Raw genomic sequence first — 144,179 nt, 5'->3', positions numbered from 1 at the left:
TTTACAGGAGTTGGAGGGCTTGCATCCTTGATCTGTTCCCGGCAAAGGTATCACACAGACGGACAAAAGCCTTTTACCCCCCTCCAGATTTGAAAGTATCTTGTCCCCTCATTGGTCATTTTGAGCTCAGGTTACCTGAGCCAGGTAACCTGAGCTTCTTAACCTTTTACAGGTAAAAGCACTTTGCCTCTGGCCAGGAAGGATTTTATAGCACTAAATACAGAAAGGTGGTTACCCTTCCCTTTATATTTATGACAGTGACTATGGCTAAAATTTTATTTACTCTTAGGTATTTGATTTCAGTGGAAGTTAGGTGCCTAAATACCATTGAAGATGAAAGCCTATGACTCTGGGATTGGTGGACATATGTGAGTAGTCCTTCTGAAGTCTTATGAACACACAATCACAAGACATTCAGTGTCAGTTTGAAATCAGTTGTTCACATAAGTAAGGATCATTACTTGTGGAAGTAATGGCTGTGGGATTACGCCCCAAATTGGTGACACATGCTACAGCTTCAGCCTGATCTTGTAATATATATCTGGGGAATAGGGGAGGTTCCACATAGAGACAGTTATGTTCTTAAAGCAGTCCAGCATTTCCTCTTCAGAGCCAGTACATTTGTTCTGACCGCACTGAGTGAAGTTGGAAGTTTTCTGTTGATGGCCCAAATGTTGTAAACATTTGCAATGTGCTTAGAGTTCAGATAACGGAAACATGTACATGAATCAGTCAGTTCAGTGAAAGGCTGATAACAGCCCTAGCAGCTGTATCAAGGTGTAGGTGGCTGTTTATTGTCTGCATTTCTCTGACTAAGCTGAAAATTTCATTGCCAGTGCTGAACAGATTTATTTATCTTTTCCAGTGTGGCTTTCTGTGCTCCCTGGACCCAGGACTAACATCCATTTGTTAGAGGGATTTTAGATTAGCTCTCCAGTACAGTCCTGTTGACCAGCCATAAACTTCTCTATTCAAGCGGATAGTGAAGTGTGAGACTACAAATGATACAATAGTTTTGTATTGGATTGTAACCAAGAGCCGGACCCCGGACTTAGATTGTGCTTGGTGATGTATGCATACACACGTATAATGAGACAGTCTCTACAATCTAAATAGACAAGAAGGATCTAGGATAGGAGAAAGCAAGTATTATTATCCCCACAGATGGGGCACGGAGACACAGAGAGATTCAATGCCTTGCCCATGACCAAACAGCAAGTCTGTAGCAGAACTGAGAATTAAACCCAGGTCTCCCAAAATCCAGTCCAGTGCCTTAACCACAACACTCCCATTGCTCTATTATACAGTAATACAGTATGGGCATATTGCGCTATTTAAAAAATTATTATTCTGTATGTCTGTGCATACGACACTATTTAATTAAAATAACCCTGTACTGTTAGTCATCAGAATTTTTAGCTAATGTTGGTAGTTTGCTACAGACTTTTCTCCAGGAAAAGCCAGCATGAGTTATTGCTAGATATGCTAAACATAATCATTTCTATTGCTTGAAATGCTAGTGATGTTTGTGAACTTATCTATTAATCTATATTGTGTATTTTTTGTTTTGTTTCTTGCAAAACTAATGGTGATTGCAATTAATCTTCAACACTTCTGAATATGGATTAAGGTAAATCACATTGCTTTGGAAAACCAGAAACAGCTGTTGAGATGTATTACACTCTGAATCTTAGCTCAGGCATTAATTAGTCTCAAAAGCTTGTTAATTACAGGGCTAACATTTGTGGTGCAGAAGTATAAAAAGCAGTAAATGGCTTTTGTGTGAGATAAAGTGCTGCAGCAAAATGGAGGGATTTGTCAGCCACAAACGCTGCTGAGAACATAATTCCTATTGCTGAATTAGACAAAGGAGGATTCAACAAACCCAATTATTAAAATAATGTTTGTCTCATCTAATGAGGCCCTAAAAGTCAGTGAGGCTGCCCGTCCAGAATTTCCATTTGGGTGTCAAGCAGAGATCCCTAATTTAACATGGTACTTACGCACTTGCTTAATTTTAAGCATGTGGGTAGTCCCACAGAATACTCTATGAAGTCATGTGACGATTCTGGTGTAAAATTAAAGCATGAGTTTAAGTGCTTCGCTGGACTAAGGCCCAGGTGATGATTAAAAAGGGAATATGGCCCATGAACAAGCACTTTACTGATCCAGGTAAAAAGAACAAAATAAAAATAAAAAAGCTCACGAAAGCTTATGCCCAAATAAATTCGTTAGTCTCTAAGGTGCCACAAGTACTCCTTTTCTTTTTGTGGATACAGACTAATACGGCTGCTACTCTGAAACCTATGAAATTAAAGTTATTGATTTCAGCAGTTCCATGGTAGCTACTAAGGACTTGTCTCTATTAACACATAATTCACGGCAAGCTGGGGTGTACATCTACTGTAAAAAGTTCTGTAGTGTGCACTGAGCTACCCTGCTTTGAAACAGAAGTAGATTAAAGTGAACTAGGAAACTTCTAATGTGCAGCAGCAGGTTCCATACGGACACTTAGTGCAGAATAGAGTTATATCCCAGCTTGTCACAAACTAAGCATTTGTATAGACAAATCCTGAGTAATAGCTGGATAAAAATATCTAACACCAAAGGAAGCAAAAATTCCTGAGGATGGCTGCACCATGCAAATTTGGAAGATTAATGGCTAAACATTTCAAAATTAGAAATGTTTCAGAATTGTATTCAACTGATCTCAAGCCAGCATTAGTACCTTGATTCAGCAAAGCTCTCACGCACAGGCTTCAGAGCCTAGAAGAGCAAGAGCAAAAAAACCTCCCAAACTTCCACAGTGTTTCTCCAATCCAAGCAAAGCTTTGACATGCAACTAATTTCAGTAACTCCCATGGGTAAGTTTATGGGAGGATGTCAAAAGAGGATGGGCTGGTGAAAGTTTTATGTCATACAATGCTACAGCTCAGAAACCATTACTCATCAGTCTCGTTGTTACATGAATTTTAGCTTCTCCAACTACCCTGTCCTTGATCATTTGGCAGAAATGAAATCCATCTGTCAAGGTTCCTCCCCCACTCTGAACTCTAGGGTACAGATGTGGGGACCTGCATGAAAAACCTCCTAAGCTTATCTTTACCAGCTTAGGTCAAAACTTCCCCAAGGTACAAAATATTCCACCTGTTGTCCTTGGACTGGCCGCTACCACCACCAAACTAATACTGGTTACTGGGGAAGAGCTGTTTGGACACGTCTTTCCCCCCTAAATACTTCCCAAAACCTTGCACCCCACTTCCTGGGCAAGGTTTGGTAAAAAGCCTCACCAATTTGCCTAGGTGACTACAGACCCAGACCCTTGGATCTTAAGAACAATGAACAATCCTCCCAACACTTGCACCCCCCCTTTCCTGGGAAATGTTGGATAAAAAGCCTCACCAATTTGCATAGGTGACCACAGACCCAAACCCTTGGATCTGAGAACAATGAAAAAGCATTCAGTTTTCTTACAAGAAGACTTTTAATAAAAATAGAAGTAAATAGAAATAAAGAAATCCCCCCTGTAAAATCAGGATGGTAGATATCTTACAGGGTAATTAGATTCAAAAACATAGAGAACCCCTCTAGGCAAAACCTTAAGTTACAAAAAAGATACACAGACAGAAATAGTTATTCTATTCAGCACAATTCTTTTCTCAGCCATTTAAAGAAATCATAATCTAACACATACCTAGCTAGATTACTTACTAAAAGTTCTAAGACTCCATTCCTGGTCTATCCCTGACAAAGACCAGCATATAGACAGACACACAGACCCTTTGTTTCTCTCCCTCCTTCCAGCTTTTGAAAGTATCTTGTCTCCTCATTGGTCATTTTGGTCAGGTGCCAGCGACGTTACCTTTAGCTTCTTAACCCTTTACAGGTGAGAGGAGCTTTCCCCTGGCCAGGAAGGATTTCAAAGGTGTTTACCCTTCCCTTTATATTTATGACACCATCCTAACATTTTTTACTCATTCCAATACTCAATACAATGTTTAACTCATTTACGATAGATTTAGAGCAGCCTGCTGGACAGGAGATGCTTTAGATTGGGTCACCCCTGTTAGAGGGCTTTTTCCTTCACCCTCCCACTTCCCTGGTCCTTCTTGCATGAACAGTGAGCAGCAATACCCGAAGTCCAAAGGTGCAAACAATTTGATGTTTATTGGGGTGAACTTCCAGCAAGCTTAAATCCAAGTTCCTTTTTCCTTATTTTTGAATCCCAACATACTTCCTGTTTGCCCCTAATTTATATAGTAATATTCTCAGCTATACCTTAACCAATCATTTTACTGAAATTTACCTAAACAATCCTAACATATTGTAACATGATTAGCTAACCAATCATATCCCATCACATTAATTAGTTTACACCCAACAAAATTAATTATGCAGCAGACAGGAACAATCACAGAACCAGACAGAGATTATACAGACAAACAGTAGGGAAGTGGGGACTACAGTGTTAGAACAACAAAGAAATGAGGATTTCACACCCCAGCTACTGATAAGTGAGTTCTTGCCAGACAGGATGCTGTCAAACTAAGTTTTCTTTTACATCTTCTAGGCGCTTCCCTTTATCTGGCGATGATAGATTGGATCACCTTTCTAACAGCCCCAGATTGCCTTATTTCAGTATGACTGGTTTGAAATGTGTGAGGGCATGACCCTATGCTTTTCAGCTTATGGCTGCTCCCACTGCTTAGCCAAAGGCCTTAGTTTAAGAACCAGGCCTCAGACTGTCACAGTGAGAGAAGGCCCTTTCACAGGAAAACAGTGATTTTGATTCTTTCTTTCTTTCTTTTTTTCTTCTATACCTCTATAACTAACTAAGTGATAAATATACACCTAAGTTCTTAAAGCATAGGCCTTTACAGGCAGGCCTGCATATCTATATCCTAACATCCCCCTTGCTGGAAGGCAATAGGCCAGTTCCATCGGACTGGGATGCTTTTCTCCAACTGATGTCCACCATCTTCAATGATCCACGCTGATGGGACTCCAGCAGGGGCAACACACAGTGGCCCCTTATGCAGCGCATTTCTGCTACCTCAGAGCAGATACAAAGTGGAACGAAGGCACACAGCGATACCAGTTCCAATGGGGCTTGCGGGAAGAAATCAAAGATGAACTGGCCCATATAGAGATGCCAACAGGCCTAGATGCCTTTGTGCACCTCACCATCCACACAGATAATCATGTGTGGGAACAAAGGGAGGAGGAAGGGATTGTCTGTAGCCTCCCTTATCATGTACCAGGACCCCAATTTTTGTATCACCCACTGAACTCATACAAGCCAATCTAGCTTGCCACGTGAAAAAACCAACAGTACCACCAGCACCACCTGTGCTTCTACTGTGGTGAAACTGCCCCTGGTATCTCGGCCTGCCCAGTACAAACGCCAAAGAGCATGGGGAAACAAGCCAACCCAGGCCTCGTGCGGGGAACCAGACTGGACCTTGAAAGAAGGTCCCTAGTTCTCACTGAGACACACCCTAAGCCCCATCCACAGGCTTCCCATTTGTAGGTGACTATCCAGCTGCACATCCTGGGGGACCCCCTGACAGATTCCCTCCCAACAGGCCCTCATCAATTTAGGAGCAGCAAACAATTTCATGGATGCAGCTACAGCTCAGGCCCTACAGTTCCCCTTGCTACACAAGACCATGCCTGACACAACCAAAACTATTGACAGCTCCCTGCTCTCCAGTTGTAGAGGAGAATGTCCCCCTGGAGGCCATTATTCAGGGACACAGAAAAATGATACAATTTGCATGACCCATTCCCCACATTTCCCCCCAATCTTAGGCATATCCTAATGGACCCTTCATGACCTCGTTCACTGGCGAGAACAGAAAGTTACCTTCCCATCAGAACTCTGCTGACAGCATGGCCAGGGACCCCCTACAGCCACTTCAAATATTTAGTTATGTCATTTGGACTGACTAATACTCCAGAACATTCCAGCTTTTCATTAACAATGTTCTCCGAGACCTACTGGACCAGTTTGTGGTAGTGTCCTTAGATGATATATTGATATTCTCAGATGATCTGGACCAACACACCACTCATGTCTGCACAGACCCGGAGAGACTATGACAACATGGTCTCTATGGGTAAACTAGTGATATGCGAATTTGATCAGACCCCAACAGAGCTCCTGGGTTTCATCCTATCCCCAGAAGGCATCAAGATGGAAGGTCCATGCAAGGTCTAGTCTGTCTGCAACTCGGCAGCCCCCCATAACATTTTTTAGGCTTCACAAACTTCAAAACAAGCAAGCCCCTTACTGCCTTACTCCAAAAAAACCCACCAAGTTCCATTGGTCACCTGGCCCAGCATACATTTGAGCAACTGAAGCTTGCCTTCATCACCACTCCAGTATTGGCCCATCCTGACATGGTTCAAGCTTTTGCTGTGGAAGCAGACACCTCTACTACTGTGATTAGGGTAGTCGCGTCCCAAAGCCAGAGACCCAAGGAAATACTGCATCCCTTTGCCTACAACTCAGGGAAGTTCACACTTGCTGAGTGAAACTATAAGATCCAGGACAAGGAACTCCTGGCAATTAAGACTGCCTTTGAAGAGTGGTGACACCACTTGGAAAGGGCCCATCATCCAATCCAAGTGTTTACAAACCACATGAACCTGGAATACCTTTGCAGGGCTAAGGCCTTGAACCAATGACAAGTCCAATGGGCCCTATTTTTCTCCCAGTTCAACTTACCCTGACCTATCACCCTGGAATCAGGAATGGCAAGGCCAATGTCTTGTCCTAAAGATATGACCCTGACCCAGAAGGCTCCAGTCTGGAACCAGACCACAATCTCAAATCCCATAACTTTCTTAATGCAAATTACTTCCAGGACCTACTCACACTCATCTCCATCTCTGGAATTCCATCTGAGAAGCTGGCCATTGTCAATCAAGAGCTGCACTACACACAGGAGAAGATCACATTTGTGAAGGACCACATCCGTGTTCCCCTGGACCTAAAGGGTGGCAGTTCCCCAACTGTGCCTTGGCAGGACACTTAGGGTGATATAAAACCCAACAATTAACATCCAGTGTCTTCTGGTGGCCCTGAATGTGCTCCACAATAAAGATCTTTGTAGCTTCCTGCCAGATGTGTGCCTGCACCAAGATCCCTTGCCAGAAACCCTGTAGTCTCCTCAATCCTCTGGACACCCCATCTCAGCCCTGGGAAACCATTTCCCTGGGAATTTGTGATGGAACTACCAGAATCCAGTGGTTTCACCACCATTCCGACAGTGGTATTTCAATTTTCTAAAATTGCTCACTTTAGTTCCTGCACAGGTTTACCCTCTGCAGAGGAAACTGGATAAACAATGTAATCTGTCTTCATGGCCTTCAGATCATATCACCTCTGACTATGGACCACAGTTTACTGCCTGCTCCTGACATGAGGCCCTACGTTTATGAGGAGTCTACATGCACCTGTCCTATGCCTAACATTCACAGTCAAACAGAAAGAATCAACCCAGATCCTTCTATCCTGTTATGATAACATCAACCAGGATGACTGGTCTTCACTGTTAGCACATGCAGAGTACTCATACAATAATGCGGATCATGCATCTACAGGCCACAGCCTCTTCTTTATCAACTATGGGTACCATCCCCGATTTCACCCACAACTGCCTCGGTCCTGGTAGAACACATCCAAGAGGAGGTGAAGGAACATCTTGACTATAAAAGGCATGCAGACAAACACAGACAACAGGGACCGACCTACTTTGTAGGACAAAATGTATAGCTTTCAACAGAACACCTTTGCACAGACAGACCCACCCAGAAACTAGACTATCAGTCCCTTGGCCCATACTGCATTTGGCAACAAATCAGCCATGTTGCCTTCAAGCTTCAGCTCTCTTGATCCTTTAGAATCTACCCTGTATTCCACATCTCACTTCCAAAACCATACACCAAGAACACATTTCCCCATAGCAGGGCTTGCTCCAGCTTTTTTGCCTCCCCAAGTGGCGAAGGAAAAAAACCCCAAAAACCAAGCCTTGTTGAGCTGCCGCCGAAGTGCCGCCAAAGAGAAAGAGAGGGACCGCAGGGCCCGCCGCCGAATTGCCGCCGAAGACCTGGATGTCCCGCCCCGATGACGAACGGAGTGCCACCCCTTTCTGTTGGCTTCCCCAGGCACCTGCTTCTTTTGCTGGTGCCTGGAGCTGGCCCTGCCCCATAGAGCCCAATCACCACCACAACCACCAGTACAGGTACAGAGTCAAGAGGAATACACTGTACATAAGTCCTCAGTTCTAAGATCAAATGGGGCTGTCACGCTGTCTGAAGTGGCTCATGACCATGAGTGCCTACCTCAGGGCAGACTGTCAAAAGCAGGACGGACAGACACCCTATAATTAGATTTCACCAAGCCAATACCAAATGTGAACTACTGGATCACTATAACCATAGGCACTGACTCCGTGGGTGCTCCAAGGCTGGAGAAAAATTTGCGGCTGCTTAGCATTCACTGGCAGCCAGCTCCCCTCCTGCCCCCGCCCACTCCTGCCTGCTGCCAGCCCTCACTGATCAACTCCTCCCCCTGCCTCCCAGCTCCTCCTGCACACCACAGATCAGCTGTTTTGTGGCATGCAGGAGGCGCTGGGGGAAAGGGGAAGGAGCGGGAATGGGAAGAGGTGGGGCAGGGGTGGGGGCCTTGGGTGAATGGGTGGAGTGGGGGTGGGAAGAAGCGGGGTGGAGGGTTGAGGGAAAGGGTGGAGTGGGGACAGGCCCTGGATCTGAGTGGGGGGTTGAACACCCCCGTGGAAAATTAGAAGCTGGAACATGTGACTATAACAGTGTTACCATGGAGTCACAGACAGCGCCTCCCCCCGCCCATCTATCTTGTCACGCAGACAAACTGGACTTAGTGATAAATGGTCATTTATACCAAAATTCACAAATATTCCAGATTACTCCCAGTCCACAGAGACCAATCACTCACCCAGATTGAGTTGCTTTCTGGATATCACACCAAAGACAACACTGGTAGCCAATTCTATAGTATACCAACTATAGGTTTATTAACTAAGAAAAGAAAATGAGACGTTAAAGCTGGTGAAATATATTTACAGGTGAGTCACAGGCCATAATTCCAAATGGTGGCAGAGATGTAATAAATTGCCAGTTTCCCAAAAGTCTTTTCAGGATACCCAGATTGTCTCCAGGGATCTCTAATTTGCATCCACTACCCTTTCCTGTAAGAGTCCAAACTGTCTAGAGCTGCAGGATCTTTCCCTGAATCTATACTTATAACTTCTTCTCACAGAAAACAAGTCAACAGGGTCACCCATGTAGGCTCTTTCTTTGATTGGTGGAGAGGAGTGCATTTAGAGTCTTGGTTCTCTGATCATCACACACAGTGACCACTTGCCTTCAAATACACACGAATTAGCACTTTCCTGCTAAAGTTCTTCATTTGCATTACACAAGGCTTCTCTCTCATTTGATGGGTTATTTATTTACAGGTGTATATACAATGTAAATGTTTGCTATTACATTATAATAGGATGAGATACATGCCCCGTTTTCACTTAACATCCCATTAGTTTTCATGAAGTTTAAACACCAAATCCATTCTTATACGAGTAACAATCACTTTGAGCTATACTAATAAACAAGTGAATTGGCCTGGGGCTTTGGCAGGAGCTGACACCTGGCCTGCCAGTGTCACTGGGCAAATTATGGTACCTGATTAATTGGGAAGATTATAGGCTAGGCCCTAGAGGAATACACTTGTTCATACTCCTGCCCTGGTTCAGGCCTTCAATAGGAGCCACCCTGAGAAACCTGGACCCATGTCACCCAGCGGGGAGAGGGTGATGCCATGACCCATGGTCTCAAACTGGGGTCTGTAGGAGCAACCATGCGCCAACCCTCTATCTGGCAGCCTACTGATGCTTGCTTACCTGGCACCCATGAAACCTAACCCCAGTTTGAGGCACCACCCCCCGCAGTCCTATTGGCAGAGTCCTGGAGCAGCTGATTGGCTGGCTGAAGCCAGCAGCAGGAACAGGAAGCTGTCTGAATAACTGGGCTCCACCCTGTTCTGGTCTCCTGCTCCCCTGGCATCCTGACCTAGTGTGACCCCTGGCATTTGATTTGTGGTTCTGATCTCCCTTTTGTCTCTTGCTTCTAACCCCCTGGTATCCTGACCCAGCTCACTCCTGTCTTATGACTCTTAACTCTGACTCGACTACGGGTTTGGCCACCCAGGACCTGGCTATGACATTAAATACTAAGGTGACTGTGGGTGAAATCCTGACACTCTACAAATATCTTAGATACCAAGATTAGATAACATGGTTACAACACTGCTTCTGAGGTACCTCAGTAGGGCAATCAGATTCAGATTGAGTAGGGGGACTGCTTTGTTGTAGGATCAGAGCTGAATAGTTGTTACTTTCTGGTGGCTGTGCATTTTATTTTTAATTGCATTTCTGGTGCTCATTCTTCCTCTGAGCTCCACCCAAAATCTGAAACAGAACAAGAACCCTACAACTTTCAAAACAAAACTTTAGTTCATGGGGCAGGTACTGTCATTTAGTACATATTTGTACAGCACATAGCATAATGGAGCCTTTAGGTGCTACCACAAATTAAATGTTAAAATTAAATAATAACAAAATTCCCAAGAGATTTCACATAGACCACTCATCCATAAAGTAAGAGCCTTATCCTGCAATGTTGTTCACATTAACTTCAGACATGGGAGTAGCATTACTGACTTTAGTGAGGATACTCATCAGCTTAAATTAAGCATGTGCATGAATTTTTATTGGAGTGGGGCCTGTGCCTGTTGAAGTCAATGGAGAAGTTCCCGTTAAATTCAGTGATTCAGGATCAAGCCCTGAAATAGTGATCTCGCTCCAGTTCCCAGCAGATATGTGATCTCATTTTAAAACAACAACAACAACCACCACCACACAACAGTTCATGTTATATTTATTCTGCAAACCGTGGGTACAGTTAATGCTCTACGTGCACCACCGAGTGGCAGCGTAGGCATCTCTGCTGGACTCAGTGCAGCTGCTTGTTTGTGGAAGGAAGCAAATCTGTCTTGGCATGTGAATCCTGATGCTATTGGCAAGTTGGTCGTTACTGGCTAATCAAGGAGATTGATTTGCTGTACTTTCACTAAAGTTATCAGTTTTATAAATGTGAAGATGATAGCATTGCATTGGAGTGATTTACTAACTGCATTTTGGTGTAACACCAAAATTAAATGTAGTGAACTGAATCCCTCTAGTGGATAAAGAATGCTGAGGATTAAACTTCAGTGAAATGACTTTAGATACCCAAGGCAGTTTCTCATTTCATGTTCTATGCCTCGTTCAAAACTGCGAGAAAAATACACATGTAAAGTAGCAATAAACCACAAAATCATTCACAGTATTTGCAAGCTGACATTCAGAACCTTTTCAGATCGGCTACACAATCTTCAATATCATCAGCATAAAAAGGGTGCAAATTGATAAATTACTTTAATTATTTCCTGTCTGGAATGTATTCAGTACCCGTTCCCAAGCCTACAAGTGGACAACACTAGAAAACTGTGCGGAACAGTTCTGCATTGGCAAGGGAATAATGACTACATAGGTCTTTTCCATCTCTAATTTCTAGGATGTGCACCCTATTTCCTTACAACCACTGACTAATGCCAAATGGATTGAAATGAATAATATTCCAGTCAGAGCCTCAGCTGGTGGAAACTGGCACATCTCCATTGATGTTAATGGAGCTATGTTGGTTTAATAGAGTTATATTCCTAGTCCGCAAGAAATTCTGAAATACAATGTGTTCTGTTTCAGAACAAAAAGTGGCCATTGTAAATTTCCCAGGGAAGGGAAGTTGAAAGAAAAATGTTTCCAAAAAAATCAAAACATTTTCAAAATGTTTCCCAAATTTGGGAACCCAAACTCAGCTGGGTCCCCCAGGGTTTCCTAGCTCTTAGCTTCACAGAAGGGAGCCTGGACATCTTGGGAGTCATGGCTGAACTGCAGGCCTGGGATCTGGGATGCCCAAGCTCACAGTTCTTCAACAGGGAGCCTATAAGCTATGAGAGCCCACAGGGCCACAGTAGGGAGCCCTGTAAGCTCTAGGGTCCCCAACCCCAGAGCAATTTGCATGACAGGCTGCCACAGAGCTGTAGACCCCAGAGTCCCTGGCCCTGGGACAGTCCTTCGGGTGGGTTGCTGAGGAGCCTGACGGGAAAGCTGGCAGAAAACCAGGCAGGCAAGTTTCAAACCCTGTCTGTGATCTGTCAGAAGACTCATCGAAATCGGCACATTTCTGTGAAAGGTTTTGCTTTTGACAAATCAGCATTTGCAGATGGAAAACCATCTGACTGTAGAATTTCCTACCAGTTCCACTGGCAATGCCATCTGCTGAACAAGGAAGGGCAGGGTTCAGGTTAGAACTAGGCTGCAGTTTCTGGAGGTGCCGAATGGCACTTCACACACTGGGGCACAGAAAGAAATAACACCCTCGTCGTTATAGACTCCACTACTTACTCATTTTCCACGGTGTTTAGCTACTGTGATGAAAGGCACAGCTGGGGGTGTGGGCTGCTGGGCAGAGTAGGGGACTAGGGCCTGGCAGAGGGTGGCTGGTCATAGTGGGGGCAGAGGGCCCAGTTGACTAGATAGACAAAAATGCTAGAGAGTGGAAATTTTACTTTCTTTTGTAACTGATATTTATTAGACCAAATCCCAAAGTTTTTTCAGTTTCAAACAGCTAAATGGCTTTTGATGGGCAACATTACATTAGTGTTTGTTCTGTCGCCAACAAAAAGACATATTAAGAGCTAAGTATCTACAGAATGAGGGCTTTTAACCTCTCTCTCTGCTATAGTAGTTTGTGATTAACAATCACATTTATACATGTTTAGCCAACTGAGGCGTATGAGTAAAGGGCAGTACAATTTGGCCCCTCTGTGCTAATATATTACTAATGGCCTTAGAGTAAATATTGAAACAGGAACCTCTAACACTCTTAGGAAAACACATTTAGAAGATAGCAGTTCTTATGTGAGAGATCAGAATGCTGGTTGTAATTACATGTACAATGAAGCAGATGTAAAGGGAACTTTTATTACTTTCACCTTTCGATACTGGGGCAAACCCAACAAATATTTCTTTGTCCTTTGCCCACAGAGGCTAGTGCAAAACCCTAGTAATCAGGGTCTGTTACACATTTATAACAGAGTCCCAAGACTGGTAAAGCCTTCTTGATTTATTCACCGTTATAAACTTTCTTTTTGGTTTTGTTACATTGAGGCTTGTTTACTTTCTACCTATGATGCAGCCCTGGTAAACTCTGAGCTTGAACTACACCTCTGTGATCTCTCCTTATCTACTCAATGATAATTTAATAGGTTGAGATTTGAGAAGGGATGGGGGGGACTATTAAGGCTAGATGGTCACATGCTTCTCTGCTTATGTAGGTTGAGCCATACACCCAGCTGGTCCCCTTGCACCCAATAGGGCCACCAGCCAGGCCCTTGCCCACTCCTCTGTCTAGGTCCCCATCCTCACATTGCTCCCATAAAGCTGGGACCCTCACTGCCATTCCAGTCAGTCTCCTACTCCCAACTTCACCCTTGCCTCCCCACACCCGCTCCCAGCTCCATCCTGCCCCCTCCAGCCAGGCCTCCATTTGCACTTAAAAAGTTGGATAACACACAGAGCTTGGCCTACATGAACAATGAAAAGTGCAGCCCTCTAGGGATCTGCTGTCTGTGATATGTATAGGCAGCAGCAGACGGCACCAAGTGGTCACTCAGTGGGCCTGAAATTAGCAGAACTCAGGCTTTTTTGGCTTTCACCAAAATCAGTGGGGTTCTGCCCATTGATACCTAGAACATTGCCTGAAATTTTGGAATTGAACAAATGATGTTTTCATAGATCCATTCATAAATTATAAGGACAGAATGGACCACTATGATCATCTAATATGATCTCCTGTATAACCTTGAATTAATTCCTATTGGAACTACAGCACATCTTTTAGAAAAAAAATCCACTCTTGATTTTAAAATTGCCACGGATGGTATATTGTTCAATGATTAATTACCCTTCTTTGTAAACTTTGTACCTTATTTCCAGTCGCAATTTGTCTAGCTGCAACTTCTAGCCATTGGATCATCCTTTCTCTGCTAGATTGAAGAGCCCATTATCAAAATTTTGTTCTTCGTGTAGGTACTTATCGACTGTGATCAAGTCACCCCCTACTCTTCTTTTTGTTCAGCTAAATAAATTGAGCTCCTGGAGCCTATCACTGTAAGGCAGATTTTCCAAACCTTAAAAATTGTTTTTGTGGCTCTTCTTGGAATTCTGTCCAAATTATCAACATCCTTCTTGTATTGTGGACACCAGACTGAACTCAGTTGTGCAGTAGCAGTCACACCTACACCAAATACAGAAGAAATATGACCTCCCTACTCTTACGTGATATTCCCCTGTTTTTATATCCAAGGATCACATTAGCCCTTTTGGTCACAGAATCACACTAAGAGCTCATGTTTGGCTAATCATCCATCATGACCCCAAGTCATTTTCAAAATCACTGTGTCCCAGGATACAATTGCCCGTCCTGTCAGTATGGCCTCCATTCTTTGATCCTAGGTGTATAACTTTACATTGAGCCATATTAACACAAAGGTCCAGTTCCACAAAGGGACTTAGGCAATGGAACATTGAGCATTGCAGTGCCTAAGTTTTAGGCTCACAGAGAATCACAGGAACACCACTGTGATCCACAAAACCTGAGGTGCACACATAAGCTTCCTATATAATGAATGAGGAGAGATAGGTGCTTTAGAATGGGATCCACAAAATTCGGCATGCTAGTCAGTGGGCACCGAAGCTAGCCAATGGGAGAGGCTGATGACAGGGGAGTGTCCTAAAGCCCACCCCTCTCATGGAGATAGGCACCTAAGTCTGAGCTGCAGAAGGACGTGTGAATCTATGCTAGTGAGCCACAAATGGTAACCCCTCACCTGAAATCAGGTAGTCTAGCCACTTAAGGTATTTCTTGTGGGAATGAGTTAGGTCAGAGGTGGGCAAACTATGGCCCGTGGGCCACGTCAGGCCTGCGGGACCCTCCTGCCTGGCCCATGAGCTCCTGGCCCGGGAGGCTCGTCCCTGGCCCCTCCCCCACTGTTCCCCCCTCTCCCGTAGCCTCAGCTTGCTGCGCTGCCAGCGCAATGCTCTAGGCAGCGGGGCTGCGAGCTCCTGGGGCAGCACAGAGCCCAGCCTGACCCAGTGCTCTGTGCTGCACGGTGACGTGGCTGGCTCCAGCCGGGTGGCACGGCTGTAGCACTGCCAGCCACCAGTGCTCCAGGCAGCACGGTAAGGGGGCAGGGAACAGCAGGGGTTGAATAGAGGGCAGGGGAGTTCAACCGGGTGGTGGTTGGGGGGTGGGTAGGAGTCAGGATGGTCAGAGGACAGGGAACAGGGGGGTTGAATGGGGGCAGGGGTCCTGGGTGGGACAGTCAGGAAGGAGAGGGGGGGGTTGGATGGGGTGGCAGGGGGCAGTCAGGGGACAGGGTTCTAGGGGTGGTCAGGGGACAGTGAGTGAGGGGGTGGATGGGGCAGGGGTCCTCGGGGGGCCAACAGGGAACAGGGGGGAGTTGGATGGGGCAGGAGTCCCGGGGGGGGGGATCAGGGGGGAGAAGCAGGGGGAGGGATGGGGGGAGGTGGGCCATGCCTGGCTGTTTGGGGAGGCACAGCTTTCCCTAACCGGCCCTCCATACAATTGTCAAAACCCTATGCGGCCTGAGTTAGGTGGCTCCCTGGCTCCACACAAAGAGGCTAGAGAAGGATATGTTGGTCCCCACCTTATTACTCAATATTCCAGAAGAACCAGTGATAGACAATGGACCACAATTCACTGCAGCAGAATTTAAGTCATTCTGAACAAAATGTGATTTTGATCATATTACTAGTGTAACCCTTCTACCAGGCGGAGTCAACAGCAACAGAGCCGGGTTCAATGAGTAGGGGATCCTTTCCACTGATACAGCACAGATCCTTTCCATTGATACAGTCCCCACCCAGTAACCTGGGAAAATTAAACACCACCCCCTGGGTGCCTCTGAAAGGCAATACTTCCCCACTCGCAAACACAGTCTCTGAGTGTAGAAAAGAAACTTTTAATGAAAGGAGGGCAGTAACTTGGCATTAACTTGGGAAAACACTGCAAACAGGGTTCATAAACCATGAGCAAAAGACCCACCCCCAAGTAAGTTGGGCAGTGTCCTTTCTCCCTCAGGTTCTTAAGTCCAGCAACCCAAACATCCCCTTAACATGCCCGTCCCTTCTCTGCACCCAACTCACAGTCACTATCCTTGGTCAGTACAGACCCAGAGTTCAAAGGTGCAGCTGCAGAGTTCACCTCAGACCCTGGGAGGAGGTAAGGAGGCACTTACTCACTGCAGCTCTCTGCTAGCCAGCCACCGCACTGCTCCAGCCACTCATTTGCCAGCCAGCTGTCAGTCACCATCTGCTGCCACCTACCTGTCTACTGTGATCTCTGCACACCAGTCTCTCAGTGCTTTTCAGCTCTTTGCATACTAGGCAGAGATATTGCCCCATCTCAAGTGATTTCAGCTCTGATTAAGCATTTAAAATAACAAAAGAGGCTCCCAATAAAGCCTATTTAGCTCTTTCTGTGAACAGGGGGGAGAAAGAGGTTAAACCAGACCCAGGGAATCCCTGGAGAGGCTTTGCACTCCTCCTAGCTAGGATACATGTACCCACCCCTCTTACTTTCAGATAGCTCTGGCATTTGAGCCCCTGGCTTAACGAGGTTCTTTCAACTGAGGGTGACCCCTGCATTTGGGACAGGTTAAGCACAGTCCTGCTTCCTTGTATTCCTACAATAATTACAACATTGGTAACCATACCCCTGCATTCAGAACTAAAGTGATTTGTAACCCAACACCAGCCAAAACTGATTACTTTGACACCGCTGTATCTGCTGAATATCTAAGCAGAGCAGGAGCAAACTGTATTTACATAAACACACCCAAAGTCTCTCCCACTCCCAACTGGCTGTCAGGGAAGCATCATTCAGACCCTGCTTACACTAGCAGCCCACACTACCCACAAGTGAAATGAGAGGCTGAGAGAGTTGTACAGACAGTCAAGAAAATCCTGTGGCAGGAAAATCCATTCCTTGTTCTTCTGAGTTACAGATCAACACCAATAACAGCCACTGGCTATAGTCCTGCGCCACTCCTGATGGGAAGACAAGTCAGCACTAGTGTTCCAACTTTGGAAAAGATGCTATCTACAAAGTGGCCAGACATGAAGACAGTAGTCAAATCAGATAAAAAGGCAAAAAGAGCTTATCATCACTTTTACAACAGATGACAATCAGAGAACTGTTGAGTCTAGAACCTGGTGATTGTGTTTGAACCAAATTGGATGGAGATAAAGGACAACTCCAGCTGTTGAAAAGAAAATGAATTCAGCACCCAGATCATATGTAATCATGTGGAGAGTTCAAAAGAAATGATCAACATCTACAGTTTGTTCCTCAGAAAGAACAATCAACAGAACAAATGCTACAGATGGCAGATGCCTAACAAGAAGACTCAAGCATACCAGACCAACCACAGCTAGTCATTGCAACTAATGGACAGCCAGATGACCAAGTTGTTATGGGTTTGGTTCATGTAATTAGAAAGCCAGTACAATTCAGAGACACTTAACAAACTGATACATACTGAACTTCAAAGACAATGTGATAGTGTAAATTTTGTAAATGGTTAGAATGTGCAGCTTAAAGGGTGTGACTACACTGCAGGATTCTTTCAGCAGTGTGTGGCGTACATATATGTATACCTGTGTTCCCCCGTCCCCACAGCATGGGTATAAATAGCAGTGTAGATGGTGAGTCATGGATTAAGCCAGTATAGCACAAACACACCTGAAAGGTGCAGAGTATATAGCCTACATGTTCTCTACTGACCCTTGTTGTTCCTCCCATCTACAATGCTATTTTTAGCAGTGTAGTGTCATGTCACCTCACCACTGCTGGAAAGACTCTCAGAAAGACTCCAGCAGTTGGGAAAGGCTCTGATGGGGGAAGGCATGCTCTCTTTCTCTCTCTCTCTAATGACTATTTCAGTATTTATCCATAGTGGCACAGTCATTGGGTTATACAGAAAAAGCAAGAATATGCCAGAGGTCAGTGTACTCTCCTGAGTGAAGTGTGACCCCTGTTCAAATCCTTTCTCTCCTTCAGGCAGAGAGGGGGGAAATGAACCTGGATCTCTGACATTCCAGGTGAGTGCTCTAACCACTGGGCTAAAAGTTACAAGGGTAGCAGTTGCTCCTCATCTGCAGGCCAGACTTTGAATGGGACCTGATCTTGTGGGTGACCTCTAAGCATGCCTACCAGATTGGGCCTCGCCTTGTGAATTAGGTGACTGAATACCTATCTTTGCTGGTATGTGAATTGCTCTGGGCCTTAGGTATCTAGAAGGAGGCAGCAGTGAACATAGCCAGAGGCAGAAATCCTCTGAAAACTTAGGTGCCAGATGAGTTTAGACATTTATAGGGTGCAGCTGGAGCTTCGTAAATCACAATGGAGCCAAAACTGGGACTTTGGAACCAAAACCTGAAACTTAGTCACCTAAGTCTGGGCTTTAGCCTCTAAGCACCTTTGTGGATCTGGGCCATGTTTGCTTGCGATCACTTTACCAAGTGATCCAGATCATTCTGTCAGTGACCTGTTCTTTTCATTCTTTATCATTTTGTGTCATCTGCAAACTTTATCAGTGATGTTTTCTTCCAGGTCACTGATAAAACATTAAATGGCGTAGGGCCAAAAACAAAACCTTGCAGGACCCCATTAAAAACACACCTGCTTGATGATTTTCCCATTTGTAGTTACATTTCAAGACTTATGAGTTAGCCAGCTTTTAATCCATTTAACACGTACCATGTTAATTTTATGTCTTTCTAGTTTCTTAATCAAAATGTCATGTGATACCAAGCCAAATGCCGTAATCGCATCACAAAAACACTTTGTTAGTTTGACAGGCTCTACTTTCCATAAACCCATGTTAACTGGCATTGATTTATATTACCCTAATTTAATTCTTTTTAATGAAGTCCTGTATCAGCATTATTTTGTCCAGAATTGGTGTGACTGACAGGCCTGTAATTATCCTCATCATTCCATTGACTGTTTTTTAAATATTGGCACATCATCAGCTTTCTTCCTGTCATCTAGGACTTCCCCAGTGTTCCAAGACTTAATGAAAGTCAACATTAAGAGTCCAGTGAGTTCCTTGGCAAGCACTTGTAAAACTCTTGGACATAAGTTATCCAGATATGCTGATTTAAAAAGTCTACCTTTAGTACCTGCTGTGTAAGTACCTAGCTTTTGTACCTAGCTTCTGATTTATATTCATTACCATTAACTTTCCATTTCTTTTATTTGTTATATATTGGTGGGTTTTTGTTTTTTAATAACTGTCTTTTAAGCCAGCTTGGGTTTTTTTAACCAGTGAGGTTTTCCTTCTTGATTCTAGCTTTTGGGGCACTTAGTAAAATGTTCTTAAACAATTCCCAATTATCTTTCACATTTTTCTGTTTAAATTCTCTCTCTCAATGATTTGGCTCATAGTTGTTTTCACCTTTATGAAACTGACATTTTCAAAGCACCAAGTATCTCTCTATCTATATATTTCTGGTTTGGGACTTTATTCTGTTCACATGTCCTGATCACTTGTACACAAGCTACTACTAATTTACCACTATGATCAGTTCTTTATTTGTCAATATGAGGTCTAATATCAAATTCCCTGATGTTGGATGCAACACTTTTTGAGTTAGGACACTGTCATCTATAATATTTACAATTTCCAAGGATGTTTTAGTACTGGCAGCGTGAGACCTCCAACATATATCACTCAGCTTAAAGTCCCCAATGGTCACTCAGTATTTTTTCCCCTGTGGAATCGGTCATCATATTTCTTAGTGTGATTTGGTGGTCTGTTGCAAGATACAAAACAGGTCCCCTTCTTACACATTATCTTGTGTTAGGACATTGACCCATAAGCATTTCTTCTGAGTTGTCAGTGACTCAGAAACAGGTAATTTTAAAAGGTCTTTTGTTAAATACATACTGACAAACAGAAATGCCACCAAGTTGAGTCTAGGGCCTTGCTTTGCTCAGCCAAAAACACTCCATTGCTGAGTCCAGGGGCCAGATCCTCTGATTCACTAACTACACTTTGCGCAGCTGAGAGCTAAGAGGACAGAAATAGCGACTAATTTCCCAGTTTTAGGAGCACTCATTGCTGAGTAAAGCTGATGGGAGCACTTTAGCTGCCTTCTGTGCCAGCTCCTCACTCCCACCTCCTCCCCCCAAGTATAGGGGTCTTGTTGGAAGAGAGTTAGGGGCAGAGGGAGGCTGTGGTGGAACAGAGCTCCACTATGCTGATACTCACTGGGTTGAAATCATGTAGGTAGCTCTTGAGCAGCTCTAACTCAAGCAAGGCTGGGCAGTGCAGGATCAGGGAGCCACAACTAGCACCCCGTGCCCCTTTCTTCACTCAGACACAGACACCATGGCAAATTGAGCCCAAGGGGTCTTAAGCCCACAATCCCCAGCCCACCTCTTCTCCCTCATAGCTCTCAAATAGCCACAGAGAAATTTTTACAAGTTGCAGAGGCTTGAACTTCAGAGTGAACTACGGGGGGGAGGGGGAAGAGTAAAATTGCTCAGTTGCTACTTAGTAAGAGAACTAACCCTGAAGACATAGTCCTGGGACAGCCCAGTGAGAAACAGGGTACATGAAAGGGCACAGACAAGGATAGTAGGAACTAGTGTTAACTCATTACAGCATATTTTTGGCTAAATATTTCTCATTGAGTTTGATGCTCTCTATTGATCTTTGGGCAACTTAACAGGTACATCTCTACCTGGGACATAATGAATTGAGTTCTGATCATTTATATCTGCATTGTGTTACTAGATTTATGTCCTGAGATTATGTACATACAGTGTAGATCAAAGGTGTTTCTTATTTTAAGACTGAGTTGATTAATTGCAAAAAAGTCACTATCTTTCAATATATCAATACATGTACTTTTTAAAACAGGCAGGGGGATGTGTGTGTTATGCTAGTATTGCAAAAGAATTGTTTTTGCATATTCCTCAGCAACACACATGGTCCAAATCCTCACTTATTGACTTCCAGGTATTTTGAGTAACTATCATGAGAAAGATAAGGTGGGTGAGGTAATATTTTTTATTGCACTGTCTGTTAGCAAAAGGGACAAGCTTTTGAGCTCCACAAAGCTCTTCAGGTCCAGATTCAGAAGTGCTCTTATTTCTATCCACCACCACTTTAAGGACAGCAGAAATAGGAAAAACTGGTCTTTTAAAAGGTACCCTGCACTACAGTGTATTTTCTAGGTTCAGCTGCCCTCTAGTGTTCAGACAGGCATATTGAAACACACAGTATTTGTCTATATATTACTCAAATACTGTATACAAAGAGCATGAGCTAAAGTAATATTTTAAAGATTTTCCTTTTTTCTTCTTCAGGTGCAAGTCATTTTATGACCCAATCCAGAAAAAATGTTCATCACCTCTGAGGTCACAAAACAAACACAGGCTGGCTGAATAGCACCAGTCTACCATCCAAGGGAAAATAGGGAAGTGGGCTATTTAACACAAGGAATTTGTAAATAGCTCTATGCTCTCCACCTCCAGCAGGCAGCACTTCATCTTCTGAAGTAACTTCCCCTGCATAGTCACATTAGAGAAGAATGGCTCTCATTAAGCCACACAACCAGGAATATTCAAATAAAAACTACCTCATCCCTTCTCATAAGAAACGATTTGCTCTTACACCTCAGTATTGCTGTTGTATTTTGGTTTTCCCTTCCTCCTGCCCAGCTGTGAGAGAGGAAGACTTGTTCCCCACCCAGGAACACATTTGGCATGGGAAACTCTAGTGTAAGGGATGCTTCACTTGCCTCTTTTCCACAGTGAAATTGTTACCCAATAAAAAAGCATGGGCTGTACATCTTTAAGCTTATTTCAGCCAAAATGATTTTGACAGGTACTATGCTTAACTGATCAACTGTGTTGAACCCACCCATGGTAAGATGTTAATATTTGCATGAAGGGGTAGTCATGCAGTCCTAATTGAAAGTCTTTGGCTGCAACTGGGACATTTGGACAGGGAGTGAGGGAACAGAAGGGTATTCCTTCTAACTAAGAGTGAGGAAATGGAGTCACAAATCTGGTAGCTGCAAGGAGGCAGTTGCTATCTCTTGTAAATATGCAATAGATTATTCAATAGGCAGACCTCTCTCATTCACTCACAGACAAACTAGGCCATTTAAGTTTTAAAGGTATAATTAGAATACAAATTTCAAAGGGGTAGCAGTGTTAGTCTGTATCAGCAAAAACAACGAGGAGTCCTTGTGGCACCTTAGAGACTAACAAATGTATTTGGGCATTAGCTTTCATGGGCTAAAACCCACTTCATCTGATGAACTGGGTTATAACCCATGAAAGCTTATGCCCAACTTATGCCTAAATACATTTGTTAGTCTCTAAGATGCCACAAGGACTCCTCTTTTTTTTCAGAATACAAAGTTTTCTAGTTTGACTCTTTTTTATTTTTTATTAAAAACAGTTTTAATATTAATCAAAATTGGCCAGCAACTATTTTATCTGTAATATGGTCTAAACACCTTTGACATTTTGAAACACAGAATGAAAATATCTAAACTTTTCAGACCATCCACTAATAAAGCAATCTTTTTTCTTTTATTATTGCAAACATCTCTCACATCCAGTACTATTTTATACATTTCCATTTTACAAAACAAATCAGTTTAACATCAGAACTTCTGCACAGTTCATATTTCACACTGAAACCCAAATTTCTCACAAAAAGCCATAGACATAATATATTGGCCAGACCTGCTAAGACACCACATTCATATCTTAGATTTAAAAACAATTAAGCTGTGGTGAAGTTCAAAAGATTTTGATTATTTTTTTCCTACAGGGCCCCCAAGAAATGAAATTCTAATGAGTTCCTTCTCCTTGTCATTAGCCCCTGAATTATCATACAATTCTTTATCTCACTAGGGCTAATTGTTTAAAGTGGCATGGAACTGGAGTTTCTAATTAAACATTTCTGTAAAACCAGCAAAACATAACTGATAAAATTCCTTGGAAATTGTATCAAGAGACCTGCAGGTGCTTGTATTTTAAGATACAAAACACCTTTTTCCACAATAAAAAATGAATAAGAACCACAAATTTTCAAAAGTGATCATAACTTGGGGTATCTTAATTAGACATTCAAAATCAGTGGACACTTCTGAAATTTTTGGCCCTAGTTATTAATCAGTCCCCAAATTGACTAAATTTTACTCTAAAATGTACAGTAACTGTTCAATGTACCCAATGATATCAACATAATTCTAAAAATAACTCAGACTGCAAAGGACAACTAACCCTAAGGCTTTGAAATTGGAAAAATTACCATTAAGATTTAAAATACTGTAATTTTGGGGGGGTGGAGGTAGGGATTGCTTTCCAAGTTAATGAGAATTTTTTGAATTTCAAATAGTCTTTAGACTTTGAGGTAGATTCTCCCCTGGAAATGTATGAGTAAGTCCCCTAAACAGTTAATGGGAGCTATGCACACACATCAAGTAGAGAATATGCAAGAGGCAGCATCAACTGAAACCAATGGACCCATTCATCTTACGGTCTTACTTTTAATTATTAGAATAAAGCCCATTTCACTTCTCAGACTTTTGCCTGAAGGCATGACGGGAGGTGTGTACAGAGCTTTCTTCTTCCACATTACATCCTATTTTTTAGGAACAGTGGTCAGTTTTTCTATAGAAGTAATGGACACACAAGTCTAAAAAATAAATGTGTCTACTTTTCTCCAGGTATTTCTCTAAACATTCCCTGCAATAGCAACTGAAATCATTGTTGAATCACCTCTTCCACAGTGATAACATACAAGTGCCCTGAAGTGTGCCAAAAACTAAATGTGACTGCCTCGAAAGTGAGGTCTGGGATCATGTGATCTACTTCTACATTTCCTTCTCCGGTGAGAAATTCTGGACAGACTCATGGCACTGTAAGAATTTAGAGGCTTCATATGGAAATCTCATAAGCAACAATCAACCTAGATTACATTGGGGGAAAACCATGAGAAAACTGGAACCAGGAGCATTAAAATTTCTCTTTTTAACATGATTTAGAGCATTAATTGCTCTCCTGTCTTCCAGTGTGTTATATAAATTGTAAAAATTCCTTTTATGGGATTTGGTCCTTTTTATCGTGAACTCCTTTAAGCAGCTATAAAACTATACAGGAAATAAAATTTACAGCAAAACTGATGTTTTATTTACACAAACTGCAAACTTTGTTAGAATCAGTTCAATAACAGTTTCAAATGGGTCTGGTTTCAAAACCCTATTTAGAAATTAATTTGTAATAAGATACATTCTGTAGAGGTATATTACTACCCATTTAAGTTCAACATGTGACCTTACGTGGGAAGTTATTTTCTAAATTCACAGAGTATGTAACAACTCTTGACAAACTTAGTATTACCACACTTAAGTGCAGTTGTGGTATTCAATTTGTTGCATCGTCCCTTTGTAGGGGGATTATCTGAAGCGCTTTGGCTATTCTCTCTCCTATGGCTCGACTACTTGCAGCAATTATTCTTCGTGACATCAAATCAAATGGTCCTCCTAAAAACAAAGTCAACAACGTAACTGGCTTGTAATCTTAGAAGAATTTTAATCTTGACAAGAATAAGCATTAAGATCAACTGTCAAAATGCAAAACTTAGTCTAGCAGAAAGTGTATTTAACAAAACCAAATCTAAAAAAATTAACAATATATTACAGTGTGTAAAATCAAATTCTCAACACTAACAATGTAAAACACAATCCAGTGGCTCATTCATGTATACAGCAACCAAATTCTTCATGCTACCTAACCTTGGGAAATGCTGCTAAAGGGGATGGGGCCCTAACTCTACTTGGTATATACCGAGCACCCCCTAACAATACAATAACCAAAAAAATGTGTGGTTGCATAAGGGAAGCAGCAGACATTTAACATGTTTCACTTAGAAACTACCTATATTTGATTTTTAGTTTGGAGGAACAGTAAAGGATTTGGCGAGAAATGAATTCGGGAAAAGAGCTAAAAAGAGACACAGCATGACCTCCTCCCCATCTTCTTCAGGGCAAATCTTCAGCCCAGCATAAATACAGAATAGCAGAGCTGTGTGCTGAAGGAGGTTAGGAAGACATCCTCCATGCAACCCACAGAGTGGCTGAAGAGATGTTTTCTTGGGGCTATTTCAGCCCTATGGCTGATGTAAATCCTACAGGCCCCTAATTTGACTCTACCATTGAAGCAAAACTAGAACTTGACCCTTGCTCTGCACAGGGAATGGCCATCAGAAATGGGGACCACCATTACCATGGAGGTGTGTGGGAGCTCTACTTGTATCCCTTTGTATGGGTCTAGATGTTCTCCACTTTCTTTGTAGCCTCTTATTGCCATTGCTTACACAAACATGGAAGAATTTTACTGTCTCTGTGGTTGAATGTATAGCAACATTTCACTTTGGCAGAATTAAAAAGTTACAATTTTTCTGTGCCAGTATAGGTATTTAGCCAATGTAATTAGTTCAGATCAAATTTTGCCCCTGGATAAGCATGCACAAACCTCACTGAATTCAGCTGGTACATAACATTCATACCTGGGAGTACAATTCAGACTGATCATTTACTTTTATATCTTTTTATGCTTTCAAGGCCCGGCTTGACAAGCCCTGGCTGGGATGATTTAGTTGGTGTTGGTCCTGCTTTGAGCAGGCGATCGGACTAGATGACCTCCTGAAGTCTCTTCCAATCTTAATATTCTATGATATCCTAACAGGGAACTATACTACTGCAAGAGACTCAATGCTAGTGAGCAAGAACTTCTGCTAAGTGAACTAAAGGATAAAACAAGGGACAACTATTCTTCTGCGTTAATTTGATGGAAACACTGTTTAATAGAGTAAGAACCACCCAGATGACAGGATGACTGAAAATCTTATTGATATGGGTCCTCATTTTGGTTTACCAGGTGGTTGACAAAAAAGAACAAGAGAACACCCATATACTCCAATGTTCTCCATAGCTCAGTTTTGAATGTATCTACATTAAAAAAAAAAAAAAAAAAATCCTGAAGGTTTCCTTCATTTACCTGATACATCCAGCAGCACTCCACCAGCTTCAGTAATGATAATTCCAGCTCCTGCCATATCCCAGCAATGAATGCCCATCTCATAATATGCATCGGCTCCACCAGTTGCCACAAGGCACATGTTTACAGCTGCTGTACCAACAGCTCTAATCCTAAAACAGATACAGAGATTAGTTAATTGAGAGTAGTTTACAGGAACATAAAAATATTAAAACTAACCAGACAGTGTATATTGGATAGCGTGAATGAAGCAAAGAAGGAAACTAAGGCTAATGTGAAAGCATATTACTGTGAGAAATAAACCAGTATATATTCATTCCTCTGTCTTCTGCTTACTTTCTATCCTAATTGCAAACAAGTGTGCATACATTCATTCCCAGATTTCAGTTGACTAGTGTTAAAAAGAAAGAGTAATTAATATAGTGAATTTAAAGGAAAAGGAGTACTTGTGGCACCTTAGAGACTAACCAATTTATTTGAGCATGAGCTTTCGTGAGCTACAGCTCACTTCATCAGATGCATACTGTGGAAACTGCAGAAGACATTATATACACAGAGACCATGAAACAATACCTCCTCCCACCCCACTCTCCTGCTGGTAATAGCTTATCTAAAGTGATCATCAAGTTGGGCCATTTCCAGCACAAATCCAGGTTCCCTCACCCTCCGCCCCCCCCCCCCCCCACACACACACACAAACTCACTCTCCTGCTGGTAATAGCCCATCCAAAGTGACCACTCTCTTTAAAATGTGTATGATAATCAAGGTGGGCCATTTCCAGCACAAATCCAGGTTTTCTCACCCCCCACCACCCCCCTCCAAAACCACACACACAAACTCACTCTCCTGCTGGTGCTGTTGTCATCATGAATAGGTCGGAATATGAACAAGACGCTGCTCGGCAGCTCTCCAACACCACTTTCTACAAGCCATTACCCTATGATCCCACTGAGAGTTACCAAAAGCAACTACAGCATTTGCTCAAGAAACTTCCTGAAAAAGCACAAGATCAAATCCGCACAGACACACCCCTGGAACCCCAACCTGGGATATTCTATCTACTACCCAAGATCCATAAACCTGGAAATCCTGGGTGCCCCATCATCTCAGGCATTGGCACCCTGACAGCAGGATTGTCTGGCTATGTAGACTCCCTCCTCAGGCCCTACGCTACCAGCACTCCCAGCTACCTTCGAGACACCACTGACTTCCTGAGGAAACTACAATCCATCGGTGATCTTCCTGATAACACCATCTTGGCCACTATGGATGTAGAAGCCCTCTACACCAACATTTCACACAAAGATGGACTACAAGCCATCAGGAACACTATCCCCGATAATGTCACGGCTAACCTGGTGGCTGAACTTTGTGACTTTGTCCTTACCCATAACTATTTTACATTTGGGGACAATGTATACCTTCAGATCAGCGGCACTGCTATGGGTACCCGCATGGTCCCACAGTATGCCAACATTTTTATGGCTGACTTAGAACAACGCTTCCTCAGCTCTCGTCCCCTAACGCCCCTACTCTACGTGCGCTATATTGATGACATCATCATCTGGACCCATCGAAAAGAAGCCTTGAGGAATTCCACCATGATTTCAACAATTTCCATCCCACCATCAACCTCAGCCTGGTCCAGTCCACACAAGAGATCCACTTCCTGGACACTACAGTGCTAATAAACAATGGTCACATAAACACCACCCTATACCGGAAATCTACTGACTGCTATTCCTACCTACATGCCTCCAGCTTTCACCCTGACCACACCACACGATTCATTGTCTACAGCCAAGCTCTGCGATACAACCGCATTTGCTCCAACCCCTCAGACAGAGGCAAACACCTACAAGATCTCTATCAAGCATTCTTACAACTACAATACCCACCTGCGGAAGTGAAGAAACAGATTGATAGAGCCAGAAGAGTTCCCAGAAGTCACCTACTACAGGACAGGCCTAACAAAGAAAATAACAGAACGCCACTAGCTGTCACCTTCAGCCCCCAACTAAAACCCCTCCAACGCATTGTTAAGGATCTACAACCTATCCTGAAGGATGACCCAACACTCTCACAAATCTTGGGAGACAGGCCAGTCCTTGCCTACAGACAGCCCCCCAACCTGAAGCAAATACTCACCAACAACCACATACCACACAACAGAACCACTAACCCAGGAAACTATCCTTGCAACAAAGCCCGTTGCCAACTGTGCCCACATATCTATTCAGGGGACACCATCAAAGGGCCTAATAACATCAGCCAAACTATCAGAGGCTCGTTCACCTGCACATCCACCAATGTGATATATGCCATCATGTGCCAGCAATGCCCCTCTGCCATGTACATTGGTCAAACTGGACAATCTCTACGTAAAAGAATAAATGGACACAAATCAGATGTCAAGAATTATAACATTCATAAACCAGTCGGAGAACACTTCAATCTCTCTGGTCACGCAATCACAGACATGAAGGTCGCTATCTTACAACAAAAAAAACTTCAAATCCAGACTCCAGCGAGAAACTGCTGAATTGGAATTCATTTGCAAATTGGATACTATTAATTTAGGCTTAAATAGAGACTGGAAGTGGCTAAGTCATTATGCAAGGTAGCCTAACCCCCCCCCCCCCCCCGACGTTCTGGTTAAACTTGGATTCATGCTGGAAATGGCCCACCTTGATTATCATGCACATTGTAGGGAGAGTGGTCACTTTGGATGAGCTATTACCAGCAGGAGAGTCAGTTTGTGTGTGGGGTTTTTGGAGGGGGGTGGGAGGGTGAGAAAACCTGGATTTGTGCTGGAAATGGCCCACCTTGATTATCATATACATTGTAAAGAGAGTGGTCACTTTGGATGGGCTATTACCAGCAGGAGAGTGAGTTTGTGTGGGGGGGGCGGAGGGTGAGAAAACCTGGATTTGTGCTGGAAATGGCCCAACTTGATGATCACTTTAGATAAGCTATTACCAGCAGGAGAGTGGGGTGGAAGGAGGTATTGTTTCATGGTCTCTGTGTATATAATGTCTTCTGCAGTTTCCACAGTATGCATCCGATGAAGTGAGCTGTAGCTCACGAAAGCTCATGCTCAAACAAATTGGTTAGTCTCTAAGGTGCCACAAGTACTCCTTTTCTTTTTGTGAATACAGACTAACACGGCTGTTACTCTGAAACCTGAATTTAAAGGATATCACTTTCAAAATTGCTTTCAAGGTGAAAGCATGAGGCGTGTTTAAATAACCCAAGATAAACATTATTAAAAATATCCACCTTTGAAATAATGGATAGTCCACTTTGCTTTGTGAGTGGTAATTAGTATGCAATTTAAATTGTTGTCTGATTGGAAAAGTTACTTAGCATTTCATTTCACAACTGAGTAAACAAGCAGCTTTCTTGACTTTTGCAAAAATGTAAATGCAATTCTCACATAAAACAAATAACTATGCAGTGTAAATCAGCTATAAATAGGACATTTTCAATATTCTTTTCTCTTTCATATTCACAGTACTCATCAGCATTGTTGTCCTGAACAAGTTGTACAATTACCTTTTAGTGAACTTGTCAGATATCACATATTTTCATATATCAGACATATAACAATTCAATCTAGATTTTATTGGTAATTAAAGCAGGGTGGCGCTCAAGCCAAGGGAAGAGCCAGTTTAATCATCTGTGACCCTTGATTTACAAACAGCATATAGCTGGCAGCTTAGAACTTCAAAGTGAAGATTCAGAATTGAACAGACAATACTACTGTGCTCTGAGCAAAGGTAGTTTAACTCTTCATTTCACAGAAAACTTTAAATCTGTATTCAAGTGTAGACAGGTGATACCTTGTTTCATGATATCAAAAATCTTTGTGGAAGTATGAATGGCATATGTGGTCAAGGAATCAGAAAGGAGCCTAAGAATCCTGGAAGAAAGGATATTTCCAGGCTGGTACTCTGGGCCCAATCTTGCAATCCTTATTCATGTAAGTATTCCCACTAAACTCAGTGAGAATACTTGTATGAATAAAAGTTACATGACCAGGACTATAACTAGGCATTTTAGCACCCTGGGCGAGCAAGCATATTTGCGCCCCTACCGTTTTTCATCATCATTTTTCTGCCTCCACTGCTTCGTGCCCTGGGCAGTTCTCCTGCTTGCCCCACCCGGGTTTCGGCCCTATGCATGACTGGACCCTTTAAGCCAGATACATATAAGTAAGGCTGGTCAAAAAGTATCCATTGAAACTGTGTTTATGATAAAAAATTGAATTGAAAATGGAAAATTGAATTTTTGTGGAAAAATTTGTTGGCCAAAAACCAAAAACTACAGTCCGTGGCTGAAATTTTTTGTCTGCAAGAAAAAAAAAATTCTGAAAAGTTCTACATAACAGTTACAGTTTACCTCCTGATTTTTCTCCTTAGTTACATCAGAGAAGGGGAACCTAGATAACTGGATAAATCTTCTATGTATCTAGTTTCTATGATTTCACATGACTTTTTCCAAATGTCTGTGCCAGAAGGTATAAAACATGATTTCAGAAAAAAATAGAAGACTTAATTTTTTGAACCCAGTATAAAATGATACTTTTTAGACCAGAGAAACTAACATTTAGTTCAAAGTATATTCCAAAGTTTTTAAATCCACAATGCTGTTTTGATTGGCATGGACAGTACTATATATCCTACTTTCTAAACAATAATCAATTAAGCAGGTTTTCCAAGGTAAATTCATGTTTTTTTCATTCAAGGCCTTGGGTTTAAATAAAGCCATGAGGATCTGTAAGAATAGCTGAGATTACAAAGTTTAGTACCTCTCTCCATGGGCATAATTTGGGGATGGCGGGGCATTGCCCCCCAAACTGCAAGCATCAGGTAGGTGCAGAATTTGCCCCCCCTCCACACAGGGCCACCATTTAGGGGGGCAGGGGGACACCTGCTCGCTCCTGAATTTTGTACCAGAGGTCTGCTCGTGGTGCACACCCCAGCCCCAGGAACAGCTCTTCACTGCAGCACTGTGCAGTGAGGGTCCCTTCCTCCAGGAGCCGGCGATTCACCAGTCAGTTTCCTCCTCTGCTGCACTAGCTCACCCATCCCGTCCCGCTCCACCAATCAGCAGCTGAGATTATATGGAGTGACAGTCCTCCAAACAGATAGTAGTGGGGCAGTGAGCAGGCCCCTGGGGGTGGGGCAGGCAAGGATGGGGAGCACAGGATCTCGGGGGGGGGGGGGGGGGGGGAGAGGAGAGCATAGCACACCCCATGGTGGAGATGGGTCGGGGAGAGCACAGGGTCCCCAGTTGTGTTGGTGGGGGAGCACAGGGTCCCCTGTGGTGACAGTGGGGAGGAGAGGGAAAGCACAGAGCCCCCAGCGGTGGGGGTGTTGGAACCTGCGGGGTTGGAGGGGAGTTGGGAGGGCATAGGGCTGTGCCCTAATGGAGGAGGCAGCTGAGAGGGAACAGTCCCTACTGCAAAGATTCTGAGGGATGGGGAGCTGCAGAAGACTGGGGGCCTAGGAGCAGCTAAGTGGGTCTTGGGGTCAGTTTGCCCTCAGAGAAGCAGGGAGCAACCTCTCCTCCCCATGGGAAGAGGCTGGGGACAGATCCTTCTAGTCCAGAGCTGTCATGTCCACTAGTGGTTGTAGCTTCAAGGGCAGGTATGCGTCCGTGCTGTGCTGCAAATTCTGCCATTGGTGCTGAGCTCATGGGGGATGAAAGCTGTGCTTCTGGCCAACCCAGAGATCGACATGTACTCCACCGACAACCCCCCCATCACGTAAGTCCCCTTCAGCTACCACCAGTAGGCATCTCAAAAGCTGACTAATATTACAGTAGCGCCCAAAGACCTTAAATCAGTAGGAGTCCCCCATTGTGCTAGGCATTATACAAACCATTAAGAAGGCCCAGTTCCTGCTCCACAGATATCAATCTAATCCTTTTAATTCCATATGACAGGCAGACTAGTATTGTTATTCCCATTTTAGAGCAATGGGAACTGAGACACAGTGTCCAAACACAGAATGGTACTTTTTGAGAAAATTCCATATTTTAAAGCTGAGGAAAAAAAAAACAGTTTCTAAATTATAAACAAGGCTCTTGGTTTTTTTTCTCAGCTTTAAAATATGGCATTTTCTCAGTGTTTGGTTTTAAATATTCTCCTGTGAGAAATGCTACTCAATCACTGTAGTGTTGTGATTAAGAGCCTCTGGAAATTAAGTAGATATTAAACTGAAGTGAAAACTTGAAAGTGTCAGTTTCACTCCTGTTTAAAGTCAGTTTCTAGTCTATTAGTATTTGTATTAGGGTAACACATCTAGAACCCCAGCCAGATGCAGTATAAACTCACAGGGCCTTGCACTAGTAGAATGTTTCCAAAAGTTAAATTATCTAGTCCAAGCTTGGTGAACTGAAAAAAGTTAGTAGCCTAAATGATAGAAAATAATCTAGATTTTTCTACAATTGTGTCAACTGCTGTATTCAAGAGTAGTAACAAAGTAAGAATATACATTAAAATTTTAAACCTAACCAGTGTCCCTTTATTTAATTTTCTTTCTTTATATAGGAATTAGATATAGTGCTCCTGTCAGCTAATTTCTAAGTAGTTATCTGCAAAAAGCTAGAGTTTTCAGGTGCCTAAGTAGCCCCTCAAATCATGGCTAAAGTTGCCCCCCCCCCCACCTCCCAATCTGAAATGGCTCCCTGCCCACGCGTGACCCCACGGACCTGACTGGAGCTGCTTCTCTCCTCCAAATATAGAGGTCAAACTACGTCTATGCCTCTCTCTCATCATGATAAATAACAATGTTGCATAAATCTTGTCTCTTATGTACACTTCCTTGGTAAAAGCCACAAGACAAAATTTAAATCAAGATATCATCCCCCCCCCTTTTTTTTTAAATTACAGCAAAGAAAGCTGAGTTTGACTGCCATTTTCCTTTCTAAAAATCACGTTTGGTGCAAGCTTCAAGCAGAGGATGAAGAACAAATTAAAAAATACCTTACCCATGAACAGGAATACTGAGAAGCCTTTCCATGTTAGAAAGGACTACCTTTAAAGTCTCTGGTTCACGGTTAGATCCCATTTCTGTTACTAAAAGTGATTTTGTAATATCTGGAAAGGGAAAAAGTGACAATTTTTTTCCCCCAACAGCTTGACATAGATAAGGACAATATTTAAGCATTTGAGTATATCATGCACTTTCACTGATTGCTCATTGTAATAAACATTCATCTCACATGTTCACTTTATATTCAATATAACATAGAACTAACTATTTTTGGCTAGACACTAACAGGAAGAAAAACTTAGCCAAAAAAAAAAAAAAAAAGCACTGTCCAGTCTCACTTTGTGCATGTGTTCACTGGGGTTTATTTATATCGCGAATTGCGATTCTTAGTAAGAATCAGAACATTTTTCAAATCGTTAAGGTCTTGATGCAGTCAAGTATTTAAACATGGACTTAACTCATGTAAGTTGAGAAACAGGTGAACAGTGGTACAAATAAAGTTAGGCCTACACTTAAATGTTTTGCAGGTTCATGGCTGAAATAAGACTAATTTTTTGGTAGTTTTGTCACTGTTTCTAAACAAACCAGTTTAACAAATATAGGCGATAAAACTCCCAAATTTCTTAATTTTATTTTTATTTTATAACATTCACAAGCATGTTACGTGCTTCAAAGAAAACGAAATAAGAGATCTTTCTCAAAGGGCTTACACTCTATGGACAAATAAGTGTATATTTATGCAGGGATGTGAGTGAGGAATAGCTATGAGAAAAGGAGACATTATACATCACTGGTTTCTAATAATTATATTTTGGAAAAAATAAATGTAAGAATTTCCATCCTCATTCCCCTTTCCAAAATAAGCTAATCAGTACAACTCACCTTCTTGCCCTGATACTTGAAGCTTCTGACCATTGCAAAATGCACCTTTTCCTTTCCTGCCAGTGTACATTTTGTCTTCCACACAACTGTATACAACTCCAAATTCAATCTGCAAAAAATAAATGTTTCTTTTCCATTAGTGTGGAAATGCCAGTTTTACATAAAGAGAGTGGTGGTTAATAATATGTTATGAATTTGATTGTATTTCTCTGTTGGATGCTAAGTAATAAAATAAATATACCTTTTTGTTGACAACAAAGCCAATCGAAACTGCCACAAATGGAAACCTTTAACACAAAACAAAATATTTTACTAACTTATAATTGAGATATTATGTTTCTTTTGTTACTATACATTTTTAAAGTCCTAGTTGTACTCCAGCTGTGTAATAACAGAGGAAATATGGAAGGTGTAAGCTATCAAGGGTGCTCTTCTGGAACTTTTCAGCTACTATCCTTTGCCACCAAACAGGCTCAGCAATGCCAACTGTAATTATAAAGCGTTTATTTGTTAATACTGCATCTTTTGCTTTCGAACTTTCTGGTTGATATTTGCAGCAAAATGGGTGTTTTCTTCTAACTCTGTACTAATTATACTACATAACATACTCAAGGCATGCCAGCTGTTGGTTACAGCTGGAAAGCATTCTATTTGAGAGCATTATAGTACTTGCAGAAGTTCTTGTAATACTTGCCTGGCTGTTTCTAATCAAATACAAGAAACTCAAGATCTATAATGAGATGCAATGAACACAATTGCAAACACCATTAAACATGATTACTTGAATGGTTCCAGAGAAACAGCAAAAAAATTCTAGTCTAAATGTTGCCCAATTTAAGTAGTAATCAAAAATAAACAGATATACCTGTGTACAAAATTAGTAGTTCCATCAATAGGGTCAATAATCCACGTGGGATTATCTGTCAAGGTACTGCCTTCTCCAGCTGCAACAGATTCTTCTCCAATGAAACTAGGGTCGCCAAAATATATTTAAAACACGAATAGGTTAAGAGGCTAGAATTTAACTTTGCTGTGGGTGATGTTTATCAGTCTTAAAAGAAAACCAGATATAACCTGAAAATTAAACAGCAGTTAATGTGAAATTTAACTGAAAACAGCTAAATTGCAATTGGTATCTCAGCAAGCTGGAGAGCTACCTGTTGAGGAGTGATATTAGTACTAGAGGCACAATATTAGAGATAGTAAAAATGTTTCTATCCTTTAATATTAGTTTACAAAATTTAGCATTACTTTGAACATAAGATTGAAGTTTCTCTTATTAGAGCAGTCTGTTTTACCATTTTTCCATATATTCAGTGTCATGAGGTCATAGTACCATACAACGATGTAAAAAACTAGAGGACAACAGGGAATTTTGGCAAAATTGTTTTATGTAAACTGTACTAAACATAAGCAATAAGTCAATTGGGGGGCTGCCTTGGGGAGGAACGTCAATTAAGCAAAATACATGAAATTCCCATTCAAGAAACCATTTATTTCTGAAGAACTGGGAAGATTGAGGGATATAATTAAAAACTCTTTAGAGAATACGTGCAGTTCTTGGTCATGTACGACCAGAAGGCCTTTTCCTGTGCCAAAGTGTACTATGACTACACACCATCAGGTACAAGTACAAAATCAGAAATATTTAGACAGACCTCACAGTAAGTGCCACTTAAATATTTGCAAAAAGAAAAGGAGTACTTGTGGCACCTTAGAGACTAACCAATTTATTTGAGCATGAGCTTTCGTGAGCTACAGCTGAGCTGTAGCTCACGAAAGCTCATGCTCAAATAAATTGGTTAGTCTCTAAGGTGCCACAAGTACTCCTTTTCTTTTTGCAAATACAGACTAACACGGCTGTTACTCTGAAACCTGTCACTTAAATATTTAACATCTGAAGTTATGGAGTTCTTCCTTAACTTCCTGGCAATCTCATATTAAATTTCCTTGAGAAAAAAGAAAGACTCCATTCTTTATCCCTTCAGCCACCATTAGCAATTAAAATATCAACAGAAGTTGTACCTGTGAGAAGGATACTTTTCTTTTATAGAAGAAATAATCATTTTTTCCACTTTTTGATCAGTGACTGTCACTAGATCTGCTGGTGAGCTTTTAACCATAATGGATATTTCCTCTTTCAATGCTTCCCGGACTACCTGTAAAGAATATTATTTTGTTTATAAGAAACTTCAGGAAAATACTAATTATTCTGGCTTCCAGGAAAGTCCAACACATCTTTATTCTTTTCTGACTGTAATAATCTGATCCTAATTTACACATGTGCTTAATTTCATGTACTGCAAGTAATCTCATTTAAGGCTGGAACATTGGTCAGCTCCGTTTTGTTAGGAGCTGTTTTAAAATTTCTTACTCTTACAATATTTTAGCATTAACAATGCTTCAAAGCTGTAATAAAATATTGAATGCTGCACCCAGGTAAATTATTTCCAGGCCAGGCCATACACATATGACTGAATCTCTGCCTCCCAGCCAAGAAAATCCTACTGAGGACTTCTAATGAAATGAGATGAACCTTTGTTTGAGGGAATGCTTACTGAGGCAGTTGAAGGGAGTTCAATATTTACTGTGATTCTGAAAACTGTGTGGCTGGTATATGCCCTCACCTTACCTGCATGCACAATAAGAGGCTACTGTATAGAAGCAGAGGCAGGAAGTGGAGGCCTGCCCATCCACCCTACCCCATGGCTCCTCAGAGATCTGCTAGCTCTTTTTCTTGCTCTCCTGCCATGTTAGACCACAGCCAGAGGGGAAAACACCTATGGTGAGGGAGCAGGAGCTGTTGCCTGGCAAGGGAGAGAGCCTCAATGAAAGGGGGAGGTGGGAAGGAGAAGGCAAATTGTCTGCCCAAGGACTAGAGAGGCACCATAGTAGAAGCAGGTTTCCCATGAGAAGAGACATAGGACTGCGGAAAAACCACTCAGAGAAAATGCTGCCAGTAGCCATGCACACTGAAGTACAGTACAAAACTGTTCAGACAGAAAAACAGTGGTATGAGGGACAAATGAGATGCTACAGCAGCAAGGGAACTTAAAGGGAAACACTTTTAACCAAATTTAAAGTACCAAAAGTGTTCGTGCAACAAGGAGAAAGGATAAACCACAAATCATTGCTAAGTATCAACCTGAGGAGTTGCAAAGATTTTTTCCTAAATTAGCCTAGTCAAGAACAGGATAGTTTCCTATTTTGAACTTAATGCCGTTTTGCTTTTGAAAATTATGCTAATTTATGGGGTTTTTTTGACAAAATATAGAGGTGGAATATCTGAGCAAACTTAAAGTAAAATTCCCCTAAAAGACATACATGAGTTTCTCTAGACAGTAATTTATAAGTAAGTTTACATACCTCTCCAGCCTTTCTTGCTAAAGTAACTGCATAATCCATGCATTGTTGCCAAGGATCAGCCATCTTATCCTAGGTACAGTACCTATTGGGTAGATTTGTTAACATAAATTCTTAATAAAGTAAAAGCTGCGTCATCTGGCACTTTACCAACCGGAAAACTCTAGAAACCGGCATTTCTGCTATCTCCCAATACAAATCTTCAATGAGGCTGCCAGGTGTCCGGTTGTCCCTGCTGCACCTAGGCAGAGGAATGGCCAAGGGGGCTCCGTGTGCTGCCCCACCCTGCGTGCTGGCTCCGCAGCTCCCGCTGGCCGGGAACTGTAGCCAGTGGGAGCTGTGGGGGTGACGCCTGTGGGCAGAGGCAGCACACAGAGCTGCCCGGTTGCGCCTCCGCCTAGGGGCATGACGCTATTTGCAGGGAGATGCCCAAGGTGAGCACTGCCCGGATCTGGGACTCTGAACCCCTCTCCCGCACCCCAACCCCCACACCCTGAACCCTTCTCCCACACCCAAACTCCCTCCCTCCATTGGTAAGCATAACTCTTAGTTAACCAGAATTTTTAACTAACCAGCACCCCCCATTATGCTCATCCAAAGATGCTAGACAACGAAAGCTTGCCTTTTCTCCACAGTACAGGGGTTAATTCATGAAAACACTAAAGCTTTGCTTTGTTCATGCATTGCTGGATAATTTGAAGTTTAGATCATTATTATTAGTTTTCTATACTTTTAAAAACAAGCAGGCAAGATTAAACAAGACACTAATAAGCATAGACCCTGAAACTGGAAAGACATACATGTGTGCTTAACTTTACATAGGGTGGGCAGTCAGCGACTTTGATGGGAGTACTAACCATGTATAAAGTTGTTAGAATTTTCACTATAATTTGCTTTGGATGAAAAACTGGCATATTTCTAACTATTTTTAAACCAAGTTTGGGTTAAATTACTTCAGACATTTTAAAACCAGAAAGCAAAATAAGTAATTGTCCTATTTTGGAGATACATTCCACACTCAGACCCCTCAAAAATGGTTAATTCCCCATAGAAAAATTTACAGAATATCGTAATTACTTTAGTACACAGTTGCCTGTACATTCTCAAGATATTCTGAACCAGTCTGAAAACACACTATCAATATTATAATTTAGGTAAGTTTGCACAAGCAGTGTAATACACAATGTGCTACACAATATTTTTAGATAAAATTAATTTTAATGACATAAAATTAGTGTGTGACCCACTAGATTATATGAACTGTAGGAACCTCTTGCATTTCTAGGGATTATTTATTTATTTGAAACAGAAAGTAGAGTCCAAGTACTCTAAAACCTATTCTGGAGAACCTGCTTTAACCTGATGGGTCCACCACTGAACTCCATCAATACTGCTCCTGAAACTGAGAAAGGCATTGCTAAAAAGCAACACAATGCAAAGTATTCTTCCCATGGCAGAAAAGTCTGTTGAATTAAGAGCATGCTGTCAATCTAGTTAAATATCACAGCACTTATAATAAAGATTGCTGTAGAAATGTAAAAATAATCATGTTAGGCTACTGGATTTAGTAGGAACGGCATTAAGTAGAATAAAGTTATATAGCCAGTAAAGATCTATGATGATAATGCGTAAAGTTACTATATTTCAGGTTCCCAAAAAGAGGATACAGCTGGAGGTGGGCGGGGGGGGGAACAGGGTGCAGCTGGAGGGGGTATTTGGGGACACACTAGAGGGGTGTATGTGTTACTGGGAGGCAGGGTTACCACCTTTCTCATTGCTGATAACCAGACCCCTGAGGCCCTGCCTCCTGCCCCACCTCTTTCCCACAAGATCTGTCTCTGCTTCCCCTCTTCCCTCAAGGCACCACTCCCATTGCTGGTTCCTCCCCTCCACATCTCAAGGAGCCTGCCTGCAGGTAGAAGGCAGCCCCAGTTGAGCAGGGGCTTGTGCAGATTTATGATCCAGTGCCCCTCCTGCCCCATAGTAACCGTGTTTTTGATTTGGTTGCCATTTAGGGTTGCAGGTCCTCTTTTCCACTGGACTTTCAGGTAAAAAAAAATCAGGCACCTGCCAACCATAAATTGCACCCAGAAGCCAAAACCCTGACTGTCTGGGTAAAACCTGAACTGGTGATAACCCTACTGGGAGAGGGCACTGCTAGAAAGGTGTGTATACTGGGAGGGGTGCCTGAGGGATGGGGGAGGAGATACCTCCAGCCTTACCCCAGAGATGGGGGGAGGGTAGTGTTGCTCCCTACCATGCTGGCAGGATGCTGGCGCAGACCTAGGATACATTGCCAGCCCGTCAATCGGCACCTTCCTGCAGCCCTCTCCCTAGGGCTGGGACCCAGGTGGGCTGGGAGCCCACAGCCCTGGCTGCAGCGGAAGGGACCAACCAGGGCAGGGAGACAGACAGCTCTGTCTGAGCTGCAATGCTGGCTCACAAAAATCCCAGGCATCGCCTCTCATTTGGAAAAAGTCTTTCCGGGCAGAGAGAGAGGATCACAGAATATGACGTGTCCAAGGAAACCCAGAGGTAGGCTGGGAACCCCAGATAACGGGACCTTAGAACGAGCAGCAGGTAAGACAATCCACCAACTTTATCCCTGGCCACCGGAGTGAGGCCTTGCCTACCGATGGAAACTGACCCAGACAGCTGTTCTGGAGTAATGAACCCGGCACAATCCCTGCGCGCGCGCCTGGTGTGCGACGGGGGCGCCCTCTTCTGGTTCACGTCAATCCAGCCCGGATCCAGGTGCCTCACCCGCGACGGCAACGCTCACAGCGGAGAGCAGCCGCGGAGTAACGGCTAGGGCTGGCTACGGAACAACCCAGGAGCGCCCCCCCTCCCCCCGCGAGCCGACTCCCACACCCCGCCGGCCCGCGGCTGTCCCGCTCGCTCACTGGCCCCGCGAGCGTAACCCCCGAACCGGGCCGCGCCTGCGCTCGGGGCCCAGCGCCCCCAGCCGCCCCCGAGAGTCTCTGCCCGCCGGGCGCCGTCCCGGGCTCGGCGGCTACCGGGGACCCGCGGTGCTGTCTGTGCCGCTACACCGGCGCCTCCGCCGGCTGACACCGACCCGCCTGCGGCCGTCGGACGCCGGGTAGCCCCGGGCGGGGCGTCCCCCACCGCTTACCTCACGCAGCCCGTGCCCGGCTCCCTGTCAGGGCTGGGGCTGAGGCAGTGACCCTCGCAGAAGCATCCCGAGCTGGTGCGCATGCGCGAGCGCAAGCCCTTTGCCGCCCCCTTCCCTTCCTTGGGCCCGATTTCCCCCTCCTCCCCGCCCTGTCTGACCGGCCGTCCCTCTGCGCCTGCGCGAGGCTAGTCCCGCTCGGCGTCCCTCCCCGCGCCTGCGTTCTCGGGGCGGTCGCAGCACAGCGGGGGGAGGGGTGATCTCGGGGACGGAGGACGAGGGGGTTTTAGGCCAGGTCTGCCCGTGACGTCACTAGCGGGACCGTGCGGGTTTCAGGGGGCGTGACACGCGGGGACTCGGCAGATCTGGGGCCGAGGCATTTATCCAGCGCGCTCTCTCACTGTTCCCTGTGGCCCGCCGGACCCACTGCTCCCCATCTCCGCGGGCCTCCCCTCCGCCTGTATCGTTGTGCCAGCTCTCACTCCTGCCTCGGGGGTGTTGAGGTGGATTAAGCTTCTGAGGAGCCCTGGGTCAGAGCAAGTGGGGGCCCTGCCCGACTGCAGCCCCACCCCGCCCCCTGCGTGGGAAATGGGGTTGAGGCATGGGGGGTTACCCTGCTCTGCCCACCCGGCACTCCTGCCAGGGAATGGGGCCAGTCCCAGTGCCCCAATCTGGCAGGAGCAGGGCCAGCCCCCAGGTCTGCTCCCCGGCAGGAGTGCTGCGCACGTTGAGGCACGGGGGGCACCCGCATGGGCCCAGTGGCTAATCCGCCATGGCTGTGGTGCATTCCCATGGCCTACCTACCTCATTGCCATCCAAGTTCAGGGATGCTGCTGTATTCCCTATCGTCCAGTAATGGCACCCATTCTATGCTCTGCAGACAACACCTCTTTTGGGTGCAGGCCTATGTCTCTTTATCCCTCCTGCTCAGGGTATTTCCATGCTGCACAGTTCCTTGCCTACAGGGTGAATTTCCCCAGGAAATCAGACTGCCTCAGCAGGCCTGCTTTGCCTTCTCAGAGATAACAAACAATGTAATTGCCTACAGTTAATTTACCACACAGTTCTTTCTAAGCAAACACATTTATTATTAAGGTAAAAGCATTAGAGAGAAAACGCATTAAAAACAATAAAAAAACCTACATGCACGCCAATTAGCTAGATCACTCACAACTTCAACAAGGGCTCTAGCAGGTGAACAGTCCTTCAATCCCCACACTGGCGGTTTTGTTTGGTCACAGGTCCATAACAATGTTACCTCAGAACAAGCATGCCCATGAATCTGAGATTCCCTTCCTTCCTTTGGGTATCTGATCTGGCCTTACATAATAGGTGATCAGAAGACAAAAGGTCCCCTTCTCAAGAGGTAGCATCAAGAGATTGGGTTCAGAGGTGAGAAATTTACATTCCTTCCCTCCAGATATTTCCTAAGAAACTCACTCAACATTCGCAAAAAGAAAAGGAGTACTTGTGGCACCTTAGAGACTAACCAATTTATTTGAGCATGAGCTTTCGTGAGCTACAGCTCACTTCATCAGATGCATACCGTGGAAACTGCAGCAGACTTTATAGATACACAGAGAATATGAAACAATACCTCCTCCCACCCCACTGTCCTGCTGGTAATAGCTTATCTAAAGTGATCATCAGGTTGGGCCATTTCCAGCACAAATCCAGGTTTTCTCACCCTCCACCCCCCCACACACAAATTCACTCTCCTGCTGGTGATAGCCCATCCAAAGTGACAACTCTTTACACAATGTGCATGATAATCAAGTTGGGCCATTTCCTGCACAAATCCAGGTTCTCTCACCCCCTCACCCCCCTCCCAAAAACCACACACACAAACTCACTATCCTGCTGGTAATAGCTCATCCGAAGTGACCATTCTCCCTACAATGTGCATGATAATTAAGGTGGGCCATTTCCAGCACAAATCCAGGTTTTCTCACATCCCCCCCACCCCCATACACACACAAACTCACTCTCCTGCTGGTAATAGCTCATCCAAACTGACATGGCTGTTACTCTGAAATCACTCAACATTAAAAGTTCACACTGTTTCTAACAGTTGAAGCTTACAACACTTCCTAGGGTTTACATTAGTCAGGTCTCCTCCCTAGAGACATTACATACAGGTCCACAACAAACATTTGCCTTTTGAATACAATGAACTTCTAAGGGTATGTCTACCCTGGCAGAGTTACAGTGCTGCTCAGAGAGTGCTGAAAGGAAACTGCTGTTGTTTGTTCACGCTGACAGCTGCCTGCGCAATAGCATGTTCACACTTGCGGCACTTGCAGCGGTATTCAGAGCAGTGCACTCTGGGCAGCTATCTCACAGAGCATCTCTTCCTCTTCCACCACTAAGAGTTGTGGGAAGGAGGAGGGGGTCATGGGGCATCCTGGGTCTGGATGGCTTTGCATCCCATCCATGCCTGTGCTTTCATCTGCATTTGGTGCCTTCTTTCAATGGTATGTGTACTGCGCACTCTGCCTCTTTGGTCTGCAGGAATGGATCCCAAACTGTTGACCAGTATGCTGCTCGCTCTCACTAATACATGAAAAGTGATAGTGAAGTTATTCCTTAAACTACAAAGACAAGAGTAGTGTAGCTACAACATGAGATTGCTTGTGGCATTCACAGAGGTGCTGACCACAGTGGAGTGCCACTTTTGGGCTCGGGAAACAAGCACTGAGTGGTGGAATCACATCTGGGATGACAAGCAGTGGCTGCAGAACTTTCGGATGAGGAAAGCCACATTCATAGGACTGTTTGATGAGCTCACCCCACACCTGCAGTGCAAGGACATGAGAATGAGAGATGCCCTGCCGTTGGAGAAGCGCGTGGCGATTGCACTGTGGAAGCTGGCTATTCCAGACTGCTACAGATTGGTCGAGAACCAGTTTGGAGTGGGAAAGTCGACAGTTGGACTTGTGTTGACAGAAGTGTGCAGGGCCATTAATTGCATCCTGCTCCAAAAGACCGTTACTCTGGGCAACATGCGTTACATTGTGGATGGCTTTGCACAAATGGGCTTCCCTAACTGCGGAGGGGCAATAGATGGCACACATATTCCAATTCTGGCACCAAACCATCTAGCCACCAAGTACATTAATCAGAAGGAGTATTTCCCAATGGTTCTCCAGGCACTTGTGGATCACCAAAGGCATTTCACGGACATTAATGCAGGCTGGTCCAGAAAGGTGCATGATGCATGTATCTTTCGGAACACTGGCCTGTTCAGGAAGCTGTGAGCGGGGACTTTCTTCCCACATCAGATCACCATAGGGGAAGTCGAAATACCCATTATGATCCTGGGACACTGCCTACCCCTTAATGCCATGGCTTATGAAGCCATACACGGGGCACCTTGACAGCAGCCAGGAGTTCAACAACAGGCTGAGCAAGTGCTGAATGACTACTGAGTGTGCTTTTGGCCGTTTAAAGGTCCGCTGGCTCTGCCCATATGGGAGGCTGAACCTGGCCAATGACAATATTCCTATGGTTATAGCCGCATGCTGTACACTCCATAATATTTGTGAAGGGCAGGGTAAAAGATTCACTCAGGGCCGGACCGCTGAGGTGAAGCACCTGGAGGTTGAATTTGAACAGCCAGAGACCAGGGCTACTAGAAGGGCACAGCATGGGGCTATAAGGATCAGAGATGCCTTGAGGCAGCAATTTGAAGCTGAAAGCCACTAATCTTTGTTGCTATGCTCAGGAGTGCAGTGCTTGTAATGCTAGGAAGTGATTGTGATGATGGACTATGAAGGTTTAAGAAAACTGCCTGTTGCTTTGCAGGGCTCTGTTTGCTTTCAATTAATGGAATAAAGATTGCTTTCAAACCAAAACAATTTTTTTTTATTAAAAAAACAACTGGAGGAGAGAGACAAGCAAAAAAACACAACAGCACTGAGGGGTATGGGGGAAGGGAGGGTCCCAGGAGGAGGTGGGGTCCCAAGACAGTTGAAGATTTGTGTATGATCAGGTATCATATCCAACCTTCTCCTTTGGAGTACAGTGAAGCAGGTACTGTACTTCAGCAGGGCTAAACTGCAGAGGGACGGGTGTTGAGTGCAATGGGTACTGGGAGTCCGCATTGCAGGGTATTTATAGGCCAGATATGCTAAACATTCATATGCCCCTTCACACTTCAACCACTATTCCAGGGGAGATGCGTCCATGCTGATGATGGGTGCTACTCGATAACAAATCAAAAGCATTGCGGACCGACACATGTTCATTTTCATTATCTGAGTCAGATGCCACCAGGAGAAGGCTGATTTTCTTTTTTGGTAGTTCGGGTTCTGTGGTTTCCACATTGGAGTGTTGCTCTTTTATACTTCTGAAAGCATGCTCTACACCTCATCCCTCTCAGATTTTTGAAGGCAGTTCAGATTCTTAAACCTTGGGTTGAGTGCTGTAGCTATCTTTAGAAATCTCACATTGGTATCTTCTTTGCATTTTGTAAAATCTGCAGTGAAACTGTTATTAAAATGATCAAACTGGTTTGGGCCATCATCCAAGACTGCTATAACATGAAATATATGGCAGAATGTGGGTAAAACAGAGCAGGGGACATACAAATCTTCCCAAGGAGTTCAGACACAAATTTAATTTACACATTTTTTTTTTAACAAGCACCATCAGCATGGAAGCATGTCTTCTGGAATGGTGGCCAAAGCATGAAGGGGCATACGAATGTTTAACATATCGGCCACGTAAATACCTTGCAATGCTGGCTACAAAAGTGCCATGCAAATGCCTGTTCTCACTTTCTGGTGACATTGTAAATAAGAAGAGGGCAGCATTATCTCCTGTAAATGTAAACAAACTTGTTTGTGTTAGCAATTGGCTGAACAAGAAGTTGGACTGAGTGGACTTGTAGGCTCTAAAGTTTCACAGTTTTGTTTTGGAGTGCAGTTATGTAACAAAAAAATTTACATTTGTGACCTGCACTTTCACGAGAAAGATTGCACTGCAGACAGAGGTGAATTGAAAAATACTATTTCTTTTGTTTATGATTTTTACAATGCAAATATTGGTAATAAAAATATACACTTTCATTTCAATTACAACACAATACAATATGTATGAAAATGTAGAAAAACAAAAAATATTTAATAAATTTTAATTGGTATTCTATTGTTTAACAGTGCAATTAAAACTGTGATTAATAGTGACTAATTTTTTAAATCTGATTAATATATTTGAGTTACTTGCTTGAGTTAATTGCGATTAATTGACAGCCCTACTTATTAGTTGTTACATATGTTCTTCCCTAGAAAACAGAAGCACGTTCCCTTCCCTGCCATCCCTGCAGTGCATCTGGTAAATTCATTTAACAATCTGAAAATCGTAATACAACGACAGGAAATGGTCAAACAGCAGCAAATTTTCATGCATGTTATCTAATAGCAAAACAGGAATGATTAGTAATGAGCTGAATATCAAGATCTTTTGTCTCTTTCACTGAAGTCCAATCAGTACAAGATCATTATTACAGAAATTACTGGGTTGCCAAATGATCTATCCAGATCCTGTCACACCCTGTATGGAAATGGAGGCTGCACTGAGGTTAGAGCAGCTGGAGGATGGAGAGTGCAATGCCTCGTAGACACTTGAGCATGACCAGATTGCTGCTCCAACTGGTGGCAAGGGCCACATTTTGAGGGGAAAAAAAAAGGCAGAATTATGTATCCACATTTGCACATGCCATTTCTGAAACTGTGCCCAAAAATGGGTATTTAGATACTTAGCTGCCCATTTGTTTGCACAATTGCCCAAGTAAACAAGGGCCTGGCAGGGTAGTCATTGGGGGAATGGTCCCTTTTGCAGAAGCAGGCGCTGGAGAAGGAACTGTATTCAGAACTTCTAAACATTGTGACTGGTACAGATGGACCAAACCCAAATTTGGGAGGGGGGGGGGGGGGTGTACAGGTTTGGTTTTGGAGACTTAGATACAGTTTGGCCTGCCTGGTTGTGGTTTTGGAATGGTGTCTACTTCCACTTCCAGGTTTGGGCATAACAACATTATTCATGTGGTATTTCCTCCCTGCTCAGGGCCCCAGCTCTACCTTAGATCCACCTTCCATTTCTCACAACCCCAGCAACAATCCTCAGTTCCTCCTGAGCCTTCCCTCGTTAGACTCTCCCTCACCTATATACGTCTACCTCTCCTAGAGGCTTGGCATGACTCCTGCCCCTGAGAGTCCAAACCCTCTTATAAAGGTGCATAGTTCCTCAGGGACTATGGGGAAGCACAGAATAAAGAATGAAGGCTGACACTTCACCCTCAGCCATGTGGTGATAGCTTTCAAATCCTTTAATAATGCCCCATCACAAAGAGCCTTAAAGAGGGACCGAGAGGTTAAAGGTAAACAAGCAGCAGCCTTTCGGCATATCCAGATGGGGGGGTAAGAAGAGATGCTGCCAGCATACATGCTCATATTTAAAGACCTACAAGCCAAGAGGAAAAGCCAAGTCAAGATAGAAAATTAGGGGGAGATTTTTCATTGAGTTGGGCACCTTACTGCCCTTAGTGGCTTTGAACATTTCCTCACTAATGACTAGCTGCCTACCTATCACAAGACAGTTACCATGAGAGAAAAAGGGGTGAGTAGAGGGTGAACAGTGCTAATGTTCATCTGGAGATTTACCAGCTCACAAGAAAAAAAGCACAAGTCAGAGAGGCCCCCAATCTTCCCAACTCTGGGTTTCCTGACTTCTCACTCCCTTAGGTTCGGTTTGCCATTCTCAGAGGGTAAGAACTTGCTCTACCGAACTCCTTAAAAGCTGCACAGGCAAACCCCTTCACTTAGACGCCTTCCCATCCTGCCTACTCCTGTATGTCAGGCTGTCACTCCCCTTTGTGTAAACTCCCATTCTGAAAGCATCGAAAGCTTTGCACATGTAAGACAACCTGAGCTTTCTGCTGCATAAACCTGCAGGGCCTGCCTGTCACATTATTGTGTTGAATGTGCAGCATGGGACATGGGTCCCTGCCTGGGAGAAGACACCTGTTTAAACTCAAATATCTCTGATAATTAGCTAAATAACATTTTACATGTTATGAAAATGTACTTGTCTTTGGTACTTATATGGCCCCAATTACTGTAGAAAGTAAGTGCCTCAGAATCTTTAATATACACCTCTACCCCGATATAATGCGGTCTGATATAACGCAAATTCGGATATAACGCGGGAAAGCAGCGCTCCGGGGAGTGGGGCTACTTTAACTCGTTATATCAGAATTCGTGTTTCTGCAAGCGGTTCCTCTGCACCCGCCCTTTATTTGCTGCAGCCCCATCCGACCCAGCTCACCTCGGGCGGGGGAGGGGGAGGGCGCAGAGGAACCGCTCCCCGCCCCAGCTCACCTCTGCTCCGCCTCCTCCCCTGCCCCTCCCTTCGTTCCTTCCAGGCTTCCCACGCCAAACAGCTGATTGGCGCGGCAAGCCTGGAAGGAAGGAAGGAAAGGACGTAAGGAAGGGGGGAGAAGCAGAGCGGAGGTGGCATGCTCAGGGGAGGAGGCGGAGCTGAGCTGGGGTGGGCAACGGTTCCTCTCCCTACCCCGATATAATGCGGTCTCACCTATAAGACAGTAAGATTTTTTGATTCCCGAGGACCGCGTTATATCAGGGTAAAGGTGTATTTATCCTTATAACACCCCTTGGATGTAGGAAAATGTTATCATCCCCATTTTGCAGATGGGAAACTGAAGAATAGAGAGCCTAAGTCCAAGGTGTCATTGGAAGTCTGTGACCATGTAGGGACTTGAGCCCAGATCTCCCAAGTCATAGGTTAGCTTCCTAACCACTGGACAATACTTCCTCACTTGTGAGCTTGTAAAACATGGGTTTTTTTTTTCAAACTCTGTCCTGTACATTCTTAAAAGCAAGAAATAGAGAATAAAAAAATACATTACTGTCGTGCTTTAGAAAGGTACCGGACTGTTCTGTTCAATAGGGCTGTCACTCTGTTTAGCCACAAAAGAGGCAGATGTAGAATGAAGAAGGGCTCTAGGTCAAACCAGGTATCCCCTCCAATAATATAAAGAGCTTCTTATCTCTTCAGTTAACTGTTCACTCTGCTGGTTTACATTATTAATTCATTTATTGTTTTCATCAATACTTTGTAATGTACAAAAACTACTTTAAAATACAAAACCAAAGGTAAAAATTTCATTTGGTTGCATAATGGCAATAGAATAAAATAAATGGAAAGATTCATAGCATAGAGGTGATGCCCGCTTACCAATCCATTCTCTTTTTAGCAGTATCAACCACTCCCAAGTTCTGGTAGCTGGTGGATGAGTTAGTTTACTTGCCCATAGGCATCCTGTGCCAGTTGTGACTGGAACACTTTCTATCTTATAAATATTTCAAATTGACCAACATCAAATATTTATTAAATGGGTTAAACTATTGTTTCAAGTAACCACAACTGTTCTACATTAAAAATATACATTTATTTTTAGAGATAGGGCTCAATTCTACCCACAGTTATGCAGATGGAACTCCCACTAAAGTTGGTGGGAATTGTGTCTGGCTGGCTCAGGGCCGAATCTGGTCTGAACCCATTCTAAATGTAAGTTGTGCTTGGATTTAGCTCAGTGTTTTTTCTGGTGATCTTTGTTTCCATCCAGTTCACCAATTAGCTACTCTAAATATGAATTTGTATTTTCTATAAACTGATCTTCATTATCAAGGTATTCCAAAATAATGTTTCCACCATTATATAATGGACACTCTTGATTGGATAGCCAAGTAGCCAATGTGTGGTCCAATGGCAAAGCTTCTCCAGATGCAGTATGACACAGCCTTAATTTCTGCAAGAAAGGCCCCCCACAAAAAAATCTTGTTGTTAATTCATATTCATGCATGAAGGACAGAAAAAGAATTGTAACATTAAATGAAAATTGCTACCACTGATTTACCTTGGCTGTTGACTTGTTGTTGTCATTTTTAAGGTCTGCTAAGCAAGCTGCAAAATCTACTACTTTGCCAATACTCCACTTACTGCAAAAGAACATGGGTTTGCTCTTCTCCTTGCTTCCCTTAGGTAAAAACACTTGAAAGTAAATTCTTTCTGTCTACAATAAGAAACAGAGAAACATACACTCAGGAGAAACGAACAATCACAAACACACATCTGTTAATTTTGCTGGTCTAAAGAGAATTAAGATGATACGTACATTATTAATTATAATTATTAATCACTTTATACTGCAGTAATCCCCAAAGGCCTCAGTCGAGATTAGGCTCCCATTGTGCTGGATGCTGTTACAAATACCTATGAAGAGAAAGTCCCTGCCTTGGCTATTAGACAATAATGATCACTTTGAAGAGGAAGAAGGTAGTTTAAAGAGGTAATGCTGGTTGGGCTCCCATGCTGGTGTGTGTCAGGAATATGATATGTCACAATACTGTGGAAGACCCAAGCGGGAAGGCAAACAAAAGCCTGCTGGTAGTCATGTACATTGTGGAGCTGATGTGCTTGAGCTCTGATGATAAAGAGCAATCAGTGATATTAGAGGTGCCTGCCAGCACTTTTGTCTAGGCCAGCTTCTCAACCTTCATCTCATCCCTCCTCCCTGTAGGTACCAAAAGGCAGCATGTGGCCTTCCCCATGACTGAAGCATTTATAAGAGAGGGTACTATTACAATCTTTATTTCCTAAAAGATGCATATTTTAAATATGAAGTAAGGGTAACCTGTTTTTTTCTGGTTTGTTTCCCCTTCACACTTGTTTCCCTGGTTTCATCAACTTCTATTTTATGATCTATAAACACAATAGATAGGTTCGCCTTCGCCAGGTGCCAGCTGAAAGCAAGTAAGCAAGATAAAAAATATTTCTTCTTTTCATTGGTTTTACTTGGGCTTCCCCTAAAAAGAATTCATACCTCCCCACCCACACTACCCCTAAGTCTGTGGGCTTGCCTTCACTGCAGTTAACTCAAGTAATAACTTGAGCACTGACCCTAACCTGAATTCCGTCCACACACAAAAACCTTTAACTCAAGTGTGGTGCTGCTTTTAACTCAAGTTAGCTGGCCCAAGAGGGGATATAGGCTGAAACTCAAACAAGCGCAATTCATAACCCACTAACATGACCACTCTATAGTTGGATGCAGGATAGTGCCACTCCACTGCCAATAGTCCTCCAATGCTTTCCCACAATTCCTACTGTGTGCCCAGAAAGGACAGACAAGATCCCTCACAATTCACTGGGACAGAATTCAGACAGTGGCTCAGCTTACTGCAATATTAACCATGAGATGTTCCTCCAGAAGTCTCACTGCAACACCTGAGTGAGTACAGTGCCAGGGTAGACTTAGCAACTTGACTGTTATTTCACAATCTGAATACTCTCACTCAAGCCAGGCAAACTCAAGAGGAGTAACTTGAGTTTATTCTGAAGTAAAGACATACTCTGGGAAACAATCTAAAAAAAACCCTAGAAATTTAGAAAAGGCCTGACAAGAAAAACCTGAGGGCTTAACTAGACCAACTTTCCAGCTGTGAGAAGTGATGCGACAGAGAGGGATCCAAGGGACATCTGTCACCAGGCTGAAGGGAGAGTTGGGGAGAATAGCACAGAATGAGGGCTGGGAAGAGAGACTGAGAAGGGAACTGAAAAGAGAGGAGAATTGTGGGTTGGAGTTTAATTGCATCTGTGATAGATTATCACTATTCTAGATGATTAAACAATTAAACTCCAGTTAAGCAAATGAATAATGAAAGGAATTAACATAGAACCATTTGTGCTGTGGGTTACGATCTTTAGAGTTAGGGAGCAGCAATTTAATTTCCTTATAACAAAAAAGCCCAAACTCATTATGTTACCTCCTGCATCTCACGACATTAATCACTGTCTCCATTCATACATCTATTAAAATGGCATAATCTAAGGACTGTGTGGCAAGCAGGACTTCACGTTAAGATTGCTACCTAAACAGGAATTTCTAATTTGTACTCCAAGCATGTGATGATTTGTAGCAGAGAAAAAGAAGTCATAACAGGATTCAGAGAGGGAAGAGCTAAGTTTGTTTTACAATAATTAAATGTAAAACAAGACAAAGACCAATAGTAAAAATGAGGAAATGCATTGTATATGATGTGACCAATATGTAAAATTACAAACTGGTCTAGAATGAAATCTTGTAAGAGGGAAATGGAAAGACGTTTACAAACTAAAAATCCTCCTGGCTTGAAAAAAAATGGAGATGTTGCTCTGAATGATCATAGTGAGAAACAATGAAGAATCTGTGAAGTAATGGATGCTGCTGACCTTGGCTATGGTGAGATATGTAGCTCAGCTAAACTGCAGCAGAAGTGTGAACAAATCTTGCTCTCACTCAAAGCTCAGGTCAAGTATGAGCCAGGATTTCTCCTGGCTAGCACAAAGATACACAAATTGCACCCTCCATGCACCAACCAGGGTCACTGCATCCACATGAGAGGGCAGGCAGTGCTTCAGGGGTTATAGGCTTTAAGACTTGGGCCATGTCTATGCTTCAGCGGCACAACTATGGTAGTGTAGATGCTTCCTTCATTGTCGGAAGGGGTTTTCTGTCAATGTAAGTAATCCATCTCTCTGAGAGGCGGTAGCTAGGCTGATTATGTCTACAGTGGGGATTAAACTGAACTATGTCACACCAGGGCACAAACATTTTTCACAGCCCTTAGTAGTGTAGACCAGGCCTTCTTTTGGGCTGCAATTTGTTCATGGTTAGTGTCGCAGATTAATTTGCTGTTTAAGTAGCAAAATACATGTCCATTTTCTCTCTCACACACAATATAAGAGGATTTGCCTTCAGACAGGAGATTCAGGCCCTGATCCTGCATATGCTGAATTTTACACACAAGTACTCCACTGAGTTCAATGGGACTACTCTTGTGTGTGAAGTTAAGCATAAGTATAAATGACTGTGTTTTCAGGGGCTAATTCAGAAACAAAAATACGTAAACAGAATACTTCTTTTTTAATATTCTTTTTTACTCTCAACGAGAGAGTAAAATTAACAACAGAAGTCTAGAAATCTGTTTATATCCTTAAATAATAGAGTAAATCAGAATCACAGATGTGTTTGAAGGCAACTGCAAGGACTGACCTGTGGCAAGGACTTATCCCCACACGCGTGCATTTTCAGTTTTATTAGTGCCACCTTTGCCGCTGTTTCACTGTTTTTTGCTCCTTTCCGTCTTTTGCTTCTTACCGCCTCTTCCTTTTTAGAATCTGGGGAAAATATTATTTCTGAAAGTTACTGCAAGTCACATTTTCTTTCACTCTGTTACAAATGAAATTACCATTGTGTCTATTGTCACAAAATGTTTAGAGTTCAGTGCACTGGAATAATTTAGATCCGCCTCTATGGGTGTGCCTACACTGCAGCTTTCATCATAACAGAAATTGATATTTAGACTTGATTAACAATAAAATCCAGGGTCCATCAGCTTTGTCCTCATCCTGTATTTGTACGGAAAGGGCAGCCTGGGCCATATCTGGATTTCAGGGCACACTTTAGGGACATCTTACACAGTGTATCATGTACACTCCAAATATAGGAGCAGAGCTATATATAGACACTCACACGTAGGGTTCATCCACTCAAGGAACCTTCGTTCTTTTGACAAGCTTGGACCTCTAGACTAATACAAAAGCTCAAACAGTCCACTGAAGAAAATAATACAATAAATATCCTATCAGCAACTGGGCAACTTGCCTATAATATCTTTAACTAGCTTCTGGGTAGCAGCCATGCGAGGTTTAGGGGTATCCAGTTTCTCACACTCATGGTCTGACTGATGACGGTGTCTATAAACAATAGAACAGCAAACTCTCATTAGATGTTCCATATGTTAATGACAGAGCGTACGTGTTTCAACTCTTTTCTCTGCTCACCTTAAGCAAAACAGTTTCTTGCAGTAGGGGCATAAAACTGGTAAAAGCTCTTTTCCATTGCAGCCCGTATACGTGCATGGGTAAGATCTGTGTTCGTCCGATTTCATGCTCTCGCTTCTTATATTCACCTAAACATTATTAAGAAACATGCAGTGTAAATAAACATATGTAATGAAAAATAACTTGCATCCTTATCCAACTTGCTTTAGTGCTTTGATTCTGACATTACAGAAAAACAGTAAATTAACTTAGAGTGCTTTAAGGGAAACCTGCAAGCTACAAACAGACACACAAATGCACAAACACACAAAAGTTCTCCATTTGCAGCTATGTCAATTGAATGTCCCCAATAACCAGGTTTTGTGGGGTTTTGATGTCTTGCAAAGAAATCACAAATTATCAATTTACCTCAGAACAGCCATGAGAATCCCGGCTTCTATGTTGAAGGCTTAGAATTAAAAGAAAAAAGTCCCCATCACTATCCAAATTTCAAAAAGAAAAAAGAAAACATGAGCGCATACAAGTGTTTGATAAATTGTAATGTAGCAAGGCTTACATCATGATCAAATTTCAGCTAAATAACCACTATTCTCTTCCAAAACTTGTACCAGCCTGCAGATTTTTATCACCAAGGGGATTGGTTTTAAAACTAAAAGTGTCATATGAAGGTTTAGTTCTCAAAAATTAGGCCCCAATTCAGCAAAGTACTTTTAGTGAAAGGGGCTACTCACATGCTTAAAACTAAGGCCCAGATCCACAAATCAACTTAGCTGGCTAAACCCCAGATCTAATCCCAGTTTTAAGCCCCTCAGTGATCCATAAAACCTCACTCAGCTACTGCCCAACTGTAAACTCGCTCAGCACCTACATTTTTGCTGTAAAAGTTCCCTGGCCACCTCAGTTTCTGCCATCCAATCTCATGCCTAAACCCCAGCACAATCCACAAAAGGGGGCCAATGGAGGAGCACCTATCTTGCTTGCATAGTCCAATCTGGTAAGCCTGCTCTTAGCATGCCTACCAGCCTGAGATACATTCAAAATCCAGGAAGGAGGCAGGAGGTGCGTGCCTCCCTTATAACTTTCAGCCCAGTGGCTAGAGCCCTCACCCAGGATGTGGCAGACCCAGTCAATAGAGCAGAGGGTCTGGACCCTGGGTCTCTCATCTTCCAGATAGGTGCTCTAATTATCAGGCTAGAGAGACATTCTCACTCCCTCTCGCTGACCCAATGACTATTTAATTATTTCTCCAAAGCAGAACATCTTCAACAGGAGAGACTGAGGAAGACTCACATCAGAATCTTATCTAATTTGAGTGTCACATCAAATATATAGAGAGAACATTTATTTATCAAGATTCTCAGAACTGGAAGCAGAAAGGTAAACGAGTTCATTTGACCACATATTACCAGAAAGCAATAAGAAGGCTATGAGCAGTGAGCTGCTTTATCTGACAGCTTAACTGGAAAAGAAAAGAGCTAAATTTATAGTATGCGTTCCAAGAATTTTAACTCCAACATAGGGAGCTCTAAGTGAGACAACTCTGTTTTGATCTGGCTGCGTACAAAATAGTCTTCCTGTTGACTTAAATCGGAGGTACCAAAAGCACAAGCTGAAGACCAAATATGCCCTATGGAATATGGCCATCTTCTTTGTCTAAGTGCACTCATTCCCAAAAGACCCGGGGAAATAAAATAGGACATTAATAAGAATTCCAGATATTTGTTCCTGAATTTATGCAACAAAAAACTTGTTATCTCCTCTTTTATTAAATCAAAAGTGACACCCTCCTTGATTTTCCTGTTCAGTTTAAAATACTGTAACTTTTCCTTTTTGGTAGTTGGATTCAAGTTTAAGTGTGTCTATGATCTTATATTATATGATGTCTTACCAAAAAACTCCTGAACAGCCATCACATACAAAGGGCAGAAAATCTGAAACCAAAAGAGAGGGATTTTTTAGTTACATAAGGTAATTATTTAGCTAATAGTTTTTAGTCTAGATATTTATAAGGTTAACTACCAATACCCACAAGAAATAAACACAAAATGTCTTCCCTACCAAAGCATTCAAACCAATTTACATTCAGCCCCTTCATACAGTGCCTGCATTAATATTTAATAACTTGGACCAAGTCTTATTTGTCAATTCTACAGACTCAAAAAGACTAAAAAAGTTCAATCTACTTAACAATGTTGTTGTTTTTTTGGTAGCACATCTTAAAACGTGCACAGTATACTCTAGTTTGCTACTGCTACTAACAAAATAAGAGGTAAAATGAAGTGCATGCATGTATATTCTAGGAGTAGGAATTTGAAGTGCATGTCTGTAAGCAGTGCTAACAGGTTTTTTTTATATAAAATCTATTTAAACAAAAACATAAAGAAAAGCAAGCTGTATTTTATCAGTGTCAGCCAATTTATTATTTATGGCAAGATCACCCTGATCAGTAGCCCAGTTACAGTTTTATGGAGTACAAGGGAGAATCTTTGCTTTTGTACAACTATTATAACATGAGGCACAAACCAATCTTATCTTTTGATATATATTCATCCCTTAATTCTGTGGCAAATCTAGATATTTAAGCTATTATGTAGAATGACTGGTGCAATCAGTCATATATGAATGCTTTATTTTTTACAGGGGTGAAACCATGTCTAGTACTTAGACCATGATACTGGGCATCAGTCCAGTTTACTGGGCTCTATTCCTGGTTCTACTGCTAACTTCCTGTATAAACTCAGGCAAGTCACTTAGTCCAGTGTGTGACCTTTACTCATAATGATGAGCACTTACTCATGAAAGTAGTCTCACTGACTTCAACAAGACTGTTCCTATTAATAAATGATTACCAACATGAATAAAGGTTGCACAACTGCACCCCATATCTTTCTATGTGTCAGTTTCCCCATCCGCAAATGGGATTTCAGAATGCAGAAGTGTGATGTTTCCCTAATTAATGTTTGTAAAGCATTACGACAACTTTTAATGAAAGGTGCTATAGGAGTGCAAGGTCTTATAATATACATTTCCCATCAAATCTGGTATTTGCAAAGTGACCTTTTGCCAACCTTTAACAAGACTGAACCTCTCTTCACAGCTTCTGCTGTCTTTATGGCTGTTCCTGAACAAGCATTTTTCAGAAAATCTCCCAGTTTTGCACTACCACTGCACCACATCAGCTCCAATGGTGCTAGCACTAGAGCAGACAGGGATAGATTTTTTTTTTACAAATGTGTTACCTAAAACTGCTCAGAGCAAAGCTCAACAGTGAGACAGAAAAACATTTGAACCCCATCTACACTAACGCAGCAATGGTGAGAGTTCTCCCAAAAATTGCTGGTGTAAACAAAACACGGGTAAGTAGTACCACAGTTCTAAAAGAAACGGCAGAAAGTGTGGCCACAACGCTCCCTATGGCTCTCCTAGCTTGTGTGGTACTATTACACATCTCATTAGGCACTGGAATGGCACTGATTTCAAAGATTCTCCCTTGTCCGCCATAAAACTGTAATGCCAGACCAGGAGGAACGAGGCTGTTAGCCCCATTAACAGCGGCTCTGCAAAGCTGAACTGTTTTTTTTTTCCTTGTTCACTAAACTACACACTTCAGTCCACCTGCTCTAATCCCCATCAAATAGGGCTGGAAATTCTGTCAGCTGTTGAAAACATTATGGTAAACGAAACAAAAACTATGTCCGGCGAAGGCACCCTTTCCTTAATGACGCTTCAGATGCCGCCCTGTAATCGAAACATGCTTTTAACATGTTCCTCCAAAAACGGATTCCTCCGCATGCTGACGCTGACAACCTAACTGCCAGGGGCCTCAACCTCTTGTGGAAACAGGTTGTGTGCAGTAACACACACACACACACACGACACCTGCCCTCTGATGACGGGGAGAGAGGACCTCTCGGACTCAGACCGAGCAGCCTCACTGCACCGTCCTGGGTTCGGGGGCGATGGGCGCACAGGCAGCAGCGGCCGCGAGGCTGAGCCCAGCCAGCAGGGGTCAGCGGCGCGCACAGGGGCACCGCCCCCTCGCCCCCGCCACGCCCCCTGCCCATCTGGCCACGCCCCCTCTCGCCAGTCCCTGCCTCTCGCAACGGGTGCCACGCCCCTTGCTAGCTGCCACGTCCCTTTTTACAGCACCAGACTCGCAAGCCCCCTCCCCCTCCCCGGCGTGTCCCGCCCCAGGCAGCTCGCGCTCGCGGCCCCGCGTGCCCCCCTCACCGACCCAGCTGGCCGCAGTGCTCCACCCCGCAGTGCTGCCCGACCGCCAGCTCCGCCATGGCAGCCCCCTGCGCCTGCGCCACGGCGTTGCTCAGCCGGCGCGATTGCGCGGGGATTGCTGGGATATTGGAGGTCTCCTTTCCGCGACTGTCGGAGAGGGGCGGAGTTACCGTCCTTGCGTATACGTCACAGCCCCCACCGCGGGGATTGGCCGGAGGCGCCTTGTGACGGGGCGGGGCGGGGCGGGGCGAGCCGGTGGCGCGTGCGAGGGCGCGGTGGGTGCTGGGAGAGGGGCGGGGCGGCGGGGAGCGGGCTGTAGGGTGGCTGTGGGGTGGGACTGAGCGGCGGGGCGGGAGCGAGGCATGGGGTGTGGAGCTGGGGGGGGGGTGCACGGGCTGGAGGAGTCAGGGTGGCCGTGTCTTGGGGAAGGGGGTTCAGTGCTGAGGGGTTCCTGGCAGGGGCCCCACAGTCTTCTCCCCTCCCCTCGGTCCATCCCACGTTACCTAGGGGGGAGGCTCTGTTCTCCTCCCCGTGCACCGGGGACTTCTGAACCGCAGGGCTCTCCCAGGAACCGCAGCAGCGGAAGGAGCAGAACCTGGAGCCACCGCGCAGCCGCCTGCCAGCAGCTCCTCTGGCGCTGCTGTACCGGTACCGCCCCCAGCCCTGTCTTTCCGCGGGCTGCCTGCAGACCCCGACAGAGGATGCTAGGCGCAGCTGCGTGGAAGGGCTGGGGGAGGTACAGCCGCGCCAGAGGAGCTGCTGGTGTGGGGCTGCCAGGCGGCCCCACGTTCTGCTTCTGCTGTGTCTTTCTGCTAGGGCCTAGCAGCTATAAATATAGGTGTCAGAGTAACAGCCCTGTTAGTCTGTATTTGCAAAAAGAAAAGGAGGACTTGTGGCACCTTAGAGACTAACCAATTTATTGCTCAAATAAATTGGTTAGTCTCTAAGGTGCCACAAGTGCTCCTTTTCTTTCAGCTATAAATATGTTACTGGTAAGCCCTACTGGACCATACCACCCTATTTGCACCACGGGCTATCATATAAATAATTGGGGCAGAAGGACTGGACCCTAGGTCTCTTACTTTCCAGGTGAGTGCCCTAACCACTGGGTTTTAGAGTCATTCTCATACTTGCTCTGTGGCTCAATGACTGTTTAATTAGCCAAAGTGGAATAGCTTCAAAAGAGCCTGAGGATGCTCCACGTCAGAGTATCCCATAGCCCAGTGGTTAGGGCACTCTCCTGAGTGGCAGGAGACTGCTGTTCAAATACTTTTGCCTCATCAGGCAAAGGGAGGAATTGAACCTGGGTCTCCCACAGCCTGGGTGAATGCTTTCAGCCCAATGGTTACTTATAAGGAATGTGATGCTTTGATTGTCTCTTTCTCCCACATTTCTTGAAAGAATGGCTTGGGCTCCTAAGCTGTCTGACTCAAAGAGAGGGGTTCCGAGCTGTGGATCACAAGCAGGGATAAGTGCCTAATTCTGGGAGGGGGTGAGGCTTAGGGCACACATTCTCATCAGTATCTCCATTTAGATAGCTTCCTGCCTAGTGTGCTGGCTTTTGTGGATCCCATTCTTAGGCACCTATTTCTCCTCATTCATTGTACAAGGATCCTAGGTGCCAAGCCCAGGCTTTGTGGATTCTAGTGATTTTCATAGTACCTAAGTCCCTATGTGGATCTGGGTCTACCTTCAGTTTCCTTGCCTAATCACCTCTTAGCCTGTCCACTGAGACTATCACTCAGGCTATTAGTTAGTACACGCTTAATGCAGTCTGAACTGCACTGGTACTAATAAAAGGCACCAGTCAGAATTGTACTAGTGATATTTACATGTTCATTTTATCAAGGGACCATTATCAAGTATTCTTTCTTATTTGCAAATCTGTCTAAAATACTTGGGTATCAGTTATCATATAACTACTGACCAGCCATCAGACAGTGACATTTGAATCACTATGAACTTTATGTGGATTTGAATACATACTTTAAATGATTAGTTCCTCAAAATGTATGGTGTGAGACCAATTAGGAAGTTGCTAGATGTTTAAGCAATTAATGCTAATGGTAATTTCCTTCAAAGTTAATATTTCACATCTCTCCAGAAAATACACCTATTGCATGAACCCTTTCAGTTATCCTATTTCTTGGTCAGTGCTGCCACATTGGATTTGCATTGTTCCCTGTGTACTGCAGGGATACTGTACTGTCTAATTCCTGATTTTTCAGAAGACCTGAGTTGTAGTCAATGGGAAATAAGGGTGCTTGTCAGCAAATCAGGTCCTAAGCTCCCCGAGGATGGAATTATGCCTTACTATTAAGTATATATTATGGTAAGCATATTATTTCTCCTCAGCAAATAATACTGTAATAGTAGTGCATCTTTCAGCAGAAATTGTTAGTGGTGCTTGTACTGGACAGGTGGTACTACTAATATTTGATACTAGAGCTGTTACTAGTTTCAAAGGGCTGTTGTGCAGACCAGTTATTGTTTGTAAAAAGTTGGAGGTCCTTGGATGACAGGTGCTGTATCCTGACAAGTGCAAAGCAGTTTGATTACTGTCTGACGAATGGCTTTACTAGTGATTTCCTGATCAATATATGAGTTATAATGCAGGAAAACCAGAGAGACGGTCTGATTTTTATAGCATGCACAAATACTGTGACTCTGTGTATACGCACTTGGAAGCCCATTAGCATTGATATTTCACAGAGATAGCCTGATCTAAAACTTGACATAAAACTTTGCAAACACTTAGGAAGTTCAGATTTGGATCCAAACTTAATGATTTGGGCAGGGCTTAAATTCAGCTGGAGCCATCCAGAGCAGAGCTCCAGTAAATATTTTCAAACCTGTGGGAGCCCCAGCACCTCCCATGGGACTGAAAGCCCAAGTCCTGGCACGTTCCATGGCACAGAAGCCCTAAACCCCAGCACCTCGCACGGGGCTGAAGCCCTGAGCCCCAGCACCTTGCCCCCCCAAGGGGCTAAAGCCCCTCCCGTCAGCACCTCTCCCCCCTGCGGTTTAAATCTTCTTTCAAAGTCGGTGTCCAAAGTACTTTTGTATCAGTTGTGTCCTATGCAGTGACAAATTATAAATTCTATCTGACTTGAATTATTTACTAAAATATTACCAGGCCTGTTTTAAATACTTATTTAGTCATTTGTATTACAGTAATGTCTAAAATCCATAACCAAGGACAAGGTCATACTATACTAGCTGCTGTATATACACATAGTTAGGAACTTATTTACATATAGAGCACCTTACATGTCATGGTGCTTTGAATACTGATGATGATAAGTCCCTGTCCCAATGAATTTACAATCTATTTGCCCAATCCTATTCTATTTTATTCAGGTTCTTATACCAGCCTCATCACCATAGTATCTGAGCATCTGCCAGTAGTGCACTAAGCAACATGATTAACATCTGGCATATGTCTTCCTGTGAACACTTACTGTCAAGGTACTTGTATTAGGAGTTCCATTGAAGTAAGAGGGCAGACATGTTAATCTGTCCCCTGTTGTGTCTCTTATTCGATTCATGAATCAACAATACACTCTTGGTAATTTAGCTATGTAAAACTGAAATAAGAGTGGTCATCTTTTCTGAAAAAGTTCCCTTTGTGTGTGGTTTGCCCTTTGAGGGGAACCATGGTCTGGTGGTTAGGGCACTAGTCTGGGCACAGGAGACTAGTGTTCAGTTCCCAGCTCTATCATGCACATCTAGTATTCCATAGGCAAGTCACTTAGCCTTTCTGTGCTTCAGTTTCCCCATCATTAAAATGGGACTAATAGTGCTTCCCGACCTCACATAGGTGTGATAAGGCTAAATACATTAAAAGATGAAGTGCTTTGAGATCTACTGATCTATATAAGAAATAGGCATAATTATTAAAAACACTCATTACAGCGTGAGGCTGGAAAATGAAAAATTGCACAAGCTGTTGAGAAACTTTTTAGAAAGCTTTATTTAGTTAGATTCCTAATGGCTTGGGGCAAGGGCTGTGTATTTGTGTGTGGGTGTGGACAAAGCCTAGCTGTGACACATGGCCAGAAAGGGTTAAGCGTCCTGCCGGATAAATGACCCAAATTCAACCTTTAGGGACATATTGGTAGATAATGTTTGTGTTTTGTGTGTTTACATATATATTGTTAGAGGTTAACAATGTAACCAAAGAGTCCCTGCCTATGCTGTATTCTGTTAATTCAGAGATCAAAAGGAAATATTAACATTTAAGTGAACTATAAATATAGTGACATCACTGTATTCATCTCTCTTTAAAATGTTTAGCAAATCACCTCTGAATGGTGGAAAACCAGCAATTGCCTTAGTTAATCCCTATAACTAATTACTGGTGATGCATAGGAAATAGGTCTACTTCAAAGTCTCTATGATTGCCTATTGTTCGCCTAAGAACTCCATGCTGTCAAGAGAAGGCCTGGAACTGTATAAAGAAGTCTTGGGTTTTGATGCTTTTTATCTCAGATCTGCTTGATGCTTTATCCAGGGGAAGCTTGAGTCGTAAGACTGAGATCTCCAGTCCCATCTGGATCACTCTGAATATGAACACTGGACTATAATAGGGGTGGGCAAACGTTTTGGCCCGAGGGCCACATTGGGGTTGCGAAACGGTATGGAGGGCCAGCTAGGGAAGGCTGTGCCTCCGCAAACAGCCTGGCCCTCGCCCCCTCGCACTTCCCGCACTCTGACTGCCCCCCTCAGAACCTCCAACCAGTCCAATCCCCCCTGCTCTTTGTCCCCTGACCGACCCCCCGGGACCCCACCCCCTATCCAACCCGCACTCCCGATCCCCGTCCCCTGACTGCCCCGACCCCTATCCACACCCCTGCCCCCTGACAGGCCCCCCAGAACCCCTGACCCATCCAACCCCCTCCCCACTCCTTGTCCCCTGACCGCCCCCTCCCGGGACCCCACCCCCTATCCAAGCCCCCCTGTTCCCCCCCCGGGATCCCCTCCAACCCCCACCTCCCCTGCTCCCTGTGTCCTGACCACCCCCTCCCCCTCACCTCCACCCCAACCAACTGCCCTCTGTTCCCTGACTGCCCCCCCCCCCGGACCTCCTGCCCCTTACCTTGCCGCTCAGAGCGGCAAGACAGGCTTATTTGAAAGTCTGGGAGGTGGACGGGTGAAAGCTGCATTGCCCGCATGGTGGCGTAGCTGCAGGAGAGGGGGGACAGCGGGGGGAGGGCCTGGGGGCTAGCCTCCCTGGCCGGGAACTCAGGAGCCAGGTAGGACAGTCCCATGGGCCGGATGTGGCCCGCGGGCCGTAGTTTGCTCACCTCTGGACTATAACCTATGGTCTACTTCTGAAAGAACTCTTTGCAACTACAAAGGTCACCATCTCTGCTATGAATCTGATTTCAGAACCGTACTCATATCTGTATGTATATTGATCTTTTAACCAATTCTCTCTCTCTCTTTTCCTTTTTATTAAATTTTAGCTTAGTTAATAAGGATTGGCTGTAAGCATGTATTTGGGAAAGATCTGGAATATTCCTTAACCTGGGAGGTAATGTGTCCGATCCTTTAGGATTGGTAGAACTTTCTTATATGATGAATAAGATTTTCAGTAATCCTCATCATATTTGACTTGGGTGTCTGGGTGGAGGTCTGAGGCTGGGCTGCTTTAAAGGAACTGTGTGTTGGCTTCTGGGTATCCAGTAAGGTATTATAGAAGCTGTTTGTGCTGGCTTGGTAAATCTAAGTATTGGAATATCCACCAGCTTTGGGGATTGTCTCCCCATTCTTTGCAGTTTACCTTAATTGAGTAACCTCAGTATGGCTCCCTGGGTCCCCGGTCACACTAGCACATAAGGAATGTAATTGGAATGTAAAGAATAAAGGTGAATTGGGCACTTACCGCCTTAAGAATAAGGTTATTAAATTCCTTTCAAATAACATTGTATAAAATTGTGGAAGTCAAACTTATTTATTTTCTATTTTATTAATTTTTGTTTTACCCTTTTGGTCTGAAATTGTGCAAATGGAAGTTTTTGTTCAGTAATAATAAAACTACTATTACTGCAGAGAAGAGCATGTAAAGAATATTGTGAATATTAATAAATAACTGTATTGTGTAACATTCTAATTATGCAATGTTATTAAAGATTGTGTGACTGTCAAAGGCATGTTTCAAATCCACAAGCATCTGTGCATAGCTCATGAGAAAGGAATACATAAGAGCATAATAAATAGATACTTTGCTCTGTGCCAGCTCTGCTCCCTAACAGGTCTTTATTGTAACATGGCATATGTGACCACAGGGAATGTGTACATAGGTTGTTCCTCATATGGATCAGCTGAAACGTGTGATGATGGAGCAGTGTGACACCACAACTAGGCCTACTGTAACTGGTGAGCCTGCACAGCACTGAACTTAGAGCACTGTGTAATGCCAGCAGACCCTAGTTGTCGGTGGGCAGGATTGAACCTGGGACCTCTGGAGCTTAGTGCTTAAAAGCTGTTAGCTAAGGCTACAGAGCAGACTCATTTTTTCCCTCTCTAAGTGGTCTTGGTGCCACAAGATGGGACAGAACACCACACCCAGGACAACTGCGCCATCTGTACTCTACACTATGAAAACTACCCAAAAGTCAGTAATGAGTGCAATTGAAATGTTGATGAACATGGTTTAACTACAAGCATAACCAAAGACAAACTGTTCAGCACCATTTTAGAACCCATGGTTAACCAACTGATCGGGTGCATTGTTGTCCATTTCTCTGCACCCAGATCTGCTCTTCTGTTCCCTCCACCCTCCTAGTCTGCTCCTCAAGACCTATATGTATGTGCATACAGCCCCTCACTGTGCTCCTCCAGCCCATATGCATATATATATTGTCCTGGGGTCTCCAGGAATTAAAATTAATCTTTAATTAAGGATTGTGTTATTGATGAAACCTCCAAGAATACATCCAACCAACATTAGCAACTCTAATGTACTTTCTGCCCAATGCCTTTCTTCCTGCTCATCCACCCCCTCACCTGTTATTCCTCCTCCTGAGTTTCTTATCATAGAATCATAGAAAATTAGAGTTGGAAGAGACCTCAGGAGGTCATCTAGTCCAACCCCCTGCTCAAAGCAGGACCAACCCCAACTAAATCTTCCCAGCCAGGGCTTTGTCAAGCTGGGCCTTAAAAACCTTTAAGGATGGAGATTCCACCACCTGTCTAGGTAATCCATTCCAGGCTTCACCACCCTCCAAGTGAAATAGTTTTTCCTAATATCCAACCTGGACCTCCCCCACTGCAACTTGAGACCATTGCTCCTTGTTCTGTCATCTGCCTGCACTGAGAACAGCCTCGCTCCATTCTCTTTGGAACCCCCCTTTAGGTAGTTGAAGGCTGCTGTCAGATTCACTTCACTCTTCTCTTTTGCAGACTAAATAAGCCCAGTTCCCTCAGCCTCTCCTTGTAAGTCATGTGCCCAAGCCCTGCAATAATCTTCATTGTCCTCCGCTAGACCCTCTCCAATTTGTCCACATCCTTTCTGTAATGGGGGCCCAAAACTGGATGCAATACTCCAGATGTGGCCTTACCAGTGCTGAACAGAAGGGAATAATCTCTTCCCTCAATCTGCTGGCAATGCTCCTACTAATGCAGCCCAATATGCCATTAGCCTTCTTGGCAACAAGGGCACATTGTTGACTGATAACCAGCTTCTCATCCACTGTAATCTCCAGGTCCTTTTCTGCAGAACTGTCGCTTAGACAGTTGAGTCCCAGCCTGTAGCAGTGCATGGGATTCTTCTGTGCTAAGTGCAGGATTCTGCACTTGCCCTTGTTGAACCACATCAGATTTCTTTAGGCCTAATCCTGCAATTTGCCTAGGTCACTCTGGACCCTCTCCCTACCCTCCAGCGTAGCTACCTCTCCCCCTAGCTTGATGTCATCTGCGAACTTGCTGAGGGTGCAATCCATCCCATCATCCAGATCATTAATGAAGATGGTGAACAAAACCAACTCCAGGACTGACCCTTGGGGTACTCCACCTGATACCAGCTACAACTAGACAATGAGCTGTTGATCACTATCTGTTGAGCCCAACAATCTAGCCAGCTTTCTATTGACCTTATAGTCCATTCATCCAATCCATACTTTTTTAACTTGCTGGGAAGAATACTGTGGGAGAGCGTATCAAGTTTTGCTAAAGTCAAAGTATCTCATGTCCACTGCTTTCCCTATATCTACAGAGCCAGTTATGTCATGATAGACGGCAATCAGGTTGGTCAGGCATGACTTGCCCTTGGTGAATCCCTGTTGACTGTTCCTGATCACCTTCCTGTCCTCCAAGTGCTTCAAAATGGATTCCTTGAGAACCTGCTCCATAATTTTTCCAGGAACCGAGTGAGGTGAGGCTGACTGGCCTGTAGTTCCCCGGAATCTCCTTCTTCCCTTTTTAAAAGATGGGCACTATATTTGCCTTTTTTGAATGTTCTGGGACTTCCCCCGATCCCCAGGAGTTTTCAAAGATAATGGCCGTTTGCAATCACCTCAGCCAACTCCCCCAGTGCCCTCGGGTGCATGGCATCCAGCCCCATGGACTTGTGCATGTCCAACTTTTCTCAATGCTCCTTAACCTGTTCTTTCACCACTGAAAGCCACTTCTCTGCCCACCCCCTCTTCCCCCCATCGCCCATCTATCTTGCACAGGGATTGCGAACCAGCGATCAGAGAGGTGGCGCTGCAGGCTGGGGCTCCAGCTGCCTCTTTTACCCCCCGGGCGCTGCCAATGGAGGGGAACATAACTGAACCAAAAAGAAAAGGAGTACTTGTGGCACCTTAGAGACTAACCAATTTATTAGAGCATAAGCTTTCGTGAGCTACAGCTCACTTCCTCAGATGCATATCGTGGAAACTGCAGCAGGCTTTATATATACACAGAGAATATGAAACAATACCTCCTCCCACCCCACTGTCCTGCTGGTAATAGCTTATCTAAAGTGATCATCAGGTTGGGCCATTTCCAGCACAAATCCAGGTTTTCTCACCCTCCACCCCCCCACACAAATTCACTCTCCTGCTGGTGATAGCCCATCCAAAGTGACAACTCTTTACACAATGTGCATGACAATCAAGTTGGGCTATTTCCTGCACAAATCCAGGTTTTCTCACATCCCCCCCACCCCCATACACACACAAACTCACTCTCCTGCTGGTAATAGCTCATCCAAACTGACCACTCTGTAGCTCACGAAAGCTTATACTCTAATAAATTGGTTAGTCTCTAAGGTGCCACAAGTCCTCCTTTTCTTTTTGCGAATACAGACTAACACGGCTGCTACTCTGAAACCTGTCATAACTGAACCAGGCTCTGCAGGCAGGCAGGGCAGGGTGAGTCCCACAGTAACAGCTCGAGGTGGGGGACGCTGGTCCCTGGCCTGGGGCAGAGCCACCGCCGTCTACAGCCCCGCTTGGGGGCCAGGGGAGGGAGCAGCCGGGCGGGGTGTCACCCGGGACAGCCACCTCGCCCACGGCGCATGCGCAGAGAGGGTCTACAGGGCTGGGGGAGGCGGCGTCTCCTGTGACACCTGGCCCAGGTGTGGGGCGCGTCACGTGGCCCCGCCGCCGCCCTGCCCGGCAGCTTCCGCCTCCTCCCGGCGCTGCTCGGGCCGGCCAGTCGGGAAATGCCCGGGCCGCTGGCGGCTCGCTGAGCGACCCCCAGGGGCTGCAGCGCCGAGCCCGGAGCGCCCGCGCCGTCATGAGTAAGCTCGGCAAGCTGTTCAAGGGAGGCGGCCCCGGGCGCCCTAAGGGGCGCGCGGGCCCCACGCCCCAGGAGGCCTTAGCCCGGCTGCGGGAGACCGAGGAGATGCTCGCCAAGAAGCAGGAGTACCTGGAGACCAGGATCCAGAGGGAGCTGGCCGCGGCCAAGCAGCACGGCACCAGGAACAAGCGAGGTGAGCCCGGCCCCCGCCCCCCCAGCCAGGGGCTTCCCCCCTGGCTCGCCCCCGCGGTCACTGGCCAGCCCGCGAGGGGACCCCCGCCCCTACAGGGGGGCCTGCGAAAGCTGCCGCTGGGCACCTGTTGGGAGCTGTACTGCAGGTGCTGGGAATTTGGCGGTGAGGGGAAACTTAGCCAGCTGCTATTCTCGGGCCCGGGCTGCTGCGGGGCATTGGTGGCCTTTGCAGGGCAGTGTGATGCAGAGAGATCGCTGGCTTTCAGTGTAAATGCCTGCTAGGCATGTCAGCTTGTTTGAGTGGAAAGCTATGTCTGTATTGCACATCACAACACCAGAAGCCGCTGAATTTGGGTGTAATTCTCTCTGTTAGAGTGTGTACGTGTATATAGGGCGGCGCAGGGATAGCTTCATTTTAGTTTATCCATCAACATGGCATTTTAAATAAGCTTAATATCCTGCATGAGTTTAGATACTTCCATGTAGAGACCAACTATGTATCAATATTCATTGTATTCCTTTTTATGCCATATTTTGGTACAGAGAAAAAAAGAGAAGATGGAAGGTTTTGTAGGCGAGTATTGGCTCATGCTAGAGTCTAATCTATTTTAAAACTTGCATGTACATGATGTTTGGTTTCTTTTATGACTTCCTAGAGCCTCTCCAGCTAAACAGTAAAAATGTTTGGGTGTGTGAAGTCAGAGGAGTTGTGTTTTCATGTTTGTACACTAGTGCTTTACAAGAAAAGATTTGTGTAATCAATGCTTTTCAGCTTAATCTGTTCTATGCTCACAATTACTAAATTATCTTGCCCTTAAATAACTTATTAACTATGGGCCAGATTGTGAGGCCCTTATGGATATTGAATAGTACTTTGCGCTCTACATTCTGTTGACATCAGTGGGATGTACTTGTGGTGCCAAGGATTGTTCGACATAAATAAGAGCAGCACAGTCCCACCTTAGGGCGGTGAAATAAAGCACCAGCCTTGCAGCAGAGACATAGTAGCCTCCATTGCTGACGTACCTGAGCATCTCTCATCTATTTACAGATTTATTCTTACAACGCTATGGGGAGGTTGGGGAAACGTTTACAGATGTGTATAAATGAATTAAATTATAGGAAGTCTATGGTAGAACTGGGAAATGACCCCACATTTCTCTACATGGAGCCTCAATCACTGACCATTTTTCTTCGTTTAGCTGTGGGAAGTAATCCGTATTGGGGGAGCGGGATAGTATGGGCTTGATCCTGCTCCTACTGAAGTCAGTGAAAAAAATCCTATTAATTTCTGAGAGTGCAGGAGCAGGCCTTCTGTTGCCTTGATAAATAATTGAATTTCAAAAGCAGGGAAACCGAGCACCCTTAGAAATAAGTTGACTAGAGTTGCAACAAGCTGTTTTTTCAGAAAATTTAGCCCCTTTAAACTTCAGTGTTCTAGCTCAGCACTTTTAACAGCTCAGTGATGAGATTTTTTAACTGTTTCTGAGCCAACCATGGTGCTGAAATTATAAAGTAATCTTCAGTACAGGAACCACTGCCTTGAAACATATTCCTCCTTCCCCAAATACCATGAGAGGCAGTGTTGTTGTAGCTGTGTTGGTTCCAGGATATTAGAGAAACAAGGTGGGTGAGGTAATATCTTTTATTGGAACAACTTCTGTTGGTGAGAGAGAGACAAGCTTTTGGATTTGACAAGATCTTTTTATATCTGAAATTTAATATACCACTAAAATTGTGCTATGTTAGTAGGCAATCTGGTCCTTATTTCAGTGGTGGGTTTTCCCCTTTAGTTGATCTTTCTACTGATGAATAATTTTAGAGGCTAACGTCATGTAATTTAAATATATAGGAGGATACTTTGGGGAAGTCTCATAGAAGGCTGCTTATTAAGGGTAGTCTGTTGTGCTTTAGGTTTACTGTACTTTTCTCTAAGGATTATTAGGAGTTAAAGATTTTAATTAAAAAGGACAACTAGGTAGATAACTGTATAAGAACAACAGGATAGTGAGTAAAGTCAACACAATAGAACCTTGCACGAATGACTGAGAACCACTGATTTACAGTATCTCAATCTTTCCAGACTACTATATCCCTTTCAGGAGTCTGATTTGTCTTGTGTACCCCAAGTTTCACCTCACTTAAAAACTATTTGCTTACAAAATCAGACCTACAAATACAAAAAGTCACAGCACACTATTACTGAATAATTGCTTACTTTCTCATTTTGTCATTTGTATGGAATTTTAGCTAGTGCTTTTTATGTAGCCTACTGTAAAACTAGGATAGTATCTAGATGAGTTGATGTACACTCTGAAAGACCTCTGTGTACTCCCAGGCAGGGGCGGCAGGTTTGTATAACTTTTGGTGGTGCCCAGAACGGGTCCATGTCGTGTCCATGTTCCCCTGCCACCTGCCTAAGGCTCTAGGAGGGAGTTTGGGTGTGGGAGGGATATGGCTCTGGGAGGGAGTTTCGGTGTGGGTGTGGGCTCTAGGCTGGGGGGTGGGGTGCAGGAGGGGGTGAGGGGGACAGGCACTTGGAGGGAATTGGGGTGTGGGGTCTGGGCAGGGGGTTGGGGTGCAGGAGGGGGAGTGAGCTCTGGGAGGGAGTTTGGGTGTGGGGGCAGGGGATTGGGGTGCAGGGGTGCAGGCTCTGGGAGGGAATTGGGGTACAGGCTGGGGCAGGGAGTTGGGGTGCGGGAGTTGGGCTCTGGGAGGGAGTTTGGGTGTGGGGACTGGGCTGGGGCAGGGGTTGGGGTGCAGGAGAGGATGAGGGGTGCAGCGCTTACCTTGGGCAGCTCCTGTAAGCGACCAGCACCCCACTCTGGCAGCAGCTCCTAGGTGTGGGGCCAGAGGGGTTTCCATATGCTGCTGCCCGCAGGCACCACCCCTGCGGCTCCCATTGGCCACAACTTGGAGCGTGGGCAGTGCATGAAGATACGCCTCCCGGAAGGGGCCGGCATGTCCCTGTGGCCCCCCCCAGAAGGAAGTGAACTGGAGTGGAAGCCATCTTAGCCCCATTGCGCTGCCGGTGGCGGGGGCCCTGGGCCCTTTTAAATTGCCCGGGGGACGCTCTGGGGGAGGCACGCGGGGGTGGCAGGCTGAGCTGGGGGAGAGACCCAGCTCCGAACTTCGGTGGAGCTTGGCTCTTGTGCTTTCAGATTAGTGAACCACGGGCCCATAAAATTCGCCACCCCTGCCCCCAGGGGTACACATACCCTGGTCGAGAATCATAGATGTAAATGACTGAAATTTGCAAATCAGCTAGTGAACAAATAAAAAAAAAAAAAAAAAAGTATGCTATCTTCCAAAATATATCCCTTTCATTTGTTTTGAGCATTGGGTGTTTTAATTATCACTGATAATATTTAATAACATACTAGTCAATATACTGTGGTATATTTTGAAAAATATTTAGTTGAAAGTAATACCTAAGTAATCTTGTTACATGAACTGGAACTATAAGAAACTGAGTACAAGTTTGATTTTACTTTGCTTAGCTGGGGTTAATATGTCGTGGGGGAGTGGGCATTGGGAACCATTTCATTTGTAATTGCATGATCTGAGAGGCCTTATGTACCTAAAATAGGAGTGTATGAGACAGGAGCAGGATGTACATTGCAGAAATTTTGCACATCCCATACAGAATGCATACTGGCTGAATAGGAATGACCTCATTAGATTCCAGGTGAGTGAGTCTGAGCTTAACAATACTAACATTAGTGAGGTCCCATTCAGGCCCCAGTTCTTCATGAGCTCAAAGGATTCCTGAAAAGACTTTGCATAACATCAGCTGCCCAAGAAGTGTGACTTACGAACTATAATAAATTAGCTACGCAAATAGAAAGATATTGGAATCTGTCATCTTCCTCACTGATAATTGTTGAGAATACAGCTAATTCCTGCATTTTAGTCTGAAAGTAGCTACAAGTGTAGTCCTAAATGACTTCCACCTTTCCATGCTAATATCTCATTGCAGCTACATGAACTGTGCGGGTTTTCTCTCTGGCGAGGATACAAGTGAAACATTTTGGAATTCTTTCTGTGTTGGTGCTTTCATTACAAGCTTTGTTTCCTTCCACAACAGCTTTGCAATCTCTCTGTGCACCATGTACAATCACCTGTTTGTACTAAATTTCTTTGCAGACTCGTTGTGCCACATCCTTCGCTCTATTGACCTGAGTCAATTTGCACTACACCTATTGACCCCTGTTGTGGTCTGGCCTTTTTTTTTTCAGCATGCAGAGAGAACCAAAGAAATTGAAAAGAATGTGAACCAGTCACTCTTTGATCTGCACAAGCTGGCAACTGACAAGAATGACCCTCATTTGTGTGACTTTAAAGGATAGAAAATGATCTAAAATATAATTTTAGAAATTGAATAGGTTTGAGATAGGGGAGGAAGGTGAAGTTATTGGGAAGATGCAAGCTCCATGTCTGTTACCATTGCATTCTCTTCATACTTCTAGATCAGCAGTTCAAATCCAGCTGCAGGTCAGGAGTGGCCAGAAGTGGTTATTACTTGATAGTGATGTGCTTGCCCACATAGAATGCATTGGTGTTCTCTGTGTAGTGTTTTGTGGAGTGGTTTCCACATCACAAAAACCACCATCCCCTACAATTTCAGCAGAGAAACCAAGGACTGAACGAGCATATAGAATGAAACAACCTTCTCATGGCAGAGGTGATATCTCCAGTTCAGACTTGAGATCCACTGGTGAGGTAGGTTGGGGAAGTCTGCAATGCTGCTGCCTGGGCTACATTATTTAATTAGATTGTGGTCTCAATCTGGCACCTTCTATGAACCCTCAGAATTGATTGAAAAGAAATTGAACAAGTAAAAAGGGGATAATCTTCTTTCGTGACTAGGAACAAAGTTTAACTAGAGAGCCAAAAGTCATACAGCAGTGATGACAAACCCTAGGTAGAGGCATGGGATAACAACAATCTTAGGACATTACTAATAGACCCTGCTGCAAATGTTATGTTGATGCATTTGGGCATGCCTGGTGTTCTGGCATTCCTTGTAAATGACTTAGTTGTCATAAGGTTACTGACATTGAACAATGATGCAACAGTTTCATGTTACCGCAAAACAAGTCCATCATTCCAATAGCAGGGAGTATGTCCAATGAGGATTGAAGTGGATTGGTAGAGCTATGTGGGGAAACTTTCCCAGCACCCTGACTGTACCATGTGTTACAGCCAGCATTCCTAGTCCTTCATTTTCTTATTTTTTTTTTAAAAAAAAGCATCAAGCCCGGAATTGTCATGTGCTATTTGTTACAAATACACAATCTTCTCTCTCAAGTTTTTAAGAATTATGGGCCTGATCCTGATGTCACTTACTCTGGTGTCATTTCATTGGCTTCTCAAGTTACTCCTTATTTGCACCAGCGGGAGATTAAAATCTGACCCACTGGGTAAAAGAGAGCTGTTAATCAGTACTCTTACAGAACAGATCTTGTGGGAGGCACACGTTGCTCACTGTCTAACATACCTCTTAATTTGAGAGCCCTAAGGACAGACAAATTTGTGCCAAATACCTAGTCTGATAAAGTGAGAAATTTTCTGTAGCATTTTTATGAAGTTTGTGTGCTTCAGTTTCCCTCATTCATTGAATTGCTACTCACTAGGGGCAAAAGGTTTAACACTGCTCTGGGAACAGCACAGGAGACAGGTGTTTGTGTGTATCAGCTCCCTGCCTGGGTGGAATAAACAGACATTAAGGAACTGGCTGAAATTGACCCAGATCAACAAGGGGTCCAGAGAGACAATGCAAGCACCAATGACTCAACACGCGGAAGCTCCTGCCTGCGGGGATTGTGAACTCTGCATAGACCTGCCTGGAGAACAAAGGACTGAGCCTCAACCAGGAGATGATAAAGAGCTGGCCTCTGGAAGAGGCTGAAGCTCTTTATGGGTCTGACTAAGGAAGTCAGCGAGAGACAGAGCTTGAAAATGGAGTTCACTACAGCTTGGCTGGTGAATTGCTCTGGCTTGACCAGAATGGATTTATGCTTTAAGCGTTATTTCTCTATCCTAACCTAAGGACTTCCAGTGCTGTGTTCCAATAAATCCTACTCTGTTTTGAAAATGTCTGGGATGTCATAGCAAATACTTACTGGCTGGGCTGCATAAGTCCCTGGAAAGTGTACAAGTCTCTATTTGCCACAGTTGGACTTGCTGAGCAAAGCTCATGGTGTGAAGCAGGGTTGCTGGATCCCAGTAGCTCAGTCTAGGAGGCAGTGAGGATGCGTGGCCTACCCTTAAGGAAGACTGGGGCCCTTTGGGGGTCTGGCACACTGAAAGGTCAAAGAGACTGTTGAAAAGCTGGGGTGTAGCACAGCTCCGATGTCTTGGTGACATCTAGTACAATGGAACCTCAATTATCTGAACTCCAGTTAACGAAAATGCTGATCTCCAAAAGTTGGAATAGTCCCCTAAGGTTTGGCTTCAGTTCTTAAAGCTTAAGGGACTGATTCTTATCAGTAATTTACATCCAGTTAGGCCCCTTTACATTGCCAGATTTCTACTGAAAACAATGGAAGTTAAGAGCCTAAACCTGCAAAGTTTGTAAGTGTCACAGGGGAGAGGCTTTTTACTGCATATACTCAGGCTCCTAGACCAATAATACCTTTTGTCCTTGAACCCTGTTACGTTCAAATGCTTAACGTTGTACTGTAAATAGTGATTCGTAGCAAAGAAATCATGCTTTGGGCACACAACCTAGCAGTGCTTAAGAATACTGTAAAGAAACGCCTATGGTAGCCACCATGTTCCCCTAATTAGAAACCACCAATGTGCATCCCGCTGGATCTTATGGGACACGCTGGCCAGTGGCTTTTATCAAAGGTGGTGAGTTAATGGCGATAAGTCCTTCTGGAAGGTGGGCACCATGAAGTAAAAACTACTATTAAGAGCTGTAAAACCTGCACAGATTTTGTGTATTGGGGTGATTTTGTTTGTATTAAATTGTTTTGGACAAAGATTAATAAACAAATATACAGTCTGGACCAAATTCTTAGCAGTTGTAAATGGCATAACTTTTGAAGTCAGTAGATCGATGCTGATTTGCACCAGCTGAGTATATAGCCTTAAGTGTTGTTTCACTAACGTGAAATGGAAATTGTACTTTGTGTAGAAAAATAGTTTGGTAAATGGATTGCAGAGTTGTGTAGTTTGACATACTGCCCTTAAGAATCACTGGTGTTACTGTCTATCTGGATTTCCCCTGCAAATACTGCATTTCCGACACTAGGATCTTGTCTATAGTTTAGAAGATCAGATCTAATTCTCTACTGGTGGTCGCAATGGTGGAAGCTATTGTGTAGCGAAAGCAGAGGCATTTTTATCACTCTGCTTCATCTCTCCTTGATTTAGTTTTCATGATGTAGCTCTCCAAATGCCTGTCTAACCTATTACTTGTAACATTGCCACCCCCAGTGAAGCTGAAGTGGTGGAGAATTGAAGATGCAAATTTTCCTAGTGTAGCTGCAATGGTAACTTTGCCTGCCTCACCCTTTCCTCTCCACATAAGCCTAACAGTTTAGCAATCCATTCATTTCATGCTAGTTATCTGTGTAAAACCAAACCAAAAAAAAAAAAAAAAATGTGGCTTTAGGAAACTGTTGGAGCAAGGCTGATCCAGTGGTTATGGCACTGGCCTAGACTGTTCTGCCACAGACTTCCTGTGTGACCCTGGGCAAGTTGTTTAGCCTTGGTGCCTCAGTTTCCCATCTGTAAAATGAGGATGATAGTAGAGCTGGAAAAAAAAATTTCACCTAAAACTCTTGTTTGGAGAAAAAAGCAGATTCAGTGACACTGAAACCTTTTTGGAATTCATGTCCATTTCATCAAAATGTTTCAGTTGAAAAAAATAAAAAAAATTTGTTCTGACATTTTCACAATGAAGTGTTTTTGTTTTTGTTTTTTTTTGGGGGGGGGGTTGGTTCAAAACAACTTTGTTTCGGAGTTTCTTTTAATTTTCATAAGCCACAAAATTTTAAAATGGTTGAAATCAAAGCAGTGTTTTGATTTTTGTTAGAACAAAACATTTCATTTGACGAGAAATAAATAAATATATATCTAATCTATATATTTTTTTCAATGTGCTGGAAATGTTGAAAAATTTCATTTTTGGTTTGATCCAAAATCTTTCTTTTTTTCTGGAATTACCTATGAACTGCAAAATCCATTATTCACACAGCTCTAGATAACAGCACTTCCCTATCTCACAAAGGTGCTGTGAGGACAAATGCAATCAAGACTGCAAGGTGCTCTGATAGTAAGGTAATGAAGACCCTGTAAGTAGTATAACTAGATAGGCCAAGTGATACTCTGCTGAGCCACACTCAGGCTGAAGCATAGTGCACCTGATTTTGAGAGCTTCTGAGCCCTGGTAGCTGCCACTCACTTCACTGGGAGCTGCAGGTACTCAGAATTTCTTAGGAGCAGACTAGTGTTAATGTAAGAGCTTGCGGTTTCCTGAAGAAAACATAGTTCTGTTCCTGGTTAAATTGGTGTGACATTTATTTCCTCAGATTATACTCTGATTCTTCCTGCCTGACTCTATTCTTTTTCTGAAATCTTTGGAATGGAGAACATCCTTTTTCAGCCTTTCTGTGAAGTAAGTTTATCTCCTCTGTTCACTTTCTTTGCTTTTTGATGTCCTTTTATTCGTTTAGTCCATTACAGCTGGGTTATTTATTATACAGTAGCATTTCTGAGAAGATTTTCAATACAATTCTACCATCTACTTGTAACACAGTTACAAATGTTTAAGGAGTCCTATGCCTATCCAATAAGGGGGTGTGGGGGCGACCCTAAATCAGTTGAACATTATATCTGAGACTTGGAATCTACAAAATCTAGACATTCAAATCTGAGATTCACAGGGAAGCTTTAACTCCCTTGCCTCTAGGTATTGTGATGCTGCCTCTTATGTACATGATCACGTAATATTGAAAGCAATGTGATAACTAGCAAATGTGGCATTCAGTTCACAAATATGAGTTAATCAAGTGGCGGCATGGGAATGTTGTATATCTTGGGTAATGTGGAAGAGGTGAATAAATTGATTTGTTACAAAGTGATGCATTCTATAAGTGCATAGTGGGAAAGCTAAATTCAGTGAGTTAATAAAGATGGCATGTTACATTTATAAAGGCAGGCAGCTAAATATGTGAAAAATAAAGAATTCTCTCTCTTATGGCTTCTACTTGGAAGGAGTCCCCTTCCACCTTCAACACAGAACCTTCTGGATGTCAAAAATAACTGCTCTGCATGTAGAGCTAATCCATAGTCTGTATGAACAGTCACTAATACTAGGGTGACCAGCTGTCCTGTTTTTAAAGGGACAGTCCCATATTTAAACCCTCCTGCAGGTATCTGGACTTTTTCTTAAAAATGGGCAAATTATCCCATATTTTCTGTCTTTCCTCCCCCCTTCCCTCCCGCTCCATACACACATACACATCACTAGGAGGCAGGTCCTGCTGCTGGTCAGATCCCTGCTTGCCAGCCGCCTGCCCATCAGCAGTGAGTGTGGGAGTCCTATGGCCAGCGATGGGGGTGGGTGTGCCAGGCTGGTGGTGGGGCAAAGATGCAGGGCGTAGGGCCAGCCGCTCCCCCTGCTGGTCTGTCAGCGCAGCCACCGCTGTGTGCCAGCTCTTGGCCAGCAGGGACCCTCCCCCCCCACCCATTCTGTTTCCAGCTGGCACTGGCTGCGAGCTGCAGTGGTTGGTGAGTGCGGGCAGGTGTCAGGTGGCGGCTGGTTACGTGTTGCCTCTGCTGCCCACCCACTGGCCCTTTACATGCTTCCCCTCTCGCTCTCCACTCCCTGCTTTGCCCCTTTGCACCCCCGCCCCTGCTCCTCCATATCTCCTCCTGGCGGGGTGCATCTCACTCCCAGCTCTGTGCGGAGAACCAGCCCGTGGTTGGAGTGCTCAGCTCACCAGCAGCCTGGCCGGCAGGCTCCTTCCTTCCCCCACTGCCTCTGGCTGGGCTGGCACCCCAGGAAAGCCCAAGACCCTCCAGCTCGGGGCACTGGCCAGGAGGAGCTGAGCCCTGCATATGCCAAAGCCCCACACAGCGCTGGCATGGGGAAACCTCTCTGCTCCTCAGCTAAGCTCTGGAGTGGCGAGTACTGCTCCCAGGAAGTGCAGGGCTGTTCCAGCCCCTAGGTATCCTCTCCTGCTGAGCCACCTCTCTGGCCAGGTTCGCTGAATCCCTTGCCGTCAGCTTCCCTGGGCCCTGCTGCACAGTGCATCCTTAGGGCTTAACCCAGAGGTGGACAAACGTTTTGGCCTGAGGGCCACATCTGGATATGGAAATTGTATGGCCCACCATACATGCTCAAGAAATTGGGGTTGGGGTGCAGGAGGGGATGACAGCTCTGGCTGCAGGTGCGGGCTCTGGGGTGGGGCCAGAAATGAGGAGTTCAGGGTGTGGGAGGGGCCTCCGGGCTAGTGCAGAGGGTTGGGGTACGGTTGGCGGTGAGGACTCTGGCTGGCAGTGTGGGCTTTGGGGTGGGGCTGGGGATGAGGGGTTTGGGGTGTAGGAAGGTGCTCCAGGCTAGGATTGAGAGTTTTGGAGGGCTGAGGCAGGAGGCTGGGGCATGGGAGGGCCTTAGGGATGCAGGATCCGGGCAGCACTTACCTTAAGCAGCTCCAGGAAGTAGCGGCATGTCCCCCGGCTGGCTCCTACGTGGAGGCATGGCAAGGCAGCTCTGTGCGCTACCCCATCCGCAGGCACCACCTCTGTAGCACTGGCCACAGTTTCTGGCCAATGGGAGCTGTGGGGGCGGCGCTTGGGGCGGGGACAGCATGCAGAGCCCCCTGGCTGCCCCTATGTGTAGAAGGGGGGACATGCTGCTACTTCCAGGAGCTGCTTAAGGTAAGTGCTGCCCCCAGCCCTGCTCCCCAGCTGGAGCACGGTAGCAGGGCAAGCTCCAGACCCCACTCCTCAGTGGAAGCTCGAGGGCTGGATTAAATCAGCTGACAGGACAAATGTGGCCCGCGGGCTGTAATTTGCCCACCCCTGGTTTACCCTCTTCCTGTCTGTGCTACAGCCGGAGGCGGCCGAGTTATGTCTGTGTCCAGCAGCAGCCTGGAGGTGTGAGCTGCCTTTTGACACCGTGTGGGCAGGAAGGGACAAGCTACTTCCAGCCACACAGGAGCGGTGGGGAGGCGGGGAAGAGAGAAGCTGTGCAAAGACACAGGCCAGGTCATCCCTTCGCCGCCCCCTCCTCCTCCCTTGTAGATGGAAGCAGCTCCCGTACAGTGCCGAAAGGCTGCTGCTGGCCACGTTCTGGTGTGAACCCTGGCAGAAATCTGGGATGGGGAGCGTGTGACCTTGCATACCCGCCCCCCTCCCTCCCCCCACGTGTTGCCTTAAGAAGATGCGGTGCTAGGTACCAGGAGAGGCAGGTCTGTCCCATGGGCCCAGCCAGGCATGGAGGGCGGAGAGCGCTGGGCAGGGAGGGTCAGGTCAGTTGGTCACCTCCCCTCTCATGTGAGAGCGGTGTACGGGAGTGTCTCTCTCTCACCCTTCCCCATGTGTGTGGTGGGGTAGGGGAGTGTGTGTTATTCCTCTCAGCCCTTTGTAGGGATAACTTGATCCCTTCCCAGCTGGGTCTGATAAATCCCCCAATGTCTGGTCTTAAAGGGGCAGACTAGCCTGCTACAGGCTGCTGGAGAGACGGAAGTGAGAGAGTGCCTGTAAGAAGACAGCTATCCACACCCGGGCCTGAATGAAACCCCTCCTCAAGCCCAGTATGGGTCATCTTTTCTTGTGTGTTTTTGCTTATGCCTTACGGTATTTTTATGCTGCTCTGCTCCCACTGAAAAATCCTGTTTGTTGCTATATTATTTCAGCTGAGTCACAGAGATAGCAGGGAGTGGCTGAACCTTGCTGGTGGCCTGGATGTAAGGGTCAGGGATTGGCCCCTACAACAGTTTTGACAAATAGATCCATCTAAAGCATGTTGATCCCCAAAGAAATCTGACTCCGCCCTCTCAGCTAGCTGACCTGTTTGGCTAGGTGGCTCAGGATTTCTCTTTATCCTCCCACTTCCCAGTTCTGGAATGGGCTTTGAAGGAGCAACACTGACAGAGACACCATCTGTCACATGATAGTGTCGCTCTCTCCATCTTTTGTTTTACCTATTTTTCTTTCCTGTTTTCCATCCTCCTTTTCCTTCCTTTTCCTATTTCCTCCTTTGCCTGTTGTTTTCCAGCCCCTCTCTGATGTGGCTCCTTTTCCTCCCGTCTTGTCCTGTTTTATGCTTTGACAGGGTGAAACTCAGTGCCTCCTGCAGTGGAGGAAGAAGCTGCCTCTGGACTCCAGGCAATGCTGCTTCTCTCTGATGCACAAGAGGTGATAGCCTATTTTCGCAGAGTAAATTTGTGCAATAGCAGAGCGGGCAGGCAGACCGCTGAGCAGTGCATTTGATGGAGTGGGTCTCATTTTCATAGAATCATAGAATATCAGGGTTGGAAGGGACCTCAGGAGGTCATCTAGTCCAACCCCCTGCTCAAAAGCAGGACCCATACCCAATTAAATCATCCCAGCCAGGGCTTTGTCAAGCCTGACCTTAAAAACTTCTAAGGAAGGAGATTCCACCACCTCCCTAGGCAACGCATTCCAGTGTTTCACCACCTTCCTAGTGAAAAAGTTTTTCCTAATATCCAACCTAAACCTCCCCCACTGCAACTTGAGACCATTACTCCTTGTCCTGTCCTCTTCTACCACTGAGAATAGTCTAGAACCATCCTCTCTGGAACTACCTCTCAGGTAGTTGAAAGCAGCTATCAAATCCCCCCTCATTCTTCTCTTCTGCAGACTAAACAATCCCAGCTCCCTCAGCCTCTCCTCATAACTCATGTGTTCCAGACCCCTAATCATTTTTGTTGCCCTTCGCTGGACTCTCTCCAATTTATCCACATCCTTCTTGTAGTGTGGGGCCCAAAACTGGACACAGTACTCCAGATGAGGCCTCACCAATGTCGAATAGAGGGGGACGATCACGTCCCTCGATCTGCTCACTATGCCCTTACTTATACATCCCAAAATGCCATTGGCCTTCTTGGCAACAAGGGCACACTGCTGGCTCATATCCAGCTTCTCGTCCACTGTCACCCCTAGGTCCTTTTCCACAGAACTGCTGCCTAGCCATTCGGTCCCTAGTCTGTAGCTGTGCATTGGGTTCTTCCGTCCTAAGTGCAGGACCCTGCACTTATCCTTATTGAACCTCATCAGATTTCTTTTGGCCCAATCTTCCAATTTGTCTAGGTCCCTCTGTATCCTATCCCTGCCCTCCAGCGTATCTACCACTCCTCCCAGTTTAGTATCATCCGCAAATTTGCTTAGAGTGCAATCCACACCATCCTCTAGATCATTTATGAAGATATTGAACAAAACCGGCCCCAGGACCGACCCCTGGGGCACTCCATTTGACACCGGCTGCCAACTAGACATGGAGCCATTGATCACTACCCGTTGAGCCCAACAATCTAGCCAACTTTCTACCCACCTTATAGTGCATTCATCCAGCCCATACTTCCTTAACTTGCTGACAAGAATACTGTGGGAGACCGTGTCAAAAGCTTTGCTAAAGTCAAGATACAATACATCCACTGCTTTCCCTTCATCCACAGAACCAGTAATCTCATCATAGAAGGCGATTAGATTAGTCAGGCATGACCTTCCCTTGGTGAATCCATGCTGACTGTTCCTGATCACTTTCCTCTCATGTAAGTGCTTCAGGATTGATTCTTTGAGGACCTGCTCCATGATTTTTCCGGGGACTGAAGTGAGGCTTACTGGCCTATAGTTCCTAGGATCCTCCTTCTTCCCTTTTTTAAAGATTGGCACTACATTAGCCTTTTTCCAGTCATCCGGGACTTCCCCCGTTCGTCACGAGTTTTCAAAGATAATGGCCAATGGCTCTGCAATCACAGCCGCCAGTTCCTTTAGCACTCTCGGATGCAACTCATCCGGCCCCATGGACTTGTGCACGTCCAGTTTTTCTAAATAGTCCCTAACCACCTCTTTTTCCACAGAGGGCTGGCCATCTACTCCCCATGCTGTGATGCCCAGCACAGCAGTCTGGGAGCTGACCTTGTTCGTGAAGACAGAGGCAAAGAAAGCATTGAGTACATTAGCTTTTTCCACATCCTCCGTCACTAGGTTGCCTCCCTCATTCATTAAGGGGCCCACACTTTCCTTGGCTTTCTTCTTGTTGCCAACATACCTGAAGAAACCCTTCTTGTTACTCTTAACATCTCTCGCTAGCTGCAGCTCCAGGTGCGATTTGGCCCTCCTAATTTCATTCCTACATGCCCAAGCAATATTTTTATACTCTTCCCTGGTCATATGTCCAACCTTCCACTTCTTGTAAGCTTCTTTTTTATGCTTAAGATCTGCTAGGACTTCACCGTTAAGCCAAGCTGGTCGCTTGCCATATTTACTATTCTTTCGACACATCGGGATGGTTTGTCCCTGAAACCTCAACAGGGATTCCTTGAAATACAGCCAGGTCTCCTGGACTCCTTTCCCCTTCATGTTAGTCCCCCAGGGGATCCTACCCATCCGTTCCCTGAGGGAGTCGAAGTCTGCTTTCCTGAAGTCCAGGGTCCGTATCCTGCTGCTTACCTTTCTTCCCTGTGTCAGGATCCTGAACTCAACCAACTCATGGTCACTGCCTCCCAGATTCCCATCCACTTTTGCTTCCCCTACTAATTCTTCCTGGTTTGTGAGCAGCAGGTCAAGAAAAGCTCCCCCCCTAGTTGGCTCCTCTAGCACTTGCACCAGGAAATTGTCTCCTACGCTTTCCAAAAACTTCCTGGATTGTCTATGCACCGCTGTACTGCTCTCCCAGCAGATATCAGGAAAATTAAAGTCACCCATGAGAACCAGGGCATGCGATCTAGTAGCTTCTGCGAGCTGCCGGAAGAAAGCCTCATCCACCTCATCCCCCTGGTCCTGTGGTCTATAGCAGACTCCCACCACTACATCACTCCTGTTGCTCACACTTCTAAACTTAATCCAGAGACACTCAGGTTTTTCTGCAGTTTCGTACCGGAGCTCTGAGCAGTCATACTGCTCCCTTACATACAGTGCTACTCCCCCACCTTTTCTGCCCTGCCTGTCCTTCCTGAACAGTTTATAACCATCCATGACAGTACTCCAGTCATGTGAGTTATCCCACCAAGTCTCTGTTATTCCAATCACGTCATAATTCCTTGACATCACCAGGACCTCCAGTTCTCCCTGCTTGTTTCCAAGGCTTTGTGCATTCGTATATAAGCACTTGAGATAACCTGTTGATCGCCCCTCATTCCCAGTATGAGGCAGGAGCCCTCCCCTCACAGACATTCCTGCCTGTGCTTCCTCCCGGTATCCCGCTTTTCCTCTTACCTCAGGGCTTTGGTCTCCTTCCCCCGGTGAACCTAGTTTAAAGCCCTCCTCACTAGGTTAGCCAGCCTGCTCGCAAAGATGCTCTTCCCTCTCTTCGTTAGGTGGAGCCCGTCTCTGCCCAGCACTCCTCCTTCATGGAACACCATCCCATGGTCAAAGAATCCAAAGCCTTCTCTCTGACACCACCTGCATAGCCATTGGTTGACTTCCACTATTTGACGGTCCCTACCCAGGCCTTTTCCTTCCACGGGGAGGATGGACGAGAACACCACTTGCGCCTCAAACTCCTTTATCCTTCTTCCCAGAGCCACGTAGTCCGCAGTGATCCGCTCAAGGTCATTCTTGGCAGTATCATTGGTGCCCACGTGGAGAAGCAGGAAGGGGTAGCGATCAGAGGGCTTGATGAGTCTCGGCAGTCTCTCCTTCACATCACGAATCTTAGCCCCCGGCAAGCAGCAGACTTCTCGGTTTTCCCGGTCAGGGTGGCAGATAGATGACTCAGTCCCCCGGAGTAGAGAGTCCCCGACCACCACCACCCGCCTCCTTCTCTTGGGAGTGGTGGTCGTGGAACCCCCCATCTCAGGACAGCGCATCTCATGCTTTCCAACCAGCGGAGTCTCCTTCTGCTTTCTCCCCCCAGACATATCATCTGGTCCACTCTCCGCAACGGTACCTGTGGAGAGAACATGAAAGCGGTTAGTTACCTGTGTCCGCGTTGCTGGAACCCGGACATTCCCCCTTCTTCTTCTGGAGGTCACATGTTGCCAAGCTTCCTCACTGGCCTCTTGGCTCCGCTGTGCAACCTGCTCTAAATCGTTAGAGCTCTGTGCCCGTAGAAGCATATCCTGACTTTTGTCCAGAAAATCCTCCGTTTCTCGTATGCAACGCAGGGTCGTTATCTGTTGCTCCAGACCTTCAATCTTCTCTTCCAGTTTGGAGACCAGCTTGCACTTTGTACACACAAAGTCACTTCTGTCCTGTGGAAGAAAGACAAACATGGCACATCCAGTGCAGGTCACAATAGCTGAACCCCTCCCTTCCATACCACCTTCTTACTATGAGCTTCCTCAGAGAAGTTGGCAAGATGTAAGCCTCACTGGGCTCACTCCAGCACACAGCAGGAGTTTGCCTGGAAGTTTGCCTGCTCAGCTGGTTCGCTGCTGCTCAGCTGGTTCGCGAAGCTCTGGCTATTTTTAAACAGCCAGGCTCCCCTGAAACAGACAGACAGCCTCAGTGCCCGCCCCCTGCAGGCTACCAGCCAATCAGACGCTCGCTCAGGCTCTCACACTGCCCTCCCAGCAAACACACGCTCGGATACTTACTCAGCAATCACGCACTCGGATACTCACCAATCCCAGGCAAACTCCTGCTGTGTGCTGCTCTGCTGTCCCCTGCTGCTCAGCTGGTTCGCCGCCGCTCAGCTGGTTCTCGAAGCTCTGGCTATTTTTATTTTCCCTTTGTTTATGTTTATGTGCCAGTGCTTATAGATAACAGCTTAAAATAAGGAAAGAGAACGTGAATTCTTAATGTCTCCTACATTATATCCTGTTCCATTTACACTGTTCACTGTCACTGAATCTCATGTGTGCATTTCAGTCTGAAAAGACAGTTAACTGTGTCCCTTCTGATTACACAATAGCTGCATTACAAGCCCTGAAGAGAAAAAAGAGGTACGAGAAACAGTTGAGCCAAATTGATGGGACGCTCTCCACCATCGAGTTCCAGCGGGAAGCGTTGGAAAATTCCCACACCAACACAGAAGTGTTCAAGAATATGGGCTATGCAGCACAAGCAATGAAAAAAGTGCATGAAAATATGTAAGTGCATTCTGTCCACTTCCACAGAAGGGGTTTCAGTGCTGTAAAACTCACCCTCTGACGGTATGGGTTAAATGTTTTCATTTCACTGAGAAACCTGGTTCTGATTTTGTTTTTGTTAATGTTTGGGGAATGCTCCTGATAGTGTAATGTTACATTTGGAAGAAAAATAGCTTGTCTTAACAGCAAATCTGAAAGGTTGCCCTACTGTCCTATGAAATACACAGGGATGTTATTAGGTGTGAATTGCCTTTGGGAGGCGCTCAGGGCAGAGAGAGCAACAGAAGAATAGCACTTAGAGGAGCAATATGGACTCTTCTTTCCTAAATCTCTAAATGGCTGTGTAATTCATATTTTTAAAGGTGTCCTAATTCGACCCCAGTTTAGCAGAACTACTCATGTGCTTAAAGCCTGTTGAAGTAAAATCAGTTCTATTCAATATGGGTTCTTATACTCTTTCCCCCCGCTGCCCAGTGCATTAACATCTGCCATGTTTGACTTGTCAACTTCTCACATGTTTAGTACCTTGCTGAATTGGCACCTTAAATTGGAGACTTTCTGTATTCAGAGTTTTTAGTAATAAAGGGACCAGAACCTTTTCAGATTAGGGTTTCCCAAGGCAGACATGGTCTAAAAATGCGTATTTTAAAAACAGTTTAAATACTATTTCTCTAGGGACCTAGACAAAATTGATTCTTTGATGGATGATATCACTGAACAGCAAGCGGTTGCCCAGGAGATCTCGGAAGCTATTTCAAACCGAGTTGGGTTTGGTGATGAGTTTGATGAGGTTCGTATCGCAATAAAGTCAAGGGTAAAAGTTGTATCAGCCTGATACAGTGATTTTTTTTTTAAAGCCTTTTTCCCATGCAAGTTGTGACTGTCAAATTGCTTAAATATATTTAATCATTTATAAAATGTATTTAGATATGTTTAAAAGAAGCTTTGATCTCACAGACTCGCTCTCCATGTTCTTACCCTGTATGTGTGGACATAACTGAAATGTGTGATTTGCAGTGCTCCAAACAGATGCACACTTGACTGGGTGTATATCTGGAGCACTGCACATCAGCATTTGTATGGCACATTGCACTGTTTGCAACACTAAACACTCAGGGCCAGACTTTGAAAGGTATTTAGGTGCTTAAAGATGCAGATATGCACTGAGCAGGATTTTCAAAAGTGCCTGCGTGGGTTATGTGCCAAACTTTCTAATTGACTCCAATGGGACTAGGCACATAACCTGTTCAGGTGCTTTTGAAAATCCCCATAGGCATCTATTTGCATCGTTGGGCACCTAACCTTTTGAAAATCTAGACCTTAGGGCTTTATCCAATGCCTGTTGACCTCAATAGGAGGCCTCCTGTTGACTTTGGGCACTTAATCAGGCTCTTAATTATTTCTAAATCAAGTGTTTTTTCAAATGTGAAAAATACTAATTCTCACTGAGGGCCTAAGGGTCTGATCTTGTGAAGTGATAAGTATTGAAATAAATGGAAGGCAGCAACTGATTCTTGAAAGCACTCAGCACCTCTTGGAATCAGGCTCAAAGTCCATGGCAAATTGGAAGATTTTTATGTATTGATTTTGATTTTGAAATGATGAGCACTAAAAATTGTTTAAACAGTGTCCAAAGCGGTAAAAATAACTTGTCACTTTTGCCACCCCAGCTGAAAACAAGCATACAGCATTCCAGTCCTACAGAGAGAGAGAATTTTTCAAACCTTTTAATACATGCCTGAAAAAAATACCCTTCGTGTTTGATATTTTTTTGCTTGGTTCTTCAATATTTAGCCTTTCGGTGGCTTGTTAAAGAAACCTATTGTTTGTTTTTTTGTTTTTGTTTTGTTTTTTTCCATTAACTTCTGTTAAGTGAAAAGACGGGCAATGTAATCTGTCTTCTTTAGAGGCCTTTAAACCACAACTGGATGTCTCTCAAAGATGTGTTATGGTCTTGATGCAGAAATTACCGGGGGGAGGTTCTGTGGCCTGTATTAGGCAGGAGGTCAGATTAAATGATCATAAGCATCCTTTCTCGTCTTAATTAGAGCCTGTTGGGAATGTTTTGACAAAACATTAATCCATCAAAATGTCCATTTGCCAAAACTTTTCACAGAAGAAGGGTCAGTTTTGAGAAATTTACTGTTTCTAAATTTTTAATTGACTTTTCATTTTGTAATTTAAGATAATTTGTATTATATAACAAAACACCAATGGGTTTGCCCATCCTTCTTGTTAAATTAAAACTGTTAGTTCAATTGCATCAGGTGAGATTTCTGGTAGAGATGGATAAGTATTAATGCTGTTATACAAGGCACTGGTAAGACCTCACTGGAATACTGTGTACAATTCTGGTCACCCATGTTCAAGATTGTGTCACAAGAAATACTAGGATGATCAGGGGAATGGAGAACTATGTTCTGAGAGGAGACTGAGTATGTTTACACTGCAAAACAAACAAAAACAGCTGTGGCAGCAAAGCTCCGAGCCCAGGGTAACTGACTCAGGCTTGCACTATGGGGCTAAACACAGCAGTGGAGACGTTCCTTCTTGGTTTCAGAACCCGGGAAGCAGCCTGCTATTTTTAGCCCCTGCAAGGCCAAGTTAGCTGATCCAGGTGTGGAGACTCCCCGCTTTTTGTTTTTTCAGTATAGACAAACCTTAAAAAAGCATGTCTCATTTAACTCAGCAAAACCAAGGCTGAGAGGATATTAAAGCGCTCCATAAATACATAGGGATAAACCCCAGGGAGGGAGAAGAGCTAGTTAAGCTAAAGGACAATGTTGGCACAAGGACAAATGGCTATAAACTGGCCATGAATAAATTTGGGCTGGAAACTAGAAGAAGGTTTCTAACCATCAAGAGGAGAGTGATTCTGGAACAGCTGTCCAACAGGAGTTGTGGGGACAAACAACCTACCCGGTTTTAAGACTGCACTTAAGAGATTTATGAAATGGATTATATGATGGAGCTGCCTGAGCTAGCTGGAGACTGGACATGATGGCCCAAGAGATCCCTTCCTGTGCTATGTTCCTAATGGTACTTTGATAGTGATTGTGGTTTGAGATGCCCTTGATGTTAACTGAACACATTGCTTGAAATATAACTTTGCAAATGATGTCTTGCTTGCATTCAGGATGAGTTGATGGCAGAATTGGAGGAATTGGAGCAAGAAGAACTGAATAAGAAAATGACGGATGTCAGATTGCCAAGTGTCCCATCCACATCGCTGCCTTCCCGCCCTGGTAAGCTGCCTGCCATTTTAAATTTCCTGTAATTAAGCCATGTCCTGAGAGAGAAGGGGAAGAGAGTGAAAGCTCAAATGAAGCGTTTAACTCAGCTTTAACTTTTAATGTAGACTTCTTACCCATTTTTTGTGCCTGCTCACATGAAATATAATGAGGGTGTTTGGTTTGGTTCATGGAAATGTTTAGGATCAAATTCTCTGCAGGTGTAAATGGATGCATATCCATTGGCATTTGTTTGGCCTTTAACATAGGTGCAGAGGTATTTTCCAATGAATCATATAGGTAGGTAATGCAGAAGCAGGAAGTTTTTTCCCCCTTTCTAGCAATGCAGCCATTTGTTTCTTTTGAAATAGGAGGCTGACCTGGATTCAGAACATTTCATGAACACAGCTCCTTCTCCTTAGCATGACAATGGGTTGAAATTTGCCACTGATATTGTATTTACCAGCAAAGGAAACAAAAGCTCCTATAAATTTAGAGACATAGCTTCAGTTCCTTTCCTTATGGGCCACGCTTGCTCCCTGAACAATCTTTCTGAAATTAAACAGTAGCTAATAACTAAGCACACAGCCCTTCTTTTTCTAGAGTCCCTCTGAACTATTTACTCTACAGTTAACTTTTATCCACTGAATTTTTTTTTTTTTACCTTGTTCCAGTGTTTAGGGCTCAAAATACCTCCCACTGAAGTCAGGGAGTTGAATCAGACCCATAATGTCCAGGGCTGTAAGTGAGCTACTGGTGAGAGCATAATGGCTGTGCATTTAGTCTGCCTACTCCCTGCGCTACCATATTTAGTTCATATTTAGTAAACTGCTTTGAGATACCTCTAAGCTGACTAGCGTTACACAAATCCTGCTGCTAGTGAATAAAATGGTTCTGTTACTCGAGTCACTGATTATTGTTAATCTCTCACTGTAGCATCCTCCAGGAAGAGAGTCGAAGATGAAGATGATATGAAGCAGCTGGCGGCTTGGGCTTCGTAACATCAGACTGCAGTGTTTAGAACAACAGGTTTCTTATGATACAGGTGTAAAGAGTTGCAAGAACATTTTATATGCTTAACAAGTCAGACCCAATTTGATCACTTGTTTTACTTTGGTAGGGCCAAACGATTTTTTTTAACTTCGATACTATTTTTAAATGTGGTGGGGTGTTTTTTTTTAAAAGATTTTTAGGACTTGGCCAGTCTTGTCATTTTTACAGTGAAGAATCCAAATGGAATTTTTATTAAAAAGAGCTTTTACTGGGTAGAGCCTTACTACACAGTATTTTTGTGAGACACTAAGGCCCCATGTACACACATGACCAAATTCACTGCTGGAGCGAATGACTGAAACGTAGCAAAGTCCTCAAGGTTTACAAGCAGTGGTCAGTCCGGCTCAGAGTATTTGAAAGCTAGTGGGACAGCTGCTCTGAACACATGGACCCAATGGGGCTGCATGTGGGCACAGAGATCATCCACCCAGACCATCCTGCGGTATCAAGGTCACAGATTGTAAGCTCCTGGGGGCAGAATTTTCTATGGAAGGCTTTGGGTTTTTGGTTTTTTGGTTTTTTTTTCTGAAAATCACCATATACGCCTATATAATTAGTTATAATCAAGGTTTAAAATCAGTTCAGGCTCATTCAGTGAAAATAGAGTTTGGCTCTCAAGTGTGACTAGGGGAAAACCAGAGAGTGTAGAATTAGGTTTAATCTAGGTCCCTGCCGGTTTAAAACTGATTCAGCTAACTCTGTTAAAGACCCAGAGGAGATGTGGCCTAACTACTGCTTATATGCCTCCTAACTTAACTTTTCCAGGATGAATCTTAACTTCATATTACAGATTGTTAAAAGAAGTCATAATGGGACTTGTAATGCTGTGATTTCAAAACAACATTGGTTTCCAAGCATTGAGTTCCTGTACTGAGACGTGAATGGGAATTGTATTCAAATATTAATATTTGAAATTTCTTTTAACTTCTTCCCTTGAATGTGAGTGATTTATTTGTGGTGATTATGTACAGTATTGCACAACTGATTATTTTTAGTCTAAAAGGACAAATGTTATTTTGAGTGCTGAAGTACTATGTATGCAGAGAAATCAAAACAAGCAAAATTAAATATGCTTCTCTGTCAAAGTGAATTTTGATGTTAAATGAGACCTTCTGATGTAGTAACCCACTACCATCTGCAGTGAAATAGTGAAACACTTAAGTTGTGAGGTTTTCTAGAGCACTGGAAATCAAAGTAGTACTGATCTGGGTTTCTTGTTTTAAAAATTTTAATTGGTAATCAGGCCAGCCAGGAAACAGTGGACAAGGGGGGCTCTTTATCCTTGTAGCAGCAGTAGATTAACCACTTAAGACTGTGACAAGCACTTTGGCCTCACACCAGCAAATGACTTCAGTTGCCATTCTCTTGTACTTAATGTTAAGCATGGGCTTGTGTGTGTCTGACTGGATAAAGGCCAGAGTGCTCAGCATCATGCTGGATTGAGCCCTGTTAGTGGAATGGGTTTGAAATTACAAATATGACTGGCTGGATTCTCCTTCCTTACACTAGTACAGAACTACTGTAACTTCATTCACTTCACTGGAGTTACTTTTGATCTATGCAGGTATGAATGGAGAATCACGTCTGTGTGCTAGGCTAAGCAGCTAAGTGGCCTGTTAGGCCTTGTCTACTCTAAAGGGAAAAGTTGTTCTAAGCTACACAATTTGAGTTATGTGAATAGTGTAACTCAAATCAACGTAGCTTAGATCTACTTACCGTGGGCTCCACACTACGCAACATCAATGAGAGACACTCTCCTGTCAACTGCCCTTACTCTTCTCAGATGGAGTACAGGAGTCCACGGGAGAGCGATCGGTGGTCGATTCAGCCAGTCTTCACTAGACCCGCTTAATCCACCGCCGATGTATCGATTGCCGCAGCGTCGGTAAGTGTAGACAAGCCCTTAGAGAAACCCAGGTGCATGTGCAACTCTGCTCCAGAGCTAGGAGGCACCAGAAAAAATCTCTTTCTGGAGCAAGAGAAAGAAAGCTGGAACTTTGTAGGTCTCTATTAAAATAGTGTATTTTAAATGTAAAAGACTACGCTTTAAAATATATTATGGAAACTAATACAGTAATGTAAGTGTCATTCAATTATATTGCATTCTAAAATGCAAGACAAGATACTGACGAGAAGTTGCTGGGACTAGGGGGTTTATTAAAACAACTAATCTTCTGCATTATTCAGATCTGTTTTCTATGCATTTGGTGAGAGTCACACTTTCGAGGTTAAGCCAGCTTTTCTATGTAAATGTATCTAAGTTATGGATAAACCAGGTAATGGTTATGGACTGCTTAGGCATATAACTGGCCAAGTGTTTGCACAGATCTGATCACTATGCACATCTCTGGCATTTGTATACATAAGTTAGGCAGTGCCAATCTGTTTACATGCTTAGTTTAGAAAGACTGGCCCATAGCATCTGTTTTTTCTCAAGTTAGTAGTTTTCCAATACTTAGCACTTAACCTATTCAAAGTGCTTGACTAACACTAATTAAATAAAATGTATATTTGATTGTACCTTTTAGAAGTAGGAGAGATTTGTATGGCTATTTAATTTCTCTTGAAAATAAAGACACGGTCCCTGCACTGGAAAGCTTTCTCTGTGTCTAGTTGTATACAGCACACATTTCTATGGGATCTAAGCGTCTTATAAGTATCTAGATATTAACAACCAGCGACCTTTTGATAACTGTAGGCAGGGAATCAGCGTCCTTGTGACACAATGAAAGGCTTTTCCCCCCATGCACCGTAGTTCTCAAACTCCAGAAATCCCTAGCATACCTTCAAAGACTATAGAGGACTCTGGAGTCCACGTTGTTTTAAGTTAGCAAAGGTCAAGGCAATACATAGCCATATCGATAACCCAAATTCTAAAGGTGAGAAATCTCACTGGAGAGACCACCACAAATTCCCAAGCACCCTTGGTAGGCTAAGAGAATACATCCAAAGATGTATATGAATCTTCCCATTTCAGACTACCGATGACTTTAGTCCACTTCAGAAAATGCAAACCTGCTGCCTTTGTGCAGGAGCCTTTCCCGTGATCAGTTCAGAAGACAGTGGAAAGTTAAGAGGCCAGTCATTATCTTGAGCAAGCTGGCACTACAAACTGCAGAATTCCAGCTACATTTTAGCCTATGTCCTGGTCCCGCCCTCAACTCCTCTTGATCTCCATGGGAGTTAAAAAGTGCTCAGTGCTACATCAGAGTTGCTGAGGCTCTTGTAGAATCTGGCTCTTGAAGAATAAAGCCTTTGAAGGCCTGGGAACCGTAACCTACAATCATCCAACTGAGATGTCCTAAAGGCTTAAGTAGGATTGTTGTGACCCAGGGAGGCTGAGAGTTGGGTGGTCAGACGACTGTTCGGGAGCAGAGATGCCTCTTTGCTCTACTACGCTTGTCCAAAGCAATCAGAGCATAGCACTGACTGGCCAGAATCTGAGTGAACATTTTGATTTTTAAGGCTTTTGAACTGAGGTACCTTCAGTTGAAAGGCTCTGTGTGGTCACAGGGCCGGATCCCCAGGTGCACCAATCAGTGCACTGCTACTGAAATAATTGGAACTATGGCTACAGCTGAGGAGCTAGTCTTTATGTGCAAATTGAGATGCAACTGAAAACCGCCTCTTTCTTTTTGAACATATGTCTCTTTCTGTGCCAAGATGGTATTTGTTTAGTATGGAAGCAGAAGGACTTGCTAGAGCCAACCTGCTACTGTAAGAGTATTCTGCATTAACTTGGGCATATCTTACAAACCGGATTTTAGAAGCATAAAGGTTCACTATAGCTGATTCCGCTCTGTGAAACCATCTTAACAGTTTTCAGAGTAACAGCCGTGTTAGTCTGTATTCGCAAAAAGAAAAGGAGTACTTGTGGCACCTTAGAGACTAACCAATTTATTTGAGCATAAGCTTTTGTGAGCTATAGCTCACTTCATCGGATGCATCAATGAAGTGAGCTGTAGCTCACGAAAGCTTATGCTCAAATAAATTGGTTAGTCTCTAAGGTGCCACAAGTACTCCTTTTTTTTAACAGTGTTTCTTTTAGGAATCTTTTTTTCTTACTGGGCTTTGACACTTTAATCTGGGTATTTTCAAAAAGGGAAAACATTTAATTTTTTTTTACAAATATTAAGTTTGTGCTGTTTGTGTAAATTAAAAAATAAATATTTTGGTGTTTAATTGTTCTATAGAAGTTTTTGCTTATCTTATGGTACCTAAACTGTCCTCCCTATGCTTTAATTCTGTTATCTGGGCTGGGCAAACTTTGGTTATTTTAAGGTTTTTTTTCAAATCTTGAACAATGTTGGGGGTGTGTGGTGGGACTCCCAAAACTAGATTTGAATTCAAAAGTTTTTCCAAAAGCAATTCAGTTTAATATATATATTCTAGGTAAAGTGATGCATAGGCTACATTCCTGGAGTCCTATCGGGAATCTTCTACCTTGCAGAGAAAATTCCACTGAATTAGAATGAGTTCCTATAAAGCAGACACTCAATTCCTGCAGTTTTAAGGAAGACATGCAAAGGTGTTCTCTTCTTTAATTGGGCTTTGTGCCCTTTTGGGTTTTTTTTATTTTTATAGAGAGCCTTAAAGAGCTGGACAGATGCATGTTTTCCCTCTTTCTGAGGTTGCTAGAGATTGCCTCCAAAATATATATTCTTGCCTTTCAGCTCTCACTTGGAGAAGTGTCATCTTTGTGGATTTGACAAAACATTCATTAGACATTGGAGTTAAATAGGGGTCAACACAAACATGAGAGAGTTTTAAACAATCCAACTTAAAATCATCTAAGGGAGGACATCAAGTTGGGTAGTTTAGATGACGTGGTGCCTGAAAACACCCTTGGCTGCCTCGGAAGAATTGAAGATTACTCCAAAAATCTTAAATGTGTCATTTCTTGACTTCCTTCACTTTGTAACTCTGATGCCTTAACATAGCTGTGTTAATTGCTTAGGCCTGGTGTGTGGGTGTATACTGTGCATATTTTTAATGAATTTTTTCTCGCTCTCTCCTTTCCTCACTTCCCTCCCACAGTCTTTCCTAAACAAAGCTCATGCTTGCTAATATTTGCGTTGAGCTTTTGAACTCATCTTACTTGAGTGGGTTCAAAATGAGACAACCCCAAGTCTGCCCATTCCTATCTCTCACTGAGTATTGTAATTCTACTGCTGAGGGCAGAGCTTTCTGAGCAGACCCACTCTTAAGCTGGAATTTTGCTTTCTGTGGCAATCTTCTTTCCCAGTCCTACCCACTTAATGAAATCCTGGATTCCCAGCTCACTCACAAAGCTGCAAGCAACTGGGGAGCGTGTTTAGTCTGTTTCACCAAGAACTTGAATCTCTCAAGCCTTAATACCACAGTGATAGACACCAAGTAAATGCTTGTGGTAGGAATAATTTACATGGAACACACCTACTATATGTGAAGAATACATCAATTAACACTCAGCCCTAAACTCTGGTAACAGAACAGCCAAGACAAGTTGCTAGCTTCCAACACTCTTACTGACAGCTGCAACAATGAAAAACAAAAAGGTGTCCTGATAACAATATGCTCACAGCTCCTAGGCACCAGGGTGAAATTTGCAAATGTGATTTAGGCACTGACGAGAAAATCAGTGGGACTTAAACTAAGTCATTTTTGGAAATGGAACTTAAGCACTTCTGAAAATTTTACTCCTTCTTAAAAGCCAGGAAATAGTTTGGAGGCTTTTTCTAAAGAGACCTTTAATATCACAAGCCTAATCTTATAGGCACACCAAATATTAATTTCAGCGTGTTGCAACTACCATCTTTGTATCATTTGTTCATTCAGGTAGTTGTGAGCTGGTGGGAATTAAATTGGTTTAATTTAGGAAGATAAGGGGGAAGTTAAAGATTCCAGAGTAATTTTTTATTTGAAAAAACACATCAATGGCCTTGACAGCAACAAATTATCAGTGCTGGTAGTCTTTCCTTAGTTGAAATCAAAGAAAAAACCTAAGATCTGCTCTTCTATCAGTGAGGAAGGAAGATTTGGAAGCCCTATGAAGTCAAGTGAGAGTCACCTGTGTCCCTGCACTCACTACTATTTCCTTAAAAGATTAAATAGTACGTGTTTTAGATGGGCTCTAAATCTTCAGATGTATTACATGGCTCCCTATGTTGTTCTCCGGGTTAAATCTAACCAAAGGAACATTTTGGCATGAGATCATTAGTTTAATTAAATACTGAACTAATCTAGGTCAGCCAGGATTTACTGGATATGGAGCTGGGTTGTTTAAAATGACTGATACTCATGTATTGCAAATTCAAAGAATGTATCATAAAGCTGCAAAGCAGGTTGGTCTTGTAAGCTGCACCAAAGTCATGGCTGCGTAGGATTTGGAGGGAAAGGAGTTTGTTAGCCAGTAGGTGGAGCTCTGTATTCAACATAGGAACGGTAACAGACTGGGGGACTGAAATCTGTTTAGCAGGCTCCTGCTTCCAAATAGAATTTTATTTCAATCTCACTAATTGATCATCTGGCAAAGAAAAGGGCATTGCATCTAGGAATGTAAATTTTAAAGGGAAGAAAAAGGTTTTCTGGTTCAGAGCTCAAATACGCCTACAGTTACTGACCTGTTTTGCCTCCATATCCCTGCTTGGTTTCCCATTCTGCACATTTAACGCGTGCAGAGAGGAGACCCAGTCATGCAATGTTTGCTGGGGTGCCCTCCTGTAAGCATTTGAGACCAAACCAAGATTTGATGAGTTGAATCCTTGACTTGCAGGTGAATTTTTAAAAAAGTGCCTGTGTGACTTGAGTGCCAGACTGCGAAGTGACTTTGTGCCTTTGAAATGGTTACACTTAGCTTTCTTTCTCCCAGCCCCAACTTTAATTAGAGCTGGGTAAGTGGTTTATTGAATTCCTTAGTGCTAATTTTAATTTGCTTGAAAAAGACTATTTTGTCACACCTCAGAATCCCTGTGGTATCCCTTCAAAAAAATATCCTCACCCAAAAGTATTAAATCCCCAAAAACACCTTGTAAAGGATATAAAATGTTCTCCATGAAGGACAAGAGTTGTCAGGCAGAAGCAGGCTTTCAGGGGACTATACTGTGCATGGCATTTATATAATAGAACAGCTAAATGCAAACCAATCCCTAATACTTCACATTCACAAATCATTGTGTGGGTGTTAACTGATCCTCATATTATACCCGGGAGAGAGGGAGGTAAGAAGTCTATCCCCTTGGTACAGATACAGAAAGAAGTGATCTGATTTACTGAAGGCTACAAATGGTGATGGAGGTAGAGTTTAAGACTTTGTTGAAATGTTTTTTTCTTTGCGTCTCTGCTCTGTCTAGTAACCTTCACAGCTTCTCTCAGCCCTCTGTGCAGCCTTCTTAAACATTAGAGCCAAAACTAAATGCCAGCCATGGTTAAAACTCTGTGTAAGCTCGAAAGCTTGTCTCTCACCAGCAGAAGCTGGTCCAGTGAAAGATGTTACCACACCTACTTTATCTCTCTAGTGTCCTGGGAACAACACTGCAACAGCCAGGGCAGGGTTAAATCACAATGATCCAATAGTTCTCATTTTGCTTCAGATCACTGCTACTAAAACAAAGTACATGCAAGAAATTGTGTATGTGAATGGAATAGATGAAATGAATTGATTGGGTCACTGCTGACTTGCATGTGGGCTGCAGCGTAAAGTAAAATAGCTTCAAAAGTTAATAGCTGAGCGTGGGTGGCAGTGATCCTCTTACTTTTGAGGGTGAAACCTGATTTAAACATAAGGCTCCCAATGGTTTGAAAGCTTTGTCAGCAAAATAATCCTAATTTGCATTAGTTCAGGGTTCATCTGACCTAGAAAAATCAACCACGTATCCACAAACTCCAGATGTGATGGTTTCTAGCAACATTAACTTGGTTGTGAGGAGCTTCCTATATACTGTAGGATACAGTTTTAGTAACACCCTATTGTTTACAATTCACAAAAGAAACATTAATACAAAATATCACACGGCAGATCCTTGTTAATGGAGCTATATGGATGTATGTGATCTGAGGATCTGGCCCACAGTTTGTGCTCTGTGGCCTACTATCAAGGCTGATTCCCTACTCTGGCACTTTGAGTGCAGAAGGTGGGGGCCCACAAGGATTTTAAAAATTAATACTGTGCACTCCAGGCTGGTATTAAACTCCCACACTTACAGGTTTTCTCTGACCTTGGTTTGGTAAACACTGCCACCACCCAAATGCAAAAAAACCCCTTGAACCCAGGAAGAAGTACTTGGGAATTCCTCCCTGTGGAGTACCCTCAAGCTCTTTCACCCCACTCTGGGGAAGAGCTGAAAAAGAAAACAAAGGAAATTAGCTGTTGCTACCAGCTCAGTAAACAACATATGCACAAACCTTTTAGGGACACAAAAATTCAGTCCTGTTCTTAAAAAAGGTAAAATTTATTAAAAACAAAAAGAGAGGAAATACATTTGCAACTTAGGCATTTTGCTAATCTTAAAAGAAACAATTACAAAAATTAAGCATCAAGATAGCTCTCTTGAGGTTCAGCTTAAAGGTTACAAGCAAAACAAAAGCATCTGGGGTTAGCTCAGGGGAGTCCATTAGCCATAAGAAATAAACAGAAATAAACCTAATCACGTCTTTCTAAACATTTCTGATATACTTACACATTTGGAGTTTCAGATAAGTAGTGTTGAGGTATGATTTGATGTTTTTTCATACCTGATTTTAAAGCTACTTACAGCATTGCTGCTCTGTCTCTCTGCTCTTTCTTGGAGAACCACAACACACAGACAGAGGAAAGTTTTTTTCCCATTTTGAAAAGTTCTAGCCTTCCCATTGGCTCTTTTGGTCAGGTGCCCACTCCCTTCCTTTACTCGGGGAATGTTGTTAACCCTTCAAGCAAACAGAGAACAGCCACCAAGAGGGATTTTTATAGCTAACTGGCTGGCTGGGTTTCAATAAAAGGGAGCTACCCTCCCCCCCAATTCATTTATCACACCTACCAAACAGCACTAGGGCTTAGATCCTCAAAGGTATTTAGGCTCCTAATTCCCATTGATTTCAATGCAAGTACTGAGCCTAAATACCTTTGAGAACCTGGGCCTAGAAACCTTGGTCTGGAGTCTTTCCTGTGCCAAGATCTGCTTCACCGGTCCCATTGGAGCAGTAGGTGCAGGAGCCACCAGCTGAGAACTCCACAGTTCAGGGAAAAGAATCTGTCCCCTTAACTTTTGAACTATCCTAACTCTTCTGTGATTGATTTCACTGCAACGGGAGCCGGGGATGCTCATTTGAAAATCAGGCCACCGATTATGTGCTTAACTTCAGACACCCGGGTTTCAAAACATCAGCCTCCACCAAGACTTTGCTAAATAAAGGATTTAAATATTTCTGGCCTCTATGCAGAGAATGTTTATGCCTGGCAGCATCTAGGGGAATTCTTTGCATGTACAGACTCTTTCAAGTGTAAAATGTGATGTTAATTAATACCCAAGGACAAGCTCAAGTTTTCACTGCTTATATTCCTTCGTTGCACACAAATTTGTGGATTGATTTGGTCAGCCTTAACTGAACCTCAAGAGCTGCTTTTTACCTGTTTATTTCTTATTAGAATTAGGATCAGGTAAGCCAGATCAGACTTGCAGGCCCCCATAGAAAATGGAGCAGCAGCAGCAAGTCCATTATTATGTCAACTTCTCAGTTAAAACAGCATTTTGACTCCTTCCAAAATTTCTCCAAAATGACCCAAATTTCTCACTTCTGGCTCTTTGCCGTAAAAGTTGTTATTTTTTTTTTCTCTTTTCAACTATATTTGAAGAGAATTGGACAAGGCCAGGTCTACACTGGGACAATGAAGTGTATCCAAAACCATGTTAATACTTTAGCTGTTTGTGGCTAATCCTAAAAGGAACCTAGGTCACTGAGATGCTGCTTGTCTGTCTGTATGCATGCCTCCCGCCCATCCCAATCACTGTAATATCTGAGCTCAGCACCATCTTTAATGTATTTATCCTCACACCATCTCTACGAGGTAGGGCACTGCTGTTATTCCATTTTACAGATGAGGAACGGAAGCACTTAGGGTTTGCCTATGGGGGTGTCATAAATATAAATGAAAGGGTAACCACCTTCCTGTATACAGTGCTGTAAAATCCCTCCTGGCCAGAGGAAAAACCCTTTCACCTGTAAAGGGTTAAGAAGCTAAGATAACCTCGCTGGCACCTGACCAAAATGACCAATGAAGAGATAAGATACTTTCAAACCGGGGGCGGAGAGGAAAACAAAGGGTCTGTCTGTCTGTGTGATGCTTTTGCCAGGAACAGATCAGGAATGCAGCTCAGAACTCCTGTAAAAAGTTAGTAAGTAATCTAGCTAGAAATGCGTTAGATTTCCTTTTGTTTAAATGGCTGATAAAATAAGTTGTGCTGAATGGAATGTATATTCCTGTTTTTGTGTCTTTTTGTAACTTAAGGTTTTGCCTAGAGGGATTCTCTATGTTTTGAATCTGATTACCCTGTAAGGTATTTACCATCCTGATTTTACAGAGGTGATTCTTTTACCTTTTCTTTAATTAAAATTCTTCTTTTAAGAACCTGATTGTTTTTACATTGTTCTTAAGATCCAAGGGTTTGGGTCTGTGTTCACCTGTACAAATTGGTGAGGATTTTTATCAAGCCTTCCCCAGGAAAGGGGGTGTAGGGCTTGGGGGGGGATATTTTGGGGGAAGACGTCTACAAGTGGGCTCTTTCCCTGTTCTTTGTTTAACACGCTTGGTGGTGGCAGCATAGGGTCCAAGGACAAGGCAAAGTTTGTACCTTGAGGAAGTTTTTAACCTAAGCTGATAAGAATAAGCTTAGGGAGTCTTTCATGCAGGTCCCCATATCTGTACTCTAGAGTTGAGAGTGGGGAAGGAACCTTGACAGGGGGATAAAAACTCCATGGCTGGCCCCGTCAACTGACTCAGGCTCACGGGGCTCAGGCTTCAGGGCTGAAAAGTTGCTTTGTAGACATTTGGGCTGGGGCTGGAGCCCAAGCTCTGAGATGAGCAACAATTGAGGGTACCAGAACTTGGGCTCCAGTTCAAGCCAGAACATCTGTACAGCAATTTTTAGCCCACAGCCTGAGCCCCGTGAGCCTGAGTCAACTGACCCCAGCCAGGGCAGGGCAGGGCATCTTCCTCATTATGTGTATGTACAACACCTGACGTAATAGAGCACCAGTGTTGGTGGGGCCCTGTAAGTACTCTTGTTCTATAAAAAGTAAGTAAACAAGAAGGAAAAGAAGAGAGCCCTTAAAATCATGAGTTGACTACCACAAAACCTGGCTGGGAGCCTCACTGAGCCTGTTTAGGATTACCTAGACACAAAGGCAGGGAAGGAGCCCTAAGATGTTTGAGTCCTGAAGCCCTGGAGGGCATTTGCCATCGCTCACAACTGTTTCTTAAACCATTTTCTAAAAGTTTTACATACGACAACAGTAATGCGATGTTAAAACGTCAAAACACCACCTGTTCCAATTACACACAAGCCAGATGAACAATGCTTGACAGCCTGTATAATTATAAATGGAAACGGAAATAATTAAAGGGTATTTGATCTATAGAGTCATTCTTAACATCACAGAAAAAAATATCTGTGGCCTCTCTTGTTAGTCTGTAGAATCATCACCAGATGGAAAGGAGAAGGCAAGGGCATTTTAGGTTTAATCTTCTTCTACAAGGTAAGAGAGTAATAAAATCCAGAACAAACCAATAATTTATGAGCAAGAACATTTAGACATTTAAAATTCAGTCAAGCTTTCCCAGGACAATTTTCCTGTACACAGACTACTGTCTCCTCACATCAGTGTGTCATCTAATTTTAACTGCTGTTCAGCCTACAGATTCAGCAGTAGCAGAGTGATGTGCTGTGACATTGGGTGACTCTCTTAATCTCTCTCTTCCTCAATTACCCCTTCTTCCAAGTGGGGAATAATATATTAAAGCACTTTGAGGTGCGAGGGTGGAACGCACAATACAAGTGCAGGCTATTATTATTAATAATAAACATTTAGATTATGGTAGCGCCCAAAGCTCCTAGGCACAATGAGACCTCATTGTACTGGGTGCTGTACAAACATAGATAAATCCTTACTCTGGAGGGCTTAAAATGGAAACGTGACACAGGCACATTCGGCATGGTGGTTAGTGCACTAACTTCCCCTTGTGCAGACAAGGTCAAGTGTCAGCCAGGGATGAATGCACTCCCTGCTGCCCCCACAGACCTGTCTGCTGGAGCATAAGGGTACAATTTGGCCAGAAGTATTCCTCACCCAGAGGAAGGTGGTCTAGACACAGCTAATAGTGATGGGACTGGAAAAGACCGATTCAAATTTCCCTCTTGAGCAGAGCTTCTCTCATCACAGCACCTCAGTCTGGCTGGGCCTGAATATCTCCCTCACTTCTCATAGCTCTCCTTGGGCTTGGCTTTTTGCCTGGCTCATTCTTCCCAGTCTGATTATTTCTACATAGCCTCAAAGTGCACTAGAATCTTTGCAGTACAAATAACAATGGGACTGTCTATTGTTCTGTTTGCACAGTGTCTAGCCCAACAAATGGTGGGGAGGGGTTGGGGTAAGGGATAAGAAGGGTTTAAAAAAGCAAGCATGCTATTACCTGGTCTGTCATGCAATACATACATGGAGTTGCGGGTTTGGTATGAGTGCACCCACCCACACAAACAAAAGAGGGATGGGAGAAATGAGTCAGAATATTTTGTGCTTGAAAGGGAGGTAGAAGAAGAAACAGACGCCTTGCTGTGGATGGGGATTTAACTACACACCTCCCATACACACTTTGCAGTGCATGAATTTTAATTTTAGGGCCAGCTGTTGTTCTTGAGGACAAGCTAATTTTAAGCTAACGCTGCCATTAGATCTCAGAGTGACAATGGGAGCAAAATTTCTTCCCCTTATGCCCTTTAATTTACACTCAATGGGCGCTATTTAGCAGAGCTACCATGCAGGCATACACTGTGATCAACTCGCTCCTCCTCCCCAGCTGCCTGAGCCTCCCCTACCACCTTTAAATGACACTTTAAAACACTTCCTTTCAAAAACCTTTTCTGCTTCAAACACAGGCAGCCTGCACAAAACCCCATCTCCTGATTAAAAGGTGCTCCTTTGTTTGGCTGAGGAATCAAAGTATATGTTGACAGCGTAGATATGACTGTGGTTGCAGTGTTTGTGCCAACCAATGGAAAAAGCACTGCTTTATAAATAATGTGTCTTGGGGTATCATTACGCATTTCTCTGTATTAACTGTCTCACTTGGCATTGGGACTCAGGCCTGGTCTACACTGGGGGCAGGGGTGGGGCAAAAGCCAGCTAAGTCAGTCTAAGTTACACAACTTCAGCTATGAAAATAGTGTAGGTGAAGTCGACTTACTTAGAGCTACTTACCGCGGCGTCTTCACTGCGGTAGGTCGACTGCTGCCGCTCCCCCATCGACTCCGCCTACGCTTCTTGCTCTGGTGGCGTACCAGAGTCGACAGGAGAGCGCTCGGTGGTCGACTGATCACTAGATATGATAAATCGACCCCCGCTGGATCGATCGCTCTGGAGATAAGTGCCCTAAGAGATGGTTGATTTTAGAAGTGTTTTGAATGTGTTTTAGGAACAGTAGACAAATTTTAAAGAGACAAATTTTCTTCTCTCTAATCTATAACAAAATTATCCAAGATTGTTACACCAGCCTTAAATCCAATTAGAAACTAGTTTATAATCCAACAGGAGGAATTTGCTGCTCGTGGGACACACTATTTCCCATAAGTGCGATGGTTTGATCAACTGCAGACTCAAATGAGAAACTTTAAAGGGGGGAGGGATAGCTCAGTGGTTTGAGCATTGGCCTGCTAAACCCAGGGTTGTGAGTTCACTCTTTGAGGGGGCCATTTAGGGATCTGGGGCAAAAATTGGGGATTGGTCCTGCTTTGAGCAGGGGGTTAGACTAGATGACCTCCTGAGGTCCCTTCCAACCCTGGTATTCTATGAATTGATTCTACATAATTTAGAGTTTCTTCAGGGTGAGGATTTTGGTTATTAAACTGGAGCTGTCCATAAGTACTGGCCTTTTTCAAAAATACCACACAGCATTGCAGGGAAGCTCATGAAACTATATCACACTCACATAGATAAAAAGGGTAGGTCAAATTTTGGATTACAAATTCTAAAATATATTAAAAACCCTGGCTTGGGTTATTTTCCCTGAAAAAGATACAGGGAAAACGGCAAACATAGAACTGTGCCCAGCAAAACAAGGCTGTGACAAAGAAGTACATGATAAAAATAAATGCCCAGAGAGTTAGGGTCTAGAGAGTTAGAGTTAAGGTTTTATAGACAAAGAAACTCCAGGATTTCAGGTATAGGTTTCTGAATGACAAACTCTGACATACAGCAGAACCTAATCCCATTGGAATGTAAAAGGCTATATTTAATGGATAAAGGAAATACCATGGGAAAAGTTTATCATGATTGGCAATCATTTGATCAATCCTCACAGTCTCAGAGGGAAATTGAAGTAGAGCTGCAGAGAGCAGGGGCAGACAAAAACACTTTCTCCTTTGCTAGAAAGAGCAAACATTTGAATCCTGCTAATTTAAAAGGAAAGAAGATAAAAATCAATCACGCAGAACAGTAATTGTTATAGGATGTTACAGAATTTAATTGAACTTACCTGTCTCCATCTACTCTAGATGGTCAGATTATTTGGTGTCCAAGACTAAGTAACAGAAATGTGTATGTAATGATACAGGCCAGGATAACTAAGAACTTCTTAAAGGCCAATCTCAAGCTTTATAGTAAAGTACGTAACTATGAACATTATGTTCTACAGCACTGTTCAGAAATCTCAAGGAAATAGCTCCAGGATGGTGGAGGTGAACTAATGATATACGGAGAAAAAGGATTAAGGGGAAGGGGAAATAATTCAAAGCAGGGCTGGCATTAAAACAAAGGAAAAGCAAACACATTACTCCAACTGGAGATTAATGACTACATGGGAGGGTTAGGTGTAGGGTGACCAGATAGCAAGTGTGAAAAATCGGGATGGGGTGAGGGGTAATAGATCTCTATATAAGAAAAAGCCCTGAATATCAGGACTGTCCTCATAAAATTGGGACATCTGGTCACTGATGATTAGGTGATTTGGACTTCACACTGGACAGAGCCTGACAATCCCTAACAAAAACTCTGGTCACAGTTGCAGAGATTTCAAGGCGCTGGACTTATGCAGGGATTCCCAGAACTCGCCATGCACTGGTAAAAGACAGTTACCTTTTCCTTAACTGGTGTTCTTCAAGATGTGTTGCTCATGTGTATTCCACAATAGGTGTGCGTGCTCGCCATGTGCCCCGGTGCCAGAAGTTTTCCCCCTGGCAGTACCCGTGGGGGTGGGAGTGCCCCCCGCAACCTCTGGAATGGCGCCTGCCTGGTGCAGTATAAGGGGAGCTGCACGTCCCCCCAACCCTCAGTTCCTTCTTGCCGGACAACTCCAACAGAGGGGAAGGAGGGTGGGAAGTGGAATAGACATGAGCAACACATCTTGAGGACCACCATTTACCGAAAAGGTAACTGTCTTTTCGTCTTCGAGTGATTGCTCATGTGTATTCCACAATAGGTGATTCCAAGCTATATCTGTTGGAGGTGGGTAGGAGTTCACAAGTTCCCAGGAGGGAGGACAGCCTTGCCGAACCCAGCGTCATTTCTGGTTAGGGAGATGATCGCATAGTGCGAGGTGAACGTGTGAACCGAAGACCACGTGGTGGCCCTACAGATGTCCTGAATGGGGATGTGGGCCACGAAGGCAACCAACGAGGCCTATGCCCAAGTCAAGTGTGCCATCACAATGGGTGGCGGGGGGACACCCACCAGCTCATAACAGGTACGGATGCACGAAGTGATCCAATTGGAAAGCCGCTGAGTGGAAATCGGCTGGCCTCTCGCGCACTCAGCTGAGGCAACGAATAGTTGCAAGGACTTTCTGAACGGCTTGGCCCACTCGAGGTAGAAAGCCAGAGCCTGTAGCACATTGAGCGTGTGGAGACGGTGCTCCTCACTGGACACGTGGGGCTTGGGGCAGAGGACCAGTAGAAAAATGTCCTGACCCATGTCGTAAGCAGAGACCACCTTCGGGAGGAATGCAGGGTGTGGGCAGAGCAGGACCTTATCTTTATGAAAAACCGTGTATGGTTCAGGTTCCTACTGCGGGACCAGGGGTCTAGAATATGGGAAAAGATGGTCCAATCCCTTGAGGAACCGGCCAGTCATAGCATGGGAAAATACCATGTGCCCCTGCACTGGCGGATGGAAGGCTGATATGGTTGCCAGGTGCACCTTGACTGACGAAGGCGCCAGGTCCTGGGCTCTCAGGTGGAGCAGGTAGTCAAGAATAAGCTGGATTGGGGCAGTCACGGGAGAGACACCGTGGTCTTCTGCCCATCTAGAAAAATGGGACCACTTTGCCAAATAAGCACGGTGAGTGGAGGGCCGTCTACTTTCAAGGAGGATGCGCTGAACCTTTTCTGAGCACATCCTCTCCTCTCCACCTAGCCACTGAGCAGCCACGCCGTGAAGTGAAGAGCTGCTAGGTTGGGCTGGAGGAGGCGGCCCTGGTCCTGAGAGAGCAGGTCCAGGTGGGGCAGCAACGGCCATGGCGGAGCTACCCCCAAACCCGTGAGGGTCCCGTACCAATGTTGCCTGGGCCATACCAGGGCAATCAGGATGACCCGGGCCTTGTCTGGCTTTACCTTCTCCAGAACCCTGCTGATTAGAGGGAATGGGGGAAAGGCGTAGAGAAGCCGGCCTGACCAGGACAGGAGAAAGGCATAGGAGATAGCACACCTCCCCAGGTCCCCCTGGAGCAGAACCAGGGGCATTGCCGGTTCTGCCAAGTTGCGAATAGGTTCACCTGGGGAGTTTCCCACCTTCAGAAGAGCCGATGGGCCACTTCCAGGTGGAGGAACCACTCGTGAGGAAAAGTCCCTGCTCAAGAGATCCGCTCTCTCGTTCTGGGCGCCTGGTAGGTGGAAGGCCTTCAGGTGGATGTCGTGGGCTATACAGAAGTCCCACAGACTGAGGGCTTTGTGGCAGAGGGCAGAGGATTGGGCCCCACCTTGCCTGTTGATATAGAACATTGAGTCCATGTTGTTCATGAGGACCATGACTACCTTGCCCTCCAGGTGCGAGCAGAAGGCCATACATGCCTGAGTTCCTTGATGTTTATATTCAGGGTCAGGTCTTGGGCCGACCACAGGCCTTGGGTCTGAAAGTTCCCCACATGGGCCCTCCAACCAAGGTCTGACGCGTCGGACACCAGTTCCAATGATGAGGCCCTGTCTCTGAAAGGGACCCCTTGGAGCATGTCGTTTGGGGTGGACCACCACCATAGGGAGGTGATCACAGAGGCCGGCATGGTGAGGACCTTGTCCATCCTGTCCGTGGCCTGGGAGAACTTCGAGGCCAACCAGAGCTGGAGGGGCCTCATCCTAAGTCTGGTATGATGGAGCACATACATGCACGCCAACATGTGACCCCCAGAGCTGCAGACAAATCCTGGCTGTTGTCACCGGGAACTTTGAGACTGAGTCGATGAGACCTTTCAGGGTCTTGAATCTCTCTGGCGGGAGAGAGACTCTGGCCGATGCTGTGTCCAGGAGCGCCCCAATAAACTCTATGTGTTGGACCAGGACTCATGTGGATTTGGTGCTGTTTACCAACAGGCCCAAGGCAGTGCACGTGGACAGAAGGAGCGCCACGTGATCCCTCATCTGCGACCGGGAGATGCCTTGACCAGCCAATCGTCCAGATAGGGAAAAAACTGGACTCCGCCTGTCTGAGGTAGGCCGCTACCACCGTCATGCATTTTGTAAACACGCTGGGGGCAGTGGACAGACCAAATGGGAGGACTGTGAATTGGTAGAGATTCTGTCTCACCACGAAATGGAAGAAGTGCCTGTGCCCCTCAAATATGTGGATGTGGAAGTACGTGTCCTGCAGATTGAGGGCAGCACACCAGTCCCTGGGATCCACGGAGGGGACGATGGAGGCCAGGGAAACCATACGGAACTTGAGTTTCACCATGTACTGGTTCAGACCTCGCAGGTCCAGGATGGGTCTGAGCCCCACTTTGGCCTTCGGAATAAGGAAGTATCGGGAGTAATACCTCTTGCCCATGAACTCCTCAGGCACTGCTTCTACCGCTCCTAGTCCTAGGAGCTGCCCCACCTCCTGCTCGAGCAGAACCTCATGCGAGGGGGCCCCCAGTAGGGATAGGGGTTAGGGGGGTGGTTGGGCAGGGAGGAAGTAAACTGGAGGGTGTAACCCCGGGAGATGGTGTTGAGGACCCATCGGTCCGAGGTTAGCCGCGACTATTCCGGGAGGAAAGAACACAACTGGTTGGAGAAAGGGAGCTTTATTGAGGGTGGATCCCTGATGAGGTGCCCCTGAGCATCCCGTCAAAAGCGCCTTTTCCCTGCCTGCTTGCCCTTAGAGGAGCCAGGCTAGGGGGCCGGCCGAGACTGTCTCTGAGGGCGTCTCTTATTGTCCCGCTGTTTCTTGTGGGCAGCCTCATACTTCTTGTGGGTGACCTCATACGCACACCTATTGTGGAATACACATGAGCAATCACTCAAAGAACTACTAGGGCTGTTTGAAAAATGTTCATGAAAGAGGCAAAAACCCAGGAAAACATTTATCAAGTTTTGAATTGAAATCTTCATTTACTACCGTTCTGCTAGATACACAGCCAACTGCTGGCCATACCACTACTAGGCTCTGGTTTGAAGCTATGGACTAACTCCAATAAAGAGAAAGTAGAAGAAGCCAAACTGGGAATGGAATTTATTGCTGCTCTAAGCAGTGCTCTCATGTATATTCTCAGAATATTGTTTCAGAGAGCCTACCACCTAACATGGCTACATCTTATTATCCCCCAGTCCTATTCTAGGACTTTGCCACTCAAATGCTGTGGCGTTCCAAACAGATGAGTCAGAGGGAAGGTAGCAGGAGCTTGTAAGGAGGATCATGCTGCATAGGCTCCACTCACCTGTAAATTTCAGGCCTGGTTTCATTGTGCATTTGCTCCCCCCCCCTTGAGTAGACCCCAACAGAGCATTTTTGCTCATAGTAATTAATGGTTCATTGTCAAAGTGGGATAGGCACAACATGAAGTTCCACAGGGATCCATTCTTGGTTCACTACTGTTCAGTGTTTTCATTCATTCATTTTACAGGGCACATTAGAGTACACTAATCAAATGAGAGAGATGCAAAACTGGGACAGATTGCAAATACTTTAGAGGATAGAAATAAAAATCCAATTTGTTATTGATAAAGGTGAGAAATAGTCTGAAATAAAAGCAAGACTCACTAAATAAGCATGAGGTAGTTGGGGCAGGAAAGAGTAGTCAGGCACTAATGCAGAAAGGAAGAATATTAGCTCTGGGAGCAATATGGGCTAGGCAATGTTAACAGAAAACAACCTCCAGGTTGGAGTAGATGATACAATGCATCAACTCTGGCAGAACAGAGGCAAGGACATTATTGGGTTGTAATCCATCTATATAGTTGACTCTGCTCTGATTTCAATTTGCATGCTACACCCATTGACGACAGCACAAACAAAAAAATCCACAATTCAGTGCTTATGAATGGAACCACTGCCAGCTGGTTTTTGTTGTATTAGAATCAGAATGTTTGAAATAACGGTATAGAAGGGTATTTGAGCTTGAAAAGAACCATACAAAAAAGTGAATTTTAGAGAAACAAAGAGGTAAAAAATTAGCTACTGGTGATGTTCAAGATGACTTTGTGTTGCTGAACTCCAAAAGGAATTACTTTTGTATTTCTATCAGTGGTGTAACTACATTGAAGTCCCATATTGTATGCTATGTGGATTTACATAAGGTGATACTAAGTATTTGCTCCACAAAATTGCATTTTTTGTTTAGCTGCATCTGACTATTACAGGGAAACCTTAGTCAGTACATTTCAAATGCATTGTATGAATAATTGATTTAAAAACCTACTGTGTCAATCCACATAAGTATCTGAGAGGTACCAACTGGAAGTGTGCTTAAAGGGAATAGAGGCTACACACAAGATACGGCAATTAAAGCCCAGTTTATAAGAACAGAGGCATACAGCAGAACCTCAGAGTTACAAACACCTTGGGAATGGAGGTTGTTCATAACTCTAAACAAAACGTTATGGTTGTTCTTTCAAAAGTTACAACCAAACATTGGCTTAATACATGTTTGAAACTTTCCTAGGCAGAAGAAAAATGCTGCTTTTAACCATCTTGATTTAAATGAAACAAGCACAGACAGTTTCTTTGCCTTGTCAAATCTTTTTTATAAACTTTCCCTTAATTTTTTTTGTAGTTTATGTTTAACACAGTACTGTACTGTATTTTCCCTTTCTTTTTGGTCTCTGCTGCTGCCTGAGTATTTCTGATTCCAGATGAGGTGTGTGCGGCTGACTGGTCAGTTCGTAACTCTGGTATTCTACTTTACTACAATCTTTACGGAGGGCAGGGCAAAACAAAATCACCCACAAATCTGGACCCTCCCATTTAACTGCTTTGTAAAATTTTTGTATTTAGGCTTATATTCATTAAACGAGTAAAGGCAGACAGAAAATTAACATAGGTGGAGAATTTTAAAACAGAGTTGTCTAAATGATCAGCGAAATTCAAGATATTTTTAAAAACATTTGTAATCCTAAAACCAATACTATTTTAGTCCATTTAGTTCAGACCTGTTTTTTAAACATGTAAGTGATTGCTGGGATTTGATGACAAGTTATCAAAAAAGATAAGTAATTTTAAATGTACCAGAAGTCAGTAATTGTATTGAATTCTCTGGATGCCTTAAAGGCTATCCCAGTAGGATATTCAAACTCTTTAATCACTTTTTATTTTACCTTCAGTAGAAGTACAGTAAGTTTCCCGATATGTTGTGCAGCATTCCTACATTTTCATGCAGACATTAAATTTTGGTACAAAGATGACTGAGTTTAGACTAGAAGTTGAACAACTGTATGACATAAATAAGACACTGCCGATCTGTCTTTCAGATAGATTTTTATACTTTTCTCTCACAAGGCACTGAAAATCTTTCTACCAAACAGATAAAGAAAGTTGATGTGATGTCTGTAGTTTTATTTCCCCAGAAGGGTTCATACAGTTCTACATAAAGATTATATATACAGCCTGAAATACAAAGTTAGCTTTGAAAACTCCAGCACACAGACACTGCATATTAACAGCATTAAACAAAGGAGTGAGTGAAATGGGGTGGTTGGGGGTGGGGAGAAGGGGGAGCATTCTTCCCACTAGAAAAGCAGAAGAAAACAAGGCACTTTCAGTAAATAAGTACAGAACAGAAACAAGCTGTATGAAAGATTTCATAAAGCTTACCCAGAGTACTACAGCTAACTTCCGTAGCAATGAACAAGTAAAATACAAAAAGGCATAACATAATCCTCTCCCTCCCTGCAACTCCCCTTTCTCAAAAGAAATTAGCCAATTGAACTTGGCACAAATGAGTTAATTATTATAAAGTGCATCACCTGGCTTAATACATTTTGAAAAATAGGCTATAGAATGTTTTGTAGCAATATCCCCATGTGTACAATATATCGAAACAAAAATACATTGAAACTAGATTCAACCTAATTATGAATGTGAAGAAAAAATATGGCTTTTTATTTATTTATTTATTTTTACAAATCATTCAGTCATCTCCATATAATCTAGATTATGTTTAAAAAAACCCAAAGTATGTATGCATTAGCAAGAAGGTAAGAGGTAGTGTTCTGGATAAAAGGCAACATTGCTGATTTTATCATTAAGTGGGAGTGTGACAAAGGTGTAGGATTATAAAGATGCATTACTGAACTAAATCAATTATTACAACATGCTACAACGGGATGAACATACACCATGTGTTGGGTTTCCATGGCTCACTTCTTTCAGCAACTACTACAAGTTTGTTTTATTAAAATGTCCATTGATAATCTCATTTCATAAATCCTTTTCTTTTGTCACTGCAAGTCTTATTTTATTGCATTAAAACTCCAGAGAAATTTTCATTTAGAACTTTAAAAACATAGTAGCTCCTATAGTCTTATTAAACCCAACTTGTGTTCATCTTTATTTCAATGAGCATTAATTTATGGCTATTTAAGAATGTGAAAAAACAAACAAACAGATGAACACATTAAATGTATCACATCTGTAGCAACATGCAATACGTAACACGTCACATGTGACTGGTGACTACATATACGTAGCTTTAGCTAGCAAATCATCATGATCTTCTGTGTTCAGTACTTAAGAATCTAGGCATAGCTGAATTTAGCCCTAATTAGATTGTATAATATATTAAATATATAAAGGCTGGATAAAAACTGAATCAAAGCAGCAATGAGTATATTTCCTATGTGAATAATTTGTAAGGATTTGTTTATGTAAACAATCAATGTGTGCATTGTTGGTCTTTGCTGTAAATTCTTTACAGCTATGCATGCTTTTACCTATGAATAGTCTGTCCCAAGCATTATGAAACTTTTGAAGGTAATGACAGCTGCTGTTAATTTATTCCTCTTCATCAGCAGTATATGCTACTTCAGCAACTTCAATTTCTGGTACAGAGTTTTCAGCCAATAAGCCACTCCAGCATGTCTGATTATTCTCTTTATCAGAGCTGCAACAACAGATCAATAAGTCAGTCATACAGAAACCAGTTTGTTGCTCTGTATTAATTTCATGCCTCTCATCTGCAAAACATTTGCAAAACTAGGTAACTACTACTCACTGCAAGTCTACAACCTCCTCTTCTCCAAGGTCCATATCAAATACATTGTACAGCTGCTAATATTGTGCAGTAAACAGTTTTGTGCTACACAGATGAGTAGTATGTCTATACAGTCAAGTACTTAATGTATTTTAAGTTAAAAAATAAAGTTGCATTTACCAGCTGTCATCTCCCAAGGCACCCTGATCTGCTTCTATTGCAGAAGACTCCACCTCACCACTGCACTCACTTTCTTCTCCTGACATTCTGCGTGTTTTCCCATTTCCTAAAGACAAATCCCTACAGCAAATTCAAGAGAGACATTTATGTAGAATATAACCAATATATTTGACAAAACATTCAGTAGTGAATCAGCACTTGAAGAGCCACTAATGCTTCATTTTAAATGAGACATTTTGTTTAGAAACAACTATCATTCCCCCTACTTACCCCTCTTGTTTCTTTTTTTATTAGAAAGTTCCATAGTTTACGCAGGATCTTTGTTTTGGAGCAGCTCATCAGCTCCAGCTGCTTATTCCTCACCTGAAGCTAATCCTCTGTCCTTCATATCACAAAATGATTCTGATGCCCCAAACAGAGGACTGTGATTTCAGGTAAGAGATCAGCAGCGAATGCAGATGAATGTTAAACAATATTTCTTAAGGCTCTACTTCATCGGTTCCAAGGCCAGAAGGGATCATTGTGATCATCTAGTCTGACCTCCTGTACAACATAGGTCATAGAAAATTGCCAATGATAGAGAATAAGTGGTATTGGTGGATATAACAAACACACATTTTTTTTCACAAGTTTGCCTAAGTAGGATAGTGTTTCATTAACAATGAAACATAGAAAGGTAACAGGGTCTTTCCTGAAGCATGGTGGGACAAAAATTACTAGGTCAGTGGCAAGTTCCTGTACTACAGATCCTGGCTAAAAATGGGTATTTTGCCATGAGAATATGGATTGTCCCCAGAGCATATTACGTCCGTGAAATATATCTGGCACTTAATTGTAACATTAATGAAGTACAAAGCTGTTTGTTTTTTCATACTATTCATTAATTCCTTCTCATTCCTGCCTCCATCTCTTCTCTCCACCTCAGTCAAATTTATTCTTTTCCTGTCCAAACATACATCTCTGCCAATCCCTACTCCTACTACTTTTTTTAAAAAAGGTAAAGCTGCTTTCAAAGTAGAGTGTTCTGAAAAGAAGAAACTGTAGTTGGACGGGAAACATTTAAAATTTGTTTGAAAACAATCTTACGACAGTAGATCTTCAGACTGGTTGAAATTTAAGCTATAGAAAGCATAATATTTATAACTTTATTTATTGTGACTGGTGGCTTGTTTGTGAGTTTTCCTAATCTTTTTTGCAATAGCTGCAGTAACAGTTCCTCAAACTATTTTCTTATTGTGTTAATGACTAAATTCAAGTCATGCATCCAACACCATATTCATTGTTTTAGTGAACTTGTATATGCCATAGCACACATCCCTAGAGCTTTTCAAGCACCTAACATGGCTTTGAGGACTCATTCCTTTCCAAATAAAATTCCAGAATGATAGATTCAGCAGGTCTTGCAGAACTCTCAATATTTCAACATCATCTCCCCTGGGTCTGCTGCATACTTTAGCAGATATGCACAATAAAATTTTATTATGAAGCCTTGCCACTACTTTTTCTTTGATTTAAAGAGCTTTGAAACAGGACTACAAATTGTTTATCTGCTGCAGCATGCCAAGCACCTCAGAGCAACAAAGTTAAAACTACAAACACACATGAAATACAAGAGATGAAACCACAAGAACAGATCAAGCAATCATTTTGCCATGTCAAAGGCTTTCAGATATAGGGGAACTTTAAAACTTCTAAAGCGAGCCAAATAAACCACCATTCTCACTTCCAGGAAGGCATTCCACACACCAAGGACTGCAGAGGCAAAGTTCGGACTGTACTTAACCTTCTTACCTGTTTTCACTGATCTTAGAGGAGGTGGAACAGTATGATTGGCAAAATGATTTAAAAAACAAACACAGAACATTTCCTTAGCTAGCCCCTCAACATATGAGAAAGCATTATTTAAAACGCTGCCTTCTGCACAGCCACTTGACTGATGTATCTGGATAGCTACTAACATCAGTCTGTGAAATTTTGAAAATACTGAAGCCACAACATACCTAATTCTCTTCTCTACAGTATCTATATGAAGTTGTTTTTCACTTAATAATTTCTTCAATGATTCCACTTCCCTTTGTTTTTCAATAAGTTCTTTTTGGAGACGGTAATTAGTTTCCTCCAGAGTTTCACAAAAAGCCTAAAAGAAAATTTCAAGGTTATTTGCCAGTAACCCTAGTGGACTGAGTTTACGGCTTTTCTTTTAAAAATGTACAATAGTTACAGGGTTATAGTTGCTTTTCTTTGTATTGATCCCCTGAAGAGCTGTCTAATGAATTTTAAAAGTTGTAGTTTTGTCTTTAATAAAAAGATGTAACTGGCTTTGAACCATTTATTACACCATACCACAACTGAAATACTTTTGCCATGTCACACCACTGACATTTACGTAACCAACTGCAAAATAAATACAGGATTGACAAAGTAGGCCCTCATCCTGAAAGTAATCCTTGCATGTATACCCTACTGAATTTCACAGTGAACTCTCTCCAGTTTTAATGTGTAAGGCTAAAGTATACTGCTATATAGCCATTTAATGCAGGATATGGTACAAGTCTTGGCATCTAGCCTACTGTTCTATTACTGTTAGCAGTAAGTCTGCCACCAGTAATGAGCACTTCTGATTTAATAATGTGTGTGTCCTCCTCACTAAATAATGAAACCATCCAACTCAGAGGTGAACTTTTTGGTTTATATTACATGCAGTTAACCATTGATTCACTGGACTTATTAAATGTGAACATTTTAGACAGGGCTATGCCCTATTAAAGTCAAAAGTAATATGGTTCATATTAGTGAAGTTACCTGTATGCTACAGTTAAGATAGTGTCAGCAATTCTATTGTTTTTCAGAGGTCTAAAAGTCACCTGTAAAAATATGTTTTGGGAAGATACTGTATTTTGCTTCAACATACAAGTCCATCGCTGAATAACAATTAATGAAATTGGTGGTAATATTTACAATTATATAGATTTGAAACAAAACACAATGTATCCCCAATTCAAAGATATTTCTATACATTAAAAGATATCTGACTTTACATTACTTCATGGTTTAAAAGTTAATTCATCTTATTGACTATAGTATAGTAAATTTACCTAGGCCATTAGAAACAAACTCCTATGGTATAGTAAATTTACCTAGGCCATTAGAAACAAATTGTCAGGTTAGCATGAGTTTTGTTCACACCTGTGCATAGCAGGAATAGTCTTCCAGAAAACACTTGACACCCAATTAAACCTTCACAATGAACATTTTCAGTGAACCCCTAACAATGACTCCAATTAAGCAGATGTTCCATTTCAGGAAGCCATTTATGTGGATTCTGTTGTATTTTGCAGAATGTCAGAGTATCCCGGGTTTAGAGATTGGTCATTATACATGTACAAGTAGTGTAAGAACATTTATACGAATTCCTTATAAAACTGTATGAACAGCTAGACTAATGCACCTAAATGTTTGTCACATAAATAGTCCACAAAGAAAGAAAAATGTACACACTGAATTAAGAGTCAACAAAGCAGCTGTTAATTGTGCTAAATGGGCACGTACTTTTTAAAAAAAATAACCCTGGAAAATATGGTATATGCATACCTGCTGCCCAAAGAAATTATTGAAATCTGCATGGGACTAAACACCAGTAAGTGTACTATACAAGTTGTTAGGCTGGTAAGGAGATGGATTAGTGCTACTAGAATCTAAGCTTGAGATACCTATCAGGAAAATATGTGTATGATTATTATTGCTATGAACAGAATGCTTGTTTAATTAGCGTGAACTAGTCATTCAACTAGTTTGCATTACTATAAATGGTTTGTTTTTACCTCAGAGTTTATAATCAAATAGTTAACATGAAAACTGATTTCACCATCTTCGAAATGAAAGTGTATACTATACAAAATGATACACTGAATCCTTGAAGATGTACACAATAATGTACCCAGAGAGAGATTGTCAGAAGTTGGGTTCCAGGTTTCTTTGGGTGGTAAAAGTGGGTCTGGCTGAAGGAGCTGCATCTACATTTTAGCTTCCACCAGCATTAATATGCATTCATTTGAACCAGTGAGATTCTTTTAAAATTCCCCAATGCAGACATAGCTTTGGACAGCCATGCCTCAATTTGTTTATGGCTTTATAGGTCTAAACTTCAGACTGCATCCAGAAACAAATTGACAGTATAAATTACAATGCACCAAGATAATGTGCTCCCTGCAAAAAGCATTGCTGAAGTTTCCACTGAACTGAAATGCAAGCAAGGGAAGACTGCTGCCACAACAGACAGCTCAATCTGAATCAGAGTTATTTTATCTGCAAAGTAACTCAATGTGAGAAACATGCGATTCTTTTACTAAATGTAAATGGCGTGGATTAACCATCTGTTCACCACCTGAAATATTTCTGCTCATTGGGACTTTGCTGATGCTACTGTGAAGCCAGAAAACTAACTTGTACAACTATGACATACAATTGCAGTAACTTTATCCTGTAGTTTGTCATACTCTAAACTAGACCTTTGCCACTAACACTCTAGCTATCTTCTTACCCACTTCACCTGTGCCAACAACTAGTATACGGTAGTAACCCCTGAGGACAAAGCACATTTAGGGATCATTGTATCAATAGAAGAGGACAAAAGATTATTAATGGGCCCAGATCATTCAAAAATGGTTGGTCAGTTTTAAAATTAAGCACAAGCAGTTACTGCTTTCTGATTATGAATTAATGAAAGTCTACCCCAGCTATACAGGAAAAATGACAATATTCTGCCGATATTTTACAATATTCTAAAAACAAATATTATTATTGTTCTATATTCACTATTTGTTCTTGTCACATGATATTATATAGCACTTACCCTGCTCTCTTCTAGGCTATCAAATGGACCTGGTGGATCATCCAAACAAAGAAACTCTCTCACTGCAAGGCTTCACCAAAAAAACAAAATATATATATATATATATTGAGCTGAGGTGTAAAAGTAACATGCAACAATATCTAAAGATGAACACAACTGAAGGGTTTCTGCAAGTGACTAATGATTTTGTTAATGAAAGGAATCGATGCTTTCATATTATTCCCGCCAATATACATAAGTGTTTATATACTATTCTTTTTATGTCAGCCATGCTTGTGTGTTTAGCCAGTAACAGTACTTAACAGAGACTATATGAATTTCTCATAAGCTTTTACATCCATGCTTAAGTTATGAATTTAAAATATATAGGGGAGTTTAGTTTAAAATGAGGATTTCTGAGCTTCTTGAGAGAAATTGATCATTTTGATGACAATTGACTAGCTATTTCCCAGGCACCTTAAATATTTAACAGTAAAATTCTCCTGGTTACTAAATATTAAAAGATGAACTAAAATCACTACAGTACTATTTAGTAAGGGCTAGAACCTTCTAGGGATCTGTTCTTCAATTACATCAGTGGGGCTCTGCACAGACACAAGGATACACAAAGATAGATCTATTTGCAGGATCTTGGTTTAAAATCCCAATCCATTAACCAATACACAGTAAAAAAATTCCAGGTACCAAGTTTGGTGTTACCTGGATGAATTACATGTAAGTGGGACATGTTATGTCATTACTAAAACCTATATTTTATAGATGACATTTGTAACTAATACGAATTCATCTTTAGAAGCCAGACATTTCCTGTATCAGAAAACAGAACCTAGAAGTTCACACCAATAGATAATATAATGTCTGCATTCCTTTGTCTTAGTGTATGTAATTATTAATTTGAGTGCCGGGCATGCCCATTGCACTGCATAGCTTTTGTACATTTCTTGAAAAAATAAACATTTTAAAAAATATTAATATTAAATAAGTTAAATACTTTTTAAAAAAAACATTTCCTCAAATCTATCTCCTTCCTTGACTGGCCAAGACCTGACTTCTGGGGTTCTGGTTTACCCTGCTACAGATATCATCATCATCTTTAACTTGGATTAAAAACAATGTCAAGAAAGCAGACCCTTACACCCTTTAAGTGTCTAAAGCTAAAACTGGCACAGTAGAAACACAAGTCTAGGTCCCTAATTTCCTATTCCCCCCTTCACTCCCTACAGGTTGCATGCAGGGAATGCCATTTTCCCCTTCTCTCAACCACACCAAAATCTGAAACACAGGAACAGGTGTTCAGTGTTGTGGAAGAGCACATGTAAAACTTAATGGGAACAAGTTTTTTTCACCTACTTGTTTAATTAACCAACTTTAATTAAGACTGGCAACTAGAAATGCAGAAATACACTCTCCACCCTATGCTTAACCATTTATTTTGCTATTTTTTCTTCTTTCAGCTTTTCACTCTGCAGTCCACCAGTCTAGTGGAAAGAGACTGCTATACTCCATTTGATTGCTGGATTGTCGAGTATGTTCTTAAATGCTTTTTTCAACTCAGTTTTGAATGACCAGTTGATGGTGCTTCAACTTTCCTGTTCGAGAGACCTCTCCCTCTTTGGAATTATTTTTGCCAATATGAAGTTTAAATTCCCACTTGCCCTAATCGCCTCACTTTTTAATCACAGTAGGCAGCAGTACCCCTTACACCACCGTAAACAGTTCCTCTCTGGGAAATCAGTTGGCTGTTTTATAGATTAAGTGGAGGTTGGAGCCCATGTGAGACACACAATATTGACTCTGAAGTTAAGACTGCATCCAGACTTTCATTACAGGCCTTAATTTTCAAGCCTCCATCCCATTCAAACTGTGACCAGTGTAAACTATTTGTCCAGAGTTTTCTGCAATTAAAATAGTTTTTCCTAAGAATTTTGAGTTTTAAATATTCACATAGTACTTGAAATCACTATGTAATCCTAACAATTGTGGCTGGATCTAATCCAACTGCTAATTTTAGATTTGCTCCAGCCATGACTGATTGGATTATAGAGTGATCTATTAATTTTCTAGAAAAAAAAACCAATCCAACACTTTTCACATGTAAAAATAGTTATTCAACCACAGAAAGTTGGGCCATATTGAAAAACAACCATATTAGAGCAATGTGTAAAATTTGTTTAGTTGACTGTTTAAACAGCTGACCCTCTTTTAATATGGTTCTATAGTCCATCTTTATCTGGTTGAACCATTCTTTTTATAAAATGTGAGCTGTGTTGAATGAGATTGCATATGGCTAATGCGGAAGAATTATTACATAAAAGCACGGCAGCTCACCATTGTCCTTTAATATCTTCACCCTTGATTTCAGAAAGTTCAGTCCAAATGTATTTTAAAGTATCTAGTTTCACATTATTTTGTTAGAAATCCTATTACACTACAAAATGTGGGATTAGAATAATGTGACAAATACTGTAAAGCTCTTTAGTGTGGAAAGAGGATAACCAAAAAGCGTAACAATTACATCTAAGTATTCAGTCTGCTATATAAATACTTCTATTTACAATAGGTCATATCAATTCCTTGGTGTCTCTGTAGAACAGCTTGTGGGAAGTCCTGTGATTTTCTACTGTAAATTATTTGGCAAATTAGAGTCAAGTACAATAATATACATTATGCATTTTTGCATTAACAGAAATTAAGAAATTAAAAGTTATGGCTACTATTTACTGTAACTCCCTTGGGAATGCATTTTAATTTGTATTACTATGGTGTTTAACTTTAATTTCACTGCCCCATCCCCCTTCCAAACAGGAACTTTAGGGAGAAAAGAGGAAGAAATGAGAGTCTCTTCCCCTTTCCTTTATCCCTACCCTTTCAGACCATAATGGGGAAGGGAGTTTCTCCTCTCAGATTGTGAGATAGAATCTTAGGACTGGAAGGGATTGTGAGAGGTCATCTAGCCAATCCCCTGCACTCATGGCAGGACTAAGTATTATCTAGACCGGGGTTCTCAAAATTCATTGCACTGCGATCCCCTTCTGACAACAAAAATGACTACACATCCCCAGGATGGGGGACCGAAGCCTGAGCCTGTCCAAGCCCCACCACCCTGGGCCAGGGGAGGGGGCACAGCCCAAGGGCTTTAGCCCCAGGCAGGGGGCCTGTAACCTGAGCCCTGCTGGCCAGGGCTGAAGCCTTCTGGCTTCAGCCCCATGTGGTGGGGTTCAGGCTTCAGACCCGGGCCGCAGCAAGTCTAAGCCAGTCCTGGTGACCCCATTAAAACCAGGTCATGACCCACGTGGGGTCCTTACCCAGAGTTTGAGAACCACGGATCTAGACCATCTCTGACAAGTGTTTGGAGATTTTTAAGAGTCGGCTAGACAATGATGGAGAGTCCACAACCTCCCAAGGCAATTTATTTCACAGCTTAACTGAAATGTGGCACCCAGAACTGGACACAGTACTCCAGCTGAGGCCTAACCAGTGCGGAGTAGAGCGGAAGAATTACTTCTTGTGTCTTGCTTATTACACTCCTGCTGATACATCCCAGAATGATCTTTGAGTTTCAGATCATTGAAGATTTCCTAGTTAAGCCAGGGTGGTCTCTTGCCATACTTCCTATCTTTCCTACACAGTGTGATAGTTTGCTTGTGCCCTTAATAATGTCTCTTTGAAAAACTGCAACTCTCTTTAACTGTTTATCCCCTTAGACTTGCTTCCCATTGGATCTTACCTACCAACTCTCTGAGTTTGCTAAAGTCTACCTTCTTGACATCTATTATCTTTATTGTGCTGTTTTCCTTCCTACCATTCCTTAGAATCATGAACTCTACCATTTCATGATCACTTTCACCTAAGTTGCCTTCCACTTTCAAATTCTCAACCAGTTCCTCCCTATTTGTCAAAACCAAATCTAGAACAGCTCTCCTTTTGTAGTTTTCACCACCTTCTTAATCCCCCTGCATGGCCCTCTGCTTCTCCTACCACCTGTTACTACATGATTCCCTCTTCCCTCAGTCCTATTGCCTATCTATAAGAAGGCAAGAAGACAGAAACAGGCAGCAGTGCCAAGTGAAAGACAGAGCTGCATTATGCTGCATCTGGTGGGCAGGGGAGGCAGAGGAAGCAAACACATGTGTAAAGCTATCCTACAAATCTCAACAGCAGGAAACTGAGTGCCTCCCTTTAAGACTCCCCCTAGGGTAGGGTGGAGGGACAAGAGAGATGTTGCTGCTTCTGAAGAACAAAGCACAGCCTACTCAGCAGGTTAGGCTTCTTTCTCCCTCCTGCCCCATTACATGAATTTGCAGGAGTATGTTAAGTTTTGTAGGTAGAGATCTGGCTCTCCAATGCACCAGGAAAATGATCAGACAAGATGCATAGCTACTAAGTTTTTTGCTGCTCTATGTGACCTTTTATTCAAATTCAGACATAATTTGCATATTTGCAAACAACTTGCATACTACCATACATTTCAGCTTTAAATTATTGTGTGAATTTAGTGCTAGCGAAAGGCACCTCACAGCCCTAGCAAAAGAAGTTCTTGATCAGCAGGCAAGCTTCCCACACATGCTGCTTTGCCAGCATGCCTCAACCCTAATATGGCAGGGAAGGGAAAACAAAGAAAAGACTTCCTCTCAAAAGAACAAAGGTAGTTCAGTCTCCATGACCCACGCAGTTCTTGGCCTCTCAGCAAATCAGCACAATATGTGGTGGTGTGATGACAAAGCTAGAACAGAGATCCACAGACTCCTCCAAACAGCCATTCAAAGGTGGTAATTTTTAATCCCTGCTGAGCCAGGAAGGATTCAGACTGGTGACCTACTGATGAAAGGTTCCATAGCTTATTAGTAAGGCTGCAAGTTTGTCATGGCAGTCACAGATTCCGTGACTTTCTGCGACCTCAGCGACTTCTGCAGTGGCCGGTGTGCCTCGTTCAGGGGCAGGTCAGGCAGCCCCTCGCCAGACGCACCAGCCACTGTTGGGGCAGTCTCGGGACACCGGGCAACCCCCTCCCCCAACACCCAGCAACAGTGTTTGGGTGTGGGAGACGGCAGGGATGTGGTGAGGCGGGGTCTGGGCAGTGCTTACCTGGAGGGCTTCTTGAAGCAGCAACATCCCCCTCTCTCAGCTGCGAGGTGGAGACGTAGCCAGGCAGCTCTGCATGCTGCCTCCTCCCAGAGCGCTGGATTCGCAGCTCCGATTGACTGGGAACCGCGGCCAATGGGAGCTGCAGGGATGGAGCCTGCAGATGGTGGGAAAAGCTGGCTGGCCATGCCTCTGCCTAGAAGCTGAGTGAGGGGGATGTCGCTGCTTCTGGGGAGCCCCCCCAGGTAAGCGCCGTCCAGCGCCTGCCTTACCCCGTCCAGTGCCCCAACCTCCTACCCCCTCCCACACCGAAACTCTGCTGCTGTGGGGGCAGGGAGGAAAGAAGTGTGGAGCCAGGTAAGGAGCCTGACGGCCCCGCCAACCACCCCGGCCAGCACCAGAGTGGGTCCCGGGTTCCATGCCGCCGGCCACTCTCCCAGCACCTGGGCTGCCTTCCCCCAGCCCCACATTCAAGTTTCAGTCAGGGGTATATCGTAAAAGTCATGGATAGCTCACGGGCTGTGAATTTTTGTTTACTGCCCGTGACCTGTCAGACTTTTACTAAAAATATCCGTGACTAAAATGTAGCCTTACTTATTAGTAATGACATGAGGCAACAAGTCCCCCAATCAGTGTGAATGTTACACCTTCAAGAATAAGGCTTACTTTCTAGAAAAATAAGGTTATTAAATCAAATTCTAAACTTTTTGGAGCTTACAGGGGCAGGGTCTTCCAGGTTTTGGAGGCACAGGCAAGTTTTCTGACATTGACACACTCACTTCTTCAAACACACTCTAAAAGTACCACAACGCCACCCCTTCTTCAAAGGAAAGCTCCCATTAACCAAAATATGAACACTAATATGATAAAACGTTAGCAAAATATTCAAATTCACTTCTAAATACGTTTTACAATACAAAACCATTCCAACTGTTACTCCTGGGAATGGCATTAACTTAGGAAGGGGTCATAATACACATTTTCTCCAACATGGGTCATCAGCAGGGTGTAAGCCCATGACCTTCAGATCCACAGTACAAATTTCTTCCATTTCAGCTATAGACAAACCTCTAGAAGAAGACATGTCACATGTGTAACTACTGGAAAACTCACTCTCGGACAATACTAGAATGTTAGGTATCAGGATTCCAGGTGTTGGGAGTAGAGTCATACCTCATTATTTGGCATATTCCTTCTGAAAGTCAGCATGGAAAAGTGGATCTGTCATATTTGAGACTGGATTTCTATTCCTGCTCTGCCTGATGTGATCTTGTGCAATTTCTCAGGTATCTTACATGTAATATGTGTGAATAATAATTACCACCCCTTTGATAGGGCATGAGATCTTGGTTAATGCTGGTCGTGAAGTGTGCTGAAACATTAACAGCAGTTGGTGCAAGAGCTGAGAAAACAACTCATGATCTCCTGGCTTGGGATACATTCCACTAGGCTACAGGATATTCTGTAGTGGAACATGTCTCTCTCTAAGATGCATGACAGGCCTATTAAATATGAGAGTCACTGTGAGATGTGAGGCCCTTGATAGAACTACAGATGCATGGCAGCAGAGTAAGGGCTTATCTACACTAGAAAGTTGTACCCATAACTATACGGGTATAGTTTAAGCAGTACAACACCCATAGTGTGGGCTGTTATATCAATATACAGGTGCTTTATACAGGTGTAGCTATTCCTTTACACTAGTATAACTGCAGGCACACTAGAGCTTTCCCTGGTGTAATTATTCTGTTTTTGTTTTTTAAAGCTACACTCTTAATTAAAATAGTTACCTCAATACAACTCTTAAGTGTGGATCAGACCTAAGAGACTCTTGAACAGCATAATAACCAGTGCTGCAGTTTTGTGGGACTAAACCAGTTAGAGGCAAGCAAAACTGTAAGGGCAATTCTAAAACAAACACACACTGAATTTAAAGACCGGGATGTACAACTTGACCAAGTAACAGTTGTCAGAGCCATAACTACATTTCCTGATTTTACTTCATATAAAAACACTTTTAGTAAAGGGTTTTGTATTCAATTTCTTCGTGATGGTGGGGTGGAAAAAAAGAACTTGACTGTTTAATTGTGCATTCATACATTCTCAAACAAGTCTCAGAGCATTTTTATGAACATGCACATTCTAAACGTAAGCTCTAACAGTCAATTCAAATACCATGAATTCTGAACTATTGTATCCCAGAATGCACAGCATACTACAGAGTGCACAAAATTTGACTGCAGACTGAGGTGACCAGCAGGACAGCTATTTTATTCAGATTCTGTGATACAGCCATCATGATGGCCAATTTAAGTACACTTTAAGTACCAATTTGGTACCCACTGCCTTACAATCTGAATACCACCCAACTATTTAAAAACAGAAACAAGTCTTACTTCCCAGCTTGATGAATAGCTTGATTAGTTTAACACTTCCTCCTCATCAGGGTCTATGTAGGAAGAACTTACTGAGAAAAACTAAGGTTCTGCATTTAGTTCTGCAAGTGGTGAGGGCCATGAGTATTCTCTTGTGGGAGCAAGTTCCATAGCTAGATCCAGCTTCTGTGAAAATTCTGTCTCCTAAACTAACAAGCCTTCTCCTGTTGGTCAACAGTTCCATTTTTCTGGTGGAACGTAGCTATCATGCAAATGGTCATGTAGTTAGGACCAATCCCAAAAAAAATTTTGGAACAAGATGCCTTCCAGTCAAACATACAATAGAAATTTTTGCACTCTGAAAAAAAAGACATTTATGATGAGACAAACTTGGTCTACGTTAGAAAATTAAGTTGGCTTACCTACATTGGTCAGGGAGGGATATAAAAAATCCACACCCCTGAGAGATGTAGTTAAGCCAACCTAACTCCCAGTGTAGACAGAGGTAGGTCAATGGAAGAATTCTTCTGTCATCCTCGCTACCACCTCTCAGCGAGGTGGATTACCTACACCAACATAACTGGTCACTTCAGTCTGCAATCAAATTTTGCGCACTCTGTAGTATGCTGTGCACTCTGGGATACAGTGGTCCAGAATTCATGGTACTTGAATTGACTGTTACAGCTTATGTTTAGAATGTGCATGTTTATAAAAATGCTCTAAGACTTGTTTGAGAATGTATGAGTGCACAATTAAACAGCCCTCCCATTTGCACAGGTAGTGTTTACTACACTGAAGGGCTGCAGCTTCCTGCTGCTGTAGCTTTTCAAGTGTAGACAAGACTTAAGGGCTTGTCTTCAAAGCTAAAAAAGCTGCTTTTTTCACCTCAGGGTAATTAACATGCCTTACCTATCCCAAGATAAAAAACACTGAAGAAAAAGCACTTCAGTTTTAGCATGAGGTAAACTGCCATGGTAAACTGCCATGGCTGGCAGGGGCATAGGGCTGTTTACCTCATGGTAAAACTGAAGTGCCTAGTCTTCAGTTTTTATCTCAAGATAGCTAAGGCATGTTAATTAACCTGAGATAAAAAGGCAGCTTTTTTAGCTATGAAGGGCTGAGGGGAAGAGCACATGGTCGCATTCATACAGTTTAAGGAAGCAACTTGGTGGCTCCTTTCTAAGTGCAAGCCCTGAGAGGGTGAAAGAGATGGACACTATTTACCTTTCTTTTAGAGATTCTCCTTGTTTCAGTGTAGGCTACCATGCAGAGGCTCTCTAATCTATACCTCTCCCTCCCAGCACCCACTTCAACCTCTTCTCCTTCCCCAATTACTCCCCCAAGAAATCTTAAAATTGTATTTGTTACTCTTGCTTCACAAGAAGAGGGTATAATTATCCTCAATTCAAAAGTCTCATATCAGTGGGACTCTAGAAAATTTTTATTGTATTATGGAAAACCAGAATTAATATAGAAATACTCTTGTTGCCATACCACTAATAAAACTACCTTGCATGGTAATACTATGTTACATAACTTTAAACACCTCAAATTTATGCACATTGTTGCAAGTGATTTTGGTGTAGTACTGTAGGCCCTTAAAACTGTGAAAACCTATCATCTCATTCCAACATAAATTAAAAGCCATTTATTAATTCTGTATTCAACACAGAGAAATAATCCCAGAGTAAACATGCCTTGTGATTTGTCTTGCATTTAATTTTTTTTAAATGTGCAATTTTTAATTAACCATCTAAAATAGAATATATCACCATTTCCTCTTTATGGAGATTAAAAAGATGCAGTAAAATCTATATAATGGTTGATTGCACAGCACAAGCCAAACTGCCAACAAAATTCTGTACCTTATTGCTCAAATAGATGGGCTAGTCTGTTGGAGCCTAGAGAGGCCAACTCCAGGTGTTACAGTACATGAGGGGAAAAAAAAAAAAAAAACAGTCACATACCAGTTAGCAATGTCTTTGTGAGCCACTAAATTCTGCAGGAATGCTTGTAGTCCCAACTGTCGATCTTCCAGGAAGTCAGGGTTATAATTATCCTTGAACCAGCGCTTTGGTGGAAGTGCCAATCGAAAGCCTGGAAACATATCTTTTAACTGAAATAGAAACCAAAGACAAATGAAGGAAGACTACAAATAAAGTACCTACTGAAATACTCAGATAAGCCACTAAACAGCTTTTACCTTGAGAATCAAATTCCCTTCCACCCTCATTAACTCAAGCACAATGAGTATTTGGCATACATAAAATGACTAATCTACACTATAAATTTCTAATCACAGCATTGCCATTCATTGTTTGGCCCTGGGCAGTCAACTGACCTCTCCATTTTTCCATCTGAAAAATGGGAGGAGTTACCCACCTCACTTTTGTGTTTTGATGCTTTAATTTTTTATACTGTTATGTGTTATAAAGCACTGTGCAAATCCTAAGTATTACAGAAACAAACATTTCATCGGTGTTGCACATAGTTTGTAAAGTATAGAGATAGATTATATCTATATAGATATATAGATATAAAAATATAAAAGCCATTACAAATCCAGAGGAATGCAAGTCATCCTTTTTTGGGCCAGCCAATCAAAATCAGTTTTGACACATAAATGAAGCACTTCTGGTATAGAGCATTAACATTTCAAGATACACAGATCCAGCAAAAATCCCACTGCTAAATATTTTGTGGCATATTCACACAGCAATGAAATGTTTTTGAAGTGTCAGAAATAACTAACTTTTACACTATTTTACCAAAATATACAAATGAAATATGAAAATGAACTATTACTTATTCAATCATGCATTATAGTCTTGAACTGAAAATAAATTTGAGATATCATAAGGGGTCATTTGTTGCTAGGGTTGCCAACTTTCTGATTGCAGAAAACCGCACACCATTGCCCCACCCCATCAATGAGGCTCCGCCCCTGCTTACTCCATCTCCCCTTCCTCCATTGCTTGCTCTCCCACATCCTCACTCACTCATTTTCACTGGGCTGGGGAGGGTTGGAATGCAGGAGGAGGTGTGGGCTCAGGGGTGCAGGAGGCGGCTCCAGGCTGGGGGGTGGGGCAAGTGGTTGGTGTGTGGGAGGGCTCTCGCTTAATATGAGTCACCTATGCACTACTGCAGATAGATATGTCTGTTTTTACAATCATACATATCAATTACTCAGGGCAGTAAACATTTAAAAGCTATTCCATGATAAAAGCAAAAAATATTGCCCAATGGTCTACTTCTATGATAAATATCACCTGTATTTCAACTAGAAACCTTAGTTGTAATTTCCCTGAAATTAAAAATGATCTCATGAATCTCAGTACTAACCTAAGTTGGAGGTTTTAAGTGTAATGTTCTCTTCATCTTGCTAGAAAACTGAAGGCTACATACACCTGTAACTATATCTGGGTTCTGCCATCATCCCAATCCACAGCCTAAGCTGATTTGTGTATTGCATCATGTCTTTTGAACCCTGTTTCATGTATGGCCTTTTAGCTCAGCTATCGATAGACCACAGTATTAGTATTAACATACATGTTGAGTAAACAACTATAATTATTAGTGCACAGACTTTTCTCTCTCTGCTTCTTTTAAGTCTTGTCTATCCTTAGAGTACCAATTTAACTTACTGTAAAGCACTTTAAGCCTAAAACTTTGAGAGGATTCACCTATTAAAATGATAAAGAAAAATTCCGAATTAAGCCAAAAAAATTTTTGAAAGTACTCTGCAAGAGGAATGAGACAAAAAATCCACTAAAATAGTTTTCCCTTTAAAACAAACAAAATGTCTTTATTATGTTATGATGCTGATAAAAAACTAGGAAATTCAAAGTAAAGGCTTTATATTAATGGCCTTCACTCACTCTCCTCCAAACAAAACTCCCTTGACAATATCATGTGAAAGTTTAGTCTTAGTTTCCAACTTTGACAACCTATATCCTAAGTAATGTTTTTTTGTAATGCATCCAGAAAATGCCTTCAGTCCCCCATCTACAAAACAAGATTAAGCTTTCTCCACCAAAACAAATCAGTTTTGACCTGTAGAGAAAGAGTGTCGCATTAAATCTCTGTGTTTATCAATTCTTGGCCTTTGTCTTGACATGACGAACAAAATTTAATTGTTAGATGACGACTAGGCTACTAGCAATTGAACTGATACCACCAACACTACAGCCAAGGAAAGAGAAAATGTGAAGGAAGAGGGTATGATCATGCTTTAACTAGTGCGAAAGCGGTACATAGAATGAGGAAGATGGAGATCAGGCTCTGAAATTTGTCCAGGAGGACAAACTAATTTACATTCAGTGGTCTTCTAGTTTAAACATTCTATTATATTTTGACACCTGTCATTATACAGGTGGCCTAGAGCAGAGGTGGGCAAACTACAGCCTGCGGGCCACATGCGGCCCACGGGACCGTCCTGCCCGGCCTTTGAGCTCCCCGCTGGGGAGGCTAGCCCCTGGCTCCTCCCCCACTGTCCCCTCTTCACCGCAGCCACGCCGCCGTGCGGGCAGTGCTCTGGGCGGTGGGGCTGCGCGCTCCTGCAGGGCGGCGCAGCAGCATGTCTGGCTCTGGCCAGGAGGTGCAGCTGCCAGACATGCTGCTCTGAGCCAGCATGGTAAGGGGGCCAGGGCCAGCGGCGTTTGGATAGGCATGGGAGTCCCGGGGGGCCTGTCGGGGGCGTGGATAGGGGTTGGGGCAATCAGGGGACAGGGGGTTTGAATGGGTGGGGGTTTCTGAGGGGGGCAGTCAGGGGGCGGGAAGTGGGAGGGGGCGGGAGGCCAGGCTGTTTGGGGAGGCACAGCCGTCCCTACCCAGCCCTCCATACAGTTTTGCAACCCCAATGTGGTCCTCGGGCCAAAGTTTGCCCACCCCTGGCCTAAAGGATAATTAACAACAGGCACAAGGACTCCATGGAAACACTGTATATGCGCAATGTGCAAGTTGTTACTTAAATTGCAAGACAATAACCAAGACATTGGTTATAACCATTATTGCACCCATGCTTCTTTGGGTCCATGTGCCTAAATCTCTTGATGTTAGATCAGGAGAAAAGGAACAAAAAGAAAAAGAACAGAACAAAAATTTAACAAGGATGAAAAGACAAATTACAATGTGTTTAAAAACATAAAAATGAAACATCAATGAACATACTGAAGAGGAAACAGAAATGTCAAATAGTAAAAGGCAAAATGTGAAGGACTTATTCTTGAGAATAAAGAGAAAATATCATTTCTCGTTGTAGACTCCCATACTCCTAAATTTTCACGTATCCCACCATTTGTATTCTATAAACACTGAACAAACTTGTCCAGCAGAAATATCAGAAGTTCACTGTAAAAGGATATTATTTCTGTAAAGTTAAAAGTTAAGTTGCTGGCATATACAAGCTCTCTCCTGTGTTAGCCTTTACTTTATATCAGCTTCTTGTAATTAAAAAAATCAATACTTATGGAATCTATTAACTCACAAATCTCTGAAGACAAACACAGAAGACTAGCATTTCCCATAAACATATGTAATACTTTTGGTGCTCATATAAATCAGGAGCATCAGATCATACTGTTGATCAATACAATTCTACTGCATTGGAGACACTATGAAGATGAGGAGGTTAGATAAATACTCTATCATTCTTATAAGAGAAACTGGATAGTCTTACCCCACTTCTATCCAAGTGTTTAATTATTATGAGTTAAATACCCTGCACTCAGGTACATACACAGTGTATTATGAAGCATTAAAAGTTTCACTTGAAAAAAAATCATGAATTTTTTTCTAAAAGTGATAAATCCCAGTGTTTTCCAGTCATTAGTATAAACAAACAAGTCCCTTATATGTGCAAAGGAAGCAAAAGCAGAAGCAGAAGAAAGGTTAACGTAAGATAAGCAAAGTTAGAAATAAAGGAAACAAAAACAATAGAAAGATCACACAAAATCATTTGAGAACTTGCCAGTTTAAACTTGTTACTCACCTTGTCATTAAGCCTAGAGAAGTCAGTGTACCTTCTGAAAACCACCCAACTCTCCTCTGGACTTCTTTTTACCAGTATTTTGTAAACCTATTATGTAAAAATCAATAGCATAGCTTCAAAAAAGGGTACAAGCAGGGCATCTTCCTATTATAGTTCTATGATTGGAAGGCTGAAATAACTCTCCTGTTCGAGAAAGTGGAAGGATGATATAAATGAAAAAAGTTTAACTAAACATATTAGCTAAAGATATTCTACAGATTAAAAAGCCCTAAATTTAAAAGTTCTCTTAACATTTAAATGGAAATTAACATGCACTGATCATGAAGGGGAAACTAAGGACTGACTTGGAAAGGGAAGGGCAAAAAAGGAAAACTCCTTTCTCTCGAAGAACAAAGGGTGAAATCCTGGCTCCAATGAAGTCAATGGTAAACTCCGATTGGGGGAAATCCTGGCTCCACTGAAGTCAAAGTATTTTCCACCTAAGTTGAAACCTTTGGTACCAAAGATACATCAACAAAACATGCTATAACTAATTAGGTCTGTTGGAATTAGCCTGTATTACAGCTTTACTTTTTACTGATCCATGACACCAATCTCGCTCTTAAACATAACATTGATGCTACCAAGCAGGCTCTGGGGCAGTATTAATTTTGAACTCTGTATCATCTAAAAGATCCAGATCTGCACTGGATAACGGTTTGAAAATTTGGTTGCACACACTCACACGTTCAGGTACTGCAGGACAACTCTGCTCCCTCCCCCCCTCCCAAAAAGACAATCACTGTTTTGGCTTCCATTTTTATTGAGCCTGGTAGTTTTTGTCCTCCCAAGTGACTGAACATGACAAACCAGCCAATAATGTACACATTAGTTCAGAGTGACCGAGCTGACAGTATCAAAATTGTAGTCATTGATCACTTGACTCAGATGTGGTGTCATTACACCACAACAACCCCACTTGATCAGGACATGCATGCAAATGAACAGGCACAAGGGATGGATTTTAAGCAGCAAGCCAAACTTTAACACTAATGTGCCCTTTCCCCATCTCACATACAACAGGTATTTAAGTGGGTCCAGTTTGGTGTTCACAACTTACAACATACAACCAATAACTTGGGGTAGACCCAGCTAGGCCCAACCTTGAGACTCAACTCACTTCTGAACGTCTCTACCTACTTCTGCATGGGAGGTAACAGTTATCAAGGGAGGACCTTAGTCTGAAGATTTCAGGTTTCCCATTTTTCCCCATAGCAAAAAGACCACCAGTGAAATCCTGAGTCTCACCTACCTTTGGAATCTGGTCCCTTTTAGCCTTATCCACGATGGAGGAAGAGGCTTTTGAAAAGCCCAGGGAAGTTTAAATAGGAGAAGGGGCTTTCAGGAGAACCAGCTGACTAGCCTGTTCGCCCATCCCAAACCAATGGCAAGCCAGCAGACCTGAGGGGTGGAAGCCCCTTTACCACACATGCATGAACTTTCATGTTCTCCCCATGCACTGCGTACTCCTCCTTCAGGCTGCTCAAGATTATTCCCCTGTGGACTGCAGGGAAGGGGCACTTTTCCACCTTTCATTATGAATGGGAGACTCAACCTTTTTGGATATGGGGGAGAGGAAAGAGGCATGGAAAAAAGTGACAGAGGCAGAGATAAAGGTATAGAAAAATGCATTAATACCATGGAGCTAAAGAGGTACTGTTACACAGAAAATATTAACATTGTCCAAAAGAAAATAAGCTGAGTATCAGTGATCTACAATATATAATATTTAAGTACATGAAGATCTGCAGTGAATCAAGAACTCATGACTTTATTAGTAAAAACAATGTGAAGATACTTCCAGTACTCCAAGATTACAACCTTGACTTCCAAGTGTAAGAAAAATAATTAAAAGTTTAGTTAATATTGGGGTTTTTTTGCACCGTATAGGCTGATACAGCTCCTTGATTAAATTGACAAGAAGCAAGAAATTTCTGGCAATTTAATTGTAAACAATTCTTCCCCCAGAGATATCCTATATATACTCTGCTTCTTCATACATTTTTCTTAACCACCTTTTTCCACTTGTATAATAAATTTTACAGTACTTCAAGTTTTTCATAGCAGATTCTTCATTTACTGGTCAAATACAAATTCTGCTATAGTCTCAGTAGCTGATAACTCTCAATTCTGGGAAATCTATGTGAATCCTCCTCAGAGAGTTAGACTACTTTTTGCTTATTTGGTCCTTCATAAAGGTAAAATTGTAGACAGTTGTACTATGGTTTAAAAATACACAGAATGATATGAAAAAGAAAATACAAATACACACATATATGAATAGGTCTTTAAGAATATGTCTACACAGTAAAGAGAAACCTGTGGCTAGCCCATGCTTGCTGGCTTGGGCTGTGCGGCGGTTTCACTGTTATGTAGACTTTCCCTTCTTATAAATTAAAAAGACTTTTTATATATTTAACACCATTATAAATGCTGGAGGCAAAGTGGAGTTTGGGATGGAGGCTGACAGCTCGTGACCCCCCCATGTAAGAACTTTGTGACCCCCTGAGGGGTCCCAACTCCCAGCTTGAGAACCCCTGATCCAATGGCTAGAAGTTGAAGCTAGACATATTCAAACTGGAAAAAAAGGTGTAAAGTTTTAACAGTAATTTAATTAACCATTGGAATAATTTACCAAGGCTCGTGGTGAATTCTCCATCCCTGACAATTTTTAAATCAATATTGGATGTTTTTATAAAAGATATGCTCTAAGCATTATTTTTGCTAAGTTCAATGGGCCTGTGTTATACAGGAGGTCAAACTGGATGATCACAATGGTTTGTTCTGACCTTGGAATCTATGAATCTATAAGGCAAAGAACTGGGTTCTAATGCAGAGTGTCTGTGATTTTGGGAAAGAAAACCTACGTGCCTCAGTTTCCCCATCTGTACAATGGGGAAACTACTCTCACACCTCACAGCAGTATTTAGAAGCTAAATTAATATTTGTAATGCACTCCGAGATCCTTGAACTGAAGGTTTAATTATTTAAATGAAAAGCATTATGAAATCAAATTCATGATCCTATTATCTTTACAGGAGGAATTGCACTTCTCTGAAACAAACTTACAGTGAATTTTGCCCTTTCTTCCATCACCTCATAACCCAGTATAGTAGGTGTAGAAGGTCGATCTTCCCAGCTCCCAGAGTCTGTATTTTGCTCAATATCTTCCATAGGCTGAGTACAGTATTCAATAGATGTGTCCACAGCTGTAAATTTAGTCCTAACAAGTGGACTACTGCATATAGATGACATGGACCCAATCTGTTCAGGCACACTCATCTTTTTAAAACTACCAATGGTAGAGTCCTCCAGCTGTCCTTTTGAAGAATTTGAGCTTGTTGAGATGCTCCCAAAGGAAGAACTTCTTTGGTTTCTGTGTGTTGTAAAGTTGGAAGAGGAATTTCCTATAGGAATAGGAACAGGAACATAGGGGGTTGCCATTCTTCATTAGAAAACTTCAGCAAATCTATACTTTGTGGTCCAAGAGTTTAAGGTTCATTCTCTTCTTTTCAAGAATACAATATCTGGAAACAAAGAAAACTTTGAAATGACTATCTTTCTTCATATTTCTACAATGAATGTAATGTTAAAATACTGTATTTGGAGGAGTCCACAATTACATTAAGATAACAGTTAAAACACCATTACATGGAATGTGCTATCATTTTAAGTGTCCCCTCAAAAGTTAATCTTTAATTTTTAAAAGGTGCATTGTCAGAGAAGTGCCTCTACCTCTCAGAGCCTCAAAACCTGAATGGATAGTTAAGGTATGACTTGCATCCCATTACATAACCCCCCCCGCAAAAAGATTTAAATACTGTTGCATCATGGGTGACGCGTAGTGGAGGCTAAGCCTCCCCGAACCTCACACTGCTGGAAAGGAGGGGCTGTGGTGGATTTGGGACGCTCAGAAAAATCTCCCCCCACCATGGTCCTGGGGCTGGAGGCGCTCTCACTCCCTGCCATGGCCTCGGGGCCCTGGCGGGGGCACAGAGCTTTTCCTGTCTCAGGGCTGCAGCAGGGGTGGGGGAGGGGGAAGAAGCAGGGCCTTAGACGGAAGAGGTGAAGTGGGGGTAGAGCTGCAAAGGAAGAGGTGGAACAGGATGGGGGCTTGGGCAAACGGAAGAGGCAAAAGAGCGGAGAGGCTCCGGGCTCCAGCTAGGGTTGAGAGCTCTGCCGGTCCAGGCCAAGAGCTCGACCCCGGCTGAGTTCTCAGGTCCCCCATCCACTCGTGGCCCCGACCCAACTCTCAGCAGGGTGTGGGTGGGGCCTGACAGCAGCAAGTGGGACATGGCCTTGGCCGAAAGAGGCAAGGCAGGGCAGGGGACTAGCCTTCCCAAGGGGAAGCGTCCCTCGCCGCCCATGTGTTGCATCACTAGTCTGCTGGAAAAATTATAACTTTAGGTTAAATATATAGATACTTAAAACAAACTGCAACTTTTAAAAATTTTGTAATTACTAATATTTAGCATAAACAAATTGAAGCTTCCCTCCTGAAGTGTTACCAATTATACATTTTTGAAAGGCTTCAGAAGCACACAGTACAAACCAAATCCTTATGAATAATAATAATAATAATAATAATAATGATTTACATATTATGAATCAACGGAAACACATAGTAACCTACAGGTGTGGGTGGAATGGAAGATACATTTGCGTACATATAATATGTACTAAAATATGACAAGTATCCTTGGAAAGGAAATTATGAGTATGAAAAAAATGCTTAAGTGTAGAGCATATAATATTGCAGGCATTTATAGGGCATTCATAACCATGTTATCTGGGCACATTTTACATGGTTTGAGCTGGAAGCAATTAAGTATTAGAAGCATTTGCAGAACGAGTGGAGATTAGAGATTAAAAAGCTCAATAATAATAATGGGGGATTTCAACTATCCCCATATTGACTGGGTACATGTCACCTTGGGACGGGATGCAGAGGTAAAGCTTCGTGACACCTTAAATGACTGCTTCTTGGAGCAGCTAGTCCTGGAACCCACAAGAGGAGAGGCAATTTTGATTTAGTCCAACGAGAAGCGCAGGATCTAGTCCAAGAGGTGAATATAGCTGGACCGCTTGGTAATAGTGACCATAATATAATTAAATTTAACATCTCTGTGGCGGGGGAAACACCACAGAAGCCCAACCACAGTAGCACTTAATTTCAGAAAGGGGAACTACACAAAAATGAGGAAGTTAAACAGATATTAAAAAGGTACATTGCCAAAAGTGAAATTCCTGCAAGCTACATGGAAACTTTAAATACACCATAATAGAGGTTCAACTTAAATGTATACCCCAAATCAAAAAACATAGTAAGAGAACCAAAAAAGTGTGACCGTGGCTAAACAAAGTAAAAGAAGCAGTGAGAGGCAAAAAGGCATTCTTTAAAAAGTAGAAGTTAAATCCTATTGAGGAAAATAGAAAGGAGCATAAACTCTGGCAAGTGAAGTATAAAATATAATTAGGAAGGCCAAAAAAGAATATGAAGAACAGCTAGCCAAAGACTCAAAGTAATAGCAAAAAAATTAAGTACATCAGAAGCAGGAAGCCTGCCAAACAACCAGTGAGGCCACTGGATGATCAAGATGCTAAAGGAGCACTCAAAAACGATATGGCCATCATGGAGAAATTAAATGAATTCTTTGCATCACTCTTCACAGCTGAGGATGTGAGGGAGATCCTTAGATTTGTCACCTAAGAAGAATGGCTCAAATTTGGGAAACTGTCTCAGACTGAGGTGTCATTAGAGGAGTTTTTGGAACAAATTGTTAAATTAAACAGTAATAAGTCACCAGGACCAGATGGCATTCACCCAAGAGTTCTGAAGGAACTCAAATATGAAATTGCAGAACTACTAACTGTGGTGTGTAACCTATCATTTAAATCTGCTTCTGTACCAAATGACTGGAGGATAGCTAATGTGACGCCCATTTTTAAAAAGGTCTGCACAGGTGATCCCGGCAATTATAGTCCAAGAAGCCTGATTTCAGTACCAGGCAAACTTGTTGAAACTATATTAAAGAACAAAATTGTCAGACATATAGATGAACATAATTTGTTGGGGAAGAGTCAACATGTTTTTTGCAAAGAAAAATCATGCCTCACCAATCTACTAGAATTATTTGAGGGGGTCAACAAGCATGTGGACAGGGGGATCCAGTGGATATAGTATAGTACTTAGATTTTCAGAAAGCCTTTGACAAGATCCCTCACCCAAAGGATCTTAAGCAAACTAAGCTGCCATGGGATAAGAGGGAAGGTCATCTCATGGATTGATAACTGCTTAAAAGATAGGAAACAAAGGGTAGGAATAAATGGTCAGTTTTTCAGAACGGAGAGAAGTAAATAGTGGTGTCCCTCAGGGGTCTGTACTGCAACCAGTACTATTCAACATATTCATAAATCATCTGGAAAAAGGAATAAACAGTGAGGTGGCAAAATTTGCAGATGATACAAAACTACTCAAGATAGTTAAGTCTAAAGCAAACTGTGAAGAGCTACAAAGGGATCTCACAAAACTGGGTGACTGGGCAACAAAATGGCAGATGAAACTCAATGCTGATAAATGCAAATAATGCACATTAAAAAACATAATACCAATTATACATATAAAATGATGGGATCTAAATTAGTTGTTACCACTCAAGAGAGATCTTGGAATCAATGTGGATAGTTGTTCTCTGAAAACATCCACTCAATGTGCAGCAGCAGTCAAAAAAGCAAATAGAACATTGGGAATCATTAAGAAAGGGACAGTTAATAAGACAGAAAATATCATATTGCCTCCATATAAATCCATGGTACGCCCACATCTTGAATACTGAGTGCAGATGTGGTCGCCCCATCTCAAAAAAGATATCCTGGAATTGGAAATGGTTCAGAAAAGGGCGACAAATGACTAGGGGTATGGAACAGCTTACGTATGAGGAGAGATTAATAAGATTGGGACTTTCAGCTTGAAAAAGAGACGATTAAGGGGGGATATGATAGAGGTCTATAAAATCATGACTGGTGTGGAGAAAAAACAAGGAAGTATAATTTACTACTTCTCATAACACAAGAACTAGGGGTCACTAAATGAAATCCATAGGCAGCAGGTTTAAAACAAACAAAAGGAAGTATTTCTTCAGACAATGCACAGTTAACCTGTGGAACTCTTTGCCACAGGATGTTGTGAAGCCCAAGACTATAACAGCGTTCAAAAAAGAACTAGATACCATTCATGGAGAATAGATCCATCAATGGCTATTAGCTAGGATGCGCAGGGATGGTGTCCCTAGCCTCTGTTTGCCAGAAACTGGGAATGGGTGACAGGGAATGGATCACTTGAGGATTACCTGTTCTGTTCATTCCCTCTGGGGCACCTGGCATTAGCCACTGTCAGAAGACAGGATACTGGGCTAGATGGACCTTTGTTCTGACCCAGTATGGCCGTTCTTTTGTTCTTAACTGCTTCAGGCACCCTGACTTTAAAGACATATATAATGTGCAAGAACACACTACTTCATACTTGGAGATCATTTTATACAGTTTTAAATTCTCAAACAAACAAACAAACAAACATTTTGACCTATTATTTGCTAATGGTGGAGCTCAAAAATACAAAAAAACCCTAGAATCTTTGTATGGAACCAAATCATCAGAAAAAGAAAATGATGCAAATGTGACAGCCCAAAATCTCAACTGAACTTGAAGTAATTGCTCCTATGCATTTACTTGGATTGACACAATACATGAAAAGGAAGAAGAAAAAACAGACAAAAAATTGTTTTGCTACTTGCCTAAAAGTGTTTTGTCAGATAAGAGGCTCACATTGATGCAGTGAAGATGACCGGTTAAGGATCATTTTAAATGAGCTACCCATTTAATGCATTAAAGTTTAATACTACTCTCACATTTAATTACAATAAAGCAGTGGAATCATTTATACCTTAGCTACTTCATGGATACATACAGCAAAACATTCAGCACACTCTTTCTAGTGCTACAACAAAGTAAACAACTTTTCTCCATCTTATCCAGACAGACCTTGATTTTCCCTGTTCTTCGGAAGAGATTTGTTCCTCTCCCAAAACTCTGTTTGGGATAGTTCACCCCAACAGCAAGCAAAGATTACACAGAAAGAAAAGAGCAGTCACCCTTGAAATTGTTGTCTGAAAATGATTAACTACTAAACACACACCATCAAAGAACCGGATTCCAGAATTTCTGCATCATCGCATGCTACAAAACAAAGATGTTAATTTCTCCTGCCTCCATGTTTGCAACACCCAACTCTTCTCTCCTTGAAGTGAAGCATCTAAACTCAACACACCATAAAGAAAGAATCTGTCTGTATTTAAATGTATTGGATACTGCTAACGGTTTAAAAATCAGTATGTTTTTCACTAAAGCCACACCAAAAAAAGAGTTAAAAATGACAAAACTTAAAATCATACATTGTAAACAAAATTTTATTTAGAATTTATGATGATGTTTTTTAAAAAACAACAACAACAACAACAATTTACTTGTCAGTATTTATGCCCTGTTTAATTTGAGTGCTTCTCTACTTGGACAATGAAGTCAGTATTGTTTTAGTCAATTTCACTTAGAATCATAGAATCATACACTTCTAGTGTACACTTCTAATCAAACACTTCTAGTGTTCTGGTTTCAAACACTTGACTTTTGTTAAAATTTAGGAACATTTCTATTGGTCTTAGGTTCTATAAAACTTTGTTTTTACAAAAAATAAATTTGGGGCTAAATTTACATGGATACTGTCCATTTAGCCATTTATTAGTTTACTGAGATATTGCTCAGAGACTCAGTGAAGCTCAGGCCATTGTGCAAAATGTTGTAAAAAAACCCCAAACATACAGGAGCTTATTAATCAACAAGACAAAGGTGGCAGCAATAAAAAAGTGTGCTTACATAGGCTAGCTATGTCCATATGGTTCTGAATAATTTACATTTTTAAAACTAAATAAGAATCTCCACTAGCTCTTTACCCAGACATCAGCTGACATCTGCTCAGTAGTTTGTATTACTTCAAAACTGTTAGAACACATTCCAAAAATGTGGCAAATATCAAGCAAATGAACATTTGGTACTGTGATACAGCCCCAATCCTATTACACTATTCGAGTGCAAACTGCTTTCTTAACATTAAATTTTCCAAATCTATCAGATAAATAGGCATATCAATGCATCTAATTATACAGCACAAGAGGACACATAGAAAACTCCCCCCCCCACCCCCCACACACTATTGAGTGCTCCACTATCTGGAACCTGGTAATTTGAACATTTTCTTCTTACATAATTTATATCATGTAGGCCAGTTCTTTTCAACCTTTTTTCATTTGCGGGCCCCTAAACAAAGACTCCTGGGGGTCTACAAACCACAGGCTGAAAACCACGAATATAGGCAATTTGAGTATTTTTTTATAATGCATATAACTTTTAGGAATAAGAAGCACTATCTTGCATTTACAGAATCTGCACTTTCTTCTTCATATTTAGGCCTTCATACCTGGTGTATGTTGTCCGAACAGTCTTTTCTAGCTCATTAAGTCAATGGCAAAACTTCAGCGGGAGCAGAATCAGGCTCCAGTGGCAGGCCCCTTGAACCAGACCGCAGCTTCTTTACCTACTATACAGGTCCACAAGCGATTCCCACTTTTAAGACATCGAAAAACGTGAACACCTGCCCGCTACAAGGCAGGACGATATACCAGCCCAGACGCAAAATACATTCACCCACCTGACGATGAAACAGGATTTATTTTATTCCCCAGTGAGTTTCATTCGCCCAGGCAGCCAGCGCCGGGGCGGAGACCGGCCAGGCAGCGTGGGCAGCGCAGCAGCCCAGCGCGGCTGGGGAAGGGGCGCGCTGCCGAGGCCCCCGGGACGGCCCGGCCACGGCTGCGGCGGGGGCTACCCGCGACCAGGGTCTCAGTGACTAGCCGGCCCGGCAGGGGGCAGCGGGTCACGGTACCCCGCACCGCCCGCCTCAGCGCGCGGGGGGCCGCCCCTGCTCCCCCGCCCGCCAATACCCCGCCTCTCGGCGGGGCTCGGCTCCCTCCCTGCGCAGAGACTCCGCCCCCCACCCGAGTGCCCCAAGGGGAGCGGGGACCCCGACACCTCCTCACCTGCTCCCCGCCGCGCTCAGCCGCCGCACCAGCTGCCCCGCCCCCATCTCGCGCGCAGGGAGGCGGGGCTAGGCCCAGGTTCGCGAGGGAAGGGGCGGGGTAACGGTGCCAGTACCTGTGGGGTTCGGCCCTGCAACGGGCACTGGGACGGACGGGCCTAGGCCCGCCCCCCCACGCCGCTGGGCAGTGCCGAGTGCCCCTCCCTGCTGACTGTCGGCCGTGAGCTTGAAAAGCATTAAGACTACAAGTCCCAGCAGGCATTGGGGCCACAAATAGACGGCCACACCCGGCAGACACCGCGGCAAAAACTGCGGCGCATGCTAGGACCTGCAGGCTCTACTCACGGTATTGCGTGTTAGGTCACGCACGCCCCATGCGTCGCATTGTATGCTGGGAGTTGTAGTCTTATGGGTTGGCTAGTCCTGCTGGTTGCTATGCAGACTATATTGCTGATACTTGTGCTATCTTGAAGCAGAATCTGACTTTCCCCCTCCCTTCTGTTTGTACTAGCACAGCCAGTAGCAGCAGGTTGTGCAGTAAATAGACACTTTGCCACAGGGAAAGGATTTTAAACTTTTGCAGCCCTCAGCCATGTCAAATGACTGGAGCCAAGAAATAACAAAAGTCAAGCTCCCATCTGTTCTTCTGTGTGTCACTTCTTTCTTGCATAGTCCTGGAGAAATAACCCCTACCCCAGTATACAGCAGTAGTTGCATATAGACAAGGGATTTGGGTTTGTAGGTTGGGGAAACTGAAAATAACTGAAAACTAAAATTTTGGTTTTTGAAAATCAGACATTTTTCAGTTTTCAAAAACAAACGAATGTTGGGGTTTCCTTTTTGGGGGAAACCCTGCTCCCTGCCTTCCCTGAAAAATCTTGATGAAAATATTAGCTTAAAAATATCCTTTAAAAATGTTTTTGTGGAAAATATTTACTATTTTGTAAGTATCATTAGTCCCATTTTACAGATGAATAAACTGAGCCATAGAGCAGTGAAATGACTTGTCCAAGGTCATGCAGCAGGCCGGTGGTAGAACCCAGCCCTCCAGAGACCCAGTCCATTGTTCTGTTGACTAGGCCATACAGCATCCTTTACTAGTCTCCAAACTGCAATAGTTGAGAACCAGTGGCTAAGGCAGAGGCAACCCATGCCTGCTGATAGTGTGGGGGGGAAGAGTGAGGGCAGCCAGCTTCAGCAGTGTAACTGAGCATGCACAGTACAAACCAAGCAGCAATTCCGGGGGCGTCACCGCCACCCTCATGTGTCATCTCTGGACTAAAGAAATCAAGGACCCTTTCTGGATGAACTAAGGTTGCCAACTTTCTGATTGCAGAAAACCGAACACCCTTGCCCCAGTCCCTGCGCTGCCCCTCCCCCTCTCCCACCTCCACCGCTCCCCGAGGCCCCTGCCCCACCCCTTCTCCGAGGCCTTGACCCCACTCACTCCATTTCCCCTCCCTCTATTGCTCACTCTCCCCCACCGTTGCTCACTCGCTCATTTTCACCGGGCTGCAGCAGGAGGTTGGGGCACCGGAGGGAATGAGGGCTCTGGCTAGGGGTGTGGGGTGTGGGGGAGAGACAGGGATGATGGGTTTGGGGTCCAGGAGGGGGCTCCAGGATGGGGTATGTGGTCAAGGGCTTCGGAGTGTGGGAGGGGACTCTGGGCTGGGGCAGAGGTGCAGGTTCTGGGAAGGAGTTTGGGTGCAGGAGGGGGTTCTGACCTGGAGCAGGAGGTTGGAGTGCAGGAGCGGGTTCAGGGTGCAGGCTCTGGGCAGCACTTACCCCAGCTGGCTCCCAGAAGCAACCAGCATGTCTGGCTCCTGGGCAGAGGTGCTGCAAGGTGGCTCTGCGCACTGTTCCCCCACCTGCAGGCACTGCCCCTGCAGCTCTCATTGGCTGCTGTTCCCAGGCAATGGGAGCTGCAGAGCCAGCACTTGGGGCGGGGGCAAAACACAGCGCCTCCCTGGCCGCTTCTGTGTCCCGGGGCTGGAGGGACATGCTGGCCACTTCTGGGAGCCATGCAGAGCCAGAGCGGGCCGGACTTTTAAGGTCAGTGGTACTGACTGGAGCAGCCAGGGTCCCTTTTCAACCGGGCATTCCTATGAACTCCTAGTGCAGAACTTAGTAAGAAGTTTATAGGTGGAGGGCCGCCCACAGAACAAAAAGGACGAAAGAAAACAGTTTATAAAGCAAACAGAAAATGAATCAATGAATCAATCTATTAACACATTCCACATCCCTGGCCATTTCCCATGTCCCTGACCCATGTTTAACTAAGAGTTCTGAGAGTTCTCCTTTTCTTTGGGCCCAGTGCTGGCAGAGGGGTATGACTGCAAGGTGCAGTTAATAGATGAGTAACAGTCTTAGGGTATGTCTACACTATGGAATAAGGTCGAATTTATAGAAGTCGGTTTTTTAGAAATCGGTTTTATATATTCGAGTGTGTGTGTCCCCACAGAAAATGCTCTAAGTGCATTAAGTGCATTAACTTGGCGGAGTGCTTCCACAGTACCGAGGCTAGAGTTGACTTCCGGAGCGTTGCACTGTGGGTAGCTATCCCACAGTTCCCACAGTCTCCGCTGCCCATTGGAATTCTGGGTTGAGATCCCAATGCCTGATGGGGCTAAAACATTGTCGCATGTGGTTCTGGGTACATATCGTCAGGCCCCCGTTCCCTCCCTCCCTCCGTGAAAGCAAGGGCAGACAATCGTTTCACGCCTTTTTTCCTGAGTTACCTGTGCAGACGCCATACTACGGCAAGCATGGAGCCCGCTCAGGTAACCGTCACCGTATGTCTCCTGGGTGCTTGCAGACGCGGTATGGCATTGCTACACAGTAGCAGCAACCCATTGCCTTGTGGCAGCAGACGGTGCAATAGGACTGGTAGCCGTCATCGTCATGTCCGAGGTACTCCTGGCCATGTCGGCTGGGAGCGCCTGGGCAGACATGGGCACAGGGACTAAATTTGGAGTGACTTGACCAGGTCATTCTCTTTAGTCCTGCAGTCAGTCCTATTGAACTGTCTTATGGTGAGCAGGCAGGCGATACGGATTGCTAGCTGTCGTACTGTACCATCTTCTGCCGGGCAGGCAAGAGATGAGGATGGCTAGCAGTCGTACTGTACCATCTTCTGCCGAGCAGCCATGAGATGTGGATAGCTAGCAGTCCTTCTGCACTGTCTGCTGCCAGCCAAAGATGTAAAAGATAGATGGAGTGGATCAAAACAAGAAATAGACCAGATTTGTTTTGTACTCATTTGCCTCCTCCCCCATTTAGGGGACTCATTCCTCTAGGTCATACTGCAGTCACTCACAGGGAAGGTGCAGCGAGGTAAATCTAGCCACGTATCAATCAGAGGCCAGACTAACCTCCTTGTTCCAATAAGAACAATAACTTAGGTGCACCATTTCTTATTGG

The 144,179-nt window shown here is 43.4% G+C and overlaps 4 protein-coding genes across 17 annotated transcripts; 1 reads left to right on the top strand and 3 right to left on the bottom strand.

The window, feature by feature from the left end:
- Nucleotides 1–22,817: 22,817 nt before the first annotated feature.
- IMPA1 (inositol monophosphatase 1) lies at nucleotides 22,818–40,827 on the bottom strand. 3 transcript variants are annotated; one of them, XM_073330717.2, is made up of 9 exons: nucleotides 40,700–40,826; nucleotides 37,570–37,651; nucleotides 36,229–36,362; nucleotides 35,069–35,173; nucleotides 34,445–34,490; nucleotides 34,204–34,312; nucleotides 33,317–33,425; nucleotides 26,320–26,471; nucleotides 22,818–24,803 (listed from the first exon to the last, which is right to left on the bottom strand). In XM_073330717.2, exons 2-9 carry the CDS (start codon nucleotides 37,630–37,632, stop codon nucleotides 24,685–24,687), a joined length of 837 nt encoding a protein of 278 aa, XP_073186818.1. In that variant the 5' UTR covers nucleotides 37,633–37,651; nucleotides 40,700–40,826; the 3' UTR covers nucleotides 22,818–24,684. The 3 variants fall into 3 exon arrangements, with proteins under 3 accessions (XP_073186818.1, XP_073186819.1, XP_073186820.1); XM_073330718.2 differs by lacking the exon at nucleotides 40,700–40,826 and adding an exon at nucleotides 40,214–40,384; XM_073330719.2 differs by lacking the exon at nucleotides 35,069–35,173 and having other exon boundaries at nucleotides 40,700–40,827.
- A 5,544-nt stretch (nucleotides 40,828–46,371) lies between these two features.
- ZFAND1 (zinc finger AN1-type containing 1) lies at nucleotides 46,372–58,356 on the bottom strand. 4 transcript variants are annotated; one of them, XM_073330720.2, is made up of 8 exons: nucleotides 57,837–58,024; nucleotides 55,491–55,533; nucleotides 54,011–54,050; nucleotides 53,603–53,730; nucleotides 53,424–53,515; nucleotides 52,812–52,936; nucleotides 49,635–49,790; nucleotides 46,372–49,526 (listed from the first exon to the last, which is right to left on the bottom strand). In XM_073330720.2, the coding sequence occupies exons 1-8, from the start codon at nucleotides 57,889–57,891 to the stop codon at nucleotides 49,356–49,358; spliced, it is 810 nt and encodes a 269-aa protein (XP_073186821.1). In that variant the 5' UTR covers nucleotides 57,892–58,024; the 3' UTR covers nucleotides 46,372–49,355. The 4 variants fall into 4 exon arrangements, with proteins under 4 accessions (XP_073186821.1, XP_073186825.1, XP_073186822.1 ...); XM_073330724.2 differs by lacking the exons at nucleotides 54,011–54,050; nucleotides 57,837–58,024 and adding an exon at nucleotides 58,336–58,356; XM_073330721.2 differs by lacking the exon at nucleotides 54,011–54,050 and having other exon boundaries at nucleotides 57,837–57,882.
- A 9,005-nt stretch (nucleotides 58,357–67,361) lies between these two features.
- CHMP4C (charged multivesicular body protein 4C) lies at nucleotides 67,362–89,394 on the top strand. Its single transcript, XM_073330716.2, has 5 exons — nucleotides 67,362–67,754; nucleotides 84,813–84,990; nucleotides 85,666–85,780; nucleotides 88,127–88,235; nucleotides 89,157–89,394. Exons 1-5 carry the CDS (start codon nucleotides 67,559–67,561, stop codon nucleotides 89,219–89,221), a joined length of 663 nt encoding a protein of 220 aa, XP_073186817.1. The 5' UTR covers nucleotides 67,362–67,558; the 3' UTR covers nucleotides 89,222–89,394.
- A 21,050-nt stretch (nucleotides 89,395–110,444) lies between these two features.
- SNX16 (sorting nexin 16) lies at nucleotides 110,445–140,989 on the bottom strand. 9 transcript variants are annotated; one of them, XM_078851497.1, is made up of 9 exons: nucleotides 140,876–140,985; nucleotides 140,142–140,372; nucleotides 133,682–134,139; nucleotides 130,574–130,660; nucleotides 126,552–126,700; nucleotides 117,128–117,197; nucleotides 114,276–114,412; nucleotides 112,276–112,395; nucleotides 110,445–112,005 (listed from the first exon to the last, which is right to left on the bottom strand). In XM_078851497.1, the coding sequence occupies exons 3-9, from the start codon at nucleotides 134,054–134,056 to the stop codon at nucleotides 111,897–111,899; spliced, it is 1,047 nt and encodes a 348-aa protein (XP_078707623.1). In that variant the 5' UTR covers nucleotides 134,057–134,139; nucleotides 140,142–140,372; nucleotides 140,876–140,985; the 3' UTR covers nucleotides 110,445–111,896. The 9 variants fall into 9 exon arrangements, with proteins under 9 accessions (XP_078707623.1, XP_073186810.1, XP_073186811.1 ...); XM_073330709.2 differs by lacking the exon at nucleotides 140,876–140,985 and adding an exon at nucleotides 140,761–140,863; XM_073330710.2 differs by lacking the exon at nucleotides 140,876–140,985 and adding an exon at nucleotides 140,761–140,863 and having other exon boundaries at nucleotides 140,142–140,287.
- Nucleotides 140,990–144,179: the final 3,190 nt, after the last annotated feature.

This window comes from Lepidochelys kempii, chromosome 2 (assembly GCF_965140285.1).
Source record: "Lepidochelys kempii isolate rLepKem1 chromosome 2, rLepKem1.hap1, whole genome shotgun sequence".
NCBI classification, from domain to species: Eukaryota; Metazoa; Chordata; order Testudines; family Cheloniidae; genus Lepidochelys; species Lepidochelys kempii.
The sequence above is the reverse complement of the archived record's forward strand: the minus strand, read 5'-3'. Positions and strand labels throughout refer to the sequence as shown.

What these genes read in the sequence shown, in the direction of transcription:
- IMPA1 (XM_073330717.2), bottom strand. Translation starts at nt 37,632, where the DNA reads ATGGCTGATCCTTGGCAACAATGCATGGATTATGCAGTTACTTTAGCA. An exon ending in GCTTTGTTGTCAACAAAAAG is followed by an intron (nt 34,313 to 34,444) that starts GTATATTTATTT and finishes TATTTTTTGCAG; the next exon opens with ATTGAATTTGGAGTTGTATA. An exon ending in TCAAGTATCAGGGCAAGAAG is followed by an intron (nt 33,426 to 34,203) that starts GTGAGTTGTACT and finishes TTCCCTTTCCAG; the next exon opens with ATATTACAAAATCACTTTTA.
- ZFAND1 (XM_073330720.2), bottom strand. Translation starts at nt 57,891, where the DNA reads ATGGCGGAGCTGGCGGTCGGGCAGCACTGCGGGGTGGAGCACTGCGGC. An exon ending in AAGAAACTGTTTTGCTTAAG is followed by an intron (nt 53,516 to 53,602) that starts GTGAGCAGAGAA and finishes TATTGTTTATAG; the next exon opens with ACACCGTCATCAGTCAGACC. An exon ending in GCTAGTTAAAGATATTATAG is followed by an intron (nt 52,937 to 53,423) that starts GCAAGTTGCCCA and finishes TATTTTCCCCAG; the next exon opens with ATTCTAAAAAGGAAGAGGCG.
- CHMP4C (XM_073330716.2), top strand. Translation starts at nt 67,559, where the DNA reads ATGAGTAAGCTCGGCAAGCTGTTCAAGGGAGGCGGCCCCGGGCGCCCT. An exon ending in CGGCACCAGGAACAAGCGAG is followed by an intron (nt 67,755 to 84,812) that starts GTGAGCCCGGCC and finishes ATTACACAATAG; the next exon opens with CTGCATTACAAGCCCTGAAG. An exon ending in AAAAAAGTGCATGAAAATAT is followed by an intron (nt 84,991 to 85,665) that starts GTAAGTGCATTC and finishes CTATTTCTCTAG; the next exon opens with GGACCTAGACAAAATTGATT.
- SNX16 (XM_078851497.1), bottom strand. Translation starts at nt 134,056, where the DNA reads ATGGCAACCCCCTATGTTCCTGTTCCTATTCCTATAGGAAATTCCTCT. An exon ending in ATAGCCTAGAAGAGAGCAGG is followed by an intron (nt 114,413 to 117,127) that starts GTAAGTGCTATA and finishes ATTTTCTTTTAG; the next exon opens with GCTTTTTGTGAAACTCTGGA. An exon ending in ACTGTAGAGAAGAGAATTAG is followed by an intron (nt 112,396 to 114,275) that starts GTATGTTGTGGC and finishes AATTTGCTGTAG; the next exon opens with GGATTTGTCTTTAGGAAATG.